The sequence below is a fragment of the Anguilla rostrata genome, chromosome 3 (genome assembly GCF_018555375.3).
Source record: "Anguilla rostrata isolate EN2019 chromosome 3, ASM1855537v3, whole genome shotgun sequence".
NCBI lineage: Eukaryota > Metazoa > Chordata > Actinopteri > Anguilliformes > Anguillidae > Anguilla > Anguilla rostrata.
In genome coordinates, this window is record NC_057935.1 from 42,177,885 (window position 1) to 42,322,063 (window position 144,179).

Genomic DNA, 144,179 nt, shown 5'->3' on the forward strand with positions numbered 1-144,179 from the left:
ACACACACATACACATACACATGCAAACACACACGTACACAAACACACACAAAGACACACACACAGACACACACACAAACACACACACACACATTCACATAACAACTGTAAGTAGAAAAAGTAGCCTCATCCCCCCCTCCAGCCCTACCCCATCACCCCGGGGCGTGGGGCATGGGGCGACATAGCTCAGGAGGTAAGACCGATTGTCTGGCAATCGGAGGTTCGAAGCACGGAGATTGCGTTCAAACTTTTCACTGGCATGTCGAAGTGTCCTGAGCAGACACCAACCCAACCCTAACTGCCATGCAAAAGGCATCAATTGTAAAGCGCTTTGGATAAAAGCGCTATATAAATGCAGTCCATTTACCATTTACCATTTACCCCCTACCCCCACATTCAGGAAATGCTCAAGCACCCCACCACAGAAAAGCCGTTGGTGGATCACTGTAGATACAAGAAAGAAAACCCAAAAGTCACCCCTACCACTAGATTTCACAATCTAAGCCTTAAATTGCCATCCAAATGAGATGATAATACTTGGATTTCTGCAGTACAGTTCCACTGTTGGACAGTGAGCTCCATAATGTTTGTGACAAAGACTCCCCCTGTTGATTTGGCTCTCTACTCCACAATTTTAGATTTGTAATCAAAAAATTCTCATGTGGTTAAAGTACACATTCTGAGCTTTTATTTATGGGCATTTTCATACACTTTGGTTTTACCATGTAGAAATTACATCACTTTTTATACACAGCCCCCATGTTGACAAATGCCAGTAACAGAGTTAAAAGGCAATCAAAGGCCTATGACAAGACTAAATATTGAAAGCTCTCTTATACCTGCACTAAGGAAGCAACTGAACACACCTGACTAATCAGAAACACCTGTGAAGCCATTTATCCCAATCATTGTGGTGCCCTGAAATGGGGGTGCTATGTATAAAAATTCTGTAATTTCTACATGGTAAAACCAAAATATATAATTTAATAAAAGCTGAGGAACTGCACTTCAAGCACATGTGAATTGTTTGATTACAAATCTAAAATTTGTGGAGTGAGGAGCCAAATCAATAAAAATATGTCTTTGTCCCAAATGTTATCGAGCTCAAAATTAGCATGTCAGAAGTGCTTTCCTGTCCACTGTTATTCGCACTCTTGTGTAGAATCATCCATAATTTCTGGAAGGTTGAGGAAAAACTAGTTTGAGCTGCTAGGTTACTAGGCTGACTAGCCCACAGTGACCTTTGAGCTAGCAGCAGTCCAATGTTTTTTTCTGACTGTAGGCAATGTACATGCAGATGAAATAGTTGTTTGTAAAATTTTTAAAAGAAATGTAATAATATTTCATGATTAATAACATGTGCTAAAACAACAGTTTGGTGCTTTAAAATTTAAAAAATTGCAATGCCAATGTACACGAGGCTAAAAACTCCTATTTCCTATCCTCTACACAACTTCCATTTTAGAGGGTAAATCAACACAGGGCAGAAAACTGTGGTTGCAGCGCCCCCTATGGGTGACATTTTCAACATGGTTGAACTGCTGGCATAACTAAATCAGTGATGTCAAAGCAGGTATTTTTCCATAGATATCTGAGCCAAAATACCAGTAATGACATCACTGACTGAGTGTGTGTAGCCATGTAATGGAGTTTAAAATTTTAAAGAGCGCTACAAAAGCAGATTTCTGCCCTGAGTTGACTTACATTTACATTACAGGCATTTAGCAGACGCTCTTATCCAGAGCGACTTACACAAATTTTACATTGTACACCCATTTATACAGCTGGATATATACTGAAGCAATGCAGGTTAAGTACCTTGCTCAAGGGTACAACTACAGCGCCCAGGAATCAAACCTATGACCTTTCGGTTACAAGTCCAATTCCTAATCCACTGTGCTACACTGCTGCCCACTGACTTACTCTTTACTGTAAGTCATGACTTCTTCTGGTCTTCTACCAGAATACAGATAATTCTGTTGGCTGAGAAGACTAAAGATACAGATGGTGTCATCTCCACACAGCCTAAACGCACAAGCATACTGTCTGTGCTTAGTTACAACGCTGTCAGGTAAACTAGTACAGATGCAACTACCTTAGCTGTGTATCCAAAAAAAAAAGAAATTATTTATTCAGACAATAATTATACGATAATATCAGAACAAGCCACACTCCTACATCAGCAACAGCTCACAGGCCTCTTGCAGATTTGAACAGTACTGCCCTGCAGTGGGATTTATTGCATGAATGTCACAGCATAACAACTGCATGTTCAGTCTACAGCCCTGGAAACAAACACCTGGGACATTTACACGTTCAAAGCTGAGACTGATCCCTGTAGCAGGACCACAATTCTCCATCATCACCTTTCACCTGTGGCTCGGGTCCTGGGTTTGGATTGGATGGTTTCGTGTGACAGACAGACAAATGGCCATTGAAATTAAGGGTATCTGTTGTTTGTTGGGGCGTGCCGAGAAAAGAGAGACAGCAGTGGTTTGTCCCCTGAGGTGGAGGTTCTATGAAATGTGAGGATGTGGAGCAATACATGGGAAACAAGAAAGGGTGTGGCCCAACTCTGCACTGATCAGACCATCCTGGAACTGCCTCATATCTCCCACCGGCTCGTAACACCAGGAAAACTGATTGTCACAGTTTTCCGCCAATATTCCACAGTAATGGTGATTCTAGTCCATTCTTTCTGTTCGATTCCATTCAACTGAACGGAGACAATATTTAAAAAAACCAGCAAATCACCAGTGAAACCTCTGTGCATGATGTTTTTAGGCAACCATTGTCGTCACCTGTGTCACTGGCTGTCTGAGTCCCTGACCACGCCCTCGTTCCTGGGCAAACTCAACAGCTCCTCGATCTTCTGCAGGTCAGACTCAAACTCCTGGTTCTGCCCGGTGGCGACCATCTCACCAATGAGCCCCTCTGTCACCTGCAGACGGGCATTCCTGAGGGTACAGTCAGAAGGAAAAGCAAGCTTTTAGAACAACACTACCATCCACTCTGAAGGAGTACTACAGACAGCGTGTTATTTCCTGAAACAGAATACAATGGTTAAGCGTATTAAAATTTTACACAAAGACCAGTTTTCACATTTTAGTTGTAGGAAGCAGCTTAGGGCAGTGATAGTGGACTAGCTGATGTTGGTCTTCACTGGATGAAAGCTGAACCTTCTAAACTGAACAAATTCTAACCAAAAGTCTGAGGAAGCACGGAACAAGCCTGAAGCCATCCAAAGCCATACCATTCTTCCATCTTCAGCTCGTAGAGTTCTCTACGTTCCCTCCTCCTTCTCTCTTGAATGGTCTCTCCCGTCAGCTTCTGCATGGCCATGATCAGGGCCCCCGCTGGCAACCTGCATTAACATCACAGTAACATAGATTTCCATCTTTTACGCATCCTGAACACCATACACAGCTGACATTTTCACTTACTACCAATTTCTACAGGTGATTATTTACTGAAATAATTCAGGGCAGCATTGCTCAAGGTACAATGTGCAACGCCCTATATCGAATTTGAACCGGTGATCTCTGATACACAAGTTTTTATGCAGAGCAACAGTATGAAATCGGTGACATCACTACCACATTTCTGTTTCCATGGAGACATTTTCAAATTCAGAGCAAAATAAAACTGCCTGTGACCAGAACCCTTTCCCACAGGCCTACGGTCAATCCTGCCAGGGTGCATCATGGGAAAACAGCCCAAACTGTCACAGGTAAGAGGACGACACCCATGTGAAAATTAAACAGGATTCCCCAAACCGCTTTGAGCAGAAATGTTGCATGTAACCAGGAGAGGTGCCTGCTTTGGGGCTGTTTGATCTTAGTTTGCCCTAATTACACCTGGATGTGCATTTGGGCATGTGCACACGCTACCATCCAGGTGCTTGGGTAGTGAGGCGGGAAATATGGTCTGTGATGCCCCCCCCCCCCACAAAGGTATGAAACAGGGTCAGATGGATGGCTGGGGGTGGGGAGGGAAGTAGAGTAGAGGAAATGGAAAAGGAGAATAATGAGACCTATAAAAATAACAGCACAGCTGCTACCCTGGACCCCGAACCTCATCTGCCCCACAGACCACGTGAGCCCACTGACACATGGGAGGGAGGGAGGGAGGGAGGGGGGAGAGACAGATAGAAAGAGAGAGAAAGAAAAAGTGAGCAAGAGAACAATACGTGAAGGCAGGGTCTCTGAGAAAGCAGCCTATGTTGTGCTTTGGGGGGAATACAGTGGGAGGGAGCAGATCTGGTACAGAGGAAGGAGAGCAGCTGGTTGCCAGGGTGCTCCACGCAACACAGGCACTGCAGTGGGAGCCCACATGGGCTGCGTGGGGGGGAGGGGGGGATTCTTATGCACTTGTCCCCATGGGGCCCAGACCTGCCCCGCTTGTACCCCGCACACACGCTTTCACCAGCCCGACAGAGAAGGACCTACTCGCTGACTGACAGCCTTCAGCAGCAATAGAACAGGGCAGAAACATGTTGTTGGGAGGTCACTCTTTCACAGACCGCACGCAGAGCCACACGCTGGCCCAGCGCAGCCCTTGCTCACCCCAGGAATGCTCCGATGGTCGTCCCCGCGAGCACAGCTCCAAGCCCCAGGTTCAGCCTGAACACGCCCCCCGTGATCGCTGGAGAAAACGGGGAAATACAGTGATCAATAATCAACTCCAGCACAGAGACGCTAATCAACAATAAAATACGCTGACTGATGATCTCTAGCATGCATTCGCAAGAGGCTGTGCGTGACTCACCCCCCGCAGCTGCATAGTGGCTGAGAGCGTGCTTATCTCTGTACACAGTCATTCCTGTGCTCACAGTGCTATAATCACACAGATAAGGGAGAGGAGTCAGTGCTGATATCACACAGATAAGGGGGAGGAGTCAGTGCCGATATGACACAGATAAGGGAAGGAGTCAGCGCAGATATCACAGATGAGGGAGAGGAGTCAGTGCTGATATCACACAGATAAGGAAGAGGAGTCAGTACTGACATCACACAAGAGAGGGTAGTCTTTTACAATTGCATCACAGCATTTATCATTTATCATTTAAACTCACTTGAATAAAGTGACGAAGGCCGCCACCCTCCAGCTCCACCTCCAGCCAAACCGCACAAACCCTCGGATCGCAGCGTTATGAGCCGACCTCTGGGGACAGGAGACCACGTAAGAGGGGAAAACAAATACACATGGACGCACAAACGCACAGACTGACACACACACGCACACACAGGCTGATGAACAAACACGAGCATGCATGTACACACACACACACACACACACACACGCAAGAATATACGTAGTCATACATGAACACACAGATACATACGTACAATGCTTTCCAAATCTATGGTAACGGCAGAATGAAATTAGTGATTTATTTATATAGTTAAGGCATTTGGATTTGAGATCAAAAGATGAATGAGACAGACAATCAGCTTTTACAAGCTGATTGCCTGTACTTTTGTCTCATATTCATCTTTTGATCTGAAATCCAAATTCAGTATACAGCAAAAAGAAAAAAAATTCACTCTACCATTACCATACTTTTGGAGAGAAGTGTATGTACAGGGACATGCACACAAATTCATGCATGTACGCTTGCATGCATGCACCCACACATACAAACACAACCTCAAGAACACATGTACTCACGTGCACGGACATGCACGTAACACACACTCACCACTGCGTCGACGCGGCTGTGGTACACCTCCGCCTGGCTCTGCTCAATGAACCTCTGCCTGGCATAGCGAGCCGCGGGTATTCCCCCGTAGCACATGCCCACCACTGCCGCCATCAGCCCGCTCTTCACGACATTAGTGACCTCCTCCGGGTACTGTTGCATCTCACTAAGAGAAACGCCAAGAACAGAGACTCAAGCACAACTGCATCAGTCAGAAACACATTTGACTTGCAAGAAACTGCCAACTGAAAAACATGGGGTTAGAACTTCAACACAAGCAGAGAAAGGAAAAGAGGAAAGGGCCTTTAATCCTGATCCAGCAGAGCATCGCGGCCAGCCCGTACTCACCTTCTATCGAACAGTTCTCGGATGCGGTCCCAGCCTGTTTCCGCAAGCTCTGGCTTCCCCACAATCGAGGGGAGGGGTGTGGGTGCTGGGGTGGTGTCGGGGTTGGCGCTCTCAGCAGCGTGGACCAGGGGGACAGTGAGAGAGATGAGCCTTCCCAGCATGCTGTGGGGGCTCTGATCCACTCTGCCATCTTGGTGCAAGCATTCTGGTGGCTGTGCGGACCGCATTGCATTTCATAGGGCTGTAACACAGTGACTAGGAGTCAGCACAGAATCACTGCCATCTTTCTAAGTAGTGGAAAGAAACAAGTACATTAATCAAGCATACAGAAAAAACACTGTGGTTTCTGCACTGTGTATACTTCATTGCATGATCAAATATATCCACAACCAATGTATTCTACCCAGTGCCTGGGCCATTCAGTTTTTTAAATGCCTAAGAAAAGAGTATTTCAAATTGTTATTTAACAAACAGCACATGCCATGTGTGTTTTGGACTATAAATCCCCCCTTTAAACTTTAAAGGAAAATATGAGCCTTAAAAGTACTTTTGCGTTTCAACATACTAAATTCTGGCAAGCACAGCTCTCCTCATGAACTTCCAGCATTTTACACAGCCACTTACAATATGTTCTAAAGCAACAGTCATTTACGACAGCAATATCACACCTAGGGATCGAATCTCATGACTTGCTCATTATTTTAGCAGTGCAATACGGATGTCACAAAGGGGTCTCAGTCTTAAATTCAGAACTAATTAGTTAATAATTAGTTAATAATTAAGTTAATAATCCCCTTATACTTAAGTGAGCCATATTTTCTGGCATACTAGGCAGCGAGCTATCAACATAACACGAACATAATTACATATTATAAGCTTAATAAAACCCATATTATAAGATTGATAAGACCAGTGTTTTGTGCCGCAGTCCAAACTGCTTACTTGCCAACGAGTTTCGTTAAAACTGCACCGTGAAAACGTTTACTGGCATCGCGAACCTACAAGGTACCGCGCAAGCAAAATAACGTTTAATATTTTAATGTTATTTTAGTGCAAACTATTTAAGCATACCCGTGTTTGTGTAACGATAAGAACGTGCACGTTCACATCTGCTCCGCCTTTGACCTCGTCAGATGCATTCATTACCATAGGACACAAACGTAAATATTTTCAAAACACATTTATTCAGTTATTATTTTTGTTAGGTTTACAGTGTGATTTCAGATGTAGTTTGGGTAACGTGAACCGTCCCGGTGCTACCTGTTTCGATATAGGTTCCCTTCACCGGCTCCAGGCAGCTCGCTGAAATGTCAACACACCGAACACATTGGAGAAACGTTGGAGCAGAAGTCATGTTGAAATTTCGCATCACCCTCTTGTGGTGGAGGACCATGAACACAAGTAGACCGAAAAATTATAACTCGTTTCTGTAAGCGGCCTTCTTTCGGGGTTCAGTTTTTGTTACAGCATTATGTCAAAGATAATCATTGTACTTATAGGCACCTTATTGCAGTCCTCAAAGTTGGGCCAAATTTTAAGATAAAAGAAAACAAAATTATAGGCGAGACGTGGTCAGTTAGTGTTTTGTCAATTATAGTCCCCAAGTGACAATGCCTCCACCTTCACAGCAACTCGATGGTGCCGAAACCTCATCACATGGAAAAGTAAAATAACCACCCTATAATAGAATTTCTCAGGAAAAGACTACAAATCATAAAATGACAGGAACACCCTTTCTTTAGGAGCACCAGCTAACTGGCACAAATTAAATAAGAGAACAAACTATTAAAGAATTAAAGATAGTTGATTTCTAAATAAATGGCTCTCTTGCTGTAGCCTGTAAAGTGAAACTAAATTATGCATTAGCTGCATCATTATAGAGCAGATAATGAACTGCTCCTTAACTACAGGTTCAGGTTAAAATTCTAGGTGAGGCACTGCTTTGGTACCCTTGAGCAGGGTACGTAACCAGAAGTGCTTTGGCAAAAATACCAAACTGCATAAATTGGCAGTATGTAAATATGCAAGTAGTGTAATTTGATTTCGATAAGGGTGCTAAGCAAATAATGCAACACGCAAAGACCCTCCCCAAGACCACATCTCCATTCAGACAGAGCATGCTCGAAGCAAACCACAACAACAGCCACATTTCAACAAAAATATCTAGATGGGATTTTTACATTGGCCATCATATACATGCCTTAACATCAATTATGAAGATAAAAAATAAACAAGTAAATGAAACCGGCAGCCATGGGTTACAAATTTATAAATGTGCTTTAATGACAAGGAATATGACAAATCAATGTGACAATTTACAATCAAATCCTACAGTAAGTAAAAAGATACTTAGATTTTAAAATTATGATACCTGTAAACAAATTAAGCACATGGTTATTGTTTTTTTTTTGCTTCTTAATTAAAAACATTCCAAGTTCACTGTATCACGCTCCAAGTTTGCTGATATTTGCCTCAAACATCTTGTACATGTTTTAAAAAGAGGAGCAGTAAATTATTCTGTAAATTCATTCTTAACTGTTGCAAGACAGAGTATAACAGACATAAAGGCAGCACCTCCCGTGACACCAACTGTACACATTTGCCACAATTTGCCCTGGTTCAACCAGCATCAAAATATAGCAGCTATTTTTTTTTAGCATTCCCCTTGCTTTTTGGTCAATACATAACTGAAAGTTCTGAAATTTGAGCATACCCCAAATACGAGTTAACACTGTATAAGGACAAGCACAACTGAACGCCTGACTATAGTCAGTTTGTTTGAGGACTCAAAGTCACCAGGAACATATTAACAAACAATTACACTAGGAATACTACAACATATTCGATATTCAGTTAGACAGTACCAGTACCCCCCGTCTCTTACCCGTTTTATCTTCATGTTTTCTGCAAACAGCTCTTGCTCAGCTCTTCTGAGGTTATACCAAAGTTTTACAAACCATGATTATGAAACAATCCAGATACAACTCTTCCCAAATCCTGCAGAGCCAAATTTGTCCTATTTTTGCATTCCAGCTGGCCATACAGCTCAGTAGGACAACAAAACATTTAAAAAATTATTACTAATTATGGCATGCTGACCTTTCCCCTTTAACACCCATACTGTTCCGGGAATATACTGAGCTCAGTGTTATTAGCATTCTTCCCTTACACACATACAAACAGCTCTCTGAAAACACCATTTTCACTCAAAGGTAGTGTACACAACGCACGCATGCACACACACACACATCCATTTTGACTGGATTGTAAACAGAAGGGGAGCCTTACTTACAAACAATTAGTATACATTTCGCCGTCTTTTCCCCACAAAAATGCATGACTTCAGTCCAGCTACTATCATTTCAATCAATGGCAAAGTCGCATCTGGGTGACTTAATAATCAGCATAAACAAAAAGGTGGTAATCATGATGATGGTGCAATGCTATAGTCTGGGGAGAGGGATCTACACTTAGCCTATATTCTGGAGAGAGAGATCTACTGATTGAGCAATTTTCCTGGAATGAGATCTACTCTGAGCTAGCAGATGACACTGGGAAAGAAATGTACACTGAACAGACTTGGGGAGAGAGATCTATGTGAGGCCCATGGCATTGGGTCACAGTTCCCATTTCTCTGGCTTGCGGGTGATCTTGCTGTAACCGGGTCTCCTCTTGGGTTGATACTTCAGAAGATGGCTGAAATCGGTCAGCAGCTTCTCCCAATAGCACGACACGTCCTCCATGCGCAAGTGCTCCAGGATGAAATCCTGACCCCTGGGGAATGGGAGAGGAAGTGCAGTTTGCTAAGTGATGCTCAAATCTTCCAAACTCACAGTTTATCCATGTTCCCGCACAGCGAGACAAAAAGATGCACAAATACATCACATGCCTAAGGCTATCCGCGTTGACCCATCTGTCCCACCAACACCCAGCTGCCAGGTAGCATTATTCATGCAACAACCCACGATGTTGCACTGTCGGGACTGATCACAGGCTTTTGAAATAAGATTTGAATACATGGTTATCCCACAATTATCCCATTCCAAGTACTGTATCAGCCGCTTTATGTCAGTTACAATGTTATTTCTGCAACTACAGATCACAGGAGGAAACAGTGGATGAGGTATTATGCGCTTAACTGTTATTACCTTCGGGCCACTTCTTGTGCAATGTCGTCATTTTCTTTCACAAACTGGAGCAGTTCTCTGGGGATACAGATAATCACATCATCATGGTGATTAAACCTGGGGGCGGGGTCCTGAAAAGACCTCAAATGCAGAACCTAACATCCTGATGGAGGGCACACACATATAATTATGCTTTACCCACATCTACATTCATAACCCATTAAGACGTGAAGGAAGTTTACAGTGCATTTACCAGGACATGCCATAGATTCCTTGTTCCGTGCAATTTAGGCCTGTTCTTTGAGCTTGAGTAGATAAGTTTAAATCAGCGGAATGGAAATAGTGACAGGTAGACCCATTTAACCCTTGTGTTCGGTTAGGGTCAAAATGACTTTTAGTTCAAGAGAAATGGCACTTTGAGAGATGCATTTCATAACCAGTGGCTAACCAGAGTACTGTAAATTTGGTTCTTGTTTTTTGTTTCTGTTTGTTCTTCATTATCTGTATTTGCGTTTTGCCTTTTGGCTATACGGTTTCTTTTAATATAATAAGACACAGATAACAAATAATTGTGAATGTCAGTTCAAAACAGTAAATATGTATAATCTATGGCATAAACACCTGGTTTATTTATACACCGAATACATTCATTAGTGAATTTTATATAAATCACATCTTTTTCACAAACGATGTGTGACACTTACTGTACATACTGTATATATTCTTTGAAAGTTAAATAAGAATAATATATATTTTTGCATTATTTTGCATTTTATTTCTGTCTTTTATTGCTTTAAAATCCCAATAATGATTATATTTGACCCAGGCTAAGAGTTTCACAGGTGCTAATAAGTAAACACAACAAGGGTAAAACACGTACAGGTAAGCTGAGGTGGTACAAGCAAGGTACCAGCTGAAGGTTAGAATAGGTGAAACGGGACAGGGGGCGTCTGGTTTTGGTGGTGGGCGGAGTTAATTACAGGTGAGAATACCTGAGGTCGGACAGGTCCTGCTTGACAGGGATGTAGTGAACCCAGGGCCGCAGCTGGGGGTAAAAGAACTCCAACCATTCCTCCCCCACGTGGAACACCAGTGACCCACACAGGAAGAGGTGTTTGAAGCGGAAACTGGCTGCTACACCCCGGAAGTTAAATAGGTACCTGGTGTAGCACACATTCATACATACATAACAGTAGCACTGTATTGCATAAATACATGTATTATCATCTCATCATTGATGGTAATTTAAGACTTCCGTTGTGAAATCTGGTGGGATGGGAGATCTTTGGGTTTTCTTACTTGTATCTGCAGTGCTCCACCAGCGGGATCTCTTTGGCGGGGGGCTTCCCGAGTGTGTCCTGTGTGTGTGGGGGCAGGGGGTGGTGGGGTAGGGCAGGAGAGGGAGATAAGGCTCCTCTTCAGAAACACATTTTACTTCACATTGGGGGTCGCTGTTGGCACGGGACCGTGAATACACCCACTGCCCGAGGCCTACGCATAGACCCTCCCAGGCCTACACAAAGACCCCTTAAGTAGCAACACAAAAACATGAACCCACCATCTTCAGTCTCAGCTTGCTTCTGCTAGTGATGATGATGCTACCAGTGTGAAGATAAAAGAACCCTGCAGGCGCTTTAAAACAGAGATGAAAGCGTATCTCTCATTGTGTAGCAGTGTGACCCATTTCAGATCTCACAAGAGGCAGGTAGGTGCACTAAGTGGAAGCTGCCTGTGAGTGGGGCAATAACCTGATTAGAATAAGACTCGAACTGGCTCACAATGGGCACCATTGTAATCTCTGTAGTAAGGTGAAGCGGCAAGATACGTACCCAGCATGACAAAAACAAACATGGCCTGAACAAGGTTTACCAATAATTTTTGCCCTTCCCACATCTGAACCATGGTCTTACACTGACAGACATTACCAGTGACCCTAGAATTACCTTCTCAGACTTCCAGGCCTGGTTTTTGGTGTACTCTGCATCCACAAGTTCTGGCGCCTCTCTGGATAGCAGGATTAGAGGATCCCGCTCTGGGCTGGTCCTGAGATCAGAAGTAATGAGACACAGGGACCAGGCTTAAACCCAATATCAGACCAAATATTAACCCAACATCAACTTAACACATGAACCTAAAACCTAACATCAACCCAGCAACAACTGGATACATGGTAGTGATGAACTGGATATCACTACCATGTATCCAGTGTCAAAACTACTGCTGATCCACCCTCAACTCAAAATGCAGTTAGTGTTAATACAACAAACCGCCCTTTCTTGACCAACTGGAGTCTTTTACAATTTACACACATTGTAGTTTGTCTTCAGCCCAATTACATACCTCTGAAAACCTGATCAAACAAGTTACTATACAATAACAACACTGTGCCCAGTTCAACTAAAACAGTTACTCAACCAACCAAAAGGTCAGGGCAGAGCACAAAGGAAGAAAGAGGCTTAAAAACAGAACACAATCTCACAACCAATCACAGTCATTATTGGCAATGATCTGACATGGACTTTATCAAATAGCAAAGCTCAAGGGTAAGAATATAATGCAAGTATTAGAGAAAATAACAATCTACAGTCAGAGGAAACAGACACTCAGCCCTCTAAGCTTGGGCAGGACAGAAAGATAGAACATGAGGAAGACAGGAGAAGAGTAAAGAGTGACCTGGAGCCTCTGAAGAATCCTCTGGACTCCTTCATCCCCCATGGCCACTCTGCTGCTGACCTTCACGACAGAAAAACAGCCTTGAGAACCTTCACAGGACATGACATCCAAAACTTTGTTTCAAACCACCCATGAAACCGCAGAAGACTAAAAATAAGATTCAGCAGCTCCTGAACAAGATCTTCACCTTTGTGTTTTTATGTTTTGTTTATGTGTGCCTTGATTGATGTAACTTTAACCTTTAGCAGCATTTTTTAATATCAAAAGGCTAAGCAGTGCATGTGCTTTGCACTCCATGTGTTCTAAAGCAGTGGTTCTCAACCTCGTTCCTGTGGACCTGTGTCTGCTGGTTTTTGCTACAGCCAACCTGTAGCTTAATTTGTTAAACTTAGTAGTAAAACTTGTTAACACAATGCAGGCTCTGTCTTAAAATTCTTCATTAGCTACCAAATGGTTAGTTTTAGTGGCCATGTGACCACACTTTCACCAATTAGGAGCTTGCTGATTCACCTATCTTTAATTTGTTCAGTTTAAAAACATTTTTGCCTCTCAATGTAATCATTAGCAATACAGCACAGTGACAATATGGGACTTTCATTCTTCATGGCATGCACAGCTATTTCATAATGTGGCTTAAGAGGGTACATAATCCCTCAAATCATAAAAAGTGCAATTAAGAAAAATGAACAGCTTGTTAAAATTCTTGGATTGCAATTGTGGTTGGTACGAATACCAGCATATGCAGGGGTCTCCAGGACTGAGTTTGAGAACCACTGTCCTAAAGGATAAGATGCATACTTTTTCAGGTCATCCCGCATCAGATCCCATCGGCCCAGTCCTGTGGGGTATATGGGCCACACCGCCGGGCCCCCCTCCCAGAACGTCCAGGCGGGGTACATGATATCCTGGTAATCAGGCGTCTGCAGAAAGGCATGAGAGAGCAGTGTATTTCTGCTGTAACTGAATGTTTGTACACTTTCCCTCCCAGCCCAAAATAAATCTGCCCCTAAAGGGATCACTAAAGCCATCTTGTGTTGTATTATGTTCCACTTTACGTACTTAAAAACCAGGCGACAATGCGTACAGGTTGGAGGACTTACCCAATTTATGGGGAAAACAGTGTTTGTATGCATGCGTTAGCAAATCTGACTGTGCGTGTGTGAATGTACAGTATAGTGCGTTTACACGTGTGTATGCATGCATGTTTGTAAGTGCGCATCCAACTGTATGAATGTGAATGTCTAGTGTATTTATGTGTGTGCTGCATATGTTTGTACGTAAATGCTATGTGTGTGTGTGAATATACTGTGTGTTCATGTGTGTGTACGCATACTGACCTTACTAAAGGAGAAGACTGGCAGCACTGGCTGCACCCAGTGGGGTACCTGAGGGTAGTCCCTCACGTTAATCACCATCTCTACATCTGGCAACCTGTCGATCACCTGCAGGATGAAGTGTTCCACTCCACTGCACCTGTGCAGGGGCGGTGGAAACAAGTTACACAGGGCGGGGCCAGGCCATGGCAGAGGGCCAGGATTGATCAAAAACATTCAGATGAAATCAAATACTGCTACATAGAGAGAGGAGGAACAGACCAGTGCTACACACTACAACAGGAAGCAAAACTGTCTCACACGTAAAGGGTGAACAAAAACAATGTTATAAGAATTATACAGGAATGGGAGGCAAACCATCCACAGGCAGAGAACTGGAAAATGAATGAGAACAACAAAGGGAGGAATCAAAAAGGTCACAGAGAGGAGGAGAGAACTGCAGTAGAACGGTGAGGTAAGAGGAAGTAATGGTGTGTAAAAACGAGCACATGTTCACTGGTCTTTACCGTGCAGGGAACATGCAGCTCTGCTCTCGGTACAGCTTGTGCTCAATGACCTGGTAGTGCGTTCCTATGCCCCGCCGAACCGTGTCACCCATCACCTCCTCCGACACCCCGTCCCGAAACGTCCGCAAGTCATTCTGCAGGACCCTGTCACACAAACAGACAAGTGTTTGTGTAAGGACGGGTGGAGAAGTGGACGAAGGAAGAACAGATGCCAACGTTACTGAAGAACGGCCCCCTGCCCCATTATCAAACAATGGTGTTGGTCAAGTAGCACGTAGAAACAATTTAAGGTCTGTCGGTTCTGAATCCAGCCCAGTCAGATTATCTCAGTTTAACAGACTGAAGGACAGCCCAAGGAAACAAGTAACAGAACACTCCTAAATGCTGCACATGGATTAAAATGAAAGTAGAAAATTATAGTAACTATATAGAATTTTGGAGTCAGTGAAAAAATATAAGAGATATCTATTCCAAAAAATCAGCTGTGGAATAATAATAATAAAGACAAATAATCATATGACAAAAGATGTAAGCCTGTCCGTTATCCTGGCCAGTTACCTGAGGTGGCAGCTGCAGTTGTGTGGGCTGCAAGGCCTGTATGTCCGCGTGGCTTGCGTGATCTTGTCAATGTACTTTTCCCACCTTCCGCCTGTGAACATAAGCACTGGGAGTTAGTGGCTTTTTATGATCATGTGGATGCGGGAGGGAATGGAGTGCGATGAACCTGAACAGATCCACACCCACACACCATTGTCTTAGGAAAAATACACTGGGTGGTGCACAGTTTTAAAGGATTTAACTTCATAATTGACAAAGGATGCGGATCAATCAGATCTGCGTGAACGCGTAAATACACTGTGCGAGAAGTGCAACAGTATGACGACGTTACCGTGCACATAAGTTTTCTTTTAGTATGAACTCTTTGGACAGAAATTCAAGTGGAGTGGACACTATCTTGTTTTTCCTCTTTCGTTTCTAAGCTATCCGCAAAACAGTTCCAGCATTATTATTTGAAAATAACTTTAAATCTTTTTTTTTATTATTTTAAAGCATGGTGCGTTTCGGTAGCTGTTAAGTCAGCTTGCAAGCTATCAAACTATTCATGCTGAAGATTGTCGGCATCCATCCATTGCATACTTAGCTAATGATATAGTTTGCTAGCTAGCTAACATTACCTATCTCAATGAATGGGTAACAGTTCACTACGGTCACATTGTGACCACGGAATTAGCTCTCAGAATTGACTGTCGGCAAGATGAGGTTACCTGTCTCCGCCACGCTGAAACTGACCCCACAAAAATGTAGCGTCAGAACAGGCAACAGTAACCTTAGCCATACAAACGCTTCCATTTTTCGTAAGTCTACAAAAACAGTTCAGTGGTCTACAACAAACTGAACCGTACGATCGGCAAGCACCTAGTCAGGTCTGAAAAGTTTTCCTCAGCGCGAAGAAAAGTTACCGTAATATCAATGAAAGATGCGCACAACTGACCGATTTAGATTTCAAAAATATGTCATCTCATGAGCGGTGTTATAGTTTAATTTGATTAAACTGAAGCATGTATTAAAAGGCCGAAAAGACTGACATCTGTAGTTTATGGGTCATGCACACAAGTGTAAATCCTTGTTAAAGTTAATCAGTTTCCCTCCGTGATTGCACACATTGGCCTAATTGTAACATTGTTTTATTGTCTGCATGAACAGCCTATTGGTGATGAGTATTGACCTAATAGTCACAGTAGGCTTATAATGCTTTAGCTGTTGTGGTACTTGCTGTTTTCAAACAATCATCCAGGTGCTGTTTCAGATGCATTAATTTTGGGCCAGACCGTTTGCGGTGCTGCCATACTGTCACATGTCTCATTCTAATTAAGGCACTAATTAACGTCTCTCAGCAGCCCCCCTCCCCCCACCAAATCATCCTCTAAATCCCCAATTGTAAAATCTATTTACAGCGCCTGCACTCAACCTCTGTGAATCTCAAATAGGGTTTTTGTGTCCTTTTTGTCTTAATAAGTGGGCTGCATACTTGGAGCTTTGCAGACTCAAGGGCAGTTTATTTATGTAGAAATACCCAATGTTTTCTGGAGGTGTTTTAGTGCACAATTGAAATTCAGTGTGTGTGTAAATTAGACAGTATAATATTGGTTCAAACAGATACAGGGATTGAAAGAGGAAGACGAGGAAGGCTAAGATGTTCTTAACATTGACAAAAGTAAAATGAATAAACTTGCAAAACGTAAAGGAAGGGTGAGGTACGATGGAAAGGGACAAAAGGATGGCGGTGGATTGTGACAGTGGTGTTGATGCCTCTGATTCTCTTTCAGTGGCCTTCGTGTCACTGTGTCGCTCAGGACTTACATCTGGTAGGACTGCGAGTCAAAAGCAGGGAGATGGCCATCCAGAACCCGCATGCCCACATCCTAATTCCTGCCTGTCTCTTCTTTCTCCTCCTGTCTTCTCTCCCTGTCACATGTCAAACAAGAGGTAGGTGGGAGGAGAGAGAGAGAGAGAGAGAGAGAGAGAGAACAACGGTGGGGGTGCTATTTGTCTTCAGCAGCTGGAGGAGTGGAAACAGAGCAGAATAAGATCAGGAGGAAGTACAGATCCAAGTGCTGCCGGTTTATTTTTTCAATTACTTTTTCCAATTATTTTTCAATCCTTTTTTTCCCCATAAACCCCATTGCGCTTGCCGGGTCAGTTCTCCCCCACCTCCCTTTCAGTTTAGGGGCATATTTCTTTGTCCTCACTGGAGCTGTTTTTGGAGGAAAACATGAAGGCCCCGTGGCTCTGTGTTCTGCCCTGCTTGGTCCCATTCTTAGCCTCTCTCAGCCTGGCTGAGGAGGGCCTGGAGTTCCCCAGCTTCGACGGAAAAGAACGGGTGATCAACATCAATGAGAAGAACTACAAGAAGGCCCTGAAGCGGTATGACATGCTGTGCCTTTTCTACCATGAGCCCCTTGGCTTCGACAAGGAGCTGCAGAAGCAGTATCAGATGGCCCAGCTGGTGCTGGAGGTAAGGGGGTTTGGGGGGCTGATATAGGGTAGAGACAGGGGAAGAAGAGGCAGGGACAGATGTAGCAGGAGGGGTAGGGGTATATATCAAGGGGTGTAGGAACAAGAGCAGATAGAGCAGGAAGGGTAGGGATAGATATTGGGGGTATGAGTGTGGGGCAGGGGTAGTGATTGGAGCAAATACAATATGCGGGGTTGGGGTAAGGGTAGATATGGGAGGCAGGGGAAACTATAAGAGCATAAGTGAGGGAAGGAATGCTAGAGGTATATGATAGGGGTTGCGGGTGCCAGGAAAGGATAACAGCCACGGATTAGTCTGAACTTGCTTGACAGACAAATCAAACTGAATTATGTAAAACTATTTACTGCTCCAGCCCCAGTTACAATAAACAACATGGACAGAATCGCTATGCGCTATGCAGTCCTCGCAGGTGGGGGATGTTTGAGGTCTCAGTCAAATGCTCCCGACATACTATCGTGCTGCAATTTAGAGTGGACCCTGATCTCTGGAGAGATCATCCTAAACCCCCAATGTACAGTCCTAATTTCAAGCCTTTATGAACCATTCCTGATGATCTTTTTTGTCTGGTTAATGTAATTTGATGTGAACGAGTTGCACAGAAATACCGCAGAGACTCAAAGCTTCAAAGTTTGTTCTCAAGGTCAAGTGCTGTGTTCAGCAGCTGTGTGGTATGACCCCAGCCAGGGGATATTTATGTGAATTCTACCTGTCCTTAAATTTATAGCATCATGTGCTTGTCCTGGCTGTGTTGTAAATATGGCTGACATCTTTTATGTACATGTTTAGTTATAGAAGCAGGAACAGACTTTCCAATATAGAGCACACTGTAGATTTTGTTCATTTTGCATATATTGACGTGGAAGGAGTTCAGTTGCGTGGTTGCAGGGAAAATTCAGTAAACAGAATCTTCTTTGAACTGAGAAACCTTTCAAGTTATAACCACTGTGCCAGGCTTTTCCCCTGCGTGAGGTATCACCTCCATATTTGAGTTAATTACTTGCATTGAAAGTGCAAAATTTCACACCACAAGAGCATTTTACATTACATTTATTAATTTATAGACCTACCTTTCCAGAGGGACTTACTGAGCTATGCATATAATAACGAATGCAGAATAAATACAGAATGAATCTGTAGTGCAGTGGTTCACAAGAAATCCCTTGATGACCTGTGAATGAAATTGATTTTTTACAATCTCTAGGAAAAGCATTGAGAGCCACTGTTGTAACACAATTAAAGCAAACATATTATTGTATAAAACTGTAGTGAGGTTTGGTCAGGTTTATTCATAACAACTGAGTTCAACAACCGATCTAAATTCTGTATATTTGTAGAGCCCAACTTAGTGAAAAACATAGACATGACAATGGTTTGGAAATAAAGGATACAGTAAATATTTATTAGCGATGATAATGATTACATGAATAAGCTAACTGAAAACAATAATTTGCATAATATGAGGAATAATATTGTACGATTCTTAATCAGAAGAAATTATAATCATGTGACGGCTAAATATGGAAGTTAACAGTACCACCACTTAACGAATGTTAATTTGTGTTTATCATAACTGGCTGAAGGTTAAGAAATCTGAGCTACATAGAGAGGCAATAGCAGGAGAACTGGGGGCAGATGTAGCAGATAGAATGGGGGGAGCGGGTGTAAGGGGGCTGATATAACAGTGTGGGGCAGATGCTGGTAGGGCTTGGCTGTGGGAAGATTCAGTTTGAAGAAGTGGCTTTCAGTCCCCTTCAAAAGGCAGGCAGTGACTGCGGTTCTGACCGGTGTAGTTACCTCAATTCCCCACTGGGGGGCAAGACCCTGGAAGAGCTGTAACGGATGTGTGAAAGTACGGAACAGCATGCACTGATGGGTTGTGGAAAGATCTGAGGTTGCTTGTGGGATACAGCATGTGAAAAAACAACTTACTTGGTATATTACAATTTCTATAAATGTTGCCACCTCTCAGATTGAACTCTTGGTTTGTAAATATGAATTACACAAGTTACCTTGGACATGCAGCAGTTTTTACATTCTTTACATTACATTACATGCTTTAATTTTCTGACATATGTTAGATTGCATTCTAATAAAAGGTGGGTCATAGGAAATAGACTTAAGTGGGTCTTGGGCTTGGGCAGTTTGGGAACAACTGGGTGACACAACCTGGCGTTACAGAGCAAAGAAGTCTGGCGGAGGTTGTTTATGGAAAAGGCATATCAGCCATATATTCCTGAGGCTCAACCAGTGTTCATCAGTGTGAATGTTCACTTGTGTTCCTTAAAAACACCTTTTTCAAACAACTGCCTGCTTACTGCCTGACACAATGGGCTATATTATAAGTATGAGCCTGCCTTGAGATTGTGCCTCTGTGTCATTTGCTAATGGAGAGAACTGATTAAAAGAGATAGCAGCTCACTATGCCCACCCTGCTTAGCTCTCGATGCTGAATGTCCATGTCCAACCTGGATCTTGCCCACCCAGGTTTACCCCCACCTGAATCTCTACTCACTGCATTTTGCTCACGGTGAGAACTCTGCTTGTGGACAGTTCAGCGAAATTAGCTGTACCGCTGTCCGTCTAGCACAAATCCCGAACTTCCAAGAGTTCTGGAGAATAATCAAGACATGATTGTCCTTGAGCTTAGTGGAATCGTGAGTTTTAAATTAACATTAAATTAATATTCATTTTGATTAAATATATGAGCCCAGCTGGACTCATGTAAACCTCGATAAGGATTTACTCTGAAGGGTTTAAAAGACTTGAAGGTTTAAAAGTCTTACTTTTCTTTTTCTTCTTTTTTTTTTAGCGGATATGAGAGCTGGACGATCCCTTTGTTCATGCTAGAGCACCCGTGTTATGATCGCTTGTCAGTATTTGACAGTCTGTTCTCTCTGTTGACTCCACGGAGGGAATTGCACTCTGGTTCTATTCATGGAAAAGATCACTGTGAAACTATTTCACTGCCGTCCCAGTTTCTCCCATCGCTGTTTTATTCCCAGTCAGCCAAATCCAATGATTGTGGTCCACTGTGTCCTTCTACTGTCTTTCATATATGAATATATTACACCGAGTTTCTTAGTAAATCATACACAGAATTGAATCTAAAATTGGACCCACTTCTTAACCGAGAATCATGCATCAGATCCAATAAACAATGTGCATGGTAAATACAACTCCAACACGAAAGGTCAAGTGATATTTGATGTGTAATTACTGTTTAGATTGAAAATATTAACATCAGACTCTGTGAAAAAGAGAATTCATTCTTCTCAACACTTTTAATAGAAATGTTTGCACCAAAAGAATTTGAAAATAGGGGAAACCTGCAGAAAAGAGTGCAATTTTCAGTTTGGAAGTGGACTTTATGATTTTTATATTTTTGTATTCTCCTTGTCCTTTTGAGCCCATCTGGTGGAATTTCCCTTTTTAAAAACAAAACATGCATCCAACTGGAAAATATCTGAACAATTTAAAATTAAATACAGTATACTGTAAATATGTCACATCACTGTTTTACATAAGCTGGGAAGAGGTTTGTGGAAGGTACAGTACAAGTGTACTGTAAAATGCTCAGTGTTAATCAAACTATAACAGGGTGCAAATGAGTCCAGTAAGGATTGCATGTACTCTGTCAGAGTTGATTTAATACTGAACAGTTTACTGAGTTTCCATCGATGAAAAAGGGAGATTCATTCAGCAGATAATTTCTTAGCTGTGTATTCAGTCATCATAGTGTGGCTCCAACATTGTGGACATGTTGTAGGAATGTTCCGTAATGGCTAGTGAGTGCTCGATTCTCACAGCTGTCTATTTCCCATCCTCAGCTGGCAGCCCAGGTCCTGGAGGACAAGGACATCGGGTTTGGGATGGTGGACTCTCAAGAGGACGCTAAGGTTGCCCAAAAACTGGGTATGCCCCGGAAACAGTGGGCCCAGGATAACACTGCACTTCCATTTTCTTGAATTCCTTCTCCAAAAAATGTAAAAGTAATTTGATTTCAATGAACATGGCTATTGATCAGCATTCACGGGCCAGAACTCAATCAGAATTTGTCATTAATAACTGTCATTAAGAGGCAGTTTGAAGAATTCAGCAGCCATTAAAAAGAAAAGCAAAGACAGATCTTGAGGCCCAGCAATGCTGGTGTCTGCATCCCTGTAGAACCCTAAAGACTTGCTGTGATTCCCTAGGTCTGGAGGAGGAGGGCAGTGTGTACATCTTCAAAAATGAGCGAGTCATTGAGTTTGATGGAGAGCTTTCTGCAGACACGCTGGTGGAGTTCCTGCTGGATGTGAGTTTTGAGGGTTAGGGTGGGAGTTTGGTTGTGGGAGGGGACGTTCTGAGAGAAATGAAATATGGGCAGACATTTCTTTTTTTCCTGTCAGATACTTGTTGTTTTGCTGTTTCATCAGTTCATCTGTAATTTGGTGATAGACAGGGTGGGAGGATGCATGTTGTAGTACTTTCCCTCCCACCCATGTCTGTTTCTGTATTGAGGCTGAAAGGGGTAGCTCTGTTATTCATTTTTGTGGACTTGATGCTGGATGTGCTACAGCTTGCTGCTCACATGCATGTTGGCACCTGAAAAACAACATTTCCTCCCCAAAGTTTGCAATCAGGGCTTTAGAAGTACACCCACCTGTACATTTCAGCCAAAGGTCTTCATCAGCTTGACAGTTGTCAGCTTTTTGTTTATGCAAACAGCATCAGCACAAGTGTTCCCCCATTTGTCTGTTTCTACCCAGTGAAGCCAAACCACGTATATGAGGCAGTGATTATTTATTACCTATAGTGCACATAGGAGTCCCAGTGACTCTTGTATACCCTACAGCCACACACAGTACTACAGAGAGGCGTATCTGTCCTTGATGGCAGCAGGTAGCCTGTGGATCCCTGATGTGCCATCGGGAGGAACTGATATAATACTCTCCTGTTTGTGCTCTCTTGTGCCCCCTAGCTGCTGGAAGACCCCGTGGAGCTCATCAGCAATGCCTTGGAGCTGCGCGCCTTTGACCGCATGGAGGAGGAAACGAGGCTCATTGGCTCCTTCAAGGGCGAGGATTCTGAGTGTGAGGGAGGGAGGGGTGGGGGTAGGAGATTGGCCAGGGAGGGTGGGTTGTAGTGGGCTAGATTGCCCCTGTGCCTTTACTCAAGAGCAGCTCTTCTGGCCAACTGAGCACCACCTGTCTGTCTGCACCAGCTGCACATGAAGTGCTCTCCTCTGACCCATTGACTGCACCGCTCAATTGGTGGGCTGCAGGGGCCACACAGGCTTTGGATGAGAGGGCGCAAACTGGTCTGTGTTCTCCCAAATTGACAGAATACATACATGCAGAAACAATAGGGCATTACAAAATACAAGGAAAGAAAATATCAGGGTAAAAAGATGATAATAGTGATACTATCAGGCCAGGCAGTCATCTTAAAGCCCCGTATAAAGTCATCCAGACAAGCTTGTAAGTGAGCAGAAGGCAGCCCAGAAGAGCGCTGCAATGGCTTGATTCAAACTCACGTCAGGCACACACAGCAGGTCCCACGCCTGACCGTGTCCCATTTCCCAGTCTCCTGGCTTTCCGCAGAGAATCCTGACCTGACTGAAAATCAAATTAAATCTCATTCCTCTCTTTGCCTTTCTCCTCTCACATTCTTTATCTCCTCTCCTCTCTTCCTCCTGCTCTCTCTCCCTCCCCCCTCCATCTCTCTCTCCCAGACTTCAGAGCCTTTCAGGAGGCAGCTGAACACTTCCAGCCCTACATTAAGTTTTTTGGCACCTTTGATAAGGGGGTGAGTGGCTTTTGCATGTGCAGCAGTTATCACATAGAGAGCGCAGAAGCACAATATCACATCTGCATAATTCACCCATTTTGGTTTTAAAATGTTGACTAAAAGGTATGGTTTATCTGTGAACTGAATAAAGACTCAAAGCCCCAACCACAGAGCTTCTCCACTCTAGCTCCCTAGTGGTGGAAGAAACTCCCCATTCCTCTATGAACCACTCAGTCATTGCCCATTATCCGCCGTGATCTGAAGATGCATCTGTTCAGACTTTACCTGGACTAACTATCACTACTCTGCAGAACACTCTCAATCTAGACTCGTTCTTATCACTTCACTCCTTTTAATTTGTTCCTGCAGCACTTTCATGTTACACTTGTATCTCCATCCAGCACTTATATTGCAGTTGTATCATTATCTTTATGTTGTAACTCGTCGTCATGCCTTCTAACTTTCTGACCTAGCCTATGCTTACTATGTGAACTAGACCTAATGTATATATGGCTATGGATAACTGTTACATAATGAGTATTGTACCTTATCTGGGGGCGACATAGCTCAGGAGGTTAGAGCGGTTGTTTGGCAGTCGGAGGGTTGCCGGTTCGATCCTCCCCCCTGGGCGTGTCGAAGTGTCCCTGAGCAAAACACCTAACCCCTAATTGCTCCCAACAAGCTGATTGGTACCTTGCATGGCAGCCTTTCACCATTGGTGTGTGTGGATGGGTGAATGAGAGGCATCAATTGTAAAGGGCTTTGGATAAAAGCGCTATATAAAGAATGCAGTCCATGTTTTGTAGTTGTTCCAATGACCGATATGTACGTCAATTTGGAAAAAAGCATCTGGCAAATAAATGTAATGTAGTTTATGGTCTCTCTCTGTGAATTGAAGGAAGACTCAAGGAAGGGCTCTCATGTGATCTCTCTCTCTGTGAGCTGAGACTGTTTTGTTTACGGCAGGTTGCTAAGGAGTTGACGCTGAAGATGAACGAGGTGGACTTCTATGAGCCCTTCATGGACGAACCCGTGACCATCCCTGGAAAGCCTCACTTAGAGGAAGACATTGTGGAGTTTGTCAAAATTCACAGAAGGTAATGTAAAAGCTTCCTTAAATGTGAGTATCCAAATAAACATGTACATGGTGAATGCTCACACTGCACGTGTTTGTCACACTGTGAGCTTGCCAGGGAAGTCACCTGAACTAACCCATAATGAGGCTTCTGCAATAAAACAATAAAATGAACAAATGCATGCTGGGGACTGGCAGAAGTAATAATATCAAATAATACATAGAATAAGTATGAGAATCCGAAGAGAAAAATCCTAACTTTTGAAGGGAAACAAAATTCAAATGTTCATTCAGTTCTAGTACCCTTCCATGGGGAAACATACCGTTCTGATGTAAGAAGGGGAACATTTTTTGGTAACTTATGCATTATTAACTTTGGATACTGTACTTTTGACTGTTCTTTGGCAGTAAGTCAGATTCTATACTGTGCATATTTCCAGGCCAACACTGCGAAAGCTGCGAGCTAAAGATATGTTTGAGACCTGGGTGAGCTGACCCTTCTTTTCTACATTTTCTTCGGCTTGCTTCATTCAAAAATTGGTTACATATGTGAACACTGGCATTCTGTCAGATTAGCGTAGGCATGCTTTAATGATCTCATTCTAATTCCAATTAAAGATGGAAAAAAAACAAAAAAACAAAGAAACTGTATGATGTAGAAATCCTTACGAGGGCGGGCTCATTTCAGATCTGAACAATGTCCTGTCAATAAAGTCTGTGATATTGGTAGCTAAATAAATGCTTCCTCATCAGTTTGTGGGTGATGCGTGATTGGTTGTTGTGCCACCTCAAGTCTAGCATAACAGGTCAAAATAGCTAGAAACCCATGGAAATATGGCTAAAAGTGGTTACACCAGAAAGAGTCTGAGATGTTAACGACCTCTCACCACTACAGGAAGATGACATGGAGGGAATCCACATCGTTGCTTTTGCTGAGGAGGAAGATCCTGGTGAGTTACTATGAAAGATACACTTATTGAAGGGACACTTCACTTTATCAAAACCCTGAATCCAGCTAAAACACAAGCCAGTTTCATGCACACCACAGCCTGGAATCGATTCCCAGCCATGCTAATGCCATGTCAGCGATGACTGTGGCCATTGCATCATACAGGTAGAGTGGGCATGTTTCAGTCAGTAAGGAGTTACCATCCTTGTTACAGTTTGATTGGGCAATGGCAGTCTGTGCCTGTGCTAGCTGCACATGAAATGCGGTCTTCAGGTGCAGTGGCCATAGACATTCCAAACTACAATAGCAAGATTTGCTTCAAACCTGCAAATGTGATATTCCAGATGGTTTTGAGTTCCTTGAGATCTTGAAGGAGGTGGCGAGGGATAACACCCATAATCCAGATCTGAGCATTGTGTGGATCGACCCAGACAATTTCCCCCTGGTGAGAGAGATTATGATTAATACATCAGTATTGCAGAGTATTTTGCACTATTTTTGTATTTTAGGCTTGCTTTTAGATATGTTTAACTTAAATTATTTGTGTATATTATATTACATATTGCATATTAATGAACTACTGTATATTACTTGTATTACTCAACCCCCCTACATTAGGAAATAACACCTTCCTCTGCTCAATCATCATAAGTTAAAAATGTATCAATACTGTAAATACTGTTATGGGATTGCATCATATTTGCCTCTTTCATGCAGCTGACTACATACTGGGAAAAGACCTTCAAAGTGGACCTCTTCAAACCTCAGATTGGTGTGGTCAATGTCACAGATGTAAGCAAAAACATTGATCAAACATCAGACAAACAAGCTTTTATATGAAGGAGTTGAGTTGCCTGACTGGGGCAAGTCAATGTGGCCTTAAATCTATCATAAATTAAGTGCTGTTGGGTGGTTCATTCGGTTAAAGTACCAAACTGTGGTGCATGAATGATCCCCACTATCTCATATCGAATCCGGACCATGCCAATGGCACTTGTGGCCAGTAGCTCCGTAGGGCGATGCACAATTGGCGATTACATTGCCCAAGGTACAGGAGGGTTCAGTTGGTTAGGGGTCTGTGTTTCATCACTCACTACCAACCCCCATTGATGGATTGGGCAACCGTGGACTATATGCCAAAGCTGTATATGAAATGTCTTCCTCCAACTCAGCTTTATGGAAGCTTAGCTGTGGGCTGTGGTGTGAAAAGAAACAAGTTGGCGACTACATGTTTCGGAGGAGAACCGCGGATGTCCACACTCTCGTGAATTGGCTGCGGGGATCACACATGAACATTCCAAATTAGGGTGGAAATTGGACATACTGAATCCCATATTGGGTGACAAATGTATGATAAAATGAATAAATAAATAAATGAAGTGACTATGATTTGGCCCATTATAACCTTCAACTCCAGCATGACCTCACTGTGACCCGCAGGCGGACAGTGTGTGGCTGCACATGCCGGACGATGAACATCTCCCCAGTGCGGAGGAGCTGGAGGACTGGATTGAGGACGTGCTGTCTGGAAAGGTCAACACGGAAGACGATGACAATGACATTCCAGTCCCTGTTGATGATGATGACGATGACGATGATGATATTGGTGATTTTGATGATGACGATGAGGATGAAGATGATGATGATGGTAATTTATAAACTGGGCCTCACAGGTAGTACATCCAGATAAAGCAAGCAAACTTCATGTGCTCCACCATCCAAAATTGAACCCTGACCCTTCCAGTGCTGACTGTAGCCAGGAGTTCTGTGAGATGTGTTTGGCCATAGCATTGCCCTGGGAGGGATGGGTTTTATTTGGCATAGTTTTCTCATCTCAGCATACCATAGCAACTCCTCTGGCCAATCCGGTGCCTGCGTTCTGCCTGTGCCAGCTGCGTAGGTGGTGCAGTCCTATAACACAGTGGCTGTGTGACTGAGTTAATAGACTGCAAAGTGAAAAGTGCTGGTTGCACTTTGGAGACTGTGTGTGTCAATGTGCCCTCTCTTGGGTTTCCAGAGGATGTCACAGCAATGCGGTGGGCATGCATATACAACTGGGCATTCCAAATTAGAGGACATAAAGTAAAAGTTTAAACTGATAAACTGTCTCTTCAGATTGCTAGTATAGGCATCACAGAAGACTCGTACGATGGAATCTGCACTTACCTGGAGCCTCAATTTCACTGAAAAAATACCAGAAACAACATTGACCGGATGATTTTTCAGAATTTTGTACATTTTGTACATACCTGTCTTCAGCTGCAAGTTTGCTTTAGATTTATGATTTAGAAATGACATAAGGACAGTTTAAACTGAATGGAAAGTCTGCAGAGATTTCCCATGGTTATAAAGGCTCTCCTTATCATTGCTTTTAAATGAGAAAGTTGTTATACCAGGTTATTTATGATACTGGTATTTTTTAGACATTTTACTATATAATCTGTGATTTTGAAAGATGCTACCTGCGAATGATTGTAAAAATCCCGACCATACTCCATCATGCCTAAGACTATACTTTGTCATGCCTAAGACTACACTCTCCCATGCCTAAGACTACACTCTTCCATGCCTAAGACTACTCTCCCATGCCTAAGACTAAACTCTATCATGCCTAAGACTGCTCTCTACCATGCCTAAGACTACACTCTCCCATGCCTAAGACTAAACTCTATTATGCCTAAGACTACTCTCTATCATGCCTAAGGCTACACCCTCCCATGCATAAGACTACACTTTATCATGCCTACAGTCATATTTATGATTGGTAAGTTATGCATTCTATTGATTGTGCTAATTTTCTTGTAGCATAAATTAATAATGATAAAGACTTTTTAAAACAAAAAAATAACTTAAATGCTTTGGTACTGATGCAACAAGGACTGCATTGCATGTTACATTACATTACATGTATTTATACCTAGCGTATTGTTTCATATGTGCTTGTCGCTGTGGCTCATTGATAATTTACTATATTCTGTCCAGGCACTGAAAACTCCCGCACTAAAACTGAAGTCATAGGGTTTCGCACTCACTGAAATTGAGGGATCATTGAGGGATCGTTCTTGACTTCAATCACCCTCTGGAAAAAAAAACACAAAACTTACATTTTAAAGCACTTAACTGTGGTGAAGTTGGGTAGCTCTGACTTTGTTCTATAAACATGTGCCTTACTCCACAGTACAATTAATCTAGCAACATGCAAGAGAATCACGTGTCAGGATAATTCATATATTATTATTAACAAATAGATAGCATCTTCACTGAGTGTATAATAATATCACTTACAAAAGATGGTGGTCCTTACTGACGGGGGCCTAACTTTGCATAATGAGCTTTTGTTTTGTTTCCCCCCACTAATTTCAACTTTAGCCATGCTTTTGTCATTGTGTGAGTTTAAAAAGGTAGCTAACACGTGGATAAGTTAGTCAATCAGCGCGAAGGACAAAGGACAGTGGAGATATACTCAATCTGGGTCACCATCTCCCTGTGAGATGGAATCTTTGACAGAGGACACTGTAACCCACATCAATTTATGGCTCCCTTACTGCTGCTGCTTTTGAATTTTGTTACATAATATTTTGTTCCAGTTAAAGGTATAGTTATATAGATCGCTGATATGTGAAATAGCAGTTATTGCTTTTTAAAAAGAAAGTGTTTACCACTTACTCCAGCATTACACACATGTAACACGAGATGAAAGTGTTGCAAATTACTTTCCTTTCATGAAATTGAAGAAAAGAATCGATACACATTCTGTCACTCCACTTTGGATGGAGAGCAGAGGGAAGCAAATCCCCAAAGACTGTAATATTAGTTTGTAGTTTTCTGAGACTGTTTCAATGGGATAAAAATCTCCAAATGTTTTGATTTTATAGAAAACTTATGTCAGCACATTGCACAAGAATGATCTACATTTTATTCCACTGAGATACCACTGAGACTTTTAAAACGTATTGAAATACACGATAAACTTAAAAGTGGATCAAAACATTTGCATATGAAGATGAATGTGACCAATGAAGGAAATTGATTCCTTTTAAATAAAACAGTTCAATGAAGCTCAGTTGTCTGATTCATATAGTACATGTTGTATTACATGCATGGACAGAAAGGCAGTTTTCAACTCCTTTCCCTTTGCATATTTGCATGTCTGTGTGAGTGTGTGTGTGCGTGTGCATGGATGTGTGTGTGTGTGTGTGTGTGTGTGTGGGTGCGTGGGTGTGTCTCTGTGTGTGTATGTGTATGTGTGTGTGTGTGTGTACGTGTGGGTGTGTCTGTGTGTATGTGTATGTGTGTGTGTGTGTGTGTGTGCGTGTGCATGTTTGTGTGTGGGTGCGTGCATGTGAGTGCATGTGTATGAGTGTATGTGTATGTGTGCAGATGCATTTGGGGGTGATATTCCTAAGTGCTGGCAGTGGCTCATTAGCGAGGTCAGAGCCCTCATTTACCGAGCTCCAGCTCCTCCTCTGCTTTGGACTCTCAGCCTCTTAACGCTGAATTATTAACACGCAAGTGAATAATTCAGCAGTACTGGGCTTAATTATGCAGATAAAATGTATATCCATGTACATGTATATTTATGATAATACAGACTGTGGCTATATCAGTACAGCCACACATTAATCTAATATGAGTGCCTGTTTCATTTATATGTATTCAGAGGTATAAGCCTTGATTCCATGCAGTGCTCGAAATAGAACAACATATAGAGTGGATGGGAACTAAATTGTATTGCAAATAAGTATGACTGACACTGGTAGTCATATGTGGGTAAATGCTTTAAGTGAAAAACAAAGGATTACAACATATTTGACACATATAATCTTTCCAAAAAAGTGCTGAAAATAACACTTTTTGTAAATGGGCCTTCATAACAACGACATAACTCCTTCATAAGCACTACATAAACATTCATAAATTCTTTTGTAAGAAACCAAAAATATGCTTGTTTTATGTTGTCCTCACTGATGCAGCAAGTAAACATTGCCACAACATACCAGGTGACACATACTGTACTATGTGCCTATTTCTGGTAGCTGACATAAGCATTTATGAACATTCTATATAGTAGGTGCAGCAGATGCTGCTGTATATAGTGCTTTTCAATGCGTTATTTGGTTCTTATGAATGAACGCAGTTGTTATTATGATGAGACAGAATGATACAACAGAACTTCACAGGGTTTAAAAAAAAAAATAATGAATACACAAAATACAAGAATTTACTTTCTCCCATATTGTGATGTCATTTAGGTCAATTTTCAGTTCATGTTGAATCAGTCCTGCACATTTTGTTATTGATGTCCATGAAATAAAAATATTAAAAAGTGCTTAAGAATACAGGAATTGTTGTTTAATGTGTCAAGGTAAGACCATAAGAATATGTAATAAGAGAGTTTGTGATGAAGAATACAGTAAGAAAACATGCAGTGAAACAGATGGATGTGCTGGTGTGTGTGTGTGTGTGTTGACAATAGCGTAGCCTATAGTACATATCTCTCATCTTCCCCATTAATTCTTATGGTATTAAATGGATTGTTACAGTATCTATTCCAAGAGGATGTAACACTACACCTTGCAATGCAGCCCCTCTAATTTGCATAAATTCTTATGGGAGAAAATTCCCTTCTGTATGTCATTTCATACTATGTCCTCATTTTTTTTCACATAACAGCAATGTGTAATGCAGGAGCCCCTGCATTCCACAATTCCAGAATCAGTGGTCAAGAGATAACTACAGAATTAACCTCAAGACTACATGAGTTGTAACCCAGAAACTGTTGACAGGAGAGATAACACACCCAATGTTCCTGTAACATCTGGCTGAGGTTTACATTGCTATAGAGATGAGGTGTTGTTGCATCAAGGAGTTAAAGTGACTGGACACATAAGCAATGGTAAACATAGTCTTCTTTGGAGAACAATATCTTGCACAATAGAAAATCTATGCTAACCTAATGGTGTAGCATGTTCCTCTGAACGGCTGTGGAATAGCTAGCGTTGGATTACACAGCCTGCCCAGAGATAATGCTCTGCCAGTGCCCATAAAGCCCCTGCCACTAAGCTACCCCAGAGCCCCGCTGATCGTGTGGTAAAACAAATACAAACAAACAAATGGCTGGCTTGCATAAGCAGATAATCTCTCTGACACACAGGGGCTATCTGACATACAGAGGTAAGCAGTCTTGTCACCTCGATAAATGAGAAACGCAGAAATGGACAAGGCCATGGTTATAATCATCTGCTCAACAGACCGGTGTGAACAACGGGCCACAATACATGGGCCTGACAGCACCCGAGGAATAGGACTGAGTGTTCCAAAGTGGACACTCCCCTTAGGATCTTTCAACCAGTCCTGAGCCTAAGATGTGACTAGGCTTCTCTGTGTGTGCTCTCTACTTCACAGACTGCACAGATGTCTGGGTAAAAATATATGTATCACTGTCAAGGGAGCAATGCATCGTGTCAGGTGTGATTGATGGTGGAGTAATTAACTGCTAATTAACCAGACACGCCTTAATGTGCTATTACCTCCAACACACACAGACCCCTCCCTTTTTACTGACACGCATCTCTGTTCAGTAGCTGGTCACAGACAAAGAGCTGCTATAGGGGAAAAAAGGGGAGGAAAGAAAGAAAGAAAGAAAAAAGAAAGAGAGTTTACAGACTGGAATTTCCACCTGGGAGATACAGTACAAACCTGTTCATACAGTACAAACGCAGACAGCCTATTCCATCTTCAACGTGCTGCACCAATGAGTGTACTATAACTTAGGTCAGAGGCCGTGATGGGGGGCTCAAATGAAGGGGTTGTGTTGGACCAGCTGTTTCTCCAGCATTTTAATTAGGTGTAATATGGCAAGCAGGCAGGGACTAGAATACAGGAAGACCCATCAACAGAAGCCATGACAACCAACTGCCCCTCTTCTCTGTGCCCATAGCCTAGCTAATACTCAATGGAGTCTTCTGTTTCTTTGTGTCAGAAGAAGCAAGGACATTTACAGGAACATTAAGGGAATGTTATGGGTTGGCCGCAGGGGGAGCCTGCTAGGCTCGGGTGACCATCTGGGTATGACAGAGGAAGCATGTAGATAAACCATAACACACATATGCACCCACAATGCCCCTCCCGATTATCAGAGAGAAAGATCATCATCTAGGAAAATATATCGAGGGCAAAATAGAATGCCATGTGCCATGTCGGTTATTCAAAACCACAAGCACGCATGCTACAAACAAATTTTAAAACATTTATGCTTGGTTAATTTGTTTTTCATATTCTTAGAATCAAGCTCCCACTTGGCCATTTCGAAGTAATACACCCCTCTGAGGTACTGTGCTCCATCCAGTAAAATTCATTTGAATTCTAATCCACATGCAGCATTAGAGTAGCAATGGTTTTCCTTTAATTTAGTACTAAGGTACTAATTATTCACAAGAGATACTTACACATGGAAGGGAAGAGGTACCATCAGCACTGAGGCACTGGTTAAAAAAAGGTTAGTTTCCGGCTTTTAAAATGTGAAAAGTTAAGAAGGCAGGATGTGGGGTGGAGAGAGAAAGAGAGGAAAGGCTGTGCCAGCACTGCCCTTTGAAGGAGGTGGAGACAGAGATGAGCTGCACTTCACAGCCAAATGTGAAAAACATAAAATCATCTGAAAAATATACTTCCCTCAACCTTTCAACCATTTCTGCCCATTTTAAAATGATCCACCTCACCAAGAAATAATAAAACTACTCCTGGGGGAGAGAGCGAAGTGCTCTATACTTATGGCACAGTTTCTTGCTGGCTGCGACAGTCTGAGGGACAGCGAGTGATGGAAAACACAACTATAACACCACACCCACCCACATGCAAACAATACGAACACGCACACACCAGAGAGTAAACCAGTGCTTGAAACATTCTCAGAAAAAAAGACATTAAAAAGTGCCTATAAAGGTACAAACGCTTGTCACTAGGATGCTATCCTATAGGTACATAAAATGGTTCCCCAAGCCAGCAATGAATATTAATTTCTACTTATTAGTACCAAAACATAAAATGATTGTAGTACACTTGGGAAATTAAGTTCCTTAAAGAACAAAAATCTACCTCCACTGTACATTTATTTCTGAGAAGGTAGAGTTATCCTTCCAAGTTCAGTACAACAGGTATGAATGAAAATGAGCTTGAAAGCAATCATGGAACTCATTCTCAACTAATGAGCCACATCTCTGCTCTAAACAATGAGACAATGACTATTAGTAAAAGTCAGTTTGGCATAAGAAGAGTATAATTGTAGCTGATGTATTCAGACATTTACAAACCTTAGACTAAAGGAGAGTTGGTGATATCACAGCACTGATCTCCCACCTGATTGCGTCCCTTTGCCATTGCTGTCCTAGTTATGTTTACAGTGTGTGTGGGTGTGTGTGTAAAAGACCACTAGAGTACCAGATGAACTTAGGTGACTGCAGTCCTGTTTCCCCCTTGTCTGTTTCAGTGATAGTATAACAGACATATTCATGCCATGCTCTGTTGGTACTGTTGGCTGAGGGCAAGGTCTCACCTTTAACTATGGGTTAACTCAGAGCTCTGAAAGGCACAAACAACACACAGAGAATGCATTCCCTTCAATGAAGGGAAAAAATGACACTCCTTTCTGAAAATCAATTACAAAGCTTTGTACAAATATTTATTTTATACAAACATTTATGTTATGGATTTGAAACATTTCCTACAATACAATGTCAATGTCGGGTAAAAAAAAAAAACTGGTCGACATGTAGGAGAGGGATGTTGACAGAACCATTTACATAAATACAGTGTAGAGTCAGAGGCACATATTCACATTGTGTGAGAAGTACATACATACAACTATTTTCCGTAAAAATTCAAACCGCAATATGTATTTAAAAAAACAAGTTTGTTCTTTTAAGAATAATAAAAAACTTTTGAACATCGATAGACAATATATAAATTTATTTTCAAATGTAAATGTAAAAAATGACGGGGTCCTTCTTTAAAACATCATCATTTATGAATATGTACACATTCCTGAATGATGACAGCAAATCAAAATGGTCTACCCATGCTGATCACAATTCCACCAAACGATCTACTTAGGGCAATACCAATTCAAACATGTAATACCAGATGAATCTGCTAGATGGTGCTATTAACCATTTTGTTGTTTGTATTTGACTGTACTGGATGGTATTAGCAGGGCTCTCACATTTTCTGTATTACAGTATTAGACACGTTTCTTTAAACGTTGTTCTCAATATTCCTGGTGAAATTTTTCTGGCCAAATCATGAACATGGAGTATTTGAAAACAAACAAAGAAAGCAGCTTTAGAGAATATGTCACAGGTGTATTCCTTGCGCTGTAACCCAGGCTCCTATTCATTTCACCAGGCCAGTGTTTATTAACCGTGAGCGGCTCTAAAATAGCCACCTGATAATGACCCTCCTTTCATTCCCACCTTTCATCACAGCAGCCAACCTCTAAAAATATCGCCCCCCTCCCTGACTGAAGTTCTTACATGTATATGAACGACTCCATGGCGAAATGGTAACCACAGTATTTCAGAACTGGCTTTGCATTTCATTTTAACTTTGTATTTCTTCCTGGAAGACGAGTAAATGTGGATGTATGCCTGTCGGAAACTGTACAGCAGTACAGAGCACAACAATGGACCATATCTGAATAAACAGCCAGGTCAAAACACAATGCTAAAAAATAAAGGATAACTTCAGCTCAGACACCCCACAAAGCCACACATTATATGGTCAGATTGTTCATACAATAGTTTTTCAGAGGGTGGGGTTGTTTAAAAAATTTATTGTAGTCAACAATTACTACAGATCTCGGTTAATATCTGGGTCAGACTTGCTTCTCAGTACTTCTACAACAGTAACTTGGGGGAAAAAAATAATTTTTATTGATTCGGATTCACCTTCAGAACAGGTGTATAATTTGCATTTTAAATAAAAGTAATAATACCAAAAAAATAAAAAAGGGCATATATAGAATCACTGAACTACGCAATGCATTGTTTCTCAGCCTTCTTCGTGAAACCCTTAAGAAGGGTGTCAATCACATGTTCGCATTGACTCAATGATTAAACCAATCACAGAACAAGCGATTTGTGATTGGTTCTTACAGGATAGTGACCGAGAGCAGAAGGTAACTCCACCCATTATGGGGTTCATTGCTGCAGGTAAGCAGGAAAACCCAAGTGTTCCTGAGGCCCAGGGTCCCCAGCTCCAGTATGTCGGCATTTGGCATAGGAATACAGGCATGGAAGCAGAGGACACTAGCTGTTAAATGCCGATGTTTACATTTAAAAGACAAAATGTACATTTGTTAAGCTTGAATTTAAATACTGCTACAGGTTCACAACAAAGACAGCCCTGACAATGTCACACACGTCCTGCATGGCCATGGGCACTTCTTCATGCTCTGGTCACCGATGGCAACACATGGGGACTAGTGGAACACAGCACGAGGATATCATGTGATAATCATCAATTCAAATAATCCAAAATCAATCCAAATTCTTCACCATATTACACACACACACACATTTATGTGTGTGGGCTTATATAAATAATACCTGCAAATCAATTTTGGACACAAATATGAATCCATTATGAGTCCCGCTGAGAGATGTTCCCCCGCAGTGCATCACCCTTCTGGTAAATCCTTTTAACAGGACAGGGAAACGGATCTCTTGAGCTTCTGGGAGTCCGCTCTGTAAACTTTTACATTAAGATGCCCAACATGGCTTCAGGCGGACTGTTACTTTCCAGAAGAATCACTCTGCTTGTGTTCAGGGCTTGCCCGAGCCTGAACTCCAGAACTAATAGCAGGACTATCACCTTTCCCTCTTTCACATCAGAATGTTACAGAAAACCTGTGGAAATGCTGTGTCTTTGTTGGCTACTTCATCAAAATGAAGGATAATTTTACATCTGGGACGACAAGCATAGGAGGAAACGTGTCTGGTCTCTCAGGCCCTACTGGTTCAAACCCAGATAGCAAAGTGTGAAGTGTCTTTAAAGGAGAAACACTAACTTTAATTAACTGGTCTTGCAATATGATGACATCAATTGTAAAGCGCTTTGGATAAAAGCGCTATATAAATGCAGTCCATTTACCATCCATTTACATCTGGTAACAGCAAAACAGGAACAGGAAAAATATGTGTTCAATGTGTCCTCTTCAGTGTCCAACTAACATGGTCAGAAACTCCAGATAGACAAAGTAGAAAATGAAAGTATTAAAGGAGAAACTTTATATACATTTATATTTACACTGAGTCATATACAATATGTTTGTACATATATGTATAAATATATGTATATATATATATATACAAACGCATATACATACCTTAAGTTCACTCTTGGTAAAAATGTCAACTCTTGTATGAAAAAAAAATAAAAATTAAAAATGCACCTGAACAGTTGTCTAAGTGAAGGTAGTAGCCAAAATCAGCAGTTCAATCAGACACGCTGCCTGCGCCCGGCAGAACCAGTTGCCATAACAACCCCAGGATAACCACACAAGAAGGTTGTCTCAGCTATAACACCAAACGCAGGAAATCGGATCATTTCTACATGCAAGGAAGAACTTAGGGGGAAAATGGCATGTTTAAGAGCTTCTGTTAAGCCTTAGAACATAAAATGTAATAATAATAATAATAACAATAATAATAATAATAATTCTCATGTAAAAACCCCCTTCTCCTCTCCAGTTCCTTGTTTGTCAGCTGTCTTTAGTGGTCCTTCAGACTGGCATCCATGCCAACTGCTGTGCCACCTGCTGCTCTTCAGATAGTCAGGTTAGCCCACTGTTCTGTAGATGCTGGGACAGGCAGGTTACACAGACACAGACACACACACACACACACACTCACTGTGGGATCGAGGTCTTGTTCAGCACATGCACAGATGTGTCCTCCCATCTCCTGATGCAGCTTCAATCCGTTAACTTCTTTCTTCTTTGTCCCACTCTCTTTCCATAAAAGCAATAACGAAAAATATATATATATTCAACTATGATATTGAGATTACAGCAATAAAATAAAAAAATGTAGAAAAAGGAAAGGGCAATCCTCTAAACGGATGTCTCCGACTGCAGCCGCAGGACGAACTTGTGCGACTTGGGGTCGATGAACTCCTCGGACAGCTGGATGTAGGGGATGCGCTTGGTGGTCACCACCAGGCTGAAGTCTATGCACTTGAGCAGGAAGGTGGATCCCTCCTTCAGGCCGCTGGTGACCGCGTCCTCGCTGACCAGCGTCCAGTGCCGGGCCAGCCAGCGCTCCCTCCCGTACTGCAGCGTAGGCCCGGGAGTCAGGTAGCTCTCCAGGAAGGCCTTGGAAACGCACAGGCCAAAAATTACAGACGCGCATACAGCACAGACCACAGGTTACACACACACACCCGAATTATACACCGCAAATTACAGGCGCGCAGCACATTACAGACAAAGACGTTGACACAAGGAAATTACAGACATGCAGACATAGACACAGACAAATTACAAACAAACACATACAGACACACAAACAATTTACAGAAAGTATACAGAGCCTGAAAAAACAGACGCATGAGGACATTAGGGCTGGGCGATATGGACAAAATCAAATATCACAATATTTTTGACCAAATACCTCGATATCAATATTGTGATGATATTGTGGGGATGACTACTGGTACTTTCACAAAATTACACAATGAGAATTTTGATAAATAATCATCAGTAATGCCTATGTAATAACTAAGTGGGTGAAGGCAAATAAAAGAACAGCTAGAACAGTCAGGTAAGTTCAATAAATTACATCAGTTTACTGTAATACTGCCTTTAAAACCAGGAAAAGACAACACGTATGCCACATCACGATATTACGATATACAAAACCCCAGACGATATGTAGTCTCATATCACGATATCGATATGATATGGATATATTGCCCAGCCCTAGAGGACATACACATGGAAAGCACAGAATCAACAATAAAAGCAGGCTGAGGTGAAAGCACACGGCTCTCCGGGAGCACCATTGGCCAGCCCCGGAGGCCACAGGCTCTGTGACAGGCTACCTTGGGCGTCATGTTGTTGGTGATGCAGAAGGCCAGGTGCTGCTGGATGCTCTCCATGCTGTGGCAGTGCTGCTGCCTGGTGGTGCGGAGGTATTTCTGCAGCGCGCGGGCCATGGAGGGGAAGATGGCCTGGGCGGCCTCCCGCGGGTCCATCACCTCCCCAGGAGTCTTCTTCTGCTCCTCCTCCTGCATCCTCTTAATGTGGGTGAAGGCCTCCTCCACCGCCACCACAAGCCTAGGCAGAACACACTGACACTGTACACCATATACACTACCAGAAAAAATACTGCTGTTGTTACTACTGCTACAACTTATTTATTTTTAATATATCAGGGCTTTTGCAGGGTCATTGGACAGGACAGTACAGACAGATGGGAAGAATGGGGAGTGAGAGACGAAGAGTGTATCAGACCAGAGAGTCGTGCTTTAGCCAGATCCCGAGATACGTGGCCAACTTGAAAGTATGTAATCGAAAACAGTTCAAAAGAGCTCCACTCCTTTAGCGCTTTCCCAGAATGCACTGCTTTGCTGACTGTGTTCCTCCTAACTGATAAAGCGTGATGATCAAATCTCAGGGGGGCCAGCCACACCTGGAGGACTGAGGAGGGAAAAGAAGTGTTGGACGTCACGTGTTAGTCTGCACAGCCGAATCTACACCGCTGCAGTGGGACAGGGCAGTATGCATGCGGAAAAATTAAAAACGGGCACAAACTGGTAAAGATATATTAGGGCGATCAAACTGTTACTAATGTTAAATCCATGACATGTTTTATTGAGCATACCACACTCTTATTATTATTCACTAAGGCCCTCATTTCCCATAATGACCTAGTAAGATGCTCTGGACTTCAGCGTCTGCCAAGTGAATTAATGCAAATGAAAAAAACCTTAACTGGGAATCTGAATACAAATACAAATGCAAATTAAAAACTGAAGCTAAATGTGACCGCACACCCTTTCGATCGCCGAGCTGCCGATGCATCATCAGAAAAGTCAATTCGGTTTAATTCAATATTAATTCAAAGTTGATTTGGAGGCATGACCGCACATAACGATGAGAACGTGCATAAGACTTAAGCCTGATTTACACTTCGCCGCACACCCTTGTGACAAGTGTCGCGCACCTCCAGAATTTTGTTAGGTCGCAGAACTTCATACTTTGTCGCGCAGTGCTGATTGGTCGGCCAGATGGAACGCTGAAATTTATTGTCATGGATGTGTGTTATTTCACCGAGCGCTGCCATGTTTTCAGAAATGTAACTTAAAACTGTCAAACAAACTGGCAGGATTTCAGCGCACTGTCACTCATCAGAGACATCCGCAGAAGCATGAATGCGAAATGGAGTACGACACTTTTCGTTATCTAAATTAGGCTGTGGCCTCCTCCCTCACCTGGCCCTGCGCTTGCGGACGCGCCGCTCGTGGTCCGCCTCCTCGTAGTAGAGCTCGTTGTGGCTGGAGTCCCTGCGTCGGGCCGCCGCCGCGATCATGGCCCGCGACTGGCCCGTTCCGTTGTTCCCGGGGCCTGAGAGAGAGAGAGCGGCATTATGGGAAGCGAGTCAGAGCTGGGAGCATGGCCGCATAGGCCCGTGCGAACACGGCACCCACAGCCAGTGCGCTGCTTTGGCATTTGGGGCTGGCACCCAACCTCAGGACACAAGGGCACGTCCGTGGCACTCCGTCAAGCAAGGTAAGCCTGCGGTCGTTTCAGTGGGTATGAATGCTTCACATTTACAGCCGCCTTGTGATGAACTCTGTGATGTCCTCCAGTTCGTACAGTGACTAATGATTGCTCGCATCCAAATAACACAGTTGGCTGTAATCTAGAGGTTTTTTCACAAGTTTCTTCAGTGTCCTGAAGTCCCCCCCTTCCTGCTAATTGGTCTCTTTGATTGATTTCAACTGCCCCCTCTTCTAATAAGTCCAGGCCAGGCCAAGCACCCTTTGTCCCTGAGACCCTGCACACTTAAACCTGTGGTTTGCTCCAGCTGTTGTGCCTTGTGAATGATCAGTCCTGACAAAACGAGGGCGCATGGTTTCTGTTACTGAACACAGGAAGAAACGATAAAAGTGAGGAAAAGCAGAGGACGACAGACTGTTCCATTTCCCCATTAGGGGGTTGGCTCTGTCAAGACAGAACTACTACCAGCGTACCCTGCTCTATAGGTAACCAACAGTAATGCATAAGATCATTTAAAAAAATGATAATATAATACATAAATAACTCAGGTCACGCAATATAAAATATCATCCAATCCGTGCAATGAGTGCTGATTCCAACCTCTCTATTATCTACCCAGAATCTAATTTGATTTCTTTGGAATTGTGAATGCAACGTGTTCTTAACAGTGACAACACAGTAATACCTGCGATTCTGCAAGTACATTTCTGAGAATCCTCATTTCAGTTTTCTGACCCCACTGAGCCCCCTTTTGATTGAAATCATTCTCAGAGTTCTGCTGCTTCCAGGGCCTTATGTCCCTCACGCCAGACCAGGAATCCAACTTTACAATGCAGGATTATCAACATTCCCTCTTAATGACAGGCTCTGGGATGTCTGTTGAAGCTCATTTGGATATAGGCTGGGGGGTAGGGGGGCAGGGGACAAGGAGAGTGAATAATTCACCCCCCCCCACACCACCACTCACCATTACAGCTTATTTCCACATGCCCACCCACATGTCCATCTCATCAGTGATCACCAGAGGCCCATAATCAAGGTCTGGATTGCACTAGTATTAATAATAATAATTTCAAATACCAGTATTCTCTTATCCAAACACACTCACACACACACGTGTGTGTGTGCATGTATGTGTGGACACGCGTGGACACAAATACTATGTGCATTTATTTATAACTGAACAAATCCTTGTATCGGGGATTAAACCAGGTCAAATTTCAGATTAAACTGTAATCACAATTTGCTAACTTGTGTAGCAAACTGTAGCCACCATCACAGCACACTGAAGGATGATACGCTGCTACAACAACAAACTGTGTGCTTTAACGCAATGGCACACAAAATGGGAAAGGGCTTAGGGTGCTTATGGGAGAGGCTTAGGGGTGTTATAGGAGGGGTTTCAGTTGGGTCAACTTGACACATGAAGAAAGCTATTTACTGTATAATACACTTCTCATTGATGTCATGGCAAATTAAACAATGTGGTAGTTAAAGTGTAGACACAGTTATATGTCAAATTCCTGATATACTGGACAAATACAAGCTTCATGAGTGGGTTTTACAGTATTTTTGAATACAATACATCTGATAACTTCTGCATTTGACTGTGCTGGATTTGACACAAATATGTCTGAGAAGAACAAAGAATGTATTGCAAATAAGAGCAGCCATCAAAACTACAATCAGGGCTCACTGGTTAAACGCATACGGCTGTACAGTCATAGACTGAGAATGGGTTTAGAGGGGTAGCATTTCCAGAGGATATGTCATCACGTCCAGGAAGAGCCCCAGGTGTTCTACATACCACCGCCCGGTATGTACGGCGGGCGGTATAGGGTGATCCATGACACATTTAGTCTCACGGGTGCCTCTCACTCTCTCTTTCTCGCTCTGTCTCTCTCTTTCTCTCGCTCTCTCAGCCCTGTGAGACTCTGAAACGGAGTGCATGAGTGGGCGGCGAGGTATCGATTCAACCGCAGTCCAGACGCTGCATCGCAATCCAGTCCGAGTGGCACGAGGGAGAGGAGAGTGGCCCTTGAGACCGAGTATTTTCTAGTTCATCGTGCGGCCAAGTCACTCAGTGTCAATTAGGACACCTGAGGTATTGAGTGAGAAATTAATCACACACACTCACTCAGAGGAAAAGGACCTGCGAGAGGGGGGAGAAACCATCATGACCACCGGTACTCAGTATGCACCTTCTGGAGGAGGGGAGGATTCGTATACTGTTTGAGAGCTGGCAACCCTATGGACTGCACCACGTGGACTCCCTTAATGGGGTATTTTTAGGATGGCCAATGGCGGTCATCAAAGCTCGGAATGCATTATGGGACATTTCATAAACCTTGAGCTGCACTGCCATGCCATGCCGTTACTGCTTCTCAAATCCAACCATTGGAACACAAATGAAATCTTGAGCTTACACTCCATCAAAATGATGACAGGCGGCAGGCACTACTGACAACCGAAGAGGACTTTTATGTCCCTTTTTTCCCCCTCCATTTCGTCCCAAATTTGGGCTGACCAATCGCATTCAGCGGCTCTGCAGCAGATGTGGAAAAGTGTAGACACGTACGTACTGTCGCCATCTGCTCTCTCTCACACCGCACAGACATGAGTCAGAGGAAGACACCTCATGTGTAGCGTTAGCACACAGAGGATGGGGCACGATGAGAAGACATCACAGCTGCCAGAACTCAGAACCCCTCCCATTCCAGCCCAACGCAAGAGCCAATCACACATGGCCCTGCGGGGCTGCTAGCCACAGACTGCAGTAGCATGCTGAAGCACTCTGACTTCTAGTTTAGCTCTTGTTTCTCAGTGATTATTGTTCATGCTTTGGCAATATGCAGCTACTGTATTTCATGGCCAGTAAAGCGCTTGAACTGAACTGAAATTGCTCATAGACAGATGCACAAATGATGGAAACGCACGGAAGATGGAAGTCAGTGACACACGCACTCAAAGAGGGAAAAAGGGGAGGAGCCTCCCCTGGGGGTTTAGCACGGTGGCCTTTCATAAACGACACGTACTTCCCGAAAAGCCCCTCTGGGAAATCTCCAAATGAATTTCCATGAAAACAAAAATGGGAGAGGAACAGGAGCCAACTACCCTGCAGCGGGAACAATAAAGTGTGATCCACCATGAACCACTGCAATATGGAAATGTGGAAATTCATATATTCAGAATCTTCAATTATTAAACAGAATCTTCACCCGCCTTAACCCCTCCCCCATCTACAGAGATCTTAAAACTTTCTGAGACAAAATCCCCGAGGAGTTCAACTGCTCTGAATAGGAGCCCACAGACTTTGCCATGAATTAATGATGGACCTGACTCCAACATCCCCGAATGTAATCGTGCCCTATTCTCTGCACCTTGCTGCCCTGACCTCCCTCCAACAGTCCCCGACTGTTCACCAGGGAGCTGGGGGACAAAGACCCAGTTGTTGCAGCCATCAAGATGCTCAACCAAGGTTCTTCTGGGTCTGGTAGTCCCCTTTCCATGCTGTTGTCATGCACTGAATCCTGGGAAGGCTCCAATTACCTTGGACCTTTTTTTTAGCTCCTAATTACCAATGCAGATTAACACACCTTAAGCACACTCCTGTTTTTAACAACTAACGAACCCGCAACATTATTGTGGCTGCCTGCTGCTTTTTTAGGAGACAAACTTTCCCCTGTTCCTCATCCTCCTCCTCTACTTCAGCCATTGGCCACGCCCAGCTGCCAGCTGAGGCCAACACTCACAGTAGCTGCATTTCACAGCTGAAGGGTTTCTAAAAATCAATCTCAACCCCCGTTTAAACAGTGCAGAGCACACCCGGGACAGATGTGAGACGGTAAACGGCAGTAAAGCTGTTGGCAAAGGCCATGGTATGACAAAGAAGGTCAAAATGACAAACAACAAGATCCAGTGCCAAAAGCCTCTTTGTCACAAAAAAAAAAAATCTGAAATTAAATTGAAATGGTTTGGCTTGTCTGTCTGATTCGGAGAGCGCAGATGAGCACACGTTCTCTGAAGCGCATCCAGCCAGCTACTGCTGTTTTTCCCACCGCCTGGTCCAGTGTCTGGCGCAGGCAGACGCCAGGCGCCCAACCACCGTAGAACAGCAGCTTAACAGGGTTACCAACCCAGCAGCCCCTTCATGATTGGTCAGAATCAGTCACATGACAGAGGCACTCTCCCATCACTACAAATCAGTCAATATTACCAGAGTGGGAAAGACTGAACGGAAAACAGTTCAGTGTAAAATTAACTTTTAACTCCAACAGAGGATATATTGCCCCTGTTGGACTCATAAAAACACTGTTAGAGCTGATTTAATACTAGCTGTTCTGTTGTGTGGTTGGATCAATAAAACAGTCCCTGGCCAAAACAGGTCAGTGGGAGTGACCCACCATCTTCCCGTCTCTCTCTCTACCCCCTGACCCCCCGGGCAGTGGTCAGCTGGGCTCACCATCCACGTTGTAGACCTTGAGGCCAGCCAGGTGTTTAGCGGCGCGGGATTTGGAGGCGGTCAGCAGGGCGGGGTTATGGACAGGGAAGTCCCGGTAGTAGTTCTCTAAGATGGTCAGGGCAGCTCTCTGGATACTGGAGGGACAGAAAGACACATTGGCATGTTATTCATTAACAGCACTTTACTCATGACATCATCCTGAACAAAATGAGTGTTATTAATTTTATTAGCATTATCTATCCATCCATTATCTATACCCGCTTATCCTGAGCAGGGTCGCGGGGGGTGCTGGAGCCTAGCCCAGTGTGCATTGGGCCAGAGGCAGGAATACACACTGGACAGGCCACCAATCCATCATAGGGCATATTAGCATTATATGTTTACCATTTTATTATGAGGTAGTAACCATAAACACCATCACCATCACCATAAACACCACATTAAACATCACGCTAATGCGCCCATGACAGGCTAGTCTTCTCTCTCTGACACTTTAAGTGGATCCTAACGGAAATCAATGGGAAGGTAAGGCCACAAATGATAGATGTACCTGGAGGGGACTGAGCATGCTGCATCCCCAGGATCACAGCACAGAGGGGTGCCATAGTGGGGAACTGTACCCCCAGCTGCACGGGGGGGATCTGTATACAGTTTGAGAGCTGCAACCCTATGGACTGCGTCATGCAGTCTCCCTTAATGGGGGATTTTTAGGAAGGCCGATGATGGTCATCAAAGCTCAGAATGCATTCTGGGACAGGAATCTATTAGCATTGAGTAAACCGTAAATGAACTGAAAACGCATGAGGCACTACAGCACGTGTGCCTTTTAAAAGATCCTGATGGGAGATGGTAACTGCGTACTGCCTGCAAAGCTGGGACACGGATTCTACAGACCCAGTGGCTAACTTCCCCACTGCTGAAGCCCAGACATTCCAAAGCCACGCATCATTAAGGGCGTGACCAATGATAATACCTCGGAAATGGAAGCCAATATCCGATGAGCTAGAAGAATCTGTACTATACACAGATAATGATACATTACGCAGTATACAATTATACAGTTCATTTACTAATCCTTAGGCTTGCAACATGATCAATGTCTATTTCAACAAAATTTATTAAACAATTTCAAATAAAGTATAGTTCTCTGCAAACAATTTAACCTGGATAAAAAATAAATTTAAAGTTAAGAGACAACATGGCAAATATATTTTTGGGTGGACTACTCCTTTAAGAAGGTGTGTGGCAAGAAAGGCATCATAAAGCATGGATCTGAGGTGACAGAGACCTGGGGTGCATTCCAAACACTTTATTTTTGACATCCTTGCTTCCTTTTCTTGCCTCTTTTCCTTGTATGGACGGCCAAACAGGTTTAAAAAAAATAAAAATAAAAAAATAAAAAGAAAGTGAAACTGGCATCTGGAATCACGCATTGTCAACGTGGGTGCATTCCAAGTGCTTATTTTATTTGTCCTTTGTCTCCAAGGTCCTTGACTGACCTGGAAATCATTTGAGGTGCAATCTTTGAGGATATTCCAACCTGTTAAATGCTCCATCAAGGAGCTAGGAGCTAGGAGGAGCCAGAAGAATTCTCGAGCAAGGAAACACAAGTGCGACTTTTGCGTATTTAACATATTTTTGACCCTTGTGGCCTTCCATACTAGGAAAGGAGACAAGAAAAGGAGAAAACAATAAGTGCCCCTGGTCTCTCCCTTTCACATTCCAATGACAGTGCACACAGGAAGCCATACCGCTAATTCAAAACGCAGCTCTAATCTAACTGTCACCAGTGGCACGTGCTCCCTGGGAGCATGTGACTCCCATTACCACAGGCCAGAGTACTGACGCTTGTGCCCCTGCCAGAACGATGAAAAGGAAGAAAAGCAGGCCTAAGGACGAAGCTTCATACAGGAAGATCCTGCACACGACTGTTCTGCATGCCTTTGAGAAGATGCCCAATCCAGGGTTGATACAAATCCAAACAAACACAGCAATGCACAAACACATTGCCACAAAGCACTACAGAGCCTACATTTTGGGCTCACGTGAGGGCAGACTTAGACACAGGGTTGAGACACATTCCACTGAGCTCATAAAAAAACAATTCCCACAGAAGTGACCCATGAGGATCAAAAGTAGCCCCACTAAATCCCTGCATTACTGTGGCCTGAGTCAAATACAGTTCCTAACCGAATGTGGGAGTCATGCATTCATAAATGTGTGTGAGTGTGTGTGTGACTATACGCATGCATGTGGATGTTAGTGTCTTGTGTGTGTGAGATCTAATCGTGAGAGCGCATGGGTGCGTACAAGGCTAAGAACAGCTTTTGGCAGAATTTATTACCTGTTCTTTACCCTTTCTGAAGGGACGAAAGCAGAGACACACAGACAAGCACTCACACACATATATTCACACACACAAACACGTGTACTGCCCCAAAGCTAAACACCAACTGTAAGATGGAGCATTGATGCAATCTAACCCATCTCTGATAAGATTTATCAATTTACAGCCCGATAAATCTGATGAGATTTATTCATTTCTAACGGCTTTGCTGTGTCAGGATCTGCTTGACGAAAGATTAAATAACTGAAAAAAAAACATAGGAGCAAATGAAATGTAGATGAGCCGACTCCCTGTGATGACTTGCCTAAAGGGAATTACGGGTTATCAGGACCTAGCAGGCTGGAAGAGTTCAACCTTCACATCTGTGGCCCTCTATGCTGTAGCTGTTCTGTGTTGGTTCAGAGACGGGTGTGTTCAGCTATAGCAGTGATAAACTTTGCACTATTAAACCCGGCACCTGCACACAGCAAGGGCCCACAGCTACCAGAATTACCCTAACATGACCCTCCATGCAAGCCTAGGGCCCACAGCCGTCGAAATATCTACAACTAAACATACCGTGGAAGTCTGGCATCGCCAGCTACTGGAATTACCGTGACACGGCAGACCAGACCCGCTCGTCAGTCAGCCAGATGGAAACCTAGCATCCCCACGATGACAGATAACCCAGAAACCCCAAGGTGCCACACTTCTGCACTTCACAGTCACCATCTCACGTTCTTCAAACCTGGGTCCACCGCGTCGAACGCGCGACCTCCGTTTGAACTCCACTAACACCAATCACACACGCCGCCGACTCATTACGGTCTCAGAGGAAAAGCAGAGGCGGCACAACCCTCAGGAGACTTCTGAAAAGACAGCTGTAACCTGCCTCCAGGGAGAAGGAGGGACTTTGCATATTAGAAAGGTATTTTAAGATGAGATTCTTCAGCCTAGCAATTTCATTTCATAAACACCTTCAAAAAAATTTGAAGATGATTTGGGTCATTTAAATCACCGTCTGTCATCACCTTCTGAATGATTAAATTAGCTTATCCCTTTAAAACAGTCTCACCCACCAGACTCCCCCACACACTCTTTCTCTGATCTGCTCCCTCACCTGAGCTGTATCTCTCCTGAGCTGTCCCAGGTTATAATGATGTACCTCACCTGAGCTGTCCCAGGTTATAATGATGTACCTCACCTGAGCTGTCCCAGGTTATAGTAGCATGTCTCACCTGAGCTGTCCCAGGTTATAAAGCTGTATCTCACCTGAGCTGTCCCAGGTTATAGTAGCATGTCTCACCTGAGCTGTCCCAGGTTATAGTAGCATGTCTCACCTGAGCTGTCCCAGGTTATAAAGCTGTATCTCACCTGAGCTGTCCCAGGTTATAAAGCTGTATCTCACCTGAGCTGTCCCAGGTTATAAAGCTGTACCTCACCTGAGCTGTCCCAGGTTATAATGCTGTACCTCACCTGAGCTGTCCCAGGTTATAAAGCTGTATCTCACCTGAGCTGTCCCAGGTTATAAAGCTGTATCTCAACTGAGCTGTCCCAGGTTATAAAGCTGTATCTCACCTGAGCTGTCCCAGGTTATAAAGCTGTATCTCACCTGAGCTGTCCCAGGTTACAAAGCTGTATCTCAACTGAGCTGTCCCAGGTTACAAAGCTGTATCTCACCTGAGCTGTCCCAGGTTATAGTAGCATGTCTCACCTGAGCTGTCCCAGGTTATAAAGCTGTATCTCACCTGAGCTGTCCCAGGTTATAGTAGCATGTCTCACCTGAGCTGTCCCAGGTTATAAAGCTGTATCTCACCTGAGCTGTCCCAGGTTATAAAGCTGTATCTCACCTGAGCTGTCCCAGGTTATAAAGCTGTATCTCACCTGAGCTGTCCCAGGTTATAAAGCTGTATCTCACCTGAGCTGTCCCAGGTTATAATGCTGCACCTCGCCTGAGCTGTCCCAGGTTATAATGATGTCCCTCACCTGAGCTGTCCCAGGTTATAAAGCTGTATCTCACCTGAGCTGTCCCAGGTTATAAAGCTGTATCTCACCTGAGCTGTCCCAGGTTATAAAGCTGTATCTCACCTGAGCTGTCCCAGGTTATAATGCTGTACCTCACCTGAGCTGTCCCAGGTTATAATGCTGTACCTCACCTGAGCTGTCCCAGGTTATAAAGCTGTATCTCACCTGAGCTGTCCCAGGTTATAAAGCTGTATCTCACCTGAGCTGTCCCAGGTTATAGTGGCGTGTCTCTCCGTCGGTGGAGCGCGTGACACACACAGAGAAGCAGGGCTGCAGCTGTCTGAGCTCCAGGAGCACGATGGCCAGGTAGTGAATGAACAGCAGAGCGTCCACCAGCGACACGGCGTACTGCACTATGCCCTGATAGTTCTTATCCTGAGAGAGAGAGAGAGAGAGAGCATTAATGCAGACACAAACACACGTACATGTGCACACACACACACACACACGCACGTGCACACATGCTCACACACGCATACACAAGCATACAAACGCACACACGCTCACACCCCTACAAACCCCCCCCGCAGGACCCAGCGAGCCGCCCCAGGCACCTGCGTGTCCAGGATGCGCACGCCGTAGAAGAGCCAGTAGGAGACGACGAAGAGCAGCACCAGCACCATGAGCAGCGCCCGGAGGACGAAGACGCGCGGCAGGCCGGCGCGGGGCCGCCGCAGGAACAACGCCCAGACGCCGATGAGGAGGATGAGCAGCTTGAAGGCCACGGAGATGAAGAGGCCCTCGCAGGCCGTCCCGCAGGGCTCCAGCTGCTCGGGCCAGAGCGCGTGCGGCAGCGCCAGGAAGGCCAGCGGCGTCAGCAGCACCAGCAGGCCCAGCGCCGCCGCCGCCGCCGGGCCCAGGTAGCGCCGGCAGCCCCGCCCCACGCCGTCCTCCGGCTCCTTGCCGACGCGCACGATGTCCTCCTGCGACAGGCTGTGCTCCGACGTGCCCGTCACCGCCGTCGTCGTCTCGCCCCAGTTGTCGTCCTGAGAGGCGGTCGGACAGACGGACAGACAGACAGACACAATGTCAATGCCTGGAAAAGACTGAAACTAAGTCCAGAGAAGCAGACAGACAGAAAAACGGACGGACGGACAGACAGACACAATGTCAATGCCTGGAAAAGACTAAAACTAAGTCCAGAGAAGCAGACAGACAGACAGACAAATGGACAGATAGACAGACAGACAGTGAGACTGGTAGATGGAAAAAGACAGGAACACAGACAGACAAGCAGATATAGGGTACACAGAATGCAAATAAATTTCAAAGTTGGATTGACATTGTCTGATATTGTCTGGACAGCCTCAGAAGCTTACGATGCTGGGGTGGAGGGGGTTGATCATTATTCACGAGAGTTAAACCGGCCCTGTCAATAATGATCAACACCCCCCCCCCCCCAACCCCCTCAGCATGGAAAAGTGCTCGGGGTCAGATTAAAAAGCCTTAGTGGATTAATGCATCTAGAGATATTTCACAGCTTTTATTGTTGTCTGCATATTTGTTTATTTACTCACTTACTTACTGACTTTGAACCCAGCATCATCCCCTTTCAAAATTCTAACCATGTTCTCTTCATGTTCAGTCAGTGAAATTACTTTTTCTTTTCTTGGGTGGGTGGGGTGGAATTTGTGATGGAGGCCTGAATTGTTCTGATCCACGATCCAAGCTGCGGAATAAGTTCTAAAAACTCTCGGGGGTAGGAATATTTGAAAAAGAAAATAAACATATTTGAGATACTAAATGCTTAACATCCCGGTGGTTGCCTGGCTGACTGGCTGCCTGCCTGCTCGCTCGCTTGCCTGCTCGCTTGCTGGCATACGTCTTTGTCTGTTTTCAGCCGCATTGCAATGAGGTAAACACAGGAGGGGAGACGGGGAGGAAAACCAGTCAGCGAAGCGCTCAGTGTTCAACACTTACCCGTCAGCTCAAATGAACCAAAGCCCTAAAATCTGCCCAATGCTCACCGGCTTAATAGCCGTACTGCACGGTCAGGATGCATTCGAAGGCAAATTTATATTTATATACAAAGCTATATTTTTTTTTTAAATGATAAAAAGGTCAATTCATATTTTGCCTGGCTGCTGAAAGTAAACCTTTGAAAAACTGCAACACATTGTACGCTCTGATTGTCCTATGCCTGTGTGTGAATGTACACTTTGGGCCCCCAATGGGGTAATCAGGGGGTTAAAGGTCAATGTCCTAGTATCCATCACAGCCACTGCCATGCATTCAGGAAGCTTGAGGGAAAAATCAGCCCCTTTCTCTGGCTCAGCTCATTTCCGCTCTATTGTTCCAGCGCTGATGAAGTGTTTCAGGGAAGCGGGGATGTTATCTTTACATCAAGCTGGCGTGAGAAAGTTCTGCCTGCTCCTGAAGAAAACGGCTCGGGCGAGGGAGCGCTAGCCATCGGCCGATTCGGGAAGGGACAGCTTGCGCGCAAGAGAGAGGGGAGAAAGGAGAGAGGGGAGAAGACAAAAAAGAAACCGCTGAAACGGGCGCTAGATTCCCTGACGTCCGCGCGACGAGACGCGCCGACGAGAAAGCTACGCGCAGGCCGCGGCGGCTCCTCAAACCGCTAACGCTGCTGACGAGGCGCTTCCAACGCGGCCCGTCCTCCCCAGAGAAAACGCCCAGAGCTGGGGGACGCGGCTGAGGGGGGAGGGGGGAGGGGCAAGGGGGATGGTGGACCCACGTGCCGCATGCTCGAAAAGAAGAGGGCGTCGCCGGGAGGGCAATTTCCAAGCCCATCTCGGCCGAAAGGACAAAACGGCCCCCGGCGGAGCGGAAACAGCCTTCGTAACTGCGGGGCGGTGAACGAGCACGTGCGAAACAGAAATAACAACGCGGCGTCCGTCCCCGCCTACATTTCCCAGAGTGCCGGAGGGTGTGGCCAGGCTGACCCCTTCGTCCGCCCCGTGGCTGAGGACCCAGCCGTAACCAGGCCAGAAACTCCGCAACCGGGCCTGTGTGGTTACATAACCGAAAGGTCATTCTCTCCCCTGCTATCTTTATTAAGGTCGACTTGAATAACATGCACGGATGAAGACCTGAATAAAACAAATAGCCGTATCACTAATGTTAGCGCAAAGATCACAACAAAATGAATGCCTGGTAGCCATGATTAAAACTTCACATATATTCTCTTAATGCTCTTTGGATCAAATGATAACAGCACTATCGCTTCTAAAACTATTCATGAATAAATGAACAAATAAATGAATGACTATAACAGTCAGACGGATAGATTAAAGACAGAGGAATGAAAGACTGGTAGACAGATTAATTTCAAGAAGACTGGCATATAGATAAAAGACAGAGACAGACTGATAGATGGACACATGAGAGATTAGACAGATTAAAGGCAGAGAGTGATAAATGGATGACAGATGGATCGTCTGATAGGTAATTAGAGGGATGACTAATCGACACAAATAAATGAGGGAAAGACTGATAGACAAATGCACAAACGACAGATAGACAGGCTGATAAATAAAAGAAGGACAGCAAATGGACAGGCTAATAGATAGTTAAATGAAGGACAGACAGACAGACTGATAAGCAGACAGACAGATCAATGACATCCTCACTCCTCACTCAAATAGTTGATCATGTTGCAGAAGCGTAGAGGAGCGTACATCTTCTCCAAAAAGTCCCTTCCTCCACTACGCACCAATCATTGAGCTGAGTGCCCACTGTGGGCAGGACCCTAACAGACATAACCCCTCTGCCCACCCCCACCACCCTCTCCTCCTCTTCTAAACGACTACAGCCATCCATCATCCATCAGAGAACACTGTCACATGGAGCTTTGAAAAATGAAGCAGCCGAGGGCAAGAGCAATCTAACACACACCAAGAGTCATCTTCACCACAGGACTAGGTTGGTTGGTCCCAACTCATTTTGGTCCAATCAGGAAGGGAATTTTAATTCAATGCATGAATTGAAAAATGCCACCAAAGAATTTCTACACTTACGTATTGAATTTCACTTTCCTGAAATGGCTGAATTTAAACCGACCAAGTCAACTTCCTACTTTCTGCTCCTAAAAGGATAGTTCACTTTATGGAGTACTTCATATTATTTCAGACAGTGTATGTCTTCTATTTGCATAGGCAGTTTTCATGTACATTGAAAGATATTTTAGATACTTACTGACAATCTGGCAACTTTGCAATAGTGGGAATCAAGGCATTCAAGGGTTCCTGGTCTAAAGCAATAAAATACTCAATGAACTCCAAAGTAGTTTTCACTGTGATGTTTTGCCATCAGAGGTGGTATGTATCAATATTATACTTGCCCATAATTAGAAAATATACTTGGAAATTAATTTTTAGTCTTATTTTCGGTTGAAAGTATTTCCAATGGCCATGCAAACTGTGCTCAAAGAAACAGTGGCACAACTTCCAACATCAGCATCAGCATGTGTACTTAGGACTGAAGAGCTTGTGCTGCTTGAGAACTATGACCCTAACCCTAACCCTATAGAAAGAAGAGCAACACATGCCCTGTGGGGGCGTGGCCTCCAGCAGCAGGAAAGACAGGCGGTTGGGTCCGTCTGCTCCCGGGCTTCAGGGACGAGCAGGAATGAGCACTCGGACACCCCACAATCGAGAGGCCCTTCAGAAGGCCTGAGTGGGGAGAAGGAATTGTGATTCTTTCAGGTTGCGCTCCACGGGCGCCTGCGCTCTCTAGGTGTCGGGCCTGCCACGGAGAGAAAGCCGGGCGCTCGAGGCGGACACTCAATGCACGGACGTGCACCGTGGTCACCTGGGGGGTCTAAAAAACCAGCACGCGGCCTAATCTCCGCCTGACTCACACTCATCAGACAAATTAGGTGAAGAGAGAGAGAGAGAGAGCGAGAGCTATTTTTAAATCAGTGTCAGCCCCACCCCCTGCCAAACATTTAACGGTGTCCTGAGGTGAACCCGTGTCCTCGAACGTAATCCGCACACACGGCTGTGAACTGGAGCCCCTCCAGAGTGGAAGCACAAAGCGGCGCGCTCCTGAACCCCGTGTCATCTGAGAACGCGAGACGAAGGCTGCAGGAAAGGCAGCAGACTAAAGGTGCGTCAACAGGCGTGGGATCGGCCCACTGGATCTGCTGCGCTCCACCCTCTTCCACTTCCGTTACATTCAGAACACGAACGCCAAGAGCGGCAGAAGGTCCCGCTCGACGGCTGAACTCGGGCCTTCATGGCTGGAATACAAAACACCTGCGCCTGCTCGATACCTCCAATACGTACTCTACCCCAGGTCCTGTGGGCCGCAGGTATCTGATCCAACCATGCACTACACGACACATTGCTTTACCTCATTGGTTCAGGAGGAAAGCTCATTAGTGAAATCAGGTGATGTAGGAGACGGTTTGGGTAAAATATCTGCAGAAACTGTCCCCCGCAGTGCCTGGAGTTGAATAGCCCTGCTCCCATGCAACAGAAACACCCCAGCAGCCCGATGCAGAAAATACACTGCTGCACCTGCTCACAACCTCTAATCCAACAGATACGTACCCACACTCAAAACTCTTGCAGACTCCTGAAGTAGAAGCCCATTTTTGCACTCTACCCACTTTACACAAGTCATGCTAAGCACACCACGCTAAATCCCAGCTTTCCGCGCGCCTGTGCTGTTTACCTGCACAGCCAGACAGAGATTTACACACTGGCAAGCAAACGGGGGGCTTCTTTCAGAAACGAGAGGTTCCCAGTGATACACAGTGATACCGTCGAGCTGAGAGAGGAATCCTAATTAAAGACAGACGGAGGGAGGGAAAGGAAGCGAGAGAGAAGGACGAGGGAGCAGGAGAAGACATGAAAGAAAGGGAAGAGAGTTTTTCTGGACCTGTCATCTTAATTAGAGTCAAAGAAAGAGAACAGGAGGGAGATAGGAATGGAGGGGGAGAACAGAGGGAGACAGAGAGGGAGGGAGCTGCAGAGGGAAAGGAGAAGTGCAGCTAAATGGATGGATTTATAGTAAATGGGCTCATTAAAGCACTCCAACTCTCCATGCCACTGTAACCAGACCACGCTCACGGGAGAAGACTGATCTGACATTAGCAGCCAAAACCGGACAGAATGAGCTTTCATTCATCATTTCAAGAAAGCTCAGCCGTAGACACACAGCGGCCAACGAAAGGGCAATCTATTGGCTGCACAAGCTCACACATCCTTAAAACCTCTTACATCCAATCATTTTCAATTACTTTAAGTGCTTCATTCTCACAGATTAACTTCACATTAATCAGAGCCTCAGACCACACACTGCCAGACTCTTTGCACACGACCCAGGAGAATGTATAATCGACACTGTAATGAAGGAAAAAACGAAAATCTCTCTTGGATTTATAACGTCACAGGCTCAGTTGCAGATTTCAACATGTCTGGTCTAATTAACGTCTAGAGATATGAACATCAGTCTGTCAAGCAGAATGGCAAAAGATCAGAGTGTAAACTATGACTGCAGGCAACGGCAATTTACCATGCACTCAGATTAACTTCCCTCTTTGACTCCAATATCCCACAATGCAACATTGACACTCATGTCTTACTCACCGAGGATCCAACAATCTGCTATTTACCAGAAAAGTCAACAAAAAGCTCTGCTTTGCTGCACCAATTAGAATGAGGAAGACCAGACCCCCATATTCTCAGTTAAGACTGTAGAAGTGACCAATCACAAAGACAGGTCAAATTTTAATCAAATGTAATCACATGTCAATTATATGCAGTCATAGTTTTTCTAATTGAGTGAGCCAACTTCATACAGCCCCTTAAAACCATCCTACTTTGAACACCCTAAAAGAAAATGGAAGACTAAAAGGACAAACTTCTGGGTAGGGCGGTAGGACACAGGTTATAGAGTGAGGATAAATGAATTGTCAAACCAGCTGCCATTGTATCCTATAAATGGCTTTTAGAACAAGGCAAAGGCACTCAATGGCAGGAAGTGCTTTTTTTCCCTGAAGGGTTAATGTCATGACATAACCACTCCATCACTCATACACTGTATATCTCACACACATACACACACACACTCACACACACACACACACACGAAATCAGTAGATTTCATTAGCTGCGGGAATGGGCTCATGCTGGATGGATGGTGCTGTGAAATTTGAACAGACTGTGAGGAGACTCATACGCCTCAGTCCTGCTCAACCTCCCCACAACCTCAGCACAAAATCCCAAAAAAAAACCTCCTTCTAGCCGACTGACAACCAACCCGCAATCTCCCCACAATCCCCTCACAAGGGAGAGAGAGTATGAAAGACTGTGTGTGGAGATATGAGTGTGTGTGTCCACGCGTGCAAGCGCGTGCATGCGTGTGTGAGAGAGAGCTTTCGTGAGTACAGTATGCGTGTGGATATTAAAATGTGTGAGTGCGCCTGTAAAGAGAGATAGAGGATGAGCGGGTGTAAGAAAGCAGTCTATTTAATTAGAAAGTGCCGGACACGTGCCTGTCATCTGAGATCACACATCAATCAACAAGACAAAAGTGATTATCAGCATCATTATCCGCTCCTGCCATTTTCCAGTGCTGGTTTGCTTAATCCAAGTGGCAGCGCAGACAGGAGGAGTGAACGTCCTGTCATTTTGCTTGGGGGGGGGGGGTCTTGCTGTCTTCTTTGTTTGCTTCTTTGTTGTACGTTTGTTTGCTTGCTCGTCTGCCACTTTGTTTGTTTGTTTGCGCACGAGCGGAGGAGTCCAGACAGCCCATCTCGCTCTAAGGGCTAACAGATGCTCTCTGTAGACTCCGGGGACTGGCAATATGGGAGGCAGGAGAGGAGGGGGGGGGGCAGGAGCGCTGAGAGAGAGGCACAGGCCAGGGTCCTCTCGCCTGTCTAAACTCGGGGCGGAAATGGGCGGTGGCCCATCCTGCTTCTGGCAGCTCAAAGCGTCTGGCTATCTCTCTCCGGAAGGACCGACTGAAGCACCAGTTCACCTCACCTCTCCAAACTGGCTAACTATGTGCTAAAGAACAGGATTCTGTGAAGATCACACTCACAGCACATACCATACCATACCATACATGTTATCCAACAGCATATTAATCAGTACATCCACATCTAATTCTGCACAACACCCTACAATACACTACATCTAATACAATGTTACACACTACTCCACAACCTAAAATCACAATTGACTACACTGTACATTTTACACTACATCATATCTAATAAAACATTATTCACTACACCGCATTTACTTACAGCACAGAACACAATTATAGATCCAGCACCAACAAAGTTTGTTTTTACCACAGACATAGAGCATGGGCATGTGCGTGTGTGTGCGCGCATGTGTGTGTGCATGCATGCGTGTTTGTGTGTGTGTGTGTGTGTGTGTGTGTGTGTGCATGTGTGCGTGCGATACAGTATGTGTGAGGGTCTGAGTGGTGGAACGATCCACAGATTCTGAGCACGCCGTAAAGCCATTTCCGACTTTGCATCGTTTCTCTGGCGATTACGCGGAGAACAGGGCTCTGTTCTCGCACAGCTGCTGCTGCGGAATGCTCTCGAGCAGCCGCTACACTTTAACCGCTCGGCGTCCCCCGCGAGAACAAAGCATGTTCCCCATTACCGCCATTCCGCAGCAATTTCCCCCCCCCCACCCGCGCCGACCGACAAGCGCCTGAAACACTGCCACTCGATACGGCCGCTGTCAACCGCCGCCGCCGCCGCCTCTCCTCCGAAACCAGAGCCGGCGGCGGCGGCGGCAGCGGCAGTCCATTAGCGGTGTCCCACGTTCTCTCAGCGGTCGATAGACTCTTTTTAAAAAAGAAGCGCATTTATCGGTTTAGAAAGCGAAGCCGTTCCCTGGGAGCGGGGAGACATGGCGCCTGACGCCGCAGACGCAACGGACGAACGCGGGCGGCTGCCGGGGGAGCTCGCTCCCGTCAGGTGACCGGCCTTCCCGTGGCTTACCTGCCGCTGGCCAGGCTGATTAACCGGGGTTTCGGAGAGGGCGGGTCCCTCCGTAGCCCCCTCTCCTGGTCCCTCCATAACCGCCTCTCCCGAGTCCTCCACAACCCCCTCTCCAGGTCCTCCGGGGACAGGCAGCTCCATGAGTGTCGTAGCACGCTAAATAAAACCACTAGCTAAACATGTCCTTCTTTACTCTTCTCTCTATGTGTCATGTTCTCAATAGCGCTTTGGCTTCAGCTCCCTTTCCTCCCTGCCAAACACGCAGAAATTCAGGCACGGCTTTGAGGGAAAAACAGCGATTCTGTTATTACAGTACAGTAAAGGACTGATAAAAGTGCAGAGATGCTGAGAGCTGTGGTCACATGGGACAGGATGGCTGAGCTATGGAGCCAGTGGAGGGGGAGGGGGGGGGGGGGGGGCTTCTATTCAACAAACAGATGTGTCCCTTTGAAAGAGAGAGAGAGAGAGGGAGAGAGAGAGAGAGCAAGCGAGCAACAGTGACAGTGACAGAGAGAGAGAGAGAGAGAGAGAGAGATAAGCCAATTAAGGGCAGTTGGGCGCACGCTCGCTGCTTGCTCGTCGGTGCCCCGAGCAGATGTTCCCCTCTCCATCCATCGCTCCTGTCATCTCCTGAACATGCCCCAGGCCGCCTCTTTCTCTTAGCCTGACCTGCCTCGCACATTACCGCTTTCCTTTCATCTCATCTTACTCAGCACCACTTTCACTCCACAGTCACAGGGCGATGCCTCAGCAAAGCAGGCCCTGATTGGCTGGCCCTGGATCCTCTGGAGAACACCAGAGACTCCTGCCTATGGAGCCTGTGCCAGCAGCCAACAGTCTCTCTCCGTGTCTGCCCCCCACCCCCCAGACAGCTCCACCATTACCACACTCCATCAAAACACAAGCATGTAGGTTAGAATCCCAGCAGGGTCCAGCTCGAACCCAAGTTACTTACTGAATAACAGCATAGATTCAGTGAATATCTAGCTGTACAATGATCTATATTTAATGGTGAAAGCAGTGTATAAGAATAAACTCTATTGTGTAACTGAAGGGGTGGTGTTTGGGTCAGATGGCAAAGGCTCTCAACATGGCTGCAGGACTGGCCCTATAGAGAGGATCAGCCAGTAAAAGGCTGTCAACATGACTGCAGGACTGGGCCCTATAGAGAGGATCAGCCAGTAAAAGGCTCTCAACATGGCTGCAGGACTGGGCCCTATAGAAAGGATCAGCCAGTAAAAGGCTGTCAACATGGCTGCAGGATGGGCCCTATAGAGAGGATCAGCCAGTAAAAGGCCATCAACATGGCTGCAGGATGGGCCCTATAGAGAGGATCAGCCAGTAAAAGGCCATCAACATGGCTGCAGGATGGGCCCTATAGAGAGGATCAGCCAGTAAAAGGCTGTCAACATGGCTGCAGGATGGGCCCTATAGAGAGGATCAGCCAGTAAAAGGCCATCAACATGGCTGCAGGATGGGCCCTATAGAAAGGATCAGCCAGTAAAAGGCCATCAACATGGCTGCAGGATGGGCCCTATAGAGAGGATCAGCCAGTAAAAGGCCATCAACATGGCTGCAGGATGGGCCCTATAGAGAGGATCAGCCAGTAAAAGGCCATCAACATGGCTGCAGGATGGGCCCTATAGAGAGGATCAGCCAGTAAAAGGCCATCAACATGGCTGCAGGATGGGCCCTATAGAGAGGATCAGCCAGTAAAAGGCCATCAACATAGCTGCAGGATGGGCCCTATAGAAAGGATCAGCCAGTAAAAGGCTGTCAACATGGCTGCAGGATGGGCCCTAGAGAGAGGATCAGCCAGTAAAAGGCCATCAACATGGCTGCAGGATGAGCCCTATAGAGAGGATCAGCCAGTAAAAGGCTCTCAACATGGCTGCAGGACTGGGCCCTATAGAGAGGATCAGCCAGTAAAAGGCTCTCAACATGGCTACAGGATGGGCCCTATAGAGAGGATCAGCCTGTAAAAGGCTCTCAACATGACTGCAGGACTGGGCCCTATAGAGAGGATCAGCCAGTAAAAGGCTGTCAACATGGCTGCAGGATGGGCCCTATAGAAATGATCAGCCAGTAAAAGGCCATCAACATGGCTGCAGGATGAGCCCTATAGAGAGGATCAGCCAGTAAAAGACCGTCAACATGGCTGTAGGATGGGCCCTATAGAGAGGATCAGCCAGTAAAAGACTCTCAACATGGCTGCAGGATGGGCCCTAGAGAGAGGATCAGCCAGTAAAAGACTCTCAACATGGCTGCAGGACTGGGCCCTATAGAGAGGATCAGCCAGTAAAAGGCCATCAACATGGCTGCAGGACTGGGCCCTATAGAGAGGATCAGCCAGTAAAAGGCTGTCAACATGATTGGAGGAGGGGCCATAAAGATGACACATTAGAGGTTTTGGCTGGGACCTGTGTCATTAACCAATTATGACCGAGGGGTAGGGGGGGCATGACAGGACTCAAACCAAGACGATTAAATTCCAGATTTAATTGGTCCTTACAGATGAATTAGAAAAAATACAGAAACAAAATTACACACAAATTTATACAGAATGCAAATTCAAGCATTGAGAATGGCATTCAGGAATAGATATACAAAAAATTTAATAAAATAACTTTAAAAAATCGAATCAAAAAATCAGAAAAAGGAAAAGATTGCTCCCTTTCACACTGGGTTTCAGTTCAGGGAGGAAGCCCTTTATGCCATATTGTATAGTGCTGATTAGCCGCTGACGCTAGCGGTGCTCAAAGCCGGCTCCCGTGTGTCATCCTGTGGCGGCCTGGATAAGCGCCATTTCATGAGTGATTGGCGGTTTGCTGACCTGCTGTTCCCCACGAGCTGCTCTCACAGCCACACTTGTGCTGCTCTGTGACAGACAGCCGAGAATGGAGAAAAAAACAGGCCAGCTTGGAAAATTGTGATTGGCTTAGCCAATGGGCTTCGACTGGGACACAAGCTGAATCGAGGCAACAAGGCAGGCCTGTCCCACCTCACCTCACTGCGTCAGAACCCACAGAGCTGCACCCGTGTTAAACTTCTGCTTCTAGTGCTGTGGGTCCTCTTTAGAGGGTAGGGGGGGCCTGATTCAGGAGGGGCTGGTATCCAGTGGCTTAAAAACTGAAGGGGGACAAACTATTCTTACTGCAAGGTTGACGGAAGAAACTTCAAGCAAACAAGAAAATTGAAACGATGACCTACATTCCAATAACAGCCTGAGCAATACTACACCGTAGTTGCCTATACTCTAACGACACTATACAACATTGCACCGACATATTAGATTTCAATATCCAAGTGGTGTAATGAAGAGACTGTGCTCGCAGATTAAAATGGTGTGACAAAGAGTGAATAAATTGGTTCCCAGGATGCAATGCACACTACCGCCTAGCTGAACAATTTTTCACATAAATGAACTGCACATGAACTGTGATCTCCAGCTTCCTTCAGGTTGACACATTAGCCCTGCTGCCAGCACATTCTGCGCTAATTTCACATGGTGTGTCCAGTGCTGGGCTTATAAATATCCTCTTTCCCGCCATTTTAAAGGACATTGTACTCATGAGTGTAAATTCCTCAGGAATCCTGCTGTTCAAGTGCATTTCGAAAAGTGCTTAGGTCATCTACTATAATTGCAGATTATGTTACACTAATTACAGATATAATTACACAAAAACAAGCTCCATTCTAAAGGTAAAATTACTCAGCAGCAAAGTGCTGTAGTCATTATTTTTAGGACTACTGCCAATAATCATAATAATGATAATAATTTAAGCATTGGCTCATGGTTCAAAGCAAGAAAGTTCAATGCAACTTTCACAGTGATATTGTGCCCGCAGAGGTTGTTTGTGTATGTATTACTGGATCATTCTTAAAAAATTATATTTAATCATATTTTTGGGTAAGAAGAATTTCCTGTAGCACAAGACACTTGAGACAACTGCGCTCAAGGAAGCCATGGTGCTGCTTCCAGTGTCAGCATTTCTACAGGGATCCTTGGGTGTGAAGAGCTCACACTGCTTGAAAACTGGGAAGGAAGGAAGTACCAGCGCAATATATAAACCGGTATTTATGTAATAATTCTGAATAAACGCTGTGATATCAATCTGTTCATTCGCACAACCCTTGGAAACATAATGTAGCTGTAGACAATACTTTTTGGAATAACCTGAAACACATTTTGTTGCTTAAACCACAATGTTGAGATACCCCGCCGCTGTAAAGCTGGCAGACAGAAACTGTCTAGCAGAATCTTGGGTCAGTATCAAAAAGCCTTTATTGCACATAAAAACTATTGGTGCCAGTTGAAAACAGACATTAAACATAAGTAATATTTCAAAATTATTCATGTATTTAAAGGTTTTTTTTTTTTTAAAGATATTTTTAAATTAAAAAAAAAAGTGAAATACCACTTGAAGTAGCAAGATAAAAATACAAACAAGCATCTACAAAGACATTAATCTCTTTGCATTTGCGTTTCATGGCTTCCTTCCACAAGTGAAAAAAAACATGCACGTGCTGGTCTCTGAACCTCTGTATTGAAGATTGGATATACAACAGCCAACACCACAGAGCCATGAAATATACAACAGCAACCAGAGTTAAATAGAGTTGATGAATAGATCTCCAAGCATTTACAGCTAGTAAATTCTGAAGTCGTACTGAGCAGAAAACAAGGGTCAAGAATAAGCATTGCTAACATATTTCAGCTTATGCCACCTTTGAACAGCATCATGAATTATGTACTGAGGTTGTGTACATGAGCTGGAATTAAACCCAGAACCTTGGTGCTTGGACAAATAACATGGCTGCGTGCTTTTGACGTGTGTGCACGTTTTGCATGCAGAGTTCCCTGTCCCATTTGTGCTACATTAAAATTAGGCCCCCACAACCACACTGAAAATACAATACTGGGTTTCCACAGAGCTCTCAATGTTGAGTGGGGCTTCTGGTGCTAAACTTGTGGGTATGTGTGTATTGCCCTGTAATAGTTGAGTGTGCCATGTCATAGGTGCGATTACAGATTTTCAGTAGTTTGTGCAGTGTGACAGAAGAGGCAGAAGGGCAGTACAGCTGTGTGAGAGTATTTGAGAGACGCAGGAGAATCATGCTAGTCAGATGAACTGAAATAACTCCAATTAGGGAGAACATCAACACAGAAGTAACAACAGCAGCCGTATGGCATGATGTGATTGTAAACGCAGAAACATACAGCAGGCATACACACAGATGCATGTGTGCAGGAACACACCAGAAAACACTCACCTCCACACACATGCATGTTCACACATGCAACAAACCCACACACACACAAACACAAGAATGAACGCGTGCACACACACACACTCACACACAGTACCCATCACCATTTATTTCCATAAAGATGTGGTTAAAAGATCCAAATGGCTTGGCACACAGCCTCCAGTGAATGAGCTGTTCCTTAGTAAACCTTTATGCACCAAACTCTAAACTCTACAGCATCAAACTGTTATGTGAACGCAGAAGCCATTCAAAAGGTTTCTGAGTCCCATTTCCAAAACCACCTCCTGCACATCCGCCACGCCCACTTAATGTGCTCCACCTGGTTTAAGGGCAAGTGCAGTGCAGCTTGATGACTTTTTACGAGAGATGCATGCTAATATTGGGGCCATATTGGTATTGGCCCACAATAGCTTAAAACGAAGATATTGGCATCGATCCAATGCTTTATGGCCAAAATGATGGGTCAATATTATGACACATCATTAATGTGCTGGAGAAACATTGCATTTAGTGCACCGCTGATGCTGTAAATGTAGTGAAAATGTACTGCGCATCTGACCTCTTTTATTTATGAATTATTAAAAATATTAATGAGTCAATTACCAGCTGAACCCACATGCAAAGCTATAGAGGGGTTTTCAACCTTTTCTGATCCAAGGACCCCCCACCCAGGCTCAAAGGCACCCAGGGGACCCCTGTCATAAGTTAAGAAGAGTGCAGTCGTGGACCTCCTACAGCAGTATGTTCGTGAACCTCCAGTTGAAAACCCAGGCTATGGAGACTCAATTGCTCTCCAGTCTCTTTCTCTCTGCTATATAATAAAGTTTAAATATTTTGTTACACAGGTAAAATGTAGTTTTCATTTGCGCTATAAAGTAAAACAGGGTCTGAGTAACAAATATCATCAAATAAGCGTTACTGAGTGCAGAACTTCCATTTGTGTATACCGAATTTTTACCTTATAAGAGCACAGTCATGAGAAAAATACAAGTAAGGACCAGCATCACAACTCAGATGTAAAAAGGTAACAACAACAGCAGCAGCAGCAGCAACAAGAGCAACAACAACATCAACAGCAGCAGCAACAACAACAACAATGGTGGCAATGATTATGATGATGATAATACTAATAATGATGATGATTTTTTGCCAGGATTAGGGAGCTAATAGCTTTTACTCTGGCATGACAAAGATGTTCAGGAATTGCTATGAACTCCAGATTCCAGATTCTGAATTACGCGTTCCGGGTTTCGCATCACGCTCGGTCACTTACCATTTTATGAAGGTGAGAATTTAACACCTCGAAAGTGGTGTTGAAGAGCCTGAACACAGCCACAGATTTTCACATGGGAAGAGAACCTCAATAGCAGAGGGGCTGGGATCAAAAACAAAAATTAATTCCAGAAACCACACAGGGGTTTGAAATCGGAGAGACTGCCCGTAGCCCCTCCCCCAATCTGAATATTCATGATCACTTCAAACAGCGGCGTGCGCACAGGAGGGGACACGCTAGCCTGCAGAGCCGCGCCAGTCTCGGGCCTGCGGAATCTGTAACCACGGCGATGTGGGCAGAGATCACCTGCACATGACGAGGCCCGCTCTGACGTCAGCCGGTCTCCATCACCTGGGAGGCTTCGGCCGAAACCATCATCATTACACGCTCGCGCTCAATCACCGAGTTACCGCCATTCCAGGGGACATTTACAGCAAGTGCAAAGCATTCGCCCAGGAAACCTGGAAACAGTACCTCCTGCCTGGACTTGGCCGTGCGATCGAGAGCGAAGCCAATCTGGCGCTATTCTTCGCCCGCCGCGGCTCAAAAGAATGAACGGCCGCCGAGTGAGAGAGGGGGAAGCAGAGCTCCGCAGTCAGGCCTGGTATCCCAGCATGCCTCTGCAGACGGCCCCGTCAGCCCGAGCTTAAGCGCCGCGTTGAAACCGCGAACCAAAAGCTGCTCGTTTCACTCTCAGGTGGATAAAGGGATCATTGGCTACTCCTGGGACCAGCCCTATGAGAGCGCTGAATTTGATTGCATGCAGGTGGTCATGTGACTGCATGCAGGTGCATACTTCACATCTCATTATGTCTCTCTGCCCCCCGACTTTCCCTCTCCTCTCCCCTCCCTTCCTTCCTTCCTTCCTCTCTTCTCCTTCCTCTCCTCTCTCCCTCCCTTCTATTCTCTCTCTGCCCATTACTCAGATGAATTCAAAATATGTTATTAGGCTGACATATGTCAATACAATATGAAAGAAAAGTAATACTGAACACCCTCAATGGCAAAACAGGACAACGTCAAATCAAATGTGAAATACACCTGTCTCCAGCTGTGTTCTGCGGAGATATCCACAGACGTCTGCACGATTTCATTTGCCAGCGTAAAAAAAGTAGAAAGCAAAATATGAGATTAAACAAAATGGCCAAGAAGAAAATCATAAAATGAATAAAACATTATATAAACATTATTTAATTTAATTTTTTAAGTATTAACTGCTGTGTCAGCAGCGTCTTCAAACTGTCTGGATCTGGATTACGAGCTGGCTCTTCAGGAAGTCCCTGAATGGGGTGGACACAGAGCTAAGGAGCTAAGGACCCCAAACAAGCTGTGTGCCAGTGTGTGACACAGGGAAGCAGATTCTGGTTTATACTTGTCTCTGCCTCCCACTCTGAGCATGGACCTTTACCAAGTACTGAGGTACAGGAAAGGCACGAGGCCAACACAACCTCAAACCTCATCCTGAAACCCCACCCCATGAAATCACCAGTTCCAGAGCCTAATCCCACATCTCCAAACCTTCCCATCTCCAAAAACAGCATTATTCTGGCCACAGTGAGACTCACTCCAAACACATCAGACAGACAGACAGACAGCTGGATGATAAATGGACCCATTGACAGCACCCCGCTGTTCACTGCAAATCCACACGCATTACCCCAAACGTATTTTTATTTTGCTGTGTAATTATATATTTATATTGTCAAATAGCTGTAAATCCGACTGCAGATGAGGTTGAGGAATAACCAATCCTGTGGCGGGATTTTGGACCTCCACTGTTTTTTTAAGCTGCTGAGAGGAATTTTTTCGGTTTTAGGGCAGAGGAGATGTTGGGTTGCACAGGGGACTGGAGGGGGAGAAGGTAAGGGGGCGGGGGAGGAAGCGCGGCGGCATTTCGGGGGACCCACCTGGACCTCCTCTCGAGGCGCGGACTGGTCTCCCAGCAGCGGCTCGGCGGGCGGGGCGTTGATGGTGACGGACTTCTCCGAGCGGCTGCTCTCCTTGCTGCGCGACTTGTGGCGGTCGCGGCTGCGCTCCCTGAAACACACGCACGTGCACAGGGGGGGTGAGGTCGGCCTGGCCGCCATGGCAGCGCTCAGAGCGCAGCAGAGGATGAGACCGGCAGCATCATCATCATCATCATCATCGTCGTCATCATTCTCGCGAGCAGTATCGCCCTTTGGAGCAAAGCTCTGTGTATCCCTGGGAATGCGGAGAGAACCAGCTGGAACACACCGGACAGACCAAATTATCCCCAGCAGTCTCTGCGACCCTAATCCCTCCGGGGTCTTTATGCTCTGTTGTTTCCTCTTTTTAATTTTCCCCACAGCAAGCGGCTCGCAGAGCTTAGCACTGCACAAACAACAAACAATGTATACATATCCACACGCGCATGCACATGCAAACATACACACACATACATGGATGCGCACACACAAACACACACACACACGCACACGCACACACACACACACACAAAGCTGAAAATCCTGTTGCCGGTAAGCCTGCTCCAGACACAGTCACTCTGGCTGCCCCTATTCCCCAGCATTACATTTTCCAAGTCTCCACACAGACCCGTTTAAACCTCATGTCAATGGGGCCAGGTCAAGATTGCTGGAGCAGTGCAGATTCACAGATTCCCCCACTGGCTCCTCCATTCCCCCACCGATAACCTCCTCCCCCCAGGCGAGCCACTTTCACAGGGCTGCCCGGCCGGCTCTGACCCGCGCCTCCAGCGCAGGAGCCTAATCCCATCCAGCCTTACGGGGGATTTCATCAGCGCTCTCCTGCCCATTACGCTTCTATTACGGGCCCCGAAACAATCAGAGCAGAGAGCCTCCTCCGCGGCTAATCTGGCGCCTTTACGGTCAGAGCCCACGCAAAGCCATCGCCCCCCCCATCACTATCGCCGTGCCCTGAAGGTATTCATCGCCCGGCATGGCGGTCACGCTCCGGGCCTGTCCGTTCAGAAACACTGCTGATGGAGAGGAGTGGTTTATTTTGAGTCTTCTCACAAAACAAAAAAAAAACCTTGAGCAAAAGAATGCTAAATCTACAATAGGCATTTTTCATGGGTTAAATGATCCTCTTTCAGTAAAGACAGGGAGTAAGAAAATCCCTTTTCTTTCGAACAGAGTCATTTCACGACTGGGAACCGCGTTCTTTATATTCAATACAGAAGGTAGATAATGTTTTTTAACCACCCCCACCCACCCTCCCCCCACACTCACTTTGTCACCCACTCATTAACACTCTGTTGTAAAGACATAATGCAATTTCAAGACTAACAAATTATATTTTTGTTGAGAGAATAACTCCATATATGCATGTATTCCATGCAGTACACACATTGTAAGTTTGTCTCCATGGTACCCATGCTAAGCCTCTGTGCAGAACTGGAATGGGAGGCCACAAATCGGTCATTGGATGATTGGCCTGAAAGTGACCTGCGAGCCATGAGACGGGATAGCCACAAATCTCTGCTCTCTCATTGGATGATCGGTCAGAGAGTGACCTATGAGATATGGTGTGCGCTTTTTTCCCCTTCTTCTTTTCCAACAGCCCCCAGCCTTGGACTGCTGACTATTCCTCTACTTAGACCAAGCAACCACACCCTTTTTATTCAGGGGGGAATAAGCAGAGAGGGATACAGGCATAGAAAGGGTAACACTATAGAAGGTATCACTGCGAGAAATCAAACCCCCCTCCGCATATGGGTGGATTGGAATATGGGTTTGACAATCGGCTTCCCTAAGGACTACACCACCGTCTCACCCAGAACCACGCCCTTCACCAGCATTGTGAGCTGGTAAAGAAGAGAGCCTTACAAGTTACGGACAATAAAAAGAAAATGCTCGATGCTTCATTTTTTTGTACGCGCGGGTTTCAGTGGGAAACGAAAGAACTCCACAGAAAAACAAGATTTACCTGACGACCCCAATGAATACGAACGTTCACACGTTCGCAAGGCCTGCGACTAACGCGCCGCCAGGTTCTCTCTCCGCAGCGCTCCACAAATCTCACGCGCGCACGCCAGGGATTCGCCAATCACGGCGGAGAGCGTAACCGCCGAGGAGCTTCAGAAGGTTTCCCTTTCTGTTGTGGCGGAGGCGGGGAGGGGGCTCCGGCGAGGGTGTTGGCAGCGAGGGGGAAGTCTGACGCGGACGTGGCGGATGAAATTGCGCAGGCCTCCGCAGATATCTCCGCAGAACACCACTCGAGACGGGCGCTAGCCGCTGCAGGGTAACAGCTGGGCCCGACGGGCCCTCCCCCAGGCAGGGGGGCATCCCAGGCTGGCCCCTGGGGTACGCCCCTCCCCTGTGTGTGAGCACGCGCTCCCCTCCCCCGTTCATCTGCGTGCGAGCAGTCTGGTTTTCGCACTCCCAAACTCTCCGACTGTTCATCTATCCTCAGAGCCAATCAGGCATTGGGAATGTCCTGACAATGATCTGTCCTCCAAAGTCACTTCCTGTCAAACCAACACATCTGCCCTAAAGAAATAAAACTGCGTATCCTTAAGGACTTAAGAAAATCAATTCCATTGGTTCGCAGATTAGTAATCCTCTCTTTGGAAATTTCCAGTTGCTAGTTGCTTGCCTGCCTGAATGACTGACTGCTTGTTTGACAGATCACTTAATTTACTGCAGGAAAGCACGCATAAACTAGACACATAGTAACTGAATGAGAATACCTGCCTGCACCTCAGATAACACAGATAAAGCAAATGTAATGAGCCAAACCAGTATCCAATTAAAATAAGATCAAAGGGAAAAATCATGCTCAAGGGCAGGTTTTTCAATTCAATGGCCTTATTTGATGAAAACAGGGGAAGCACAGAACCATGTGCATTTACAGGTTTATGTCCCACCTAACTGGAGAGTGGTTATGTAAAAACCCAAGAAAGGTTGCCAACTGACTACTTCCAAAAAGGTAGTTTTGCTGCCCTTTCCCCTTTGAGAGAGTAAAGGCAACTAAATGCTGGCTAACGACTGTTAAATTACAGTACCACTCACACCGGAAAAGGCAAAGCTTGCTTCAGGATGGCTGGGAATAAGGGTGAAACAGACGTTCTCCAGAGTTGTCATGTGACCAGCAGACACAATAAGACCACTCACAACCATGACATCATGGAGCTGATCTGGTAAGAATAACAGCAAGTCCAAGATTAACACAAACGCAGTCCACAATCCGAAGACTAAACAGACAAACAGGGCTACACCCACGCTGCAGTCTGATTGGTGGAGGCCAACAACAACATGAAACATGGGGATTGTAAGATGCCTGAAGCCAAGACATGACCATGGTTGGATATACACAGACATGAAAGAACTGATCTAAGCCAAATATATCTAGGCCTGAAAGAACTGAGCCTTCTCTTGCTTGCATGAGCAACATAATTAGGAAGGGATGCTAGGCACTCAGAGCATCAGTCAAACTAATGTCAGCTACATATCAGCAACATGGTGAAAACCACACAAGTGGAGTTAATGTAATATATGAGCAAGAGCTCTGAATAAATTATGAGTGTCATTACCCTGACTGAAGTTATTTTAGTTATGATAATTGAAATAATGATGATCGTAGACTGCACAATTAGCCAGTGGTAACTGGATATATATGAGGGCCTTGCGATTAGGGTCGCCGTTCAGAACACATCCCCCAAGGTCCTCGGTGATGCTCGGCTATGCACACTCATCTCTTAAAATGAAAGAGAGAGGAGCAGTGGTTATGACACAGTAGGAAAATGATCATGATGCAGAGTGAAAGGGTGGTTATGAAACAGTGGAAGAGTGGTTATGATATCAAGTAGAGCGGTAGCGGTGCGGAGCAGCAGTTATAAAGCGGAGTCGTGTTCAGAATACTGTGCGGAGTAGTGTTGAGGAAACTGTGTGGAGTATTAGTTAAAATGCTGTGCGGAAGATTGTGTAGAATACTGTGTGGAATAGTTTTTAGAATACTGTGTGAAGTAGCATTTAGAATACTATATGGAATAGTGCTTAGAATACTGTGTGGAGTAACGTTTAGAATACTGTGCGGTGTAGAGTTTAGAATGCTGTGTGGAGTCGTGTTTAGAATGCTATGTGGAGTAGTGTTTAGAATGTTATCAGAACAACATAAGAATACATAATGAGGAGAACAGGCCATGTAGCCCATCGTGAGACACTTTCATCCATTGTCACTGAGAGATACAGCTCTCGTCTGATTGGTGCTAACAGCACTTTCGCTGCAATGCTTTTGGTGTGGGGGGGTTGGGGGGGGTGAGTGGCAGGGTAGTGGTGGCACAGTGATGACAGTTGGGAATTTGGGGAGGAAAAGGAGAGATGGGGGATTATTTAAAACAAAAAAATAGCAAACACTAAGGCTAAGAGCTTCAGAATTGAACCAGGTTCGCAGTGCATGAGGTTTTAAGCACACCCCTTTGAGTCAGACAGATTGAGTGTGCAATACTACTCTTGTCAAAGCTCTCTATGCACTCTCTCTCTCTTACGCACACACACACAAACGCACGCACACACACACACACACACTCTTTTCTCTGATATCTCCGAGCGCTCGCACCTTCCTTCACACAGCGCGCAAATGGGCCGTGGAGACCGGGGGGGGGTGCCGTCAGAACCAAATTACACCGTAAGTGGAGCGCGAGGCAGAAAACACGCAGCGCGGCATCACACCTGTGATTGCAGAGGGCAGAGAGCGAACACTTAGCGTCACTCAGAGACACGTCTGCAAGTTCACTGCAGCAGACTTACAGTCAACACCCCCTTCCATCTCTGTGAACACAGTTATAAACACAAACGCCCGGCTCCTCGTGAAGGAAACGGCATAAATGTAGATTATTAATGAAGATATATTTTTTTTTTAAAACAAGTACAATGCTGGCAAACGCCCTAATACACTTGCTCTGGACACAAGGGCCGTAAGCCACTGTAAGACTTCATAAGGCCTTTTCCATGCTCTTACTGAATGCAAACTGTGGAATATTTTCAGGAGGGACACTAAACATAAATTTTTTTTTTTTACCACCGGACAAAATATGTGGTCAATATCTACGGAGCCTATGTTTTGGCACTCATCTTTTGTCATGTTGTGGTGCATCCTTTTTTTGAAGCCACAAACAAGGTTTAAAATTTATTTATTTATTTTTCTTCTTCAGGGAGGAGGGTGGGGAGAGAGCCCGGACCAATTTTTCCTTCAGGACCGTCAGGTATCCGACATACCTGGACAGGCACGACATCCGGCAGACACCCCGCTACGGAACAGGCCCCTCAAACATTACAATACCGCCCTTTATTTGCAAAGCAGGCACTCGTCCATATCAAGTTGCAGAGCAGAAATCTCCTCTGTACACCTGTTAGATGAGGAACCCCACTCTGATTTTTGGCGCCAGATCACTGCCCCTCTAATCATGACTCTAGTTCCCGGCTAGGGACCACACTGCGTTCCCAAAACCTGGAACTAACCCATCGCCCAAAACGTCCATATATTCAAACGGAGTGATAGTGGATTAAAAAGTACTGATACTCTGGAGTCACTGTAACAGAAACAGGTAATATATCAATATATATTAAATATTATATATTAAATATCTTTATAGCTTCATACAGACTAACTCAATTCAGGCAAATTCTACCCTGCCACTCAGAATAGATTGGAACTGACTGTAAAACATAGAAGTAATCAACCTAGTTTTAATTATTAGAAATGCTAAATAATGTCCTGGATGATTTGAAGCAATCAACCTAGTTTTAATTATTAGCGATGCTAAATAATGTGCTGGATGGGATACACACACGCACACACACAGAGTGCAACATTCCATTCTCCAAGCCAATCACAGCACAGTCCCCTCTTTCCCCAAGCCAATCCCAGGCTAGGTTTGTTACATAAAGGGAGGGGGAGAAAAATAGTGCTTAGCGAGTGAAAGGTGTTAATATAAGCCCATCATTTGTGAGGGGCTTTAGCCAAATTGTTTTGCCTGACTGATAATGCTGCTGTCAGGCTGAACGCACAAAGCACAACACTCAGTCAGCTCACACAGAAGATGCCCGGCGCGCTTCGAGCCAGCTAAACAAAAGAGGACTGGAGCGGTGCTCAACAGCCAGGAAGGTCAAACTAGAGTAAAGAAACTCCTTACCCTGACACTTCTGGGGCACTGGCCCAAAATAAAAAGAAAACACTGGGGCACACGTTTCTCGGGGCAAAATACACTGGGCTCCCACCCTTTTCATTAAAACTGTGTCTTTTGCCCTGAGCAACGTGTGCACCACTGTTCCTTATTTTGGGCCAGTCCCCGCGAAGTGTCCAGTTAAGGACTTTTTTTTTTTTTTTAACTCTAGTTCACTCAGTCAGCTCAGTCAATCTATCACACTGTAGAACACCAAACATACATATACACACACATACACACACATATACAGCCTGCCCTCCCCACACACACACACACGCACACATGCACACACTCCTGAACGGCCACAGAACAGCAGCCAGAACATGGCGGAAGTTTCCGGATACGGATTCAGAGCCTCTGCGCAGCACTGGGACCTCCTCCGCCCCGGCCGTTCCAGGAAAAAGGGATTAGGACACGGCACGCTTTGTTAATTTGTTTGAGCCCCCATTCACGGCGAGTCCAATGATAGTTCATTGGCATTCAAACAAATCAAAAGGCCCAATTTTCCACTTGAGCACCAGCTAATGTGCCATTTCAGTATTCAATAATTATCAATACAATGCAGACATTCCCTGAGACCTCTCACTGAGGGTTCCAGCACATAACCCCGCTTTTTAAAATCCAGTTAATCAGGCCTTCATATGCCTGTGTACAGAAATATGCATGTGAATATTTGACATTTTTACATGTCATTGCTCACAATGCAAAGGGCGCCTCTACATCACAGATTCTTTTTGTCTAGCGCACCCACAGGAGCTGAATAAAATGGTTCAGTCTGCTCTTCAAAGGCATCTGGAATGTGCTGCCAGGTTCACACTGAACTACAAATCCCAGAGAGTGTGACCTTATCAGTCTGACAAGGACTTTGGCTGAAGAGCATCCACAGGAGATCAGTACACCCCCCGCAACACACACACACAAACACACACACACACACACACACACACACACAAAAACACACACACCCAGGAGCTCTGTTTAGCAGTTAAGCCTCTGCTCTAACTTTTCCCCATTTCGAACAGCGGAAACATGGATTGGAATGCTTCCAAGACGGAAAGCAACCATGGGTCCTGTTAAGCCTTATTTATACTTTGTCGCATGACAAAAATGACTTATTATCAACGGAATAAAGTGTCACACGACACTTTTTTCATTGTTGCACACCTTTAGAATTTTGTTGTCACAGAACTTCATACTTTGTCACACAGTGTTGATTTGAAAGGCAAATGGAACACCAAAATTCATTGTCATGGATACGTCATTATATTCGGTTTATCTGAGTGACAGAGCACCTTCTGTTTGCACCATTTTTTTTAAACAAAAGTAGGTATCAAATTTATTCCTCCCCTATTTCTCAGTAATTTCACCGGGCACCGCAATGTTTTCACAGATGTAAGCATGAGCAATTTGCCATCTCGTTACCATAGACAACAGAACCCTCTCTATTGCTCTTTGCCGAAGTATAAATGCAAAATTTCATGCAACACTTTCATTTTTGTCACGCGACACTTGTCGAAAGGGTCATGCGAAGAAGCATAAATCAGGCTTTAGTTGTCCTTTATGTTTGCATGTCCACAACAGTAGATATGGAGAGAAGAAAACAGAGCCATAGGCCCTGCAGGGGACTGAAGACTGAGCAGGCCAGAAGGGTTTCCTACAGCGAAGATGACTCAACATGCTGTTTGGATTGGAGAAGCTATCTGGCTCTTGTCTGAGTTTTGTCTGTGCATACTACATGCACACATACATTTGTTAGACCTTCACCCTTTTGACAGCCAGAAATGAGATGCGCACATCCTGAGATCTGAGGGGATGGTCGTAACAGCAGCGGAGTGGAATTAAATGGACATACCCCCATGAATCAGCACATTTGAGACGCTTTTGCTAAGATAAACACATTACCACAGCAGTATGAGTACGGGAGCCGGGGTTTGAATAATTCCCGTTTGCCGTTCACTGCCGTGAAATGCCCAAGAAAGTGTTTTCTTTTTGACGTGCGGCTTGTGGACGAACCTGTCCTCTCACTTCATTTCCCCCCCAGAAACACATGAATATTAATAAGAATAAATGAATAAAAGCACGACGCAGACAGCAGCTTCCGCCAGGAAACCCTACGTTCTTGGAAATCCCAGGGATTGGGTGTGTGCGAGTCTCACTCGCACAAATATGAGTTCACAATGCAAACCGAGAGGCTCTTTCTCATGCATGTCATCCTCCAAGTAAATGGATTACCCTGAGAGTCCCCCCCCACTCACCACCTCCCCAAGTCTCGGACATAATTCCATTTGTTCTCTGGGTCGAGGTACAGCAGAGTGAAACCAGACACTTCCTCTGTTTCTGTGGTGATGTGCGGAGTGGGGAGTGGGGAGTGTGGTGGTGGTGGTGGTGGGGGAGGGGGTGACTGTGGCATCATAGGGTTTGAGAACAGCCTTAGATCAACAGCTATGGAGGGAGTACAGCGGGGTTACAACCCAGGGCTGCCATCTACGTTGTCCCGAGCCTTTGGGCGGGGGTGGAGGGCTGCAATGGTCTGTGAACTTGAAACATTATTTTCCCGGCCTCGGGAATAATACAATAATATAATTTTGTCATTGGTCTGGGAATTTCACCCGGCAGCCCGGGTCTAACTCCACTGTTACACACTGTAAAGCTGGACTGCACACACCCCAGTCCCACACGCACATCTATCCACACTTCCTAGTAAGGGGGAAGGGAGGATGAGTAATCAAGAGCAACTGCAGACTTTTCCATGAGTGAGAGGAGAGGGGCTGCAGCAGGGTGGGCGGGGTTTAGGGGTGTCACTATGTGTCAACCAGTCCAGTGTGTGAGAACTCGCTCACGACTGGCTGGTGGGCACATCTGCGGACAGGTGCGTGCCAGCCTGCACTCCTGACCCCGCCGCTTAGCGAACGGAAGCCCCATCGCCATGACTACTTCAGAGTGCTGGCCTTCTCCTTTCCTGAACCAGTCTGCCATTACAATTCTGCTAACGACAGACAAATTACACCATGGCCAGACAGAGAGAGGGGGGGGGAGAGAGAGAGAGAGAGAGAGAGAGAGAGAGAGAATGAGGGAGAGTGACAGAGGGAAAGGGAGAAATAAGAGAGAGCAGGAGAAGTTGAGGGAGAGGAGATGGGACTTACCCATGGCGGTGGGAGCCCCTGGAGCGGCCAGAATAATAAGAATAGCCAGAGTAGGTTGACTCTGTGTCCATGGCGACGCTGTCCTGCCCCGGCGATTGGCCGAGGGCGTGGAGGTTGCTGGGCCTGGCGCCTGGGAGGTGCAGGCGGAGCTTGTGGGCGGTCTTATCTGCAGGAGGCGGAGCTCACACGGGAGATTGGCGGAGACCTCGTGCTGCTGGGGTTCTATGCCGCACTCAGCCCTGGAGGCTCCCCTCGAGAAAACATCAACCTGCTGAAACGGAAAAAAGGAGTCAAATTATACATACAGACAGAGGGTGCGGCGCAGATACACTCCAGCTTCAGGGTCACTAAGCCACTCAAACGTGACCCCTAACACAATCTGTAACAGGAATCAAAAGCAATGGGACCAGAGATGTGAGATCTCATTCACTGCTGCATGAAGAGCAGAACAATGTTCTTCTTCAAGCCACATGGGCCAGACCGACGCTACACCCACCTACAAAACACCTGCCTGCCCTCACACAATACACTCTCGCAATACCTGCACGCACCCACACAAACACCTGCCCGCATCCTTAACGCCACTGCTTATGCCAGTATGTGTAAACAGGTAATTTGTTGTATATCAAACAGGCATTATGCGCATGTAATGTGGAGCTGTGATGCCAGGTCCATAAAGCTGCTGCCAGACTGCTCCACTCCGCATCCCCATGTCCTGGCTCCTCCCACTTCCTGCTTTGTACGAGGATGCCGGTCAGGTGACTCCTAACATGTTGGCTAAAAGCACAGATTACAGGTCAAGAAGGGGTGTGCACCTGCTCCTCAGGTGAAGGGGAAGAGGAAGAGACTCAGAGCTGGTGGGCAGGAGACAGGGAGCAGGAGGAGGGACTTAGATCAGCAGTGCACTCCAGAAACTACTCAACACCGCCAACCCAAACGCCACACCTGGAACACTTCTCTGTTTGTTGGCACCCTGAATAACTGCAGCATCAATGATGTGTCCACATGAACCACTTTAGTGACATGGACCAAACTTGCATGGTTAAGTTCATGTCCATACTGCAAAGGAATATTTCATTCTTCAACAGCAACTGAAAAATCAATAATCACAGGCACCAAAAAGCAAGTCATTTCTGCAGGTTTACAATTAAAGCACCAGTGAGGATAAGCTTATGCACTTTTGGGAAATGAATACAAAACTGATATCAGTGATAAATCTGCTCTGGTCTTAGCACCTAACAGTGTGTGTTACCGTGTGCCAGAGATGTGTGACCTGCTCTGCGACCAGCACTGATTTAGACCCCCGACCCCCCCCCCCCACCCTGCCGCTGGAAAAGGTCAGAATTTTCATTAAAAGTTGACATAATGGTGTCAGAAGGAGAGGAAAGCTTAAGGCCAGCCTGAGCTCATGGACGCACAGAAAACCCGGAGAGCAGCAGCTCACAGAGCGACCCCAAGGCTACGAGGCACGTGCACTGGCTCAGTTCAGCAGGGACGGAGGCAGGAGTCAGCGCGAACCGACAGCAGCGTTCTGCGTCTCACGGTCAACAAACACGCTTTGTTTCCTGAAGGAAACACAAAGAATAACGGAAATGCACATATAAACCCACACGGGCAGCCCCAGTAACATCACAGGTTCCCAGCATGCTCATAGAAAGTGAGGTTAAACATTCCTGGCACAGCACATGTGTCCAGTTTCCCCAGTCTTCTTTGAGCATTATTTTTAAGTCCACTGAAAGGTTATTTTCCATGACCTGTCAATGGATAAGTGTATGACTTCAGAGGTTTTATTTTTGGCACAATGGCCATTGTTAATATGGGATATAGGGCTACTTTTATAAAGCAGGGCATTTTACTTTCTTTTTGTGTCTACAAAGCAACACGTGACTCTTCAGTGACTGATGACCACTGTTAGTGGAAATAACATAAAATTATATGTTTGAAATAACAAAAGAAAATGCTACTGTAAAACTTATTTACAGTAGCATTATGACTGCAGTGATATTTCAAAATTTTTAAAAAGTGGCATAAAACTAGCAAAAGCAAGACAGAAGGATGTATCTCACTTTCTCTAAAGCTTTCTTAATTAGGCAGCTATCCCTGACTTTTAAACCCTTTCCATGACTATCCATCTCTATGGACATCCGTATGAGTTTGGTTAGGAGGAAATCTCCGTCCTGTGGCTCTGAAGGATTATTCAAACAGTATTATGCTTATTAATGACCACTCTGGTCACTGAGATTAAAAAATTTCATGGCAAAATTATGTAAATCTTGCGGTCAGCTTCTTCCCTTAATCTCCCATGATGCTCTGGTATTTCCTGCAGCAGTTTCTCGGGGATGATGCGTTTTGACCATGGAAAAGTTAAAGGAAATATAAAAGCCCACTGCTGTTCTGTGAGCGTTGATCTCTGTAGTGGGCTGTGACGGGCAGATGAGTCACTTAATCAGACAGAAGTAAATGCCTGCTAATGAAGACCCAGTGACATCACAAATTGCCCGGACTGGCGCAAAAAAAAAAAAAAATCCATTTGCAATGATGTACTGATCACTGTTCATGACATTCACTGTCCTCTGGCACAACAGAGAGAGAGAGAGAGAGAGAGAGAGAGAGAGAGAGAAAAGGGAAAAAAGAAACCAGAGCCCACTGAAATAACAAGATTAAGATTATAAGAGAGAGAGCGAGAGAGTGTACATATTTATTGATTTATTTCTGTTGCTGTCGTTGCTGTTATTGTTATATATTATTACATCATCATTATTATTATTATTTTACATATTATTTATATGTATGCTTTGGCAATAATTGCATTTGTATTTCATGGCAATAAAGCAAATTGAACTGAAATTGAAGTGAACTGAATTGAACAGCAAGAGACTGTAGTGTTTCCACCTAAATACACCTGATGCCGAGTCCATCTCATCATCCAGAGTACCCTGCTACCGTAGAAATACTTGAATCCTGCAACCACATAGAGGAGCCCTATACTTTCCAGAATAAGAGCAGCTCCTGCTTTTCATTTCAAGAACATCACCACCGTCATGTACAATATCAATGTTCCCTAAAAGAATTATACAACTGCCAACTGCAAAACAGTAGGACTCCTAACATCCTTCCAACCCCCTGTAACATATGTTTTTTAAAAACCTCACTGCTCTTCTCACTAGCTCCTTTGACACAAGAAATGTGATTTCACACTGTGATGCCGAGCCGTTTCCACATTGCTGAAGGATTCCCCGTCAGGCACGCAGAACAGAGAAACAAATCTCACCCATCATGTGTGCGGTGTGCACAGCTCTGACAGTTGCATCTACAATGCTGCTATCCCGGCAACGGATCACTGGAGCTTCAAGGTAGTGAGGCAGCAACGTCCTGCAGAGGCGTGGAGTGGAGCAGAGTGTAAAATAATGTACTACACTTTACAGGTCTGTAGTGCAGTGTGCTGATCGGTAGTGCAGTGTGCTGATCTGTAGTGCAGTGTGCTGATCTGTAGTGCAGTGTGCTGATCGGTAGTGCAGTGTGCTGATCTGTAGTGCAGTGTGCTGATCGGTAGTGCAGTGTGCTGATCTGTAGTGCAGTGTGCTGATCTGTAGTGCAGTGTGCTGATCGGTAGTGCAGTGTGCTGATCGGTAGTGCAGTGTGCTAATCTGTGGTGCAGTGTGCTGATCTCTAGAGCAGTGAGCTGATCTGTAGTGCAGTGTGCTGATCTGTAGTGCAGTGTGCTGATCTGTAGTGCAGTGTGCTGATCTGTAGTGCAGTGTGCTGATCTGTAGTGCAGTGTGCTGATCTGTAGTACAGTGTGCTGATCTGTAGTGCACTGTGCTGATCTGTAGTGCAGCGTGCTGATCTGTAGTGCACTGTGCTGATCTGTAGTGCAGTGTGATCATCTGTAGTGCAGCGTGCTGATCTGTAGTGCACTGTGCTGATCTGTAGTGCGGTGTGCTGATCTGTAGTGCACTGTGCTGATCTGCAGTGCAGCGTGCTGATCTGTAGTGCACTGTGCTGATCTGTAGTGCAGTGTGATCATCTGTAGTGCAGCGTGCTCATTTGTAGAGGAACTGGGGTTGCAACTGAAGATGTGGCAAAAAGCCAAATCCAAAAGCTGTTTGCTATGAACTCTTGGGTGACAGAGCCAAGCACAGACACACTCTAATCTAAAGGATTAGAGTGTCAGCCTCACACTCACAGCCCCAGAAGACCCCCCAATGCTTCATTCAAAAAAAAAATCCAAACAGTTTCACCAAGAGACGTTTTCGAGCTCACAGGGTTTAAAATAAAAGATGGAGCTCTCCTCATAACTCATCTCCATGTCTTCTGGCCTTGATCAGAGTTGTGTTTTCTTTTTTTGCAGTGCAGTGGGGATATGTCAAACAAAAAGGCCCCATTCATGCATCAGCTTTCTTCATGCATAGCGGGCCACCAAAGTATGAGCTGAAGTCTTTAAAGCACTGAAACAGCGGGACGCCCACAGAATGACAGACTGTGCAAACAAAGGCCGTGCGCGCTGGGAGCATCAGCCTGTAGGTGATGTATGGGTTTAGAAACAGCGGGGCTGGAAGCCCAGTCCCTTGTGAGGAGAGATTCCCTGGAAAGGATTCAAGAGCCCCCCAGAGACACGTGCACAATGCAGGGGACCGCCGTCTGCAGGAAACCAAAGGACCGGAGCAATGGTTTTAAGACGAGGACAAACAGACGCCTGTGACCGGATTAGAAAAAAATAAACGTGGGCAAACCGATTCAAGCCTGACTGCGTCTGCACAAAACCTTGAGGCTCAGTTCACTAGTTCACTACTTGTCCTCAGCTGAGGAAACTCCTTCGATGGCTCTCTCCTCAAGGGAGGCTTTATAAAAGCAACAAAATCTCTACAGCCCACGCACCTCAACATGTCTCCACAGACATCATGAGCTATGGGCCAGAATTCAGGTTAACTGTTTCCAAAGTGAATTGCTGCTCAAACACAATTGCTATACCTCTGCATTCAATCTGCAGCACACCTGTAGAACCTACTGCGAATACAGTGTAGTGAATGAGTACAGCGTTGACTAATGGTGCCCAGTCCTGGTCCTAGAGGCCTACTGGTTTTCATCGTGACATTGCACATAATTGATCAATTAACACAGATGAACTTGTAACGCCTGGTTTTTGGGGCTGAATTGGCTAATGATTATAAGATGAAAATAAAAACCAGCAGATGCTATGGGTTCATCACCCCAGCAGTTTCCTGTGGGTTGGATGCAGAGGAGGATAAGAGGACAATGGAGGATAATGGAGGATAAAAACAGTGTAATACACGACAAACCGCTTTTGCTAATTCTCCTCTAGTGGCAAATAATCTGCAACTGCTCTTATTTTTTCAAGGTACTGCGCCCTGGATTCAACTAACATCTGCCTATCATTTTGTCTCAAGTGTTACTCGTTACCTTCACAGACAGGGACGGTGAAGTTTTTGCCAAATTTTGATTGTATCCAGGGAAAAGTTGAGGACAAGCGTAGGTTGAATCCAGGCCTATGTCTTTTTATTTTTTTATTAAGGAGAGTGGGCAGTCTGCCATTATTTTGTATTCTTTCACTTTATTCAAACAGGAGGAATGTAGAGAGGGATAAAAATAGAGATGGCATCACAGTACAGAAAAGGGTAAGTCTGGGTCAATTCAACACACTTTTGGACTGCATTGTCACAGATTTTAATGAGATTTGGCATGGTGATTTGGTCTTATAAGAAACTCCTGCCACCAAAATTACACATTTCTCAGGTCCCTATTAAGGTTGATAAGGGAAAATTAGGGCTGATTTGCATGACTCCATGATTTTGACTTGCCATAACTCTATTACCACAGGTCACGGAGAAATGGTCCTTTATCATTTTAAAGGGCCCATCAAGAAGGTGCACTGTAATTTTGCATGTACTTGATTATGTCTGTTAGCACTGATCATTAACTGCTGTTCAACAACATTGTAAAGAATTGGTGATCTGATGCCACTTCAGATGAGTAATGATATCTTGGCAACGACTCAAAAACCCAATAACAAATTTTCTGGAGGTGTTGATGACATCTGGTGAAAATGCGATCCACTATGAAATGTTTTACTGGAGATCAACTTAATCAAGAAAATAAACACTCATAACTCTGTTACCTTTAATTTTGGAGTGAACATACTGCAGAATATATGTAAAGATAGAGCTGGAAAAGACCTTTAAAATGATATAAGAACCATTTTACAGGTTCTTATTATATATGAATGATATACCATGACCTATAGCAATGTAGATATGGCAAGTCAAAGTCATGGAGTCACTCTAACAAGCCCAAACTTCCTCCCGCATATCTCCCAGATTCAAACGATCAAAGAGACAAGTGTAATTTCACTCCCAGAGGTTTCTAATTAGACCAAATAAGCATGCCAAACCTTACTTAAATCCCTGACGAAGCAGTCCAAAAGTGTTCTGAATTGACCTGGACTTGCCAGAAAGTGTCGTGGGTGGGAATCAAACCCCTGACCACATGGGGGGATTTTGATGGCTGTGAGATGTAGCTTCCCTTCAGACTGTGCAGCAGTCTTGCCCGGGCCTGCGTTTTTTAAATTAGTTTTTTTCCTTGTGATGTGTACCCCAGACCAAATATGGCCACTAGTTGCCCTGACAACCCATCAACCAAAACCCCAGGACAAACACATGCCCTGGAACACTGCAGGACCGCAACACATCTGCATGCAGTCACTGCAACTGCAATCTACATGCAGTCACTGAAACATCATACAGATGCTCAGTGCTGAGAGGGTGATTTCAGTGCAGATCCTCTGGACAGGGAATAACTGCTGTATCAGATCAGGGGGTGCTTTCCAACCCACCTATCAGAGACAAACAGGGATAAATGTCCCACCCCATTCCAGCGCTTTCAGCCCACTTTCCCTGAGCAGTTATCCTTGATCAGCAAAGAGGGAAAACAAAGCTAAATAAAACAAAGGGGGACCAGAATTGGTGTAATCCCTGAAACTCTCCAGAGTAAAGTGTACCAGATGCTGCCCTCACCACCCCTCTCTGGTTCTGCCTGACCAAGCCTGGGTGAGTGCCAAACACAGGCATGCACACACCCTCACCAAGCCCACCCCTAACCCCCCTCCCAGTAAGAACCCACCAGGACAGATGCTCCTCAGATAAAATACATCCGCTGGAAATATCTGAACACAGGAGAGAAACAACCACATGCTTGAACTGAAGAGCGCTCTCCACTACCCCCACCCCATTCCTCTTCCAACTCCCCCTTTCCTCAGACTACCTAAAACAGCATGTAGACCCTGTGTGTTGTGAGCACTGATCCGAGATCAGTGTACGTCTGGAGGATAGGCCACTGATGGAGACACCCATGATATATTTGAAATATAACTCAGACTAAACACCAGAAAGCCCCATTCAACATTCATCATTAATAAACATATACTGTAAAACACTCCCTGGTTTTATGAGCCATTATTATTATTATCATTAACTTCATATGTCTCAAGGATAGACTACCCTCTGAGAGTCATTAATCAAATCCCAGTGCCCGAAAGGAAGCGATGTTAATGTATAGGCAAGTTTAAAGCCCCAATGCCCCACCCCCATCCGCTGCTCACCCTTATCAAATGGTAATCTCCACGAGCTGCATTCCAGCCCAGTCGTATGACAACAGCATCTGAACAGGAGAGCTCAGCGCAGACCCTCAAAATGAGATTCAGGCGGTTTTTCACAGAGAGGGGAAAAAGAACGCAGATGGGTATCATCACGGCAACCCAAGACATAACACACATTGTTCCGATTCCAGGATTTACACAGGAGTTCTACAGTGGTTTCATTCAGTCGTCTCCTGAAAAAAAAAACTATATTCTTTCCGGGTATTTCTGGCTCTCTATGGAACCACACCGATCATCTCCGGTCTTATAAAACTTTTGATCCTAAGGGGTCGGGAACAGCTAGAAGAATGCCCAGGCAGGCACATCTAATCAAATTAAAAAGGCCTTCTACCTACATACGCAAAGAGAGGGAGTACGGAGAGAACTCAGCTGGCACTCAGAGAAAATGACAGGGCTGATACAGGCATTTATGTGGAATGGCAGGAAAAGAACGAACTGAAGAATGGACGGGAAAGAAAGACGAAGCATCGAGGACGTCCTGAAATGGAGCGTAAAATGCTTGATAGCTGTTGCTTTAGCTTAAGAAAACGAGAGAGAGAAAAAGAGAGAGAGCGAGAGAGAGAGCAAGAGCAGGAGTGGGGGGGAGGGGGGCAAAGATATCCAAGCCCACTGAAATAACAAGATTAAGATTATGCACACGGATGCACAACAATACGACATGAATCCGCCACAGCGATGTGAGCCCCCGGGGCGCCATGGAGACGCAGAGCAGTAATGCGCGGACTGTCCGGGGCGGGCTCTGCATCTTCCCGTTTCCATTCGCCACTCAAAGTACCCCCACCATACACACACACACTTGCAGTAACACTGACTGGCTATATTTCTGAGAAGTGAAAATGCAAACTTTCCCATTTTCAAATTTTAGGCATCAGCGCATGAGAGCGCCCCCTGTGGCGAATCAGGCACCCGGCTGCGCACCTTTCAGACGGGAGTGGCCTGCAAACAGGACTGGTCACTGTAAATACGGGATTGATCATTTCCACCACAAGAAGGTATAATGCCACACAACAAGATTCCTGATAAAACCAACCACTTGGCACCACCATTAAAGCATCAATAGGATATATAGGAATGAGACGCACACAAAATGACCATTATAGAAAGATCACAAGGGTTTTAAATCATTCAGAAATAGCTCTGGTCCTGCAGAATGCCTCAGCAAAACTTTGTGGATAGGGATAGCTCACTTTCTGGAACTTTTCTAACATATTATTTCAGCTTCAGTGTATGTTTTCATTGGCCCATTTTGTGTCCAATGAAGGACATTTTAGATACTTGCTGAAGTTTCCAGCCACTGTAAAGTCAGCAGGTGGTCTGAAACTTCTGTAAGTATCTATTCTTACGGAAAACACACAGACAACTGAAATATTTTTTAAAAACCTCCAGAAAATGAGCTATCCCTTTAAAGACATGACAAAAACCAGTAAATTCTCTTATACATTGACTTCTGAATGTTCAAAGCAGCATATAAAGTTAAGGGCATTCCCCCACAACCCAAAAACCTCTTCAGCAAAAGCCAGGATTAAAACAGCGGCAAGCACTCCAACTCTCCAAAGCCCCAGGCCCAAACCACAACCCTTCCCATCAAATTTTAACAACGGCATGCACCAGCTATTCTCAGGGGCACCCCATTGCCTTGGAAACGGCAAGAGCATGACATCACTTCCCTGTTCCTGGATAACAAGAGGAAAACCAATAAAAAAGAAAGCAAAGATAGCTGATGTACCATGAAAATTTCAGCCCAGAAACAATCACCACACGTACAAAAGAGCTCCCCTCAGAGTGGGAAAGGTTTTATTTTGGGAACTTCACAGCAGTGAATCATAACCCACAGCACAAGCACCTGATTAGAAACCACCCCCACCTCCAATTAAAGACCCAACTCCACCCTCTTCCCTACAGAAACTGTATGAAGCGAGGGGATCAAAAAGACGACCACTCGGAATGCTAGACTGTCCCACAGCTGATCGGTATTCACAAAGAACACCGACGACTGTGTGCGGAACACTCCGAGTGTGATCGGATCAGAACGCACCATGGAGTATGACCAGAACGCGAGTGTGACCCTCTGATCACAGCATCCTCAGGGAGAGGTTTCAGGATCCATTACAGTTATAACATACTGGATCTGAATGGCAGGAATGTTGAACAAGTGCCCTTGTATTTTTCTGTTGTGATACCTAGGTGTAGGCAGGTCAAGATGGCGCTGCTGTTGTGCAGTAAGGCAGAGACTGCAGACATTCTTCTCAAACTCTTATTTTTAATCTCATCTATGTTAACAAAATTATTGTTTGTTTACCCTTGTAAACTACATGTTCGCACTACTAGTCCTATCAGTACAATGCTACTGGATCAATCATCATCCACCTGTTCAAGTTAATGAAACATAATCACTTGTTACCACCAACTCATTGAACTAGTTTACTTTAATACTTGGTTACCTTGTGAAACGGCTGAGGCACCACGACAAGTGGAACAAACAATGCGAGAGAAAGATCTTCGCAAACTCAGCTCCTGACTTCTTCTCATAGGAAATGTACACCAGAATCCTGAGCCTGTCACGGACAAGGTTAGCCCTACTCCACAGATGCCAACTGTGGCCATTTTCAATTGAGGTAATCACTCCAGGTATGAGGAATGTGCACTTGCTAATCAAGCAAATTTCATACTGGATCAGTGTGTGCAAAACCAAAATGTCTGCTTGGGGGACACTTGAACATACATTTACCTTATCTCCGCAAACGTCACTAAATGTTGTTAGCGTGTACGGACCCCCTTCAGATGATGTTACGTTTTGCAGTCATCTTCGAAGCTTGCTCAAAAAAACTGATACAAAGAGTGCAGTGTTCTTTGTGATTTCAATTTGGAATGGGTGAAACAAAAACAAGAAGAAAGAAGTTCTAAGAAATTGTGGATCAGTATGATTTAACTCTGATCATAGATGGACCGACAATCTTTGAAAACTTTAATTGATCAACAAACCAGAGAGAATCACAAAATATTTTAACCACAACAACTCTACTCTTTCTTACATTATAACAATGTGTAGGAAAGGTTTCAGTTTGGTTTTAAGAAACAGCCCTTGCCCGAGTATGAATGATCTGTTTCTCTCCTTCGATCTCCATATTTTCCTCTGTAGACTATTAAAAAAAATCAGTTGACGTCACTGGGAAAGCCCTTATGTGGTTTAAATCTCATCTCACTGCCAGATATCAGTCTATTAGGGTTCGAAGTCCGCGTTTGCCTGGGATGTAGAGCCATCGCACATCTCTTTCAGCTCAGGTGCCAGAGACGCAGCGAGTCGCCACAGGGAGACAGGTTTTCCACCCGTAATTTGATGGGAAGCTGAAGATGCACTGAGCACTGCTGTAAGGAGTGATTACCAATGATGCCACTGACCTTTATTTAAGCCAGTGACATTTACAGATAACATCTCACCAAATGTGTATCTACGGAGGCAGTGCAAACAATTACACTCGAGAGAAGCTTTCCACTTGAGGAGTAAATCTTTTCCTTCAGCCACATGGATGATGCCCAACACTCTGGTCTTTCTGCTCAATTGGTTACCCACAATTCCCTAGGTGAATAAATATCATCTTTCAGCTCGCACTCACACAGATTGTTTATAATGAAATGTACACTATACACATACTGCATTAACAACAGTAGGTTTCCACAAATCATTACTAAGAGAGAAAAACACTTAGCATTCCTTTTTGGTTCAGGAAAGCAGTTTCAGTCAGTTTCAAGCTCTGTGTGTGTGTGTGTGTGTGAGTGTGGCGGGGGGGGGGTTACTCTTGAACAGGGTATTGCTCTTCTAACAGCAATGGACAGTTGAGTGCACCTTTTTGTGAACAATGCATATCCATTATGCATTACAAATCAGAACTCTTCAGAGTCAACAACAGCAACACAATTCCTTTCTGCTGAACACAATCTTTGCGAATTTCTCTGAGAAACGGAACCAAAAAACAACAGGAGTGCACGTAAAGCAGTCATAGCCTCCTTGATTTATAATTAAAATCACTGGAGGGCGACTGTCCATTTCCTTCCATTTCTTTCCATTTCCTTCTATTTCCTACACATGCCTGCGGCCTCCACTCCACAAAGGGTCAAGCATCCGTCCTCTGCAGACGATGGGTTTCTAAGCAGTGGTGGCGTCTCTGGGTACGTGAGGCTGGTGAGGAAAGTCCATGCAGCGCTGTGTTTAAGCTTGTGCTCGTCTCAAACGGACCACGATGCCAAGCAGCTGGGGTCAAGTGGTGGTCAGTTCATATGTGTACATGCTTATCAGTGAATTAATCTCACCCTGGAGTGAACCCAACCCCCTAACTCGCGACCTGGCTACCGACAGCACTGGAGATCAGCGCACTGTGACGTCATCCGCGACGCACCACTTCCTCAAGCCACTGCCGCATGCCAAACCTCCTCAGTGATTAAAGCATACCCCCCCCCCCCCGAACATGTAACAGAAGCTGCAACAATGCTGACCACACCCACTCCACAAAGAGGACAGCTGGAATGCATCACGGAGAGAGCGAAACCCAGGAGGGGGAAGAGGTCACACTTGCACAGCATGAACAAACTACCCACAAGCAAATTAAAAAGGAATGGTATAGAACACAGCCCCAAACAGACAGGCCTATGACCACCAATCTGCCCACCGCACATACAGCACGTAAATCGATCAATGAGCTAGCCTTGCAGCAGGATGAAGCTGAAATGACACGAGAATTAATTGCTAACCCTTCAAAGTCGGTGGGGATATCAGCTATGTGTGCTGTCTGTCCTGCAACACTACTCTCTACACTGCCCACTTTGCAGACCTCTGTAATTAGCAGGCCTTTTATCCAGGCTGGATGACATTTTAAGGAGGTTTGCAACCCAAAAACATTGCAATACGATGTTTTACCAACACCCCCTCCCCCAAAAAAAGGGGGAACTTACTTATAAACTGTCTTGTGCTCTAAAGGTAAAGAGATCACTTTGACTGTGTGTGTGCCCACATTCTTCTATTGTTCCTCAGATACCCAGGTCTCGCAAACTGAGCAGAACGGATTCTTATAGGAGAAAGCGTTCTGCCAGTGAGCTGCAACTCACAGATGAAACCCGTTAAAGACTACTTTTACACTTTTAATGTTGCGCGTGAAAAACCTAATGCGTAGACCATTTAGATTAGAAGGTGCTGTGGGGTTTGAGGTGGAGCTGTCAGAAAATCCCCAGGAGGATATTACCTTCAATAACATTTTCCTAATGTTATGAATGGAGATTTCCGCGCAGATGAAAAGGTAAAGACATGAGATGTTGAATAATGCATGCCACCAGGACGGCAGACGGCATTGTTTCCCCCTCCTTCTAACCACCTCGTTCTCTTTGTTAACAGGATGCACATGTTTTACAATGAGTCATTTCATAATCCACCGATTCCCCGTCGCCGTCTCTCCCACAGACCCCCCGAAGGGAGGGAAATAAAAGACAGTCGAAGCCAGGAAGACGCTTACACACTGACAGAGTGTTTACTCTGTCGGGAGGAGGGGGGGGTGCATCCTCGGCAGCGTGTGCCACCTGACGTGTGCGATGCGGCTCGACGTGCCTTCACAGACAGCGCCGTCTTGCTCGGTTCTGGCGCAGACACCGCCCGAGTCATTAGGCTTCCTCTCCTTCCATCAAACAGGCCCACCGCACAATAAAGGGGAACCCAGCGAGGCGGGAGATGTTTAAAATGAGACCACCTGAGAATCATTAACACAATTAGAACCGCAATAGACTTCCAGGATCCCCCACCCTCCTACCCCCCAAAGAAAAACAAAAAACAAAACGCTGAAGTCAAAACCTTTCTAAACATTTATCATTTTATTGCACTTCATATTTTTAGTCTAACAATATGTCTTAATTCTGTGATGACAATGAAATGTGTGTGCATGATTAAGGTGGAGGAGGACACAAAAACATAAAGCAAAAATAGCTGGTGCCAAAATGCATCGGAGAAGGACAAATATCGCAATTAAACTCTTGAAAATAATAGAACAAGCTAAATAACAGTACCTTCGTCAAATGTTAGTGTAAAAAAACACATTAATGTGTCAAATACAAATTTGCCAATTCCTAAAATTCAAATGAACAATGTGGGTCACAAAAGAGCAAAAATAAATTCACAAATAATAATCAATTAGACTCTGGCACAACAGGAGTAGGGCCATTCTGTAGGAAAGTGGTTATACATTAGCTTAAACGAGCCTACAGAAAGTGCAAGCTAAAAGAATCTAAAACCTTACACAGGTCTTTACCTTTTTAACCCTTTAAACCCTTAACTGAGCACTCTCATGCTGATGTAACAATAATTACCGTTAATTGAAAGCAATGGAGTTCTAGAAAACTGACTTAGAATTTTGAAATTTTTTTGAAAAAAAAAAAAACAAATCTTCAAAGGGTTAATTGGTTCTCCAACAATTCTGTCCAAAGCACTACTCCAAAGATCCAATTTCAATGTTTATCTTTCCACTACGATTAAATAACGTGATGAGAAGGTACACTATATGGCCAAATGTATGTGGAGACTTGACATCCAACATCTCATCCAAAATTATGGGCATTAATATGGAGTTGGTCCACCCTTTGCTGCTATAACAAGCTCCACTCTCCTGGGAAGGCTTTTTACTAGATGTCGGAGCATTGCTGCAGGGATTTGGTTCCATCCTGCCAGAAGAGCGTTAGTGAGGTCGGGCACTGTTTGGGTGATTTGGCCTGGCTGGCAGTTGGCTTTCCAACTGATCCCAAAGGTGTTGGATGGGGTTGTGGTGAGGGCTCTGTGCAGGCCAGTCAAGTTCTTCCACACCGTTCTCGACAAAACCACTATATGACCAAACGTATCTCCAAATTATATTTTGAAAAGACTGAAAAAACTTTCTCAAGCAGAACGTAATAAACATATATAGGCTACTAATTTAATCATGTATGGTTAGAGTGGATAATGTTTCTAATTAGAAAGGGTGGAAGATGTCTATCATTCTCGACAATCGTGGCCATGGTAGCTAAGGGCTGACCTGCGTCCCATGCGCATAACGCAACATCGTCGACGCACTCCTGTCCGCGAGTGTGACGCCATTATAACTATAGTCTTTACATGTTACGTAACGGTAACCGTAGGGAGTTTTAGATGGACTGCTGCCAGACCTTTCTGGAACTGGCACAAAATACCTGATATGTATCTAAATGAATTTCCTTCCACCCACATTTTAAAAAGCTAATTGAAATGAAAGTGAGTGGAGGTAGCCTATACATCGCATGTAGGTGTGCATGGTACGAAATACTCTGGTTTCACAAAACTGATGTGTTAAGTGAAAACTTGAAAAACGTGCTCCGGGTTAAGAAACGCATATCTTCCATTTCATATCTACACATCATGGTTAATGTTAATTTTGTTGATAGCCAAACGACTGAATCACAAGAACATTTTTCCAGAGTCGGATTATATAAACATTTTCCCACCAAATTCGAACAGTGACACAAAACACAAATTATCGTTACCAGTCGGCATTGTTTTTTTCGGTCTGCATGCGTATTCCAAGATTTTGAATTCCTCCCACCTCCTACCTGTAGCCTACCGTATCCCAAATGGCGTCTCGAAGTAGGAAAGTCCCTGGTCTTTGTAGGGCCTCTATTGCTCTTATCTGCTCTATAGTAACAGTATGACAACAAAATCCCCTACTCCGCCCCCGAGACCAACCGGTAAAGGCGAAGGAAAGACGCATATAAAACAATGGAACCATGTTCAAAGGGAGAAGTACGCAGCTCTCCAGCCGGATAAATGCAGGCATCGCCCTGCAGCATGACTACAACGCTTCCCCGTACGAATTTAGTTGGAAATTATTGTGCACCCACATTAAATAGCCAGAAAACTACGTATACCTGAGAGTGGGTCTGCACCCATATCGCAGGCAGAGAACTAACCCAGCGAAGTGCACGTTTCAGAACTGTGGCTCGTGCATCCCAAAAGAAGGTAAAAATCAGACCGACACTCATAATGGCGAGCATTCAGATCAGAAACATTGTATTTCTATTTACATTTAATCGAGGCGTCGCCGGTAGTTATTTGCAGTAAGTTATTACACTGAACCAGTTTCTTTGAATGTTGGAGAAATTTACAGTGTCATATACAAATTTAAATATGCACAGTATGAACCGTTCAGATTAAAAAAATAAAACAGTTGAGTTTAAATCCACACATGACACGGCAAACGTCAGGGTAAAAAAAAAATTCAAAGTTAATCTTAAAACGACACAGAGAAATATAAATGAGAAACAAAAGCAGAACCAACCCCGTTTATACCAAAGGGAAAACATGAAGCAGAACCTGGCTAAGAACTTTACTCTCACACATTCTATAGGCTATTGAACTAGCTGGCTTTCACGCTGACAGAAAATAACCGATAGACTTACCGATCGTAAAACACATAAGCTTGGCGGAAACTTGCGAATCCTTAAAATAAACTACTGTTTACGGCGGCAACATTTCCATGGACGCATTTCACGTATTGCTGATAATTTACATTTGGAGGCTGAGCGCACAGGACATAAACTAACCCGGAAAGCAGCCGTAGGAATCCCTCGTTCAGGAGAAATCAGAGGGGGCAGCACATACAGCGGTGTTGGAGTGATAGCAGAAGGCTGTAGTGCGGGGCAGTCGCGCTAGGGGGAAGTCGCGCAGGGTTTACCACGCGACAATTGCGGAATATTCAATGAGGATTATTGTCGCTGTAATTAATTTCATCCGATCATTCCTGCGCTCATCCCTCCGAATTCTGGTGTTTGTTCGCAATCTTATTTTGGCTATAAAGTTTATACATGCTTACCTTATTTGCTATGTTGATAAAGTGGGTCAATCCCCTGTCTGCTACTTAATGGGGGTGCGTTTACGTTTAATTGGGGTGGGGTGGGTGAATGGTTAATTTCAACGCACGCCTCAATTTTACCTGATACCTTTGCTCTTGGAAGTACCAATGGTAAGGTGAACGGAGAGGCTATGATTAAATATTGAGGTAGGATAATAGACAGTTTGAAGTGCAAATGATCATAAACAACACATGTATATTACATGTAGGCTATGCCATACAGCGAGAATCTCACTGGAAAATTAGAAAAAACATGTTTATGTAGGCTGTGGCCCAGTAAGAATGAGTTTTGGAAAAGTGTTTCATTAATGGAAATAAGGACACAAATTAGGACAGCATTTATGCCGTCTTACTACGCCGCTGCGGTTATAGACGCGTATACTGTGATTTGCTTTGATTTTATTCTGATTATTGCTATTTTCATTGTCGCAATTATCGCCGCTATACATCTCCAACCGCTGTCAATGGGTATTATGGCTTGTTTTAAAGTGCCAGAGCCATCAAGTTCAAAGACATCTTGAGAGCCGTATGGCAACACTTTGAAGTGGCGTCGGCGGCTTCAACCGTGAAGGAACGCAGATTTGTTTTGACTCACTAGTTCCAGGAGGGTGGGGTTAGCTGTCAACAGGATATAACGATATGTCAGTGTCGCAGAGTAGCCCATCTTTTTTGTATTTTTATTTTTTCCTTTTATTGAGAGCTGACGGAAGAAGATGGTATCTTTATTTATTACGTTTATTTGACATGGATAATGCATACTAATCAACATTTCTGCAAATCCATCAATGTTATAATGTCGGGTGTAGCTGCAAAGCAGGTGAACAATTTTATCCTATATAATTTCTATAATTTTATTAGCTTGGTGTTTCAGATTTGGCTGTGAAATATCTGGCAGTAAATAAAAAAAATAAAAAATAAAAATAAATAAAAAATAAATAAATAAGTAAATCTCCCCAATTGTCTTTCTGCCATGACATGAAATTGTAATCAAATAAGGCCGGGATCGCTCCCTCCATGGCCTTGGCCATAAACAGTTACTATCCCAGCACAAATCTGATCCCTCCCCCCTCCATTAACCTGCTGGGAAAAATATAGAGGGGCAGTGTCTGGGGTGGTGTGCACTTGACAGAGAATAAAGCACTCATGCTGCTCAGGCTGCTGTGCTCATTATTGCCACTCTCCAATCCCGCTTTACAGAATTCACATCACCTTTCCATTTATTATTTGCCCTTCCCCTCAGCAGTGCCTTCCATATTGGTTCTCAGAGCATTTTGTTTTTATTAAATGTAGATATGCATATCCATATTGTTATGCTTACATTAAATATATTGAGACAGCAGGATGTTTACTGAAGTGAGTGTGGTTAAATGCCATGCTTCTAGGGTGTGACCACAGTGCCATTTGAGATTCAAATCTGTGACTTGCTGAGAAAAATCAATTTCCCCAACTACTATGCTGGTGACACTGGTGCCCTGACATGGAATGGAAACATGATTTTTTAATTGCCATTCTTTTGCTGATGGAGCAACAGCAGTGGTGGGTTGGAGTGGTACAGTAACAAGGAAAGGCGGCACGTGTTAGCTGCCTGAGTTGGGGAAGGCTGACAGACAGTGAGAGGACCTGCATACTGAAACTGCTGGATGATGTCCCAGCATGTGCCAGTGTGACACGGGGCATGTGGTTGGGGGGTGGGGTGGTGTTGAGAGGAGGCTCGTTTAATGGGGCGAAGGAGTCCCAGCTGCAGGGCTTGATATGGGGGGGGGGGGGGGGGGTTAGGACCTGCACAAGCTGAAGAAGTGAGCACGCCCCTCCCCCCAAACACACGCACACACACAAGCTCACACAAGCACACATCTGCGTACTCTCTCTCTCTCTCTCTGCCCCTCTCATTTTAAGGTATACTCCTTTTCCATCCTCTTCTTTAGCTTATTTTTTAATCGACTACAAAAAGTAATGGTGTACACCGCTATCTGCAGTACTATACATAGTATGGACCATACAGAGCCTCAGATTTGGACTATTTCCAAAGTGTGGCTTGTGGCTTTTTTGGTTTATGTAATGCACAAAACTGGATTAGCCATGATCTACATAAAGAGGTCCTGCAAAACATACAGTAATTGGTGATCTTATTGATAATGTAGCAATCAGGAAAGTCACGCCACTTGGGGGAGCATTGCAGCCTGACATTCTGCAGTTGCCCATACACCTGGCTTTAATGCCGTGTGTTCGTGTCACTGCGCTGTGGAGCTGCCGACCATGGTTAGGTTCTCTCATTCTGCCAGATAGGCCCTCACCTCCTTAGAGACGTGGCTATTTAGTTGAATATAAATATGTAATAATTACAGTTAAAACAGTTACATTACAGAGGATGTGTAAATGAGGCAAGATCTATTTAAAATTTTTGCTGAGAAAACCCCTGGCACCCTTTCAGAGAACCCTGGGGGACCCTGTGTCTCAGAACCTTTGGCTATTCCACTGCCGTTTTCAACAGTTTCTGTGGTTTAGAACAGTGAAAAAGACATCCCATTTGAACAGATGTAGTTACCAACAATGTGTTCTCTGGCCTTTTTAGACCTTGACATCTGCCAGCAGGGTGTGGTGGGAGCTTGGGGGGACTAAGGGTGCACACAAATCTCTGGGCCTCGTTAAAAAACAGAATTTATCATGAATTCTGGTACACATTTTAATACTGTGTTTTTATAATGAAATAATATCTTGACTAGAATATATCGTGACTCTGGGTCAAAAGAGAATGCTATTGGGGTCAGGTTATAAATATGATTATGATTATTAAGTATATTTTGACCTTCATTGCCAAGTGAGCCAGTGTTTGTCTTGCTGGCTATTGATGTTCACATCACGTAGTCACTGTATTACACAACAAAGACAGTTAAAGGGGAAGGCACTTTGCTACAGGTCTGTTTATTTTAATACCGTGTGAGAAAAAAGAACCAGTGATTGAAATCAGGCTCCTATCAGAGCAGTCCATCAGAGATAGTGGAGTGTTGTTAGAGCAAGTCAGTTATAAATGACAGCATGTTCACAGGGGCCTGCCTAGGGAATGTAAATAGGTGTTTATCTGCAGGCTCACCTGTCTAACTAGGTAATGATACACAGAGCTATCATTCTACAGTAGTGCCCTCAGAACAACACGTTCACAGATACTCTCCCTCTTTCTCCCTCTCTCTTCCTGTCTGTCTCTCCCTCCCCCTTTCCCACTCACTCAGAAGCTGTGTGTGTGTGTGCGTGTTGAAATGAACTCTAGTTTCCAATTCACTGCAGTCCAGTGTGTTTCTGTTTTTAAATTCCAAATCACACTGCAGTGGCCATGTCTTGTGCCCATAAATCTACTTTATTTTTGTTTCACAGGGTCTGAGAGAAACATGTGTTTTGGTAATATGTCCTTTTAGTGATTAAATGTCAGCTGAGGGATTTGTTTGCTATCCAAGATTATATATATTATGCAGACAAATTTACCTCAGTGTTAGAATCACTGCTCTGGCTGCCAATTAATCATAGTACTGACTTTTAGGTTCTGCTTCTAACTTTCAAAGCATTACATGGACTAGCACCAGTATATTTATCAGATCTGCTTCAACCTTCCAAGCTTTCAAGATTGCTTTGTTCTCTGGATGTAGGTTTTCAAGTAGTTCCCAGAATTCCAAAGAACCTGAGAGGTGGTAGAGCGTTTTCCTATTGTGCTCCCCTACTCCGGAATAACCTTGTGAAAAGCGTCAGGTAATCAGAGGTAGTGTCAATATTTAAGTCCAGATTAAAGATGCGCCTTTACATTGAAGCTTAACATCAGTTACAGTCTAGAGAGGCAGTTGGAGAAGTGTGCAGGACTGCTGGCGTAGCGTAATATGGGGTGACAAACAAACTTCAGTTCACTGTCACCTCTCAACAGTTGTGAGCTCTTTTCACAGGTTGGCTCTTGGGCATTGGGTAGGTTCCTTGTCTTTGTTCATGTCTATGCATATTCTCTGTGTCTGACCTAATAGTCATGTTGCTGTAGGAAACTCCTGGTGAGGGTTTATGTTTCCCATTCTGTTCTCTGTATCTTTGTATGCTACCCATAGCTCTCTCCTAACTCCCTTTTCTTTGTTTACCACTCTCTGGGGCAACTGCCACCTTTTCCCAAGCCTGCTGTCTATCCTTTCCATCCCTGGCCCGCTACCTTTGAATGCCTCATACAACCTGCCTGGTTTCTTCCAAGACTTCTTCCTACAAGTCTTCTATCAAGTTCTTCCTTGCCACTGTTGCCATTGGTTGCTTTGTGGGGTTTTTTGGCCAAGATATACTGTGAAGCACGTTGTGAAAATCCTTTGTAATATAACCTAATACAAATTTTATTGACTGATTGATTGATAATCTACTAAATACAGCCTAACTTTTATTGTAGCAAAGGTTGCAATTTGTTAACAAAGTCTCTTGATATTCGCTGAACTGTTGTCCGTTTTCTGTTTATATGCAAGGATAGTACGCCCCCTTGGGTCAAAACTATATACTGCAATGCATTTCCCTCTGCCTGTCCTAAAAGCGCTTTGACTTAACACACTGTACGGATTTACAATTTCGGAAAGTCAAGTTTTGTACTCCGGTTATGGTGACACATTATAAAGAAAAAATAAATTCTTATCATCAATCCAAAATCACAGTTACGAACTTTGCGCACATATTTAGTTCGTTGTGCGCTTTATTTGAATTTTCTCGTGCGCAATTATTATTATTATTATTACTATTATTATTATTATTATTTGTTGTTGTTGTTGTTGTTGTAATAGTTATAATTTCATATTCCTATTTTGATTGAACACGCCATGCTGTATCATTTCTACCTTTCTTTTGGCGACCAACAGAGGGCAGCCGTATAGCATCTGATAAACTTCTTATGGTGCGCTGAAGTTTTCGCTCGTTGCGCTTAGTTAACGGTTATAATAAGGACTGACACTTTGTGATAAATTACGTTGGTTTTAATGCTATAAATATAAGTTACATTTTCGTTGAGCTTTAATTGGTCTTTTGTATCACGACAGCTTTCCATTTAACGGTGCAGTAGCAAAACAAAAATATATTCTATTGCTAAACACTGAACTCTAGTCAAATTAGAGTTCTCAGCAAACGCACCCAAAGGCACTGTAGGCGCCCTTTCTTGATTAGTTTTAGAATGTATTTAACGCAACCGCTGTGCAGATGGTCCGTACTGAATGTGCAAGATTCGCCCGAGGGGTCATTGAATATAGGTTCCAAGGGTGGATGGATTCCTCCCCGTAGACCCGCAATTTATGAGTTTTTGGATTAGTGTGCGCGTACGTGCTGTCGTTCGTCTCAAACGTCTCAAATAAAATCAAGAGGAAGCTAGATTAAATAAACCATACACGCACACGCTGGCGCGTTCTGTTAAAACCGTTTCGAGGACGTGAAAAGAAAATCCAGAATTGTGTGAGTTGTACACGGGATTGAGCACGTTTAAGGCAAATTAATGAAACACATAGCACTATTAACACATAAACATTATCCGGTTTATGAATTGCACTTAGTTATAACGTGCTACTTTAGGAACACGTCTTTAATTAAAAGGAAAGGGCCATAAACGAAAAACACAAATCAATAAAAAAACAACTTTTATCTGATAATATCTAATATGTATTTTATAAAATATCCCCTTAACTTAAATAACAAAAAATGTAAAAAAAAAATTCCAAACTGGTAAAACGTATAAGTCATATTTGAACATAAGCATGAGTGCATTATGCACCCTCATATGACATGCCCTCTGCTGGGCCCCCATAGGCTACAGATGGTCCCAGCTTGTGAATGAATGGGACTGGGACAACACATGGGATGACGAATTGTAAGGAGCACACTGGTTTCAATGCGCAAGTTATTGAGAACAGATTGACTCTTTTTTCTGCATCTCTTTTCTCCTCTCTCTTTCCACTTCTTTCTTGCCCCCTCTCTCTCTCTCTCTCTCTCTCTCTCCCTCTTTCTCTCGCCCCATTTCCATCTGTTCGAGACAAAAGGCCGACCGCCAGCACGAGTGGGGTCCCTGCTGGTAAAGTGGGCACGGTTTTTTCCATCAGTTACTTTTATCCACTTCACCCGTATGCGGTGCAGAGGCTTCTGTACACAGTCTGGGGGACTCGTGTCGCTCTGTACTTTGATTCTCCTCCACACAAGGAGGGCCAGGGCTGGGAAGGGGTGTAGGGAGGTGGGCTGGGAGGGGAAGAGGGGTATGGAGTGGAGCGGAGCGGGGGAGGTGGGAGATGTGCAGGGGAGGGGGGTCGGTGACACACAGTGCTGGGGTTCTCTGGGTCGCTGCGCATGCTGCGTCACGCAGTCAGAGCCAATTAAGTGGAGCCGTGTGCCCAAAACACATCGCACCTCAGCTCACTGGCCAGTACTCGACTCGCAAGACTGTCATGACTTCATCTCTCTCTTTCTCTCACTCACACGCACACACATACACATCCAGATCATGCCTTGATACAGCACCGCCTTGCACCCTGTGACACTGTTTTCTCCGGAGTAAAGGAATTAACAGTGGTGACGGACTCACAGTGTTGTCCATTTCCTAAACCAGAGATTTCCAACCTGGGGTCCGTGGTCACAACAAGAAAATCTACATTTTGTAAACACCATAGAAACTCAGTGAATCAGTTAGTAATCAGCTGCAGGGTAATAGGTAGGTGCAGTCATATAAAACTGAGTGAGTTCCCAGAATGTGAACTCCTGGAATAATCAATTACTGGAAGGTACACTGTGTAATAAGGACTGCTCAAGATCAACATTAATTGGTCATTTACAGTTTTTTAAAAATGTTCGTAAAATCTCAGTGACATCACACTGCAACTAATAAAATTAGTCAGTAACTCCATTTTTTCCATCTAACTAATCCTCTCCTATTCTACTTTAAATAAATTAAGTCCATTCATGAAGAAATCCAGGCCAGATGAGGCAAAATTAACCAAAATGTGTATATATGGTGCAGGCTTGTTACTTTAAAAAGTAAGTCTTGAAAAGCTACAGAGCAGTGGTTCTGAAATCCTCCACATATGGACCACAAAAGCTCTGCAAGGTCAAAAACTCCTAGTAAAAGACAAGAAAACACAAATAAGAGAAAGTCATGTAGAAAGAACCTCGCGCTGATCACTACAAGAGATTTCTCACCACAAGAGATTTCCCAATCTCACCACAAGAGATTTCCCAAATTTTGTGTTCACTGAGGACAGGGTAGCATGAACTCCCTCTTTACTCAGACTACAGGGAGTGAACCAATGGAAAGACCAATGCTAAGACAGGGTGTCAAGCTACTGTACCATGTGTGGCCAGTACAGCTTTTATGTACTATGTAATATTCTACCAGCACCTGAAATTCTGCAGAAATAATATGGGCCCATTATTTCACAAGGAAGTTAAATAATTCATACATACTTGATAGAATGTACCGGATGGTTCAGTAACTCTGAGGTTGTAGGTTCAATGGTAAGGTGGGGCACTGCTGTTGTACCCTAGAATTAGGTAAATACCCTGAATTGCTTCAGTAAAAGATAACCATCAGTAAAAATGTGTAAGATGTGTGAATCACTCTGGACAAGATTTTCTGTAAAATGCTTTAAATGTAAATGTAAAGTTTGGCCATGACATCTGGATAATGTCAGCATTATACTTCTCAAGCCATTGGGTAACTACCCATTTTCTGTGAATGGAGGTTCTGTCCTCTTGAAACTCATTACTTGTAATGCATATAAGATCAACTGTGGTGCCTTACACAAGGAACTGGTTTCAGTTATTTTTGTATTTGTACATTTATTAAATGCACTGCAACTGAAACATTAAAGAAGTGAAGCTCATTTGGGAAACATCTTTTAATTATTTTTAATAAGTGAATGTTTGCATGACAAACATAAACATTTCCTCTGCGGGAAATAAATTGTGATTATATCTGCAAAGTCATTTGAAGGGTAAGTAAACGATATATACATTCAAAGGCACTGAGGCAATTGTAATGTTAGAAAAAGGGTGAATTCTGTTGAAAGAAATCCACTTACATCAGGTTCATAAGGGTATGTGTTTTTTAACAGAACCTAAATGGCACAGTTGTGTCTACCAGGACACCACAATCCATTGGGATCTCATACTTTTAGCTGGTGTAACAAGAAGTCAGATGATATCATATGCTGAACGGCTGAGTCACAGTCACGGTTTAAAGACACGCCATTTTGAAACAGACATGGACGAGGCTGCAGAATCCTAGGATCTCCCTGTCCCAGCAGCTTTAAGCCCCAGTGTACCTGTGCACTTTTCTCCTCACCTGACGGGGGCGACATAGCTCAGGAGGTAAGACCAATTGTCTGGCAGTCGGAGGGTTGCCGGTTCAAACCCCGCCCTGGGCATGTCGAAGTGTCCTTGAGCAAGACACCTACCCCCTAACTGCTCTGGCGAATGAGAGGCATCAATTGTAAAGCGCTTTGGATAAAAGCGCTATATAAATGCAGTCCATTTACCATTTACATTACATCTTGATTTCCTCTGATTATTTTTTCACAGGACTCAATAAAGTTTTCAGAGGAATACCGGGGTGGGTGACAGAAAGCAGCTCACTTCCATTTTACCTGTTACTTTTGCTGAAAGTGACATTGGGCCCACATGGGAAAGTGATTTCCGCACAGTAAAATGGATTCAAATTAGCTCCGAAATGTCGAGTTGATTTTCAGAAACGATCTGATGCACAACAGCAAAGGTTATTGAATCAGTGGCTATGTGTTCTGTGTGATATGGAGTGAATTCAGTGAAATGGGTACAGTTTGTATGTGAAGATTATGCATTTTGTATGTAAGGATGAACTTCAGTAAAATATTTTAGCCAGTGTACATGTGTATTCATTTATGATTATAATTATTAAAATAAGATGAATATAAGATTAGTCAAATCACTAATGTAAGAACAAAAACATAACACCTGTTTACTGTATTACAGAGAAGTTCTCTGTAGTTCTATTCCATTCCATTCTATCCAATATTTATTTTTGTTAGGCTGAGTTTGTATTTTTCTAAGCAGGCATTCAAGCCAAAATAAATAAAAAACCATCACATGTAACAATCATCATCAGTCCCAAAATGGAAACATTTTAAACTATCTGATGCGGGTTTTGTGGTGAGAAATATTATGTCTGTGAGTGGGCACAAGAATGAGTGCTCACTCCAAAGCTATTGGTGACAGAAACTTGTGGACCGGAGAAGGTGAAGCAGAATCCCCGCCACACAGAGCAATGCACCTTCTCCACCTAACAAACCGAGTAGGCTAGACCTACGCAACGTGATTCTACTGTTGTTGGACAGTTTTTCAGTGGTTGCACAATCAATGAGAAGATAAAAATAATCAATCAATAACCAATAACCCATAAACTCTTGTTAGCTCACTAATGCTAGCTTACTTGTTAGCTAGTTTGGCAGAATAAAAGAGAGTTTAGTGACATTGCATAGCAACTACCCGGCACTATGTACGAGCAGCCAGGAACTAATTTCTTATAAATTATTCCGGTAATGAACTTGTTAATAAAAAACAGTTTTAATTGGATAGTGTCTATAATATCTATATTATCATATTTAGTCACTGTTTTATAAAAGTAATAACACACCATGGTATATTTTGATAATATCACAGCTAAGGGGCTGCAGAACACCCCCTGGCTGTGATATAATTACAATATATCACTGCCTGTCGTGAGTTATTGCTTAAATGATTTTCACCGACCACATTTCCTGTATGCCAGGTTGTGCAATAGTTTTGATGTAAGTAATCTTTGCTACAACCATGGAACAGTTTCTTGAATGTTAATTTAGCCCTGATTAATCACATGCTGTTTAGTTTACTGTAGGAGGGAGAACTCCCACTAAGTCTTGCGCTCAAATGAATTAATTTTTATAAGCAAGGTTTACGAAGCTTACAAACTGTTCAAAGAATTCATTTTTTCCTTGACTTATAGTGTAAGAGTAAATCGTCTTATGCCCCACTTTACTCATTATCCAGTTTCTTTCATTTTCGACTATAATACATGACCATATACTGTAGGCCTACAACAGTCACTAGAGTTTACAGAGAATGGTGCGATAAACCAGAAGCATCCAGTAAGCGTCAGTTCTGTGGCTGAGAACACCTTCTCAATGAGAGAGGTCAGAGGAGAACGGGCGGACTTGTTAAAGCTAACAGAAAGCCCCAAATGCTCAAATAACAGCTTTTTCACAACAATGGTGTGCAGAAAGGCCTCTCTGAATGGACAATACGTTGAACATAGAAACAGAAGGGCTACAACAGCAAAAGACCATGCTGAGTTCCACTCCTGTCAGCTAGGACCAGGAAGATGAGGTTAAAGTGGACACATGATCACTAGAACTGGACAATTGAAGATGGTAAAAAATGTCACTTGGCCTGATGAATCTCGATTTCTGCTGCGACATGCTTGTAGGTTCAAAATTTGGAACAAACAGCATGAATCCATTGATCCGTCCTACCTTAAGCCAACTTTGCAGGCTGCTGCTGGTGGTATAATGGTGTGGGGAATGTCTTGGCATATACATATACTTCCAGCAGGATAATGTATCATCTCACAAAGCATGCTTAATCTCAAGCTGGTTCCATGAACATGACAGTGACTTCAGTTTCCTCCAATGGCCAGCACAATGTCTAGATCTCAATCTGACAGTGCACCTTTGGGATGAGGTGAAACAGGAAATCTGTGTGGCCAAAAAAATCTGAAGGAACTGTGTGATGCTATCAAGTTAGCTTGGACCAAAATCCCTAAGGAATGTTTCCAGCACCTTGTTGAATCCATGCCATGAAGAATTCAGGCTGTTCTCAAGACAAATGGGGGTCCTACCCCAGTACTAGATAGGTGTACCGAATAAAGTGGCTGGTGAGTCTATATACAAGATGCAATCATTCATGACTACTTTTGTCACTTGGCATGTTGCTCAACTAGTGCTTTTGCCAGCAAAATTGTGAGTGCTATTAATTTTATGTAGCTAGTTAGGCTAGTTACCTAGTTAACTCGCTGCCTTTGATTTTAGAGATAGCCAACTAGATAGAAAACCTTTTCCAGCTTCAACCACATAGACAGCAAATAACATGTTACAAATTAATGTTTAAATGCTCTGTAATGTGTTTGCCACATTGAAAACATGAAAAATGTGAAATGGTTTGTTGTGTAGACCAGCCATTGGTCCTTTCAGATAAGCTTAGTTTCATTGACCATTGCACCTTTTTAAGTAATTTGTGTCTCCAAAGGATACAGATCTCCTGAAAATCCATACAAGAGGTTAAGGAACTGGTCTTGTAACCTAAAGGTAATCTATTTGATTCCCAGGTAGGACACAGTCCTTGAGCAAGGTACTCAACCTGCATTGCTTCTGTATATATCCAGCTCTATAAATGGATACTATGTAAAAAATGAAAAAACTGTGTAAATCGCTTCTGGATAAGAGAGACTTGCTATAATTCCTGTAATTTAACATAATGTAATCTATCTCCAACAGCATCGTTGGTTTGTCAGACCTGCACCATCATTTTAGAGGAATAGGGGTAAGAGGTTCCTTGCAGTCCCAAAGAAACAAGTACACGTTCGATGTGTTGGTCTCAAAAATCAGTGCACCAACAAAAGCCAAGTCACTGAAAAATAAATAAACTCTTAGAGGGATAGGTGCCTTATTACGTATTTAAGAGCAATTAAGGATAGTCGCTTTGTATGTTCTCACATACGTGTTCATCCAGAGCAGCAAAAGACCAGGTTTCACTTTTTGCCTTATATTTTAATATAAATGTTTGTTATTCTTTAATCAGATGTAAATAGTGACGTTAGTGTAAGATTTGGGCTACACTGAAATGATACACTTCATTCTGGACTGCTAGACAAGTATTATTATTATTATTATTATTATTATTATTATTTGTGGAGTTGAGGGGAGCGCAGCAGGCTGCTTGTTTTATTTGAAAATATGTTACATTTTGTGAATCATTAGATGCGTTCATATTTCTCTTGCATTATCTAGAACTTTGGATATGGGAATAAAGTCTTAAATCTGACTGTTTAAAGTTCATTTCATTTCCAGCCATTTCTTGATTGAACTGTTTCATTTAAGTATTTTGCTCTGATTTTATATTTTTAGTCAGGTCCTACTATGTGAAATGTCTTGATAACTATTTCCACTGGCGTTTTTGTGTTCGCTCAGCTTCAGAAATCATTGTTTGTTTGTTGTTTTTGTCTGAACAAATGAAAAAACATTGGCAAAACTCATAGTGCTCTTAGATCAATTGCAACACGTAGTCAAATTAATATGAATAGGTCAACTCAACTCATTTACTTTCATGCTAACAGAAAGTCCTTAGTCAGAATAACTTTTTCTTTGTTGAAGCTGAAGAAACTTGAAAAGCCAATGCAAACAAGATATTTTTGTTGTGATGGCCTAAATTTCTTACACTGTATAAATAACACAATATACGAAATAAATGTATTGTACAAATTAGGAACATTCTAAATGCATGGGTGTCACTTATTTTGTCACTAGTAGGAGGTATGCTGTCACTGTACAGATGTGACCAAAATATTTTTTCACACATCTGGACAATCTATAAAATGATAGAAGGGTCAAGAGTACATCTACAGTGAACCACAAATGGCACCTGGACAGCCAAGTGAATAGTCCTTCATTGTGCTGTATCTGTCTGATCACAGACCTCAAATCTCAAGCACTCTCTGACCCATATGAATAAAATAAATATTTTGCCAATTTGACTGCTTTTTAAACGTGCCTGGTTTCAGATCAAACAGCCTAATCAACAGCCTAATCACTCATTCTCATTGGCTTCTCCTGCTTTATTTGATATGATGTCATGTGTTGGAATTTCCTAATTTTTCTGGTTTGGCATAGCCTAACACCAGTATTATTTTCCATGGCTTCACAATGCTGAAAGGGTCTGGAATACTACAATAATCTAGGAAGTTTTTTCCCAATTATAACATACAGCAAGCAACCATCAATATGAAAGGATGTTGAATTCCTGCTTATGTTGCTTTTTTGGGGTGAACTGAAAACAAATGTACTTATTTATGACACCATCTTGTTTGGAACTTTTGTGCAGTATGTATGTATGTATGTATGCACGTATGTATGGAAGTATTTCTATTTGTTTAACCAAAATAAAATGATTTACTTGAAGTCTTCCCATGTCCATGTGAAGTCTTTACGATCCTGACACTAAATATATGATTTTCAATATCAATGCAATTATTTAAATACAAATAAAAATAACTGATTTCAGTATAACTGAATTAATATCAATATCAGTGCCAAAAAAATGGAGCAGCAATATTTCCATAGCTTTAATAGGCAATATAGCATGGCTTTTGGTCCCTGGTCGTATTTTTTTTCATCTCTCTCTCTCAGCTCTTCCTCTCGCTTTCCCACGGGAGGTGCCAGACGGCCAGTAATTTGGTTGTCTTGGCTCGTCTGGACTAACACCTGCCCCCTCCCCTGGGGAATGCGCCTTTCAGCCAAAAGAGAACGAGAGCGGCGAACACATGCATAGCGAAATCACTCACACACTGGCACTAACTGACCAGACGGTTTCGGAGCCTCCGTTTACGCAAGGCAGAATTCGGTACTCAGTCAACGAGTTTAAATAGCGGTGGGCGCGTGAAACAAATTGACGTCACGTTGTAGTTTATGTTTGTCGGGGATGATCCGAGGTGGCGCTCTGCACGTCCTCAGCAAAGATGTGACATCTGTCGTAGCCTATTTAAATTGAATTCGTGAAGCAGAGCTTGGTGCACTTAAAAAAACAAAACAAAGAAAAAAACATAGTAATTATGCCATCATCTCTCTCAAGAACATTTTTTAAAATCAGTGATAGGGACATCGTGGTTTTAAAAAAGTGAAATTCAACTGATAAGAATTAAGTATTCTTGTCAAGTGTAAAGCACATGTGCCTCCTGTTCTAGCTACAACATGCACAATTGTATTTATTTCATGCTGGATCAACTGAACATTTGTGTTAATCGTAACACAAGAAAGTTCCTAGTTTAACACGTGATTACAAATAAAGGGCGCGACTGAGATTTTACCGCCCACTTTCCAAACGGTTTCTAACAACATCAGTCAGATTTGGTTCTCTTCTTCATGTAGGCTATACAACTAATTTTGAAAGACATTTAATATTTATTAACTGTGCTAATTAACTGTGCGAGGCGAAGGGGGGACCATTAAATACAAACACAAAAATTTATAAGCATAAAAAAATCATGATTTTTTAAAATATTTATTTTGGGAAACAACTCACTATTAAAATATGAAAAAACTGCGTTCGTTAGAAACCAGCTTATTATAACTACTCCACTACAAAATATGTGCTATAAAGCAACGAAGACACGATAAAACCCTGAAAAGACAGGAAATCTTTGGATAGCGGATATGTATTTTTCCTTCACTATAAAAATCAGTTATTGTGTTAAGTTAAAAGCAGAGACGAATACATAAATAAAGTATATCTAATAAAGGCATGAAAATAAATCTATATAAAAATTACGTTGACTAAGTAAGTTGAAATAATTTTTGGTTGCAGCACAGGGGATGTTGCTTAGAACCTTAAAGCGGCATCCTGAATAGCTAAAGGACACAGCGTTGTTGAAGCACATAACAGTTCTTGTGTAGATAATCATCTCAGCATAGTTATGTGTATAAATTTTGAAATATTGTGTGCAGCCACGTTATTGCTGTCTCATCCAATGTCTTGATTTCCAAAAATTAGCCTAGTGTATTTAAATTTAAAATACTGGTCCTTCACAGCAATTAATTTCAATTCCAAACAACCATCCCCTCAACACACAGGAAACTACAAAGAAAGTTCATACAAGACACCTAAGTTGAAGTGCTTATCGTTGCCAGACATACAATACATTTTAAACAAAAACGATAACAATCAATAAGTTTTTGACATACAATTCCATTTACAAAATACTTACAACAGAAAAATATCACTGAAAAGTGCAATTGAAGAGCAACATCACTCATAGTCCAACACCACAGTCTAAAGTATAAATAATTATACATGAATAAATATACATACGTGTATACGTAAACAGCGGACATTGATTTATAAAAAGACTATGTTGGCTAAAGATAAATATAGGCAAATAAATTAAATAACTTCAATATTGTCAAATAAATTAACAAATCAATAAATAAACGCTTAAGGTCACAATTTAATGTCTCTTAATAAGTGGCACTTATACATAATTTACTTATTCTCCCTTTATCCTTCGCCACATATCATTAAGCAGCTATTGTTAATTTAACGTTGGTCTATTCTTATTCATGAATGCTTTCGTTGACTAAAATCACTTTAAAAGTTGCGTTCACCGTTACCAGACATATTTCAACGAAGGTTTATTCCCTACAAAATATCTAAAGCAATATGTGGACTGTTGTTAAATACCACTGTGATTTCACCATCAGAAAGCTAGTCTACTTTAGAAAATTATTGCGTTCTTGTTTCTTTCTTTTTTTAGTTTCACGGCTCAAAGAGATTAGGACAGCTGTTGCACAGCACAACGATGTTGTTATCGGATTTGAGTTACAACTGCGGAACACTGAAGGAGTTAAACTCCCTGAAAACACCGGTTAGATGTTTGTGTTAATTACTTTCGAGACTTACACTTTCCGTCCTCTTAACCATCCAGTCTTCGGCTTGTAAAGTATGTTATGATAGCCTAATATCGGTAAAATAGCGAAGCCTAATTATGTTTTCCTGGGTATTCCACGTTTCCCCTTTCTCCATTAAAACATTCTCTTATTCGCTGTAAGATTGCCTTTGACAGAAAAATAATATTGGTTCTCTAAACGTCCAAAACGTGGTTGAGATAGGAGATGTAGCAAATGGCAAGCCTAAGAATTTCGATTTTGGAAAGCTTCTTGTCAGGCGGAAGGGTCGGCAGCAACTTCCTCAGTTCGGCGAAGGCCACATTGAAGGCTTCGACGCGGATGCGCTCGCGGGTAGCGTGAGCAGAGCGGTATTTTGCGGTCGCACGCCGCCTCCGTCGCTTCTCTTCCCTGCTCAGAGTCTGTGGAACGAGGGTCCTCGTCTTCCCCTCTCCATCCATCGGCTCATCGGAGACACAGCCAATTTTGATGTCGTGGAGGACCGATTCAGTGTCGGACTGGCCCCAAGGGAGGTCGGCACCAGGTTGATCTGGACTCAGCATCATTTTCGAATAATTTCTTTTTTGTTGTCTCTGCAATATGTCAATATCTGAAACAAGAATATTCAACAGTAAACTATCTGACAAGAAACTAAAAACGCAATCCCAAAATGGCAGTAAAAGAGAACACTTTCACTCTGGCTGGCACGATGATTTTTTTCTGGTTGGACTATACAACTTTCAGTTGCTGAATATCACAAATATGACCAAATTCAGCATGTCATGGATGTACACTTAAGTATTTAGTCTTAAATTTTATTATTATGACGAAACTACCCTCAGATTATATTTTATTAAATAGATGTGCCTTTCTTCCTTCCAATGTGCTTTAAACTAAAGTATTGTAATTATAATTTAAAATCAGAGTTTTAACATATTGGAAATGTACCACATTAGATATTAGAAAGTAACTATCATTCCTCATCGTAAGCATGCAACTGGTTAGGTTAAAAACAATGTCTTTACATTAGGCCGTAGCCTATTATAAACGTAGAAAGCAAATAAAATCAACCTTTTTATATTGCAGTAGAATAAACAAATATGCGATGCCAGAATAAAACTGCAAGCTGGGTACATTTCCGCACCAGATTTTCTCACGATCAAAATATATTTTTAACAATACATTTCCTAGTTTTAACGTGTTTTTGTTTTGATTTCTACGGAGAGGTGTGACATGGAGTCAGAGAAATATAAAATGAAATTCATTGTTGTCAGAACTGTTGACCGTTCGCATCTGACCATCTGCCACAGTAGGAAAATATCTAGTTATCTGGCAGTCTGACACCACGATATGGCTCTAAAATATGCCGCCACGGCGAACGCTCAAAAGCGTTAACATCAATCTGTTGCACCTTGTGTTGTAACAAAAGTGCTGTCATATGAACAAGGATCAAATTTACTTTATTTGAAATGCAATCCAATCGCATCTTTCCAAATGCCTAACAAGAAATGGTGTCAGTTAAAATACACATCGCCGAAGCTTGATTAGAACAAATATTCTATTGTTGAAAATAAATATACATTTTTTAAATAGTTTTTTTCTCCTATTTTTTGTTTTTAATAGGTGGTCCAGTGCAACGATTTAGATAGTAAACGACACCGTATTTGGCTACTGTTAGTTTAAAAAATAAAAAGAATTACTATAAAATATAAATGCTGAAATTTTAACCCTACAAGCTCCACTTACTTAACAAGATTTAAGTCATGCAATTGGTGAAACTCACCGATAGTTTTTTCGTTTCTTTCTGTTTTTTTAAACTTGAACTCAGTCCTTTAGTGTCCTTTTCAGGAGTTACTCCGCAGACAGCCCTCAAGGTGAGCGCAGTGATTCTGTTTGTCTTCTTTTAGAATAAAACATTCTCATTTCCAGTCCAGCTCATCCTTTCCATCGGGTCATTCAAATGGGTTACTGAAATTAATTCAAAGGTGATATAAATCTACAAACAAACCACAGCACCCGGTTTATTTCTCAGATATTAATACGTATATCGGACAAGGATTTGATATATAAATGTTGTGAAATTTATTTGTTGTATTTTTTCTACGTAGTGGATATTTTCAAGATACCGTTACGTGTATACTTTCCTTCCCTAAAAAAGAAACACGATTTTTTAAAAATAGCTCTGGACTGAAGAATGTTGGAAGATAAAAATCTTATGGAAGTGGCGCCTCGTGACCCCCAGCTGGAAAACAATAGAGATGGTTGCACTGATAGGATCGCGGAGCGTGTGCAGAGGTTTCTCCGTTCTTGTGGGAGATGGTGGTGCTGAAAAGAAAAGCCCTAGTAGACACACCGAGAGCCTCTCTGACGAAAACGCAGGTAGAAAAATTCCGGTCCTCTCTCTTCCTCTCTTTTTCTTCCGGTGTTGTCGAGCCCAGTTTGACGAATACTATAAGAGGTGAGATTAAAACCACGACCTCCTAATAAAGCTGCGCTTGAGTGACGGAGGAGCGGGATAATTTTGTGGAATCGTATTGTCTGTCTCTCTTTCAACCATCCGCACCCCTCCCTTCTCCGCCCCCTCCTGCCACTTCCTCCACCCCTCTCCCGTGGCACCTCAGCACCAACTGAGTAAATTCTAACTGTATAAGGACAGCGCGAGAGGAAGATACTCTTTAGCCTTTTTGATATAGCCTGTTTGACTTGAACGTGGGGCTCTTAACAGTATTATTATTATTATTATTATTATTATTATTATTATTAGTAGTAGTAGTCATAGTAGTAGTAGAAGTAGTAGTTGTTGTAATAGTACTGGCACGAGTACTTAAAAAGGTAGTGATAGCAAAAGAAAGTAGCAGTATTAATGACAGTAGTACTGGTGATACTTCCAGTTGTGATATGAAGGAATAATAGTTATAATGCTCTATTTAATGGGAGAATATTACATACAATTAACAACTTACTATGGCTAATAATACATATTTCTAAATCTGCATTTGAGCACAGGGTCGCCACAGAGACAATACATACATGATGGCACCATTATTCTCATACACTTGTAGTCTTTACTCCTGACTTACAGCCCAGTGACTGCTGGGGTTTACTACAGCCAGGCTACTATAATCATGAGCTGTTGAGTCCAATCAGGCAGAAGCAAACAAATCGCTGCCAAAAAACCTTTAAAATGACATTTCTTTTAAAAGTCACCTCCATTGTACAAAAACACTTGCTTTACAGACAATTCAGTGTTACAGGAAAGCAGGGTGAAGTGAGAGAGGTGAAATTTTCTTTTTGATTTTCTTTGCCCTTAAATGTTCCATTTGTGGACAGCAGGTGGAACTCTTTCTCTCTGGTGGGGTCACATAACCTCCGTCCTCCTCCCTCCATACTTCTGAAAACGTAATTTACACTCCTTAAATGTTGATGGGCACCTCCCTAGAGCTGAGGGATCTCCACCCTAAAGCCCTCAGCAACCACCGCTGTGTTAATTATTTTTGCATAAGCTCATTGGCGAATTATTATTGGATTATATTTTCTATTTTTTGTGTTTGCTATCCCCTCTTTCTGAATACATTATACTGTGAGTTTACATCAGTATTATGTCCATAATCATGAGCTATGAAGAAGCACAAACCGTGGAAACACAGAGCGATGTCCATTTCAATCAAACAGTCAATCATTCCATAAATTCATTGATGAGACTGTTGGTCATTTTTTGTCATACACAGGGATGAGTGGGCCTGTTGAAACAGTGGTATTGATTGCCATGATAAAAAGGCTGACATCTGGAATAAACCAACACAGAAAACAACTGATTCAGCTAAATTTATTGGTGTATACTTCTTTACTGCACGCTTGCAACAGGCATATCCTGTCTGGGACATTAAGAAGCTAAGTGAAAGAGGATATATGTTTTTTATTATTATTTTCTTCACTGCTGTTCCACAAAAAATCCCATTTCATAAGGTGAATCCTCTGAGATAGATAGGCTTATGAGCAGAGAGACGGTGTGTGTGTGTGTGTGAGAGAGACAGACAGAGAGAGAGAGAGAGAGAGAGAGAGAGAGAGAATTTGAATTGGATTTTGTAAAGAGAGAGGCTTTGCTCTGCCATCTTATGTCTGATAAAAGCCCAGGTATGTGCCAGCCCCAGCCCTGCTGTAATGGCCGTGTGGTGACCCATAAAGCGCTTGGCAGACCCTCGGACGGAAGACTACTGAGTCGTATAACATACTCAGGATGAGAAAATAAAGAACATAAACTGGCCCTCGCTAAAATGTGATCTCCTTCTCTATAGCATGAGATCAAAACTCAGCCTGCACTCGAGTAGAGCTGGGTTGCATGCTCGCCTCTGTCCAACCTGCAGCCACACTTGTGTGTGCGTGTGCGTGTGTGTGTGTGTGCGTGTGCGTGTGCGTGTGCATGCATGCTTGGGTGTGTGGGTGCGTGCAAGTGTGCATGTGTGTGTGTTTGCGTGTGTGTGTGTGAGAGAGAGAGAGAGAGAGAGAGAGAGGGATGTACATATACATGCACACACACAAACATGCATACACATGCACACAGGCACACACACATACACACACACGCACACTTGCACACACCCACACACCCAAGCATGCACACACACACACACACACTCACACACACACACACCATCATCATCATCGGCGATCACTCGGGGTCGAGTATGACTGTCCTCCTTCAGGGTCCTTGTGGGTCTTCAGGTGGGCGAAGAGGCCGATCCTGGAACCACATATTTTGGTGCAGTGTGGGCAGGGGCGAGTGGTAGTAGTTGTGTGTGTAGTTGGGGCCTTTTTGGTGGAAGCTCTCTACTTTCTGAGTCTGCGCTTGTCTTGTGCAGCGCAGTGGAGGTCGTTGTCATTGAGTGCAGCTCCTTTACAGACTATATTTCTCCAGGTCTCCCTGTTGGTTGCTGTGTCCTCCCAGGTGTTAAGGTCTATGCGGCACTTTTTGATCTTTGCTTTGATGTCATCCTTGTACCTTTTCTTCTGACCTCCTGGAGCACGTCGTCCTACAAGGAGCTGGGAGTATAGGACTTGTTTCGGCAGGCGCGAGTCAGGTATACGGATACCATGGCCAGTCCATCTGAGCTGGTGTTGGGCGATGGTGGCAGTGTTGGTGCGTCTGTCCTCCCAGCTGATTTTAAGGATTTTTCTGAGGCACCTCTGCTGATGTGCCTCTAGTGCCTTCAGGTGCCTGCTGTACGTGGTCCAGGTTTCTGACCCATACAGGGAGGATGCCTGCGGTTGACATCTTTTAGCGTGGGGAGACTGATGCGCCTGCAGCCGCCACACGAGCCTTGGCAGAGGGCGGCCAGGATCCAGTGGCATGGAGTCCATGACGACTGGAGACCACCCTCTGTTGCAGCCTTCATCCGCCTTCACTGCCATTGTGACTTGCGTCATCTTCCGCCAGTTCCACCATTGAGGTCTTGGTCGGATCGCACTTCGTCTGGAACCTCCCCCTCGACCTTACCGCCATGGGTGACCCTACCAGGAGCTAAGCTCCAGACGGCATCGCTCTCAGGATTGTTGGAACACACAAGCTTCTCCACCACAGCAAGGTGGCGATCCGAGGAGAACACACACACACGCACACGCGCACATTCGTACGCACACACACATGCACACATGCACACACACACACATGCACGCACACACGCACACACACGCATAACGAAAACTGAAAGTGGGAAGCTGGCATATGGCGCAGTGGAACAGGGTCTCCCCAGTGCGCGCTGTCCACCTGGGGATAATGGGGCAGCCGAGGGGCCGAGCGTCGGAATGGAGGGGGATCTTCCTCTGGACGGGGTCTGGACAGGACCAGCTGGCGGTATTAGGGGAGAGGCTCGCACACGTCTGGCACCGGGGCCACGCAAGGGCAGAAGGGCCGATGTGTGCGTAGAGGAGCTGCTCTCATCGGCAGTGCCGTGAAAAACCAAAATGCAGGACAGACAAAAGCAGTCTCGCCCAGAGACTTGAGCTCATGCGGTGTTTCATTCAGCTAAATACATTTCAGTTCAATTTTATACAGCATACTTCTCACTGAGGAGACCCAGTGCGCTGAACAGTTAGTAAAAATCACAGCGATTGGTGTTTAAGCCCAGCAAGGTTTTCATTACAGGCAACCAAGCACTTCACCATTTGCATGCAAATTTAATGGATATTTCAGTAATGCGCAATTTGCACTGTTTTTTATTGGCACCAGTTAGATCTGAAACTGTGGTTCTTACGCTAATAAGCGTACTGTGTATGTTGTGAATTATTACACTGTGCGTGATTAAATGTTGTTTGTTGTTCGTCAGGTGATGCTCTGACTTGGCTAAAGATGGCCCTCGGTGATAAATAAATTGGTGTTGTAAATGTCTGGGAATGCATTTCCCTATCTTTTAAGGGCATGTGTATTGGAGGAAGTCTTGACTCCTTGCGATGGCCAGTGCCTGGTATAGGTGTCACACAGTGAAGGGGGCGGGGCCGATGGTGCCTCTCTGCATTACTATCTCTGTGGGTAGCTGAGTCCTGACAGCCCTTGGCGTTGCTGCGGTGTCTGTGGGCCTGTGGAGGGGCCTGATCACTCACCCCCGCTGCCGTCTCACACCCCACCCCTGCCCCCCTCCCCCCGCCCCCCAGCACCGGCCGGCGAGAGGCGACGATGCCCAGCGGTGCCTTTAGAGCAATGCGGTGGCGGCGGGGGACCAGCAAGCTGTCATGTGATAGCAAGTAACGGCAGTGGAGCTGTGGCTTGGTGTCAGAATGACCTGTTTGGGGGGAGGGGCGTGGGGCTCAATCTGTGAGAAGAGAGCGGGGTGGGGGGGATGGGGGTTCTGGGGTGGTCACCAGGTCACCCCAGCTTCCTGTTTCCTCCCAGGCTGATGTAGTGGCGTGTGGTAACTATTAGGAGGAGCTGCTATGGTTGGTCAGCAGCTGTGCCACCATAACTGAGTGCTGGCCCTCAGTCCTAACTGCATCAGTCTCTGCATGCTACTATATTTCCACAGGAGATACTGCACAGCACACGCATTGGAGAAACAGTGCTGCACAGATTAGCACCGCTAACAAACAACACTGCAATATTCTACTGTACCACTCCTTAACAACACAATATAGTACTGTACATAAACACTACACACAGAACAGTACTGTGTCTAAACACCACACACAATACAGTACTGTGCCAAAATGCAGTACTGTGAATTAACAACACAACAGTGCAATATAGCACAGTAGCCAAAGATCATATGAATACAACTGGCCATTAACACATCTTAACAGCTGAAGAGAAATGCAGTACTGCACATTAACACAACTGTACAATACTGTGATGCATCTAAACAACATATCCGCCCTACACTACACTGAAAAAAACACCACAACAGAGAACAACATCTTAGCAATACAACAATGCAAAACTAGTAGCACAGCTTAACAATAAAATACCTTGCTGCACCGAAACTACATGAGAATCTGATACATTATTGTATCCAAATTACACAACCGCACAACACAGTACTGCATTAACAGAATTCAATAATGCATTACAATTTGACATCAATGGAGTGCTGCAAAGACATAATATATGGTACAGCACATTGATTAGTATAAATCCTCAAGGCACGTCCACTATTTCTGCCCATAATCAATTTTTTAGGCATGCAGGCAGATGTATTAGTTTTGTCTGCTCGTGCAAGGAGCGCGGTTATGGACTTTTACGACGGGTTCGACAGCGACACAATCTCTTCTGTTGCTTGTTTTCCCTAACCATCAAATCAATGGCAAATCAATTCTGCCAGGCTGCTGAGAGTCTAAAGAGAAAGAGAGCTCGGCTGAGGAACCGCTTTAATCGGACTGAATCCTGACAAAGTAAACCCGGCCGCTACAGTCTCAGCTCTGAACAGCTCTGTTTGCTTTCGCTTCGCTATACAAATGTTTACGTGGGAGTTGTTTGTCTTAAGAGAATTTTAATTTCATAATCGGCTTCCTGTAACATCAAAAGGCTGCATCCAGCGGCGTGCTCAGGTGAAACACAAGCGTAGGGACCTGTTAGAACATGAGGACCTATGAAAGTTGGATGACAGTGAAGAGGCCCCCTCAGGCGGGTTGTCATGCCGAAGGGTGCTAGTGCATCCGATACCGCATTAGGTCTGATTCTGGTCACCCCAGGGGTGCCTGCAAGCAGAGACAGACATGGAGGAAGCTACTAAATGACGTACATGTGGATGTCCACTCTCTCTCCCTTTTCAACCTGTATATCACTCTGTTCTTCATATATCTCATTCTCTCACTCTGTTCCCCCTGTATCTCTCTCTTTCCCCCAGTGTAAGGTAAAATTTTGGCTGCCCTAGCCAAAACTCCAGGATCGGGGTCATAAAGATCAGAAGGCTGCAAACACAGCTGAAAAGACAAAAGCCGGCACTTGCGGCCTACAGGAGCATGGATGGGCAGACGGAACAGTGACAGTGTTCGTTTTCATGTCAGACAGGAACCTGGTTGACCATTACCCATGTTATGCACTGTTGAAAGCGTTATATGTATGTGCATGTAAGTTACTGGGAATGATGTGATAAATGTGGTGGACTGTGAATAATATGATTTGTAATGTGGGGGATACTGTATGTGCGGACAGGCACACTGACATGTTATAAGTTGGTATAGGGAGGTTTATCCCAGGTATGTATTGCCTACATAAGTGTTTGGATTATATAAAGACCACCACCTTGAGCCTCCATAGAAAAGTATCTTAGAAACAGATAAACTCATAAGGTCACATTCCATCGTCCAAAGTCTCTTATAACTGTCACTAGATTTGTAATGGTTCTCCTGTGTCTACAGGGGAGGCAGAGTATGATCCCTCCAGGAAAGTAGTAGTGGGTGGGGGGGTCTCTTGGTGGTGTGGAGAGTGTTCCTGTCCAGACCTTATTTGGGCATACAAAGGGAAGTGTGTAATGTGGAAAACTTGCTCAGGATTACATTTAAGGGAAGTCCAAAGGAACATTCAAGGAGAATCTGCTTAGCAGTTCTCCTGGTACCGCCGTTGAAGGTGAATCTGCTTGTCAGTTCTCCTGGTACCATAGTCTTCTCATATGAGTATTTTGTCATTTCAGCATACGTCATTCGTCTCTTTGTGTCCCTTTTATTTGTCTTTGTATGTCTTGTCTTATATTTGTCTTGTTTTGTTAATGCAATATTGACCTCTAACTGCCTACCCTTGGTTAATGTCAACAGTCATGACCATTATAAACTGCTTTCCCTTTTCTGTGCATCTAACATACGTGGTTTGCACGTTTGCTGACCCGGGTGTGCATCTCTGCGAGGACCAGTAAGTGTATTGGCCTTATATACTGTTTAGGGGTAACACCGTAATCGGGTGACCTCCTGGGCATTTTGATAGGTTCACTAGCTGCAAGTACAGCTGCTCCGGGATAGCTTTTTCGAGCCAGTGTCCAGATTGGCCCTAGTGTTATTTCAGAGAAATAATAGAGGGGTCATAGTCTGGGATATTTAGATAGTTTCACTAACCAGATGGAGTATCCTTAGTTAGGGCTCCCTGGGATAGATGTTAGTTTTGGTACCCGGACAAGCCTATTTTACAGGTTAAAGTCGCCATTCATGGCGTGACATCATTTGCAAGATTCTCGGATGAGTAGCACCTTTACCTGCCAGGATAGAAGGTCTTAGTGTCAGAGAACAATTAAATGAATGCCTGGCAGCAGTAGATAGTCTTGCTCTCCGGGGTACAAGTCTTGTCACCCACTATTTCAGCACACCCCAGTCAATACACGTATACGTAAACCTGTATTCGCACAAACATCCACAATACATATTTATAGAGTCAGATAAACTTGGTTTTCCTCATTGCAAAATATATCTAAATAAACTTCTTAATCTTCTTAATCACTTGATCTCTTAGTCCCTGTCACTAATTTTAAATCCTTACAGTTTGGTGTCTGGATCAATGTTATCGGCAGGACACTAATTTTAAACCCTTACACCAGCATCTCTCTTACTCTGTTACCCCTGTATCTCTCTTTCTCACTCGCAGTTTTTTTTGTTTCTCATGCTCTCTGTTCTTCCTGTATCTCACTCCGTCTCTCTGTTCTCCCTGTATCTCTCTCTCACTTTGTTTTTCTTGTATCTCACTCACAGTTTTTTTGTATCTCATGCTCTCTGTTCTTCCTGTATCTCTCTCTCTCACTCTGTTCCTCTTGTATCTCACATTCTCTGTTCTTCCTGTATCTTACTCCCTCTCTCTGTTCTCCCTGTCGTTTCACTATCTCTCCTCTTCCTGTATCCTCTCCTCTGTCCTCGCTGTGTCTCTCTGTCTCTGTGTGTGCTGTACCAGCTCTCTGCTGTGTCTCTCTGTCTCTGTGTGCAGTGTTGTGGTGTACCAGCTCTCTGCTGTGTCTCTCATGTCTCTGTGTGCAGTGCTGTGGTGTACCAGCTCTCTGCTGTGTCTCTGTCTCTGTGTGTGGTGTTGTGCTGTACCAGCTCTCTGCTGTGTCTCTGTCTCTGTGTGTGGTGTTGTGCTGTACCAGCTCTCTGCTGTGTCTCTGTCTCTGTGTGTGGTGTTGTGCTGTACCAGCTCTCTGCTGTGTCTCTGTCTCTGTGTGTGGTGTTGTGGTGTACCGGCTCTCTGCTGTGTCTCTCTGTCTCTGTGTGTGGTGTTGTGGTGTACCAGCTCTCTGCTGTGTCTCTCTGTGCAGTGTTGTGGTGTACCAGCTCTCTGCTGTGTCTCTCTGTCTCTGTGTGTGGTGTTGTGGTGTACCAGCTCTCTGCTGTGTCTCTCTGTCTCTGTGTGTGGTGTTGTGGTGTACCAGCTCTCTGCTGTGTCTCTCTGTGCAGTGTTGTGGTGTACCAGCTCTCTGCTGTGTCTCTCTGTCTCTGTGTGCAGTGTTGTGCTGTACCAGCTCTCTGCTGTGTCTCTCTGTCTCTGTGTGCAGTGCTCTGGTGTACCAGCTCTCTGCTGTGTCTCTCTGTCTCTGTGTGCAGTGTTGTGGTGTACCAGCTCTCTGCTGTGTCTCCCAGCTGCTCCCCAGCTCAGGCCCAGTGGAGCGCTCCCTCTCCCCCCGGTGCTCTGCTGATCAGGGCTGGAATAGGATGAATCTGTCACCTTGTCAGGGACGGTACAGTGTGGGACAGTTGAAAGGAGTGTGTGTGTGTGTGTGTGTGTGAGAGTGTGTGTATGCGTGTATACATGCATGTATGTGTGTGTGGGTGTGCACGAATGCGTGCATGTGTACGTTGCATATGTGTGTGTGTATACATGCATATGGGTGCATGTGTGTGTGTGTGTGCGTGTATATGTGCATGTGTGTGTGCGTGTGTGAATATTTTGCAGATGTTCACATGGCATGTGCATACGTGTGCATAGTTCATGGTAATGCATGATTCGCACAACAAATAAAACGCAGTGTTCTTATTTTCAGAAACTGGAAAATGATGGACTGAAAGAATGGTTTAACTTTAAATGTCAGTGTGTACTTATTTGTGAAAGGGGGATTCCAAATTAGAGGCATCACATCTGGCTCTGTACAGACATGCAGGTTTCCTCTGTTGTGCTCACTGTTTTTTCCTCTCTGGTTGTCATGGATGAGTCACCTGGGGACAGGGCAAGGTGGAGGGCGGGGTGCGGTCCCATGTGAGGATGAGTCCGTTGCCATGCCGCCTCCGCAGTCTCGGGGGAGGGCAGATCCATGTGCTGAGGTATACAGACCACAAGTCTTAATTACTCTCGCCTGCTCGGAAAGCACATAACCGCAGCATTTGCGTATCAGAAGTAAACAAGCTCAGTGTTATTACAGGACAAATGCTATGACAAAACGGCACTGTACTGCATAACTGACCTGAGATTTCTGATCAGAAAAAATGTGCCATTATTTACACGATAGGAATACATTTGCATGTTACTTGGCAAATGGTCAGACAAGATCAATCCGATAGTTACCTTTCCCATGAGGGTAAATATGAGAAATGCAGGCCAAGATAAAATCATGTGATACACACGATGACAGAACTACAGTAAGAATAGTTGACAGGCTCAGTACTGAGGCAAATATCTATTTCATGTTGGATAACTTAACTGCAATTATCTAATATTTAAATACATTATAAAATGAAGTTGTGTCAGAAGCTTAACAGAAGCTAATTGCAGATCTGTGCATTTAAATATGTTTCCAGCTGTGCACTCTGCAATAATAAACAAGGCAGGCAAAGGTCCCAATTTCCTGTCATCTACAATTATAAGGACTCAACTGTAAAGCAGCAGAGGAATGGAAACCAGGGAATTGTATACATTTAACATACGGCCTTTGAGGGGAACCCACACGGCTGTTTGCAGGCACAGCATGTAGAGTCGTGGTATCCCAGCAAGCTAGATGTTATTGCTCATTTTTGCGATATTGCGATATTTTGGTAAAATATGCGCGCTTACGTGCCAAAATCAAGGGAACGCAACCTTTCCATAAACGTTCAACTTTTTTTTGGAAGGTCAGGGAATCTCTCTGTTATCACGATTTTATCCGGATGTAACTCACAAGTGTCAAGTGTGATCTAGACTTGATTCCCTAGATAGCTGAAAGCTTGGGGGGTGGCAAAAAAGAAAAGTTGTAAAAAAAAATTTTTTCACTGCCACTTTATTGCATCGTTATTAAGTTCTGTGATAATGTTTTGTGCTAGCTGTTGGATTTGTCATCTGTCTCTTGGTCCATTTCAAAAAGGATAAATTCAATAGTCTGAGGAAGAGCCAGGAAGGTCACACTGTCAATATGATGTCTATACAGATGATGGTAAATCCTGACTTCATGAGCTCCTTAATTACTTGTAAGAATCAATTCAAACATGTTACTCTTCAAAGCAAGAACACTCTGACCGGCCACAACCTGTGAGTCAGCATATGACAGCCATTTTGGAATTCTTAATCCCATCACCTGAACAGGGAGGAAGAGAAATCCACCCCTCCAAATGAAAGTAGGAAGAGCTGTGTTGGGGAGTGAAACAGACAGTGTGGCGATGCTGGTAGGAGAGAGCATGATTAATCCACTAGTTATCTGGAACAGCACAGATACGTAGCATCCAGATTTAATTGTGCCCCCCCTTCTCTCTCTCTCTCTCTCTCTCTCTCCCTCTCGCTTTCTCTCTCAGGAGTCATTTTCATTTTGGCATTGGCCATTTTTTTTCAACTGGCAAAGCCGTGCAGGAAACGGGTCCCTGGTGAAACCTCCCCCCCAGTGCACCATGGGACAGGATGAGCACGTGACTGGGGAGGCAGCAGTGTGGCGACGCCTCTGTTGGTGAGGACCAGAGCGGAGCTGCAATACATCACCTGGAGGAGGGGTCTGTCACACATACACATGCGCATAAACATGCTAAGCGAACACACGCACATCCACATAATTGAAACCATTGGTGGTTAATATACTTTTCTCTGTGTGCCTGTGTGTTCAGCAACACCAACAGAGTTACATTTGAACTTGGAAAATTATATTATTTGATCCAGTTGATACCGTCCCAAGCTCAAAGTTTTAACCAAATTCTCTCTGTATCATTGTCTCGTCATTTTGGAAGAGCAGAGAAGTTATAGAGAGGGTGTCTTTTGAGAGGGTTAACATTTTACACTGCCGTAGATTTGAATTATCACTGTTTGCTTGTAAATTGATTCACTGCCTAGCAGTGCGCATCATTTCAACTATTATTTAACACTTGCATGTAGAGCTATGGAGTGTACACTTGTGGTTGAGTTTCCTGTTCAAGTAACTCAAAGCACTGAGCATGTATTTACACTCTCATCAAGTTGGTTCATAACACCACATTGAGGTATAAATATACGCTCAGTTCTTTGAGTTACTTAAGCAAACCACTCAACCGCAAGTGTAAAGCATATATTTACGCTCTGAAGTGTGACTTCACCCAGTTGGTACATAACACCATAACATAACACAGTTGGCCCAGTTGGCCCTACCTTCATTTCCTTCTTCCCTTATACCAGTCCTTTCGCATGGCTTACAATAAATGTACACACGGAAATATCACTCACCACCCCCCCACCCCTGACCCCCTGCCCCCCCCCCCCCCAAAAAAAATAAAAACTAAAACTAAACAATATTTTTGATGGTAATTTTGTATCAGAAGACACTTGTGACTATATTTAGCAGTTTCAAACATGTAACAGAAACATTATGTTTAATATGGCAGGGTGTCAAATTAGTTCATCTTAAAATCATACTTACAGTCACAAAATTACAGGAATTACATCAATTATACACAGACCTATTGTCAGGCATGGACCAAGAAATTATTTGTGCGGGGAAAAAATATGGGAAAGGGCCCCTGCACGTGCACGCACACATATACACACACACTCCCCACCTCTAGAGGCCTCCTGGATCTATAAGTGTTCGGGAAAGCTTTCCCTTTTATTTCCCCTTACAGTAGCTCCACCCCTGTCTGCTAATACACTGTATAGATAAGATATGAAATGGGGTCATATGTAGGCAAAATTCAACATTATTTTTTATTATATTGTATTCAAGACCAGGTGTCAGTAAACTCAATTTTCAGTGGCGCAAATTAGCTGTAGTGCTGTTGTACTGTAGTGTTCTTTTGTCCCCTGGTAAACTTGCGGTCTCCAATGAAGGTGTGATGACAAAGTGGTTTGATGACTCAATAGTTCTGACACACCACTTACAGTAAAACATTACCACTCAATATTGCTCAGCTGACGTTGCACTAAATCAACAGATAAAACTGTCAACACTCAACTCAGCCCACACTTGGAAATGTATATTCAAATGCACATTTCAAGGTTCACACAAAGAAACCTGACAGATTGTTAAAAAAACACAAGGGACACAAAAATGTGTCCCTTTAATGTCAAATACATGTCTTCGGATATTTTGAGACTGTACATACATCACAATACATTGTTAAATTACTCCGTTTACTCCACACTGAATTCAATTAGTTGTGAACAAGCAATATTGTTGTGCAATTTTGCCAAGCTTGTAAGTAGCAGGGGAGAGTATTTGATGAACTGCTGTATGGTCCTCACAGGGTTAGTAGGTTTCAGGGCAGTGGGTTTATGTTCCCGTGTTAGTTCTTCAGTCAGCAGCAGTGCAGCTCTGGTGGAACGGGGGCGGTGGAGCAGATTGGTTATGAAGTCCCCGAAGGGCTCGCTGGCATCTGGCCGTGTGTTCCCCAGCCAGGGGACCCGGGAGGGAGGCGGAAAGGAGACGACTCACTTCATTCAAAAACACAAAGCGAAACCCCCCCCCCCCGAAAACACGCCCGGGGCACGGCTGGCCGACCGCACGGGTCCGTCTGAGGGTGTGAGAGTGTCCGTGCATTTATGTGTGTACTCTGTGTGTAGTATGCGTTTAGTGTTTAAAACTGTGTGTGTGTGTGTGGTGTATGTGCGTGAAGTGTTTGTATATGTGTGAGTCTACACGTATGTGTATATTTGTATTTCTGAGTGTGTGTGGTGTGAGTCTGTATTCGTACATTGTTATTTCTTGTGTGTATCTGTGTGTGTGCATGTGTGTATATGTGAGTGTGTGCATGTCTGCATTTGTAAATGTGTGTGTGTATGTGTGTGTGTGTGTGTGTGTGTGTGCGTGTTTGTGTATGTGTGAATTTGTGTGTATTTGTGTAGGTGTGTTATATGTGTGCAGTGTGTGTGTGTGTGAGAGCGGCAGAGGGGGCTGATTGCTGACTAGCCTCCTTACTCGCACCCCCAACAGACACTCTCAGCCTCACACTCTCTGGAGGGTGTTTGCAAACATCTGTGCCTTTGTCCAGGTGGGGCTACACTCAGGCAGGGCTTGGACGGCTCTTTGTCCAGACGGGGCTACAGTCAGGCAGAGCCTAGACGACTCCTCCAGGGTCCTTTTGGTTCCCAGTGGGACTGACAGTCACTGAGCTGAGATGTGAGATTTATGTGGGCAGAAGCCTCCAGGATCGCTCCTCTCTCTAAGGGACAGACCCTCACGCACACTGCTGTCAAGTCATGCCCGTGGTCCATAACACATGCAGAACTCCACACACACACACACACACACGCATACACATGCACACACACACACACACACACACACACTCACACACATATGCAGACACACACAAAAGCATACACATACACACATGCACAGACACACACACATGCAGACACACTCACGCACAGGTATGCGCACACACGCAGATATACGTGTGCACACATGCACGCACACACACGCACACACAGACAAACACACATACAATCTCCACACGCACGCACATGCATGCACATACAGACACACACACACACAGACTCAGACACAAAGACACATAAAGGTACCTGTGCAAACAGGCACACACGAGTAAAGCACACGCACTTTTCGTTAAGGGGGTGCCAACTGTGTTTAGCGCCAACGTGCAAATCATTTTTCTTTTTGGGCATTTTCCATACTGACTCCCGGGAGTCTTCGGCATTTACATAAAACATATTTTCCTAAGCCTCCAAACTCTCTCGCTCCCTCTCCCTCCATCTTTCTCAGCTCCGTAATGAGAGTGGTTGAAGCTCCCCAGGTTGAAATAAAATGTGTTTTTCACACTGCTGAGTGCAAAGGGAATATGTTTTGGTTTGCGTCTAATGTGATAACAGCGGCCACTGCAGTCTCTTTAAGTGTGCTCAAGTCTCCGGGGGAAGGAGCCCAGTCTGTTCTTCTCTCCGCTCAACCTCCCAACGTTGGTGAGACGTTGCTGTAATGTGACTGGGGAATTTGTGCTGCACTCAACCTACAATCCTGTTAATTAAAAAGGAGCCGAGCAATGGATGTTGCATGTTGGATCAGAGGATAATTTTGTCGTTCGTTAGAACATTATGCCGCCCGGTCATAATCCTACCCTTGGAAGACTGCTTTAACTCTGTCATCTAGGAGGTGGGGATAAAGAATAAGGGTCTTAAAGAACAAGGGTTGATGTGAGTGTGCACATAGAAAACTCATGTTCAATCTTTGACTAGTGTTGAGCCAGAAACCTGGTCTGAACTGTATTCACATTTGGTCCAGAATTGGTCCAGGGGCATTCCTTTAAATAACACCATTACGCTTTGTCCTAAACAGTGAGGAACTCAATCTGAGTGTTACCTTTTCTATTATTTTCTATAGTTTTATTCTTGCAGTGTAAATAAATACAAGTTTTGAAATTATTTTGTGTTAAGGCGTAAGCTTACCCCTTTGCTCTCACAGGTAAAACCATGTGGAAGGTGAGGAGCAGAATAGCATTTGGAACATACGCGTGAAGTGTGGCATGTGCCAGGCATGTGGAGAGCATGTGAAAACCATGTGCCAGGGACCAGGTGTGAAGCGGGCATAACATCCCAGGTCAGGTGGTGGATCACCTGGCTGGGAGGGGGGGGGGGGGGGCTTGGTGCTCCAGTGGGAGCTGACGGGGGGGGTGGGGTCTCGTCCTACTTCCAGGTGGGTGTGGCCAGAGTGGAAGCTATTGTGCGATGAGATTCAGGCATCCTGACGACAGAAGCCCTCCCTCTGTGGATGACGCTACGGGAAATGATAAGCTGGCTTGAATGGCTGCTGACTACAGCCAGTACTGGATGGGATACCCATTCCATTCAGGTAGGGGAGCCAGTGAGGACACTGCAACAGACAGGCAGACACACATGGAGGCACTCAAGGGCAAAATACACTTTTCTCTTCTCTTAAATGTTCTTTTTGTACTTTCGAATTTGAATTTGTTCTTTAGTCAATTTTAACAGGGCAGTACACTGAAACACCTGACATGGATTCGCACCCAGTTCATCAGTTCGTCTGGTGATCTAATGTTTAAAAGTAACTCATTTATGTATTTATCTGCAGCGGACCACCTCCCCGTTTTTTTGTCAGGCAGACACACATAACTGATCTCCACAATTCTCAGACAGTTGAACACCAGGTCGTGTCACGTTGCCTGTAGAAGTTTCTAGAAGCGTGCGAACAGATCTGACTGGGTGCTCTGTGCACTCCGGCCCCGGGGGGCCGCGTTACGTCGCTGAGGTGACCCGGCGAGAACGCATTCGGTCCGATGTACCGCCAAACAGCTCGAGTTTCGGCGGGCCCGGGGAGGGGCGCCGGGAGGACGAGTCTGCCGCAACGCGATCCCGCCGCCCGCGGGGTTCTGAAATCCCGCCGCCGTATCGTCGTGCCATCGCTACGCTCCGCGGTCACACCTCGGCTCCGAAATCGGGCCGGACAGGAACTAATCAGCGGCCGCTGCCGGGCGGCGCTCGGCGAGAAAACCGCGCTCACCCGAGCCGCTAAAAATAACGCGGGCAGGACGGCACCTCCGGCCGGATGCTGGCCTGCTGCTTCCAGCAGGGGGCGGCGCGGGACGGGGGGGGGCGGGGGGGGAAGGGGGTCGCCTGCTCGTCTGAGGCACGAGCAGTGAAAGCCCTTTCCTTGCGCCTCTAAACGAGATTAGAAAACATCAAAGACATTAGAGCTCCATCGTGTGCTGCAAAAGTAATCAACCGCACAGCAAAGGTGACCATAAACATAACGACCGCTCATCACCATAACACTAAAAAACACTGAAAAACCCATGACCACAATAACCACTGCTAACGACCGGAGTAATTAAAGGGCCATGGAGCAGAGCGACACATGCTCTCTCTCTCTCTCTCTCTCTCTCTCTCTCTCATTCTCCCTCCTGTGTTCCATTCTCTCTGTTCCAGGCTAGTCAGGGTCACGGACTCCCCCTGCGCCCCCCCCCCCCTCCACCCCCCCACTCAGCAGCGCTCAGGTGCAGACCCAGCTGATCCAGGGGGTCGTGTGCCAGGCAGGACAGGGGCCAGCAGTGCACCTGGGCGTGACTCTGGAGGGGAGGGTGGGGGGGTGGTCTGATGGAGTCTCCAGATTCTGTTCCAGCTCACAGGAGAGCCAGGAGTAGGAGAGAGGCCAGACACACTGTCACATAAACAAAATGCAATGCAGAAGAGAGAGAGAGAGAGAGAGAGAGAGAGAGAGAGAGAGAGAGAGAGAGAGAGAGAGCTGAACTGAACTGAATAAATGAGGATGGAAATGTATCAGGAATTGGACGTGGGAGGGCTGTTCAGTGCACACGCCCCCCCACCCCATGCCCCATTGGGTGCACCCCTGGGAAAGCTCGGTCCTGGCTCAGCCTGGACACCATCTGCTGCATAATGTACCGGGATGGAACCCCAAATCTTTCATTTACACCCGCTGTCTGTCTTTGCCTGTGTGTGTGTATGTGCATGCGTCTGTGTGTGTGTGTGTGTGTGTGTGTGTGCGTTTATGTATGTGTTTGTCTTTAGGTGCGTGTGTGTGTATGTGTGTGTGTGTGTGCGTGTGCGTGCATGTGTGTGTGTTTATGTGTGTGTGTGTCTCAGTGCTGTCTTATATGTGTCTGTGAGTGTGTTCGTCATGTACTTCTGACACACAGTGCACACAGTTTCCATCATCATACACAAACTCTCATGCATAGTGTGAAAATGTGTGTACATGCACGCACACACACACACACACACACACACATGCGCGCACACACACATCAGACTCAAATGCTTGTATTGTGGTATGTGTTTTTAGTTCCCTCACAGGACCGGAAGCAATCCTCAGCCCCAGGGTGAGAATGGAGAAGACTTTTATTTAAGCATCGAAAGCACTATAAAAACTGGCGCTTGTCCACTTTGGGCCATATTAAATCGCAGCAGACTCTGTTCCTGCCTTTTAGACCTGTCATCCCTGTGAACAGTGATTAGGTGCTGAAGTGTCTGGCTCCTTTGTGTTCTCTCACTAAGCTCTGTTGTATAAGTGGTTCAGATTCATAAAATCAGAGAACATGCTGTACCCATTTAAAAAGTTGCCATTTCACATTTAAATACTGGGGAATATTCATATTTGTTCCTCTTGTGTTCCCAACCCCCCCCGCCCCCGCCACTTCCCCAGGTCAGCCCCACCCATTACGTTGGGTTCCATTGGGTGTGGAAAGCTGTCCTCCCTGGGGTCCTATGCTTGAAGGCCATCTGTTTCCCAGTAATAAGCTTCTCATTTTCCTTGCCTTCTCTTTCCTTATTTTCTTGTGTCGTCCATGTCTTTAAGACCTTTCTTGTTGTGGTGTTCCCATAGCCCCGCCCCACAGGAATAAGGCCCTATGTTTAACAGTAGGCTGAATTGCTTTGCTTTTCCTTCCTCCATACATTTTTCTACATGCTTCAATTAGTTGATAAAAACACACAAAACACAAATTCATGCCTGCGTGCAATGTATAATCATGCATGGACACACAGGTGCAAAGTCATGCTCGTTCACAAGCACAGGCACATGCAGACACAAACGCACACGCACTTGCACACAAACAGACAGACGCACATGCGCACGCTGTTAAAGATAAGAGCTCCAGCCCTGCAGACTCGTCTGTACTGCGTGATCTTATCAGAAACTGACGCCGACGTGGAGGCGACCTCATGCCCCTCCATCCTGCCCCGATGAATACGCACCGCTCCGGCCGAGCGAACAAACAGGAAGCGACATCCCGCTCCGCCCGGGCCATCGACCTGCGGGCGCGGACCAAGATGGGACCAGAGCCGTCTTGCACCCGCCCAGGGCTAGCGCTGGCAATGTGCGGAGTCCCGCTGTCTCCTAAATCTGATGGGACATGCTGCACACATGCCAAGAAACACCACGCTGTCTATCCATCCATTATCTATACCCGCTTACCCTGAGCAGGGTTGCGGGGGGTGCTGGATCCTATCCCAGCGTATATTGGGCGAGAGGCAGGATTAAAACCCTGGACAGGGCGCCAATCTATCGCAGGGCACACGCACCATTCACTCACACACTCACACCTATAGGCAATTTAGAGTCTCCACTTAACCTACCTGCATGCGTTTGGACTGTGGGAGGAAACCGGAGTACCCAGAGGAAACCCGCATGGACACGGGAAGAACATGCAAACTCCACACACTAAGCTTAAACTGGAACCCACAATCTTCTTGCTGTGCCATAGAATGACGTGCTGATCTGATAACACATACTACAGAGATGCCAAAGTGTAGCACTCAATTGGGTCAGAAATACCAGTAAGTCACTTTGTAGGGCATTGGGCCACCACATGCCATCAGAACATCTTGTACCTGCTGTGGCATAGAATCTGCCAGGGTCTGGAATTCAGCAGGAGGGATGTGGGCCCGTTCCTCCACAAGAAAGTCAATCAACTCATTCCTCGTTCATGAGGATGACGGCATCAGCCATGTCCTTTTCCTGGAATTCACCAGTATTGGCTTTTACTCGTATGGCTAAATTACACAGGTGCAATCTCTGTTTCGGTTGGTTTTGGTGTGATCAGTGTTATCCCATATAGCTCTGCATGTTCAGCTAACCAGATAACTAAAATGCTATGTGAGTCGGTTAAGTGGTCTGTATATCCAAGGTAAGAGTGTGGATATTCACTACCGATTGAACACGCCCCATTAGTCCTAAAGCTCTTGTTCAGAAATATTTAACTTTAAATCAAAAGGAAATGTAACTTTCCCCATTTTAAAAAATTAGCAAAATAAATATGCATTTTTTATGGCTGGGTGGCATGGAGGCTTTTAAAAGTGTAAAACAGATCATTGCACGAGGTGCCACTATGTGAGGAAATTAAACCCAGACTGTTACAGAACCACATGCTGAAGCCAAGCACTCATACCAGTGGACCTCTTTAGCTATATGCCACACATGCACTAATCCATTTGTCAAGCACAGGGTGCAGGATCGTTCATCTGATCATGTCACATTTGCCTGCTCCTTTGTAGTACACGCTTTGCCTGGTGTACTGAGTGGTTTGAGCACTGTAATCCGATTATGGTATGCTGTAGAGCAGAATTCCGTAGAGTTCTTGGTGAATAGTTCTTGACAAAAATTGCCATATAAATTTGTAGTCAGTTGATTTTAGAGTTATTTACTTGTTTCGCCTTGCATCTCAAACTAATGCGGGGACATCATTACCCCGGAGTATGTGCTTTCAACCACTGCTGCCCGTTGTCGATGATGTCTTTCTCTCAGAGCGCCATGCTGACATCATCTTAGACACCATGTCCTGTGAATCATCAGTGAGTTGAGCCGCCTACATCACTGAAACTCCTGCTAAATGTGTCCCAACAATCACCCCCCCTTTCCAAGTCACTGAGATCTGGTCTTTTAGCCATGCTAGCCATAATTAAAGGCAACCAGACCTGTTCGGCATTTTTTACACAGCCCTGAGCATGCTGCAATGTTAATTGCTTGATTATCTCAGAACCCACACCTGTGTGGAAGCACCTGCTTTTAATATACTTCGTGTCTGTCATTTACCCAGTTGTTTCCACCTTTTTGGCCACTGCCTGCACATGCCAAGGAGCACTGCCTATGTCATAATATGTGCTGCATTTTAAGGACGATGTTCTTCCACAAAATTTATAACACAAGTTGCTCTAATGTAAGAATTAATACTACAAACTAAGATGCAATACTCCATTAGATAATTCTTGCTAGACACTAAGTGCAAGTGCTAGTCTACTGCTCTACCAGAGAATTCATGACTTGTAAAGTGTTTCTTTGTCACAGAATTCATTCAGACATGGCAGCTGTCTAGAGTACCTAGTACAAGCACTAAATAAGGAGAAAGTGAGCAGGAGAAATAGGGTAATGACATTACCACAGCCATGCCACAGCAGTATGGTTGCATTGCACATGCTAACAAACATTTTTATAATGCCCTACTTTATATACTGTATGTTGCTGCATTGTCAAAGAAATGAAGTAACCATATTCTACCAGCAACCTGGGCATTTTCTTTCTTCCCTCATTTTATTCCTTTTTTTTCTCATCACTGGTAAAGTCATGTCTCTTGAGTCACGGCATGTTGTACAGAGCAGCTAATGCTGCAGTGACCGGAGGGTCCGGGCTGGCCTCCCAGTCAGTGTCAGTGGAAGGCATTGCAGGAGCTGAGGGTTTAACCTCAGACTGTAGGGTGGGGCTTGAGCTCGTAGCCTTAACTGAGCTAGCCACATGCTAGTTCACACCTCAAAGCATCTGGAAAGGGACGTTTGAGTTTGTGAGATCCTGCAACCTATTGGCTCTAGCTAGTTTTTGGCATTGTTATGAATCACTGCTTCCAATTTGAAACCCACACAACACAAGATCCTGATTCAAATGGTAATGGTAAATGGACTGCATTTATATACCGCTTTTATCCAAAGCGCTTTACAGTTGATGCCTCTCATTCACCCATTCACACACACACTCACACACCAACGGTGAAAGGCTGCCATGCAAGGTCATCAGCTCGTTGGGAGCAATTAGGGGTTGTGAAGGTGTCTTGTTCAGGGACACTTCAACACGCCCAGGGTGGGGGATCGAGCCGGCAACCCTCCGACTGCCAGACAACCGCTCTTACCTCCTGAGTCACTATGTCTCCCCATATATATCATCAGATGAAATAACTGATGACTTTACAGAGAAAGCAATAACTTCCTGAAAATACCCCAATCTAAATATTGTTTTTAATATTAGTTATTGCATCAATAGCAACATGTGGTGTTTCCACATACCTGCATGAGTTTTTATATGTGTGATTGTGTGTGTTGTTTTGTTTTTTTGCCAATGTGTGTATTAGTGTCCAGTGTGTTTGTATGTGTGCTTGTGTGTGATCCTCAGGTGGGGAATAGCGGTCTGTAATAACATTGTCAGCAACCACAGACCCCGTCAGCTCTCATCATTCACTCCTGAGGCGATGGAAGACAAAAAAGTTAAAGGTAAACCAGCCACTGAGTAATTCTGATCCACCGAGTCATTCCACACATAGATACAGGTATCAGAGATCACCACACACACAGCTACAAACACAAAGACTTGTGTGTGTGACTGACAGATACAGTCACACACACAAAATACCTGCAGCTTAATTCAGAACAAAGATCACCACATGAGCAAATAGATTTTTACGAGCGACTGAAGTTAGAATCAGAGTAAACAAGCTGCTCAAAATTCTCTCGTATACCCTGTATGAGTGCCATATTGTCATGTGTGTCATAACTGGGGAATATCTAGTGCAATAAAACATGTTGGTGGACTGTGTTTTATAGCACAATCTCTGGTATAGTAAAAACAGCCTGTTATATTGTATATTATAACGCCCCAATATCCAGCACGTCAAAATAATCTGGGCATGTGAGCTGTAACGCTCTATAATCCATATGCCCCGAAGGCCATGAAATCGCATCATAAAAAGTCAATTCAAATTGTCCACACAATACGCATAATCAGATTTACGTCAGATTTATGTTGCAATAGATAGCACTAATTCTGTTGTCAATTGCGCGCGCATACAAAACGACATTAAAGAGGCGCTGGCAATACGTCATATTATGGTGATCATACTAATTCCGTTGTCTGTTGCAGCAGACGAAAAATATATTTATTACGCTGGGACCGCGCGTCACGCCGTGGCCATGGAAGAAAATGGGATGTTGGCGGCGCCTCGTATTTGGATAATAAATTGGGTCGATAAATCGATAGCCACATCAGGTGTGCTCAAGGATCAGGATGGATCACTGTCTGAAGCCCAACGCGTGCTCACCTTAACGACAGAAACGCATTTAATGAATCCAAAGCCGTACATTCTGTATCTCCCTGAATAGGCAGGGAAAATAATCAGGTAATAACTCAAACCCACCGCAGATCCACCACAGACGCCAGAAATAAGTCGAGACGTGTGCCCGGCTTCCAAAATACAAATGAAAAGACGAATTATTCCCCCAGTTCGCATGTCATATTGATTTCTTGTCATACTTTTTGGAGAGGCGTCGTTTGGGCCTTATTTATGATTCAACGTCGTTCGGTTTTCCTCTTTATATTTCAGAAATAGCCATATACACGTTCGAAATAAAGAGTGATGGTGTTTTTTTTCCCTGCGAACATCTCTCGGCGCTGTGAAGCGGTTCTTCTCAGAAGTCCTGGGTATAGGCCAACATGTTTTTATTTGTCACCTTTTCCCTGTAATTTCCCCACACTGTACAGTTTTACAGGCCCGCCGTTGCGCGTTTTTCTCTTGAATGCGAGTAACAGTATTCAATTTTAGTGATGTTATTTTCCCGCCGTGGTGTCACGCTCTTCGGTAGCCTACATAAAGTATCCACCGCTCCGTTCTTAAGATTGAGCATTTTCTTCTTGTACCTCAAAAGGATTTCCGGCATAACTTTATCATGCACATAAATAAATAAATAAATAAATAAATAAATAAATAAATAAATAAATAAATAAATAAATAAATTTCCTTCTCGACCTGTTGTTGCTGTCACCGTACTGAGCGCCACAGCAGTAAATTTCCTCAAAGTTCAACCAGACAGCGAGCGCCTTGTACATTCTGCGTGAGCCGTGATTTATGAATCGCTTTTTAATTTACCCCAGGTATTTATTTATTTATTTATATATTTATTCACCTGCTACAAACTTTTCTATGTTATGAGTGGATTGGTGCACTAGCAGAAGAAGGCCGTGTGCTGTTTTTCAACGTAATTCCAAATTATTTTTACCACACCTAATAATTATAAGGCTTTTGTACTACTTCTAGGCAAAAATGAGGTATTTGTGATGAAAACCTATTTAGAATGTGCAGTAGATGGACAGTTTGGTTTTGGTGGTAAAAACTGATATAAAATTATTGAAACAACATTATTCATCACAATCGTAAACAAACACACTTCAAGGTTGTATGAAGTTACATTGATCCATGCCAGCTGGGTACCAAGGTCTTCACTAGTTCAGGTGTTTACGTTTTGAGATGCAACAAATTGAAGCAGAGGAGCAAAGTGAAAATGTATATCTAAATGCATTATGTTCACAAATGCACTTTTTCCTAATGATTCAGTGTAAAAAGTTTCTGCGTTTCCTGGCACAATTAGTGGTTCCGCTGGACTTTAGGTAGATACTGCCTATTTCACTTGAATGCAACCACACACATACACACACACACATGCGCACACACGCACACCCACCAACGCGCACACACGCACACCCACCCACCCACACACACAAACACACACACGAAAAGGAGTTGGACAGAAGCCACATTGACTGTGTGTGTGTGTGTGCGAGTGTGCGTGTGTGTGTATTTCAGCCTGCCGACCAATTTATGCAAGAAACAAATGACAAAAGCAAATAGGAAATCTATCTAGTGCCCCTCGCTGTCAAGAAATCGCTTCCTCCTTTCAGGCTGTCACAAGTGAATCAAAAGCAGACTAATTGTTTTTTCACTGTTGTCGCACACAGTCCCGCTTTCTTATTTATTTCTCTGCCGTGATTTCATTTTTTCTCATTTCCTGGATTGTCACTCTGTTTCATTTCAGGAAAAACAGTTTGAATATTTTGTCTTTCTGTGCTTGTTGTTGGAAGAGATTGAGTTTCATGGATATGAGTGTATGCATCTGCCGGGCCTAGAGTTTACCATAAAATCAATGCTATATTTTACCGTAAAGTATTTTGTTTATAGCCATCAGTTTATACACCACTGATATTGTGTTTCAACATAAATACATAGTTTCAACAATTTGCTTAGGCTTGGGCTTGTGAAGTATACTTAAAAAGACGTGTAAATCCAGATACACTTTGACATTGAGGGTTATTATGCTTATGGGGACACTACTGGGGCCTTATGGAGACTTTGTTTGACAGGTGTTCTGTAAAATCTCTGTATTTGCTTCAGGATTAGCGATATGCACCATGTCTATAATGTCAGCTGTTCCCAAATGTTTTTATCTCAAGACCCCCAAAAAGCATCACCCACTGGGCGGGGACCCTTCTACTTGCCCACCTCAATGTATGGCTGATATTTCACACCATTCTCTAACACTTATAGCAGGCTGCAGTGCAGCAGCTGTTTAAAACACTAGTGTATAAAAGCTTATCATAAATGGGATGTCCTGCAGTATCTCTATCAGACATATACATAAATCATTGGGTGTGAGTGTGTAAGGCACTGCATTTAGTACAAAATAAATATTTAATACATTACAATGGAATTGCATTAGTAAGTCTTGAAATATGAAAATAATTAAAATGCAGAAATATGAAAAAAGAAAAATCTTAAAAGGCGAACATATTTTGTCCATTCTGCTGATGACCAGCCTGGGGCTTCTTTTCGGACCCCAGTGTGGGAACCCCTGATTTAGGTTAGTGATTTTAATAAAATACAGCTTCATGATCATTTTATTAATATGTCAGTGTTAAATCATGATCACTGCCATTTTCTCAAGTTTACAACTTCTGGATTAAGCCAGGCCCACAACATGTTTTGCATATAAACAACATTTTGTTTGTTGAACTACAGAGCTGAATAATAGTTGAACAGACACACTTGCAAACAGTGACATCTCTGCGCAACCGCATTACACATATAGTACATTACCCAATAGGGTGCTTCAATTTTCTGCAGCCTTTGGGGTTCCATGAAGGAAAATACAAGCCGACCCCAGTTCAGGAAACACAGGGTTTAATTTCACAAACGCCCCCCCAACCCCCCAAACTCAACTCAACTCAACTCCATATTTCACCGTGTCCACCCCTTTTTAAACAAGAAATTAGAGGGACGTCCCACGGCTCGTTCCAGACAAAGGCGTGCGTTTACCGTGCAATCACAGCCTACGCGTCGATATTATCCGCCACGTTAAGAGGGCTGCGCCAGCAGCTGGCACCTATAATTAACTCTCCCACTGCCGCTAATCTGTAATTATGTTTGACCAGGCTAATAAAACTGCTATACCATCAAATGGGATGCTGAATAGTGATGTATATTTTATGAAGCAATTAAAATTAAAATGAAAGCTATAGGGGTGTACAGATGTACAGAACAGTGAGTGCATTAATGTGGCTGCCTATCTTTTGTTTCTTAAAGAAAAACCTGTGGTTTGTTTTACCTTCTCCAGACAAGCCAATCAAAGGTGAATAACTGAGCGGAAGTAATTTGCGAATTTAGGAATTTCGGTGCCTGACGCATACCGAGTATTTGCTCCACATACGGAACATTTCACACCCAATTCTGTACATGTACGCTTGCTTTTCTTTGTGTGTGTGTGGTACTGGCAGCGAAGTGGTGATGGGATTAGGGTTGAAGGCTGTGTTCGTGTAACAGCAGTGAGCGTGTGACTAATTCAGCTCCGCGCAAAACTCACTCTGCACAGTATCTGCTGCTGTAAAACCTGTGGCTGGCTGTAGATGACTTCAGTCACAAACAACAGAGCTATTAATTGCTAGCCGGCTTCTTCACTCTCCTTTGCTCCGACAGTCTTAATATTGCGCATGCTTATGAACATGTAACAACGAACAATCAAATATTATAACAGTTTTTTACTATTTCAAGTACTGTGACTGTGTGTGGTACAGTATAGAATGGGTTACTGTTGTGCATGTGTTTGCTACAGTGAAGAGTGTTACAGCTGTGTTTATGGCGGACTGCAGCATGTGTTCCGGTGATCAGTATGAGTGTGCAGTACAGCACAGAGTGTGTTTCGGCAATGAGTATATAGTGTTACAGTAGTGTAGGGCACAGAGTGTTATAGTGAAGAGTGTATTATAGTATAGTATAGTGTGTGGTAGGCCTACAGTACAAACTGCATTACAGGGATGAGTGTGTTCTGGTGATGAGTGTGAGTGTGTGGCACAGTACAAAGTGCATTACAGGGATGAGTGTGTTCTGGTGATGAGTGTGAATGTGTGGCACAGTACAAAGTGCATTACAGGGATGAGTGTGCTCTGGTGATGAGTGTGTTACAGGGATGGTGGCCCAGTCACTGTGTGGCTGGAGGATGGGCTGCTGCAGCAGAGGAGTAAGGAGCGGGCATTTGGCCTGGGGAGCCTCAGATAGTCTTCTCCTCCCATTGTTCCACAGCTGCCGCTGCCAAACCTCCTCATTCCCCTCTGTCTCCCCCCCTGCCCCATCCCGTCCTTTACCCCCAGGCTCCCAGAGCCCTGTCCTGTCATCCCAAAGCGCAGGGCTGCCATTCCCTCTGCCTCATTAATAAAAAGTGACAGCTGTCCCGAAGATTGATCCGCTCTCATATTAGTCTGTCTGCAGCCTTTCCGACAGTCGAACAGTGAAACAAGTTCATCGTACAAATTGACCAGGGAGCTCACTTTTTTCCTTCTATGAAACCTTACTGAACTCACACACAAAGAAACTCTGCATCTCAGAGTTTTGATCTGTATCTATAAATTCTGGGGCACACACATTTTCTAAAATATATTTAGGTGAAGCCACACTTTTGCTTGGTTTTTACCCAGGTTAGGGTGGGAGCCAGAAAATGCATTTGTCATGTGCAATGTTTTTTACATGACCTTTTTGGCGTATAGCAGGTACCCTTGACCAGAGTAACTCACGCAGCATGAATTCTTTACATACAATTCATTTATACAGATGAACATTTACTGAAGCAATTTAAGTACCTGTGCTGCCTGGGAATCAACCCTAAAACCATAGAGCTACATACCTGGTTCCCTAAACATTCTGCTAGACTGCCCCATCAAGACAGAATTCTTTCACAAGAACACACAATGATTTGTGTGTTCAACAGTGAGATTCCAGACTGGCTCAGCCCCAACAAAAACTGTACCATGTTCTCATTTTCACTAACAAACCTGGATCAAATAAGTGGCACTAGTAAAATAAGTAACACAATGTCATACAAGTAACATTACAGCTTTGTGACAGTTTTAAAATAAATCTTTTTGCATATTCAGAACAAAACTCCTATTATATTTTGTAAGTAACATTGTTTAATTGATAATTCTCAGGGACCTGACAAAGTGTTTTAAAATTTCACTAACATTCTAAGAGCTAAATAATTTCAAATACATAGTTGACCCAGGTCTGTTCACTATGCTAGAGCAAGACAGTGAAAATGGCCGTCAGTCATTAAGCAATGCATAGGTTTTGTAATATTAGTAAACTAGATGGATATACTACAAAAATGTAAAAAAAAAATATATACATTTTTTTGTGATTTCCAAAGTAGTTTCTGTTACAGTGATTTTTTAAAAATGTTTTTTTATTTATTTATTTTATTTTGTGTTGCCTGGAGTGTATTACCTCTGTCAGTTTTTTTTAGCATTAATGTTACTGCCCAAGGTAATTTGTGATTTTGTCCTTTGCATTTGGCCTGACATGGGGAATGAGTGTATTCATCTATTTTAGTATAATGTTAATGGAGTTTTACAACCAGAAGACTGCCATTTTGAATCATGGCTAGAGAACTACAAGGTAAACACATTGAACAATTGCCACCTGAAAAGACTACACACTAGACTAGTTATAGGAAGGTTGTGGTTGGCAAGCCACAGACAACTGAATATTTTTTTCTGCATGTCTCCAAATGGCCATGCTTCATTCTCCCACGTACTCTGCCAAAAAACTGCAATTAAAATTAAAGTGGAAGAAATCTTAACTGGTTCAGATAACCATGAATTTTAAAAAATGCAATGCAATGAGTTCCGACAGACAACATACCTGAACCCATTAGAGGAAATTTCCCCAGCGACTGGGCAGCCGTTTGTCAGCTGTTAGCGAAAAACGCTTTATTAAAGCTTCCATCCACTTCCATTAACTGTGCTCGCAAAGCAGGTTAACCCCCCTTTAATCCCATTTCAATTTTTAAACAGGACAGCTTTGTGTGTGTGTGTGTGTGTGTGAGAGAGACAGCACGAGAAATACTGTATATGTGTGTGTCTGAGAGAGGGAGATAGATGTGTTCGTGCGTACGACATATGTTTATAGCCATTATTCGTGTGGAATGAATGTTGGTGGTGAATCAGATTGGTCTCTGTGGTCACATGTTCTGTTCTGAGGGGGTGCTTAGCTAATGAGGACACAGTGGATGTCACTTTGTTTTGGTGTATTTGTTTTGTTTTGTAATGTTGAAACACATAGTATGCAGTGTCATGGAAACAGATCCAATCAGATATGTGTTAAATGCAGCATCATGGAAACAGACCCAGAGTATATACGTACAACCATGTCATGTGATGTTACATGAGGTTACTTACCATTCATTCAGCGGCTCTTAGTGCCTTACAACGAGAGAGCACATAAGCGCATCCGCTAGAGTTATGCGAGCAACAGACCTGGCTAACATTTCCAGACCAGTGAATGCACTGTTACAAAGATATCACATGTGAAATTAGCCTTTTCACATGTGAGAATCAGAATTTAATGTGTGAATTTCACGTGAAAATTTCACATTTAACATTTTCACATTTGAATTAAAATATGCACGTGAAATGAAAATATCACATACGAACTGGACATTTTCAGATATGATTGGTTTGTTTACATATGAACAAAAATTTCCACTTGTGAAAATAAAAGGGGTCACATTGAGTCATTTGTATCTTCATGTCACTGACTTTTTAAGATGTGAAAAACAATTTTCAAATATGAAAGAAAAACATCTGATTTGAAATAGCAAAGGTTACCTTTTCCTCGTCTTACAAGTTGAAATATTCTCATAATTTCCTATCTTTACACTTCACATGTTGGGTGTTCACATGTGGTTTTTGAACACAAGCTTTTTGTAAGGGTACATTCAACATAAATAAAGCACTAAATGTGAGTTAACTTTTGCCAACCTAGAACCATAATGCGAATGGTAGTTCTTTATAGCATCCACATGATATCCGTATAAAACCACATGCTATTGCAATCCTTAAGTAACTAAAAAAATGTGTTGCACAAACATTTGTGCACACAGTCCTCATAAAAGTGTAAGAGCAGTGTGTTCCTGTCTTGGGTTTGTCATACAGGAATCTCATGTGTAAGGGAACATGGAGTTCTGTTACATTTCTGATGTAAGGAGAGACAATCCCCCCCAGCTCCCCTGTGGCCCGCAGTAGGATATACTGCCCCCTGTGGCTGTAGGTGAGATGACGGCTGGCAGGGTGCTGTCAAGGACAGTTGGGACTGAATGGCAAGGTGTAAATTGGGTGAGTGCTGGATACAAAGCCAGGCCTGTGAACCCACTCACTCCCTCTTTAATTCACTCAGAGAGGGAGGGGTGAAAGGACAGGAAAATAAGAGCAAAAGAAAAGTTAATTTATTTACTTTACCTTTTATAAATAACAATGTATGAACAATGTATATGGGCATAACTTAGAATTAGTGACAACAACACCACAGACACACGCATACATGCATGCACTCACATAAGCACACACACACACACACACACACAAACCTGTTTCAGTTGCAATACTAAATGATTTATTCATCATCACGCCAAGAGAGCCAATTTTTAATGGTAAATATGAAGTTGAACCAAGTAAGAGGTATTGATAAGAAGAAAGACAGAAAAAAGATTAAGAAATTGAGAGATAGTCAGAGATAGAAAGAGAAAGAGCAAGTGAAAGAGGAGGAGAGAGAGAAAACAGCAGCATATCCCCTTGGCGACTATCATTTCATTTTAATTAATTTGGTACCAGTAAAATATGCAAACGCTATCATCAAAACATATAATTTAACGGAGACCAGGTGTGACTTGCCTTTGATCATAACCAACGCTGGACATAATTATGATCCAAAAATGACTCTGAGTCATCAGGAGGCCAGTTGCACTAAGCGCGTTTTTAATCAGAGTCGTTAGTGTCAGTGATGGATGCTCGCTTCTGCAAAGTGGCTCACAGACGACATCTGTCACATTCTCTGCTATCACACGCATGCAACACAGCTATCTGTCTGCGCGCTAATGTTTTTGAAGCTAATGGTGCATTACATATGCTACTGGCTCACCTGTAGACCTGAGGGGTAGCCTCCTTGATTTTTGGGATGGAGGTACAGGTTTTGAATCCTCACATAACCAGCCTCACGTGGTGTAATTATTGTCCCATACTGGAGGTCTGGGTCTTTTGAGGTAGCAGGTGGTTTCTCTTCCAATAAAGTGTGATGCAGTGGTTAAGCATCTTGGCTTTTCAACCCTGAGGTTGCAGGTTTGATTCCTAGTCAGGGACTGCTGTCATGCCTTTATGTTTGGTAATCATCTCATAAATCAACATTTAATATCCATATATAAAATATGATGTTTTCCCCCGGAATGGGACCATCTGCATAAATCCTTCTAAAAAGTATGTTGGTGGATTTAAACATGGTTGTGTGCATTCACAATCTAAATTCTCTTCAGCCAAATAAACTGGCCAGTGTCTCTCTATTCCCCTCCAGCATTTAAGACATTGGCGGACATGGATAATTACACAGGGTTTGGAAGATATTTGCATGTTCACAGTAAACTATAGAGAAGGGGATTCTGGGAATAGGATGCGCCTCATAAGATGCTTTTATTTGAGTGTGCGGGTCACAGAGCACTTTATAAAGTAAAGCATTCTGGGAAATTAAAGCCCAGAATGCATGTCTTTATATAAGAAATACACCGTAAAGATCACAATACACCGTAAAGGAAGGGATGCTGGGAAATGGAGTCTCCATAAAGCCTGCCTTTGGAGGAGCACAGGGGGCAGGACACCCCCCATTGCCCTCCCTGTTAGGCCCAGGGGAGCATGCAAGTCATGGCAGGAAAGGAAGCGCCCAGGCTCTCACCTATTAATTGGCCGCCTTTGGAGATTAATTAAGCGGGGGAACAGAGTCTCAACAGGACAGAATTAAAACCTCCATCCCTCCTCCCTCCTATTCACCACCCCCTGACCCCTGCTGCCCCCTCCCTGCCCAAAAAAAAAAACCAGACTGTGTTTTCATACTGACTGGGACTGCATGATTAGGACTGCAGGCCAGCCAGACCAGACTGAAAAAGGGTGGACTGAAGTGGGCAGGTCTGTGGGTCACAGACATACAGCTCCTGCATCAGAGGGGCCCATTGGAGGTTTCTCAGAGCTGAAACAGATGAGATGGGCAGAGGGGCTTTGAAGGCCGAACGCCCCGGAGACAAACGCCCTCAGGCACTGGATGAAGACACAGTTAATCCACAGCAACCCTTAGTGAGGCAGGCAAATTCTGGAATTCTGATCATATCATTCTTTTTCAAAGGTATTGTAATAATAATAATAATAATTTGTTGTAATAGTTATTAGCAGTAATAGTATTGCTACTGTCGCTAGAGTAGGTACTATAATTATTAGCACTACTATTATCAAATTCAAATTATTCAAATTTAAACAGAGCAAAACTGGGTCTGGCTGAACACATAACAACATAATAAACCCCTTCCAACACCAGACTGCACGTTAGACTATATAAATTCATGCCTACATACGGTTACTGTATCATAAACACATACTGCACATACATACCTGTGCATGTATATATGGTCCAGTTGATGGTTATATAAATAATACATCCATGGACTGGACAATGTATAAATCCATCAGTCTGTAATGTGCAGTATGCATTAGCCAGAGTGGGCTTTATGCATGAGATCATGGATGCTGTGCTATTGATCTGTAATATTACTTATTTATTTGGATAGCCATATATCTGTGGACATTTGCAATGCCTTAGGAGAAAGAGTGCATGACACAAATAGCAAAACCACGAGAAGAGCAGAACCCGGGATCCACCTTGTACAAAAGGTTACCCTGCAATGTTATGCAAATGCTGTGGAAACATTATGCGAGAAAAGTGAGAGAAACGAGGGAGAGAGGGAGTGGAGGATGGGGACATCTGGCTGCCAGAAGTGATGACAGATGGACCAGGGCGGGAACAGGAGGGGGGTCCTGGGGCCCCCGGAGAGGGAGGGGGCAAAGACCCGGCCCGTCCCTCTGACGTGGGGCAGCCCCCTGCCCAGGCGAGGTGCAGGTTGCGGGTTCCGCTGTGCCCGAGATCGGGACACCCCTGCTCAGGGGCGAAAGGGGGCCACTGCCCAGGCCTGAGGAAGTATGAGGGTCTCTACAGCTGCCAGGGAGGGTCAGATTCTCACGCTCTGGGCAGAACCACATTGCTACCCCATCCTGTTCACCAGTAATACCACTGACAGGAGGAATAATAAGGCACATTTAACATGCCATACTGGAAAATGAACATGTGAAATATATGTGTATGAAAAAATGAAGATTCTTAAAGATATACTTTTTTTGTCCCAGGGTTGCATGCACATCCTCTTTTGCTTACAAACATGAAATGTGTTTATTAGGCTATATTGAGATTGAGCACATAGTTTCTTCATTGTACAAGGCGCTGGGCAAGCCCCTTCCCACTCTCCCACAAGTCAAGGGCCCAAGACATGAGTATGCAAAGAAGGAACAGGATTGAAATAACAATAGCCTCCAGCCCCCCCATCATAATTATCCATTTTGGGATAATTTCTATTATCATGTGATATCCTTTCGGAACTATATTAAAAGTAAAAAAAAAGAAGCGTATGAGAATTATTATTATTACACTTAAATGGAGTGTGTTTTTGCATGATTTTCTGTTTAGCATGTGTTTTTCATGTCTTTGATTTCTGGTTGTGTTTCTACTTGTTTTGCATTTATTTAGGCTGATTGTGCATGTGACTCCACCAAATTGTGCATCTGACTGTATTCTAGCAAAAACGAAAAAAGAAAAACAAAACCTATACTTGAATGACATCTGATTAGTCAGGGCCAGACTCTAGGCCTAGTGATCAATGTAAGTATCAGTAACCTAATCCTAAAAAGAGGCTGTGTTCGAAACCACATGCTAGCATACCGTCATACTGTGAGAGTGTACTTGTGTACACTGTGTGCTTACAACAAAGTAGCTACTGAATGATGGAGGGACCTCAGATAAATTATGAGTTTAATGATTTGCTATAACTGTTCTGTGAGCCTTGATATACAGCCTGTTCAGCTCAGCTCTCAGACCTGCTACACCTTTGCTTATGCATTCACTATTGCACACCAGGTCCTGGAGGTCTAATGTCAACTCAGCCCTGCAGAAAACTTATGAAATATGTTCCCATTTAACTAAAGCCACAATAACTAAACCTTGAACTGTTACCTGGGCCTCTTTAACATGCAGCAGGGCTGCCAAAGTCTACCTGTGTGGAATAAGGTT

General features: G+C 44.0%; 5 protein-coding genes across 15 annotated transcripts; 1 reads left to right on the forward strand and 4 right to left on the reverse strand.

Annotated features, from left to right (window-relative positions):
* Nucleotides 1–2,107: 2,107 nt before the first annotated feature.
* timmdc1 (translocase of inner mitochondrial membrane domain containing 1) lies at nucleotides 2,108–7,417 on the reverse strand. 4 transcript variants are annotated; one of them, XM_064327690.1, is made up of 8 exons: nucleotides 7,310–7,417; nucleotides 6,050–6,290; nucleotides 5,702–5,867; nucleotides 5,075–5,163; nucleotides 4,768–4,835; nucleotides 4,566–4,644; nucleotides 3,254–3,364; nucleotides 2,108–2,957 (listed from the first exon to the last, which is right to left on the reverse strand). In XM_064327690.1, the coding sequence occupies exons 2-8, from the start codon at nucleotides 6,274–6,276 to the stop codon at nucleotides 2,807–2,809; spliced, it is 891 nt and encodes a 296-aa protein (XP_064183760.1). In that variant the 5' UTR covers nucleotides 6,277–6,290; nucleotides 7,310–7,417; the 3' UTR covers nucleotides 2,108–2,806. The 4 variants fall into 4 exon arrangements, with proteins under 4 accessions (XP_064183760.1, XP_064183762.1, XP_064183761.1 ...); XM_064327692.1 differs by lacking the exon at nucleotides 7,310–7,417 and adding an exon at nucleotides 7,121–7,287 and having other exon boundaries at nucleotides 6,050–6,304; XM_064327691.1 differs by lacking the exon at nucleotides 7,310–7,417 and adding an exon at nucleotides 7,121–7,286.
* An 890-nt stretch (nucleotides 7,418–8,307) lies between these two features.
* Nucleotides 8,308–16,312, reverse strand: poglut1 (protein O-glucosyltransferase 1). 5 transcript variants are annotated; one of them, XM_064327687.1, is made up of 11 exons: nucleotides 16,182–16,312; nucleotides 15,248–15,338; nucleotides 14,690–14,833; nucleotides 14,187–14,322; nucleotides 13,648–13,769; nucleotides 12,850–12,909; nucleotides 12,120–12,219; nucleotides 11,476–11,534; nucleotides 11,169–11,336; nucleotides 10,198–10,254; nucleotides 8,308–9,823 (listed from the first exon to the last, which is right to left on the reverse strand). In XM_064327687.1, the coding sequence occupies exons 3-11, from the start codon at nucleotides 14,779–14,781 to the stop codon at nucleotides 9,667–9,669; spliced, it is 951 nt and encodes a 316-aa protein (XP_064183757.1). In that variant the 5' UTR covers nucleotides 14,782–14,833; nucleotides 15,248–15,338; nucleotides 16,182–16,312; the 3' UTR covers nucleotides 8,308–9,666. The 5 variants fall into 5 exon arrangements, with proteins under 5 accessions (XP_064183757.1, XP_064183758.1, XP_064183759.1 ...); XM_064327688.1 differs by having other exon boundaries at nucleotides 16,150–16,287; XM_064327689.1 differs by having other exon boundaries at nucleotides 16,106–16,234.
* Nucleotides 16,313–16,648: 336 nt separating this feature from the next.
* On the forward strand, nucleotides 16,649–29,577 carry casq2 (calsequestrin 2). The gene is made up of 11 exons (XM_064327684.1): nucleotides 16,649–17,705; nucleotides 21,554–21,638; nucleotides 21,920–22,020; nucleotides 22,687–22,798; nucleotides 23,440–23,513; nucleotides 24,462–24,592; nucleotides 25,011–25,056; nucleotides 25,466–25,520; nucleotides 25,864–25,964; nucleotides 26,237–26,311; nucleotides 26,960–29,577. Exons 1-11 carry the CDS (start codon nucleotides 17,463–17,465, stop codon nucleotides 27,176–27,178), a joined length of 1,242 nt encoding a protein of 413 aa, XP_064183754.1. The 5' UTR covers nucleotides 16,649–17,462; the 3' UTR covers nucleotides 27,179–29,577.
* Nucleotides 29,578–36,639: 7,062 nt separating this feature from the next.
* Nucleotides 36,640–92,296, reverse strand: LOC135250897 (vang-like protein 1). Of its 4 annotated transcripts, none has more exons than XM_064327696.1 (9): nucleotides 92,150–92,296; nucleotides 75,895–76,165; nucleotides 66,492–66,621; nucleotides 49,663–50,094; nucleotides 49,308–49,483; nucleotides 44,758–44,891; nucleotides 40,007–40,139; nucleotides 38,615–38,849; nucleotides 36,640–37,886 (listed from the first exon to the last, which is right to left on the reverse strand). In XM_064327696.1, exons 2-9 carry the CDS (start codon nucleotides 75,963–75,965, stop codon nucleotides 37,626–37,628), a joined length of 1,572 nt encoding a protein of 523 aa, XP_064183766.1. In that variant the 5' UTR covers nucleotides 75,966–76,165; nucleotides 92,150–92,296; the 3' UTR covers nucleotides 36,640–37,625. The 4 variants fall into 4 exon arrangements, with proteins under 4 accessions (XP_064183766.1, XP_064183767.1, XP_064183765.1 ...); XM_064327697.1 differs by having other exon boundaries at nucleotides 75,895–76,162; nucleotides 92,006–92,208; XM_064327695.1 differs by having other exon boundaries at nucleotides 92,006–92,208.
* Nucleotides 92,297–106,754: 14,458 nt separating this feature from the next.
* On the reverse strand, nucleotides 106,755–110,697 carry LOC135250898 (helix-loop-helix protein 2-like). The gene is made up of 3 exons (XM_064327699.1): nucleotides 110,503–110,697; nucleotides 109,933–110,117; nucleotides 106,755–108,759 (listed from the first exon to the last, which is right to left on the reverse strand). The coding sequence occupies exon 3, from the start codon at nucleotides 108,713–108,715 to the stop codon at nucleotides 108,347–108,349; it is 369 nt and encodes a 122-aa protein (XP_064183769.1). The 5' UTR covers nucleotides 108,716–108,759; nucleotides 109,933–110,117; nucleotides 110,503–110,697; the 3' UTR covers nucleotides 106,755–108,346.
* Between the last annotated feature and the right edge of the window lie 33,482 nt (nucleotides 110,698–144,179).

Bases quoted from the DNA above. Each gene is read 5' to 3' on its own strand.
- timmdc1 (XM_064327690.1), bottom strand. From the start codon at position 6,276: ATGCGGTCCGCACAGCCACCAGAATGCTTGCACCAAGATGGCAGAGTG. The intron at 4,836-5,074 runs GTGAGTTTAAAT...GTGTGATTATAG, and splicing joins GCCTTCGTCACTTTATTCAA to CACTGTGAGCACAGGAATGA. The intron at 2,958-3,253 runs GTATGGCTTTGG...CTGTACCCTCAG, and splicing joins GAGCTGAAGATGGAAGAATG to GAATGCCCGTCTGCAGGTGA.
- LOC135250897 (XM_064327696.1), bottom strand. From the start codon at position 75,965: ATGGACACAGAGTCAACCTACTCTGGCTATTCTTATTATTCTGGCCGC. The intron at 50,095-66,491 runs GTGGGTCCCCCG...ACCGCCTCTCAG, and splicing joins CGCCTCGAGAGGAGGTCCAG to GACGACAACTGGGGCGAGAC. The intron at 38,850-40,006 runs GTGAGGGAGGAG...TGTTCTGCCTAG, and splicing joins GTCCGCAAGCGCAGGGCCAG to GCTTGTGGTGGCGGTGGAGG.
- LOC135250898 (XM_064327699.1), bottom strand. From the start codon at position 108,715: ATGATGCTGAGTCCAGATCAACCTGGTGCCGACCTCCCTTGGGGCCAG.
- casq2 (XM_064327684.1), top strand. From the start codon at position 17,463: ATGAAGGCCCCGTGGCTCTGTGTTCTGCCCTGCTTGGTCCCATTCTTA. The intron at 22,799-23,439 runs GTGAGGGAGGGA...TCTCTCTCCCAG, and splicing joins CAAGGGCGAGGATTCTGAGT to ACTTCAGAGCCTTTCAGGAG. The intron at 23,514-24,461 runs GTGAGTGGCTTT...TGTTTACGGCAG, and splicing joins TTGGCACCTTTGATAAGGGG to GTTGCTAAGGAGTTGACGCT.
- poglut1 (XM_064327685.1), bottom strand. From the start codon at position 16,039: ATGGAAGCGTTTGTATGGCTAAGGTTACTGTTGCCTGTTCTGACGCTA. The intron at 11,535-12,119 runs GTAATTCTAGGG...CCACACACACAG, and splicing joins AGGCCTGGAAGTCTGAGAAG to GACACACTCGGGAAGCCCCC. The intron at 9,824-10,197 runs GTAATAACAGTT...CCCATTCCCCAG, and splicing joins GCACAAGAAGTGGCCCGAAG to GGGTCAGGATTTCATCCTGG.